Here is a 121293-nt window from a genome sequence, read left to right as displayed (position 1 = left end):
TGCACCTTCCCCCTTTGATTTGTCTCTTCTTCCTCCTTTGTTCCTTCAGCAGCCGTGCGATGTTCCCGAGTGCCTTCTGTGTGCAGACCCGGGGCCAGGCGCGAGGGCTGTGGTAAGCAGACAGCCTTGGCCATGGCCTCACAGATCTGAGCTGTTTGTGGGTGGGGTGGAGGGAGAGACAGGTGTACATTGCAACAAAGGATAAGGGCAACGGATAAGACGTGCAGGCGATGACAGGGAATGACAAGGGGATCCGACCTTGTCTGGGGAAAAGGCGGGCCTCCTTGGGAAAGGACATTAAAGCCAAGATATTAAGAACGAATGGGAGGGGCACCTGGGTGGCTCAGTTCATTAAGTATTGAACTTCAGCTTAGGTCCTGATCTCAAGGTTTCTGAGTTCAAGCCCCACATCCTGCTGTCAGGGAGGAGCCCACTTCGGATCCTCTGTTCCCCTCTCTCTCTGCCCTTCCCCTACTCATCCCCTCCCCCCAATAAATAAACTTAAAAAAACAAAAAACAAAAAAACAAATGGGAGTTAGCCAGGCCAAACATGTGGGGAGAAGAGGCCCCTTCCCTCCTCGCACCCTGGGCCATCTTCTTTCCCCTCATGCACTGCCCCGCTTGTACCCACCACCCAGAGCTTTACCTCGGCCCCCCTCCCAATCCTCCTGGTATAGAGTCTCCTTCTCATCCTGGAAGTCACCCTAAGATGGCAGCAGAGAAATGTGTTTCCTTCAAGGAGCACTCGCCTTCTGCTCAAGGATGCTTGCAGAGCAACTATCTTTAAAGAACAAATTCCAGGGGCACCTGGGTGGCTCAGTCGGTTAAGCATCCGACTTCGGCTCTGGTCATGATCTCACGGTTCGTGAGTTCGAGCCCTGCGTCGGGTTCTGTGCTGACAGCTCAGAGCCTGGAGCCTGTTTGGATTCTGTGTCTCCCTCTCTCTCTCTCTGCCCCTGCCCCACTCGTGCTCTGTCTCAAAATTAATTTTTAAAAATGTGTTTTTTACAAAAAATAAAAGCAAATTCCAAATACTGAGAATCTCAGGCACTTTCTGGCCAGTGTTTGGGGGAATCACAAATGGCTGCAGACTCTCTCCTGAGTACAACCTTGTCCCTCATGGAGCAACCTTTCTTCCCTCTCTCTCTGTCCCTCTACCCCTTAGTTTCTCCCCGTCAGAGCAACCTGGCAATACCCCAAGCTGCCCTTCCTGATTTGGCACAGCTGGAAGCCAGGGCCCTGGGCAGCTCAGGGGATCTGAGAGGGTGCAGGTTTGGTTGCCTAGCAACGGAACCCAGCCCAGGGCAAAAAGTGAACTCGATGGCAGCCCTGGGTGAGGTCAGCCCACAGATGGTCGTGAACCTCAAGAGGAAATGAGAGATCACCAAGAGTGGAGCCAGTCTGCTTTCATTTCCTTTTTTTGACTGAGTTGGCAGATGAGGGTGACACTGGCGATGAGAGGCAGGACCCCGGATAGCCTTTGCGGATGGAATGGAGAAGGGTGTTCCTAGTCAGACCGCAGCCATATACTGTCCCAAATCCTGTGCTGTTCGGGGGGTTTATGCACATCTCGGATATAGACAGTGCTGTCAAAGAGGACCCTAATCTGGGCAGAAAGACAATATAATTGTTGCTGAGATTCGTATGCCAGGCACTTTTCACTTTGACACATACTTTTTACTTTTTAGTGAAGGTCCTTGGTGACCCTAAGATGTGTGGATGAGCTGGTTGACAGTGGACACATGAACAGATTTAGAGGAATTAAAACACCCAAGGTCACACAGCTGGTGTATGGTGAGACAGGCTTGGAAAGCCATCGAAAGCCCTTCTCCAGTACTGAGGACTGCAGTCATTCATTCATTCACTCATTCACCCATTCAGTAGAAATTTCCTGGGCTCCTTCCACGTGCCAGGAAGCGTTGGAGGTAAGGCGGACAAAACCCTGCCCTTGTGAAGGTAAATCCTAGTGAGGAGAATGGGAATAAGGAAGTAACCAAGTTAAAAAGATGATTTCAGGGGCGCCTGGGTGGCGCAGTCGGTTAAGTGGCTGACTTTGGCTCAGGTCATGATCTCACAGTTCGTGGGCTCAGGCCCCACGTCGGGCTCTGTGCTGACAGCTCAGAGCCTGGAGCCTGTTTCAGATTCTGTGTCTCCTCTCTCTACCCCTCCCCTGCTCATACTCTGTCTCTCAAAACAAAAAACAAACAAACAAAAAAAAAAAGATGATTTCACAGAAGTCCCATGCAAAATAAAGTGGGATGACAGAGCCACATAGACTGAACAGTCAGGGAAGATGTCCCTGAAGAAGCGACATCTGCATCCAAAGGAGCCGCAATGGGAATGTTCTCAGGGGAGGTCCTGAGGTGGCAAACGGGTTTGGGACCTTTGAGAAACAGGGTACTGGACTTGAACGGGTTCTAAGGGAACTGTGATTCTATACTGACGTTCTTTTTTCATGTGTGTTTATTTTGAGAGTGGAGGAGCAGAGAGGGAGGGAGAGAGAGAATTCTGACTCAGGGCTCGATCCCACGAACCCGCGAGATCATGACCTGAGTCAAAATCAAGAGTCAGGCACTTAACTGACTGAGCCACCCAGGCCCCCTGGGCACTGACTGCACTTTAAGATATCGACAGACAATAACTAGATCACCTCCTTGGGGAGTGGCCACACAGGGCTGGTGAGCAGGATGGGTCAGAAAACCATCTATCCTGGGTCCAGAGCTGCTTCCAGAAAAATCTAGGATCCATTGGAAGGAGTTATAAGGAATCAGACTTCTTTTTCTTTTCTTTTTTTTTGCCCCCAGGGGATAAAATGAATATGTGCAGACAATCCCTCAAGTAGAAAAAAGGTATAAAGAAAAAGGAAAAGAAATCGATTTATTCTCACTACCCAGAGCAATCACTGAGAGCATTTTACAGAATTCCTTCTAGTACTTTTTTCTAAGCTTTAAAAAACATAGCTAAGTCATAATGTGCATATGCACATTTTTGTTGATGCATATGCGTGTGCTAAATGTTTAGAGAAGGAGTGGAGGAAGCAGAAGGCTCAGAAGATTGGGCTCAGGAGCCCTTGGCCTGGGCTTAAATCCTGGCTCTGTCACATATCAGCTGTCTAGCCCTGAATAAGGCATGCCGCCCCTTATCCCTGTAAAACGAAGATTATATTACACTATAACATAATAATAAATATATAGGGGCGCCTGGGTGGCTTAGTCGGTTAAGCGTCCGACTTTCGCTTAGGTCATGATCTCGCGGTTCGTGGGTTCGCGCCCCGCGTCGGGCTCTGTGCTGACTGCCAGCTCAGAGCCTGGAGCCTGTTTAATAAATAAAACATTAAAAAAATTAAAAAATATATATATATAATATAGTATAATAATGCCTGTACATCCCTGTTGCATAATGTTTGGTAAAGGAATGCCATCCTTCTTTTGTTGAACATTATATCATTACCATTACAGTGAACATGGTTTATGTAAATATCAGAATAAAATTCCATCGTGTATTTTCACTATAGTTTACGTAAATGCTCCCCTCATGTTGGACGTCATTTCTAACATTTCAGGTGGCAACCACCTCATGCCAGTCCTTTAGTCTACACTTCCCATTGTCTCACTTGGTTGGAGTCACAGAAGGGAAATTACTGGGTTTAAAAGGATATGGACTTTGTGTTTTACTTTTTAAAGAAAATTTATTTTTACTTTAAAATTTTTTTAATGTTTATTTATTTTTGAGAGAGAGAGAGAGAGACAGAACATGAGCAGGGGAGGCACAGAAAGAGGGAGACACAGAATCCGAAGCAGGCTCCAGACTCAGCTGTCCGCCCAGAGCCCAATGCGGGGCTTGAACTCACAACTGTGAGATCATGACCTGAACCGAAGTCAAACTGACTGAGCCACCCAGGCACCCCAAAGAAGACTTATTTTTAGATAGGAAAACATCCAAGGGGTAAGAAATTGAAATAGTACAAAAGAGATTATAGTCAGAAGGACTGCTGTGACTCCTTACTTCCACGTTCCCACTCAGTGGCACCAAAATTGGTTTCTTGTTTATGCTTCCAGAGATGACCAGTATAAACAGCAGATATATGTATATATCATGTGCATTTTTTGATTGGTATACTACCAGTATATCTTGCCCTTTCACCTACTGTATCTTAGAGACATTTTCTATCATTACCCAGAGAGCTTCTTCCTTCATTTGTATGTCTGCAAAATATTTCTTGTTAAGGTTAGGCAATAATTTAATTAGGGATATATACAGGCATTTTATTTTATTTTATTTTTAATTTTTTTAAATTTATTTTGAGAGAGAGTGGAGGAGGGGTGGAGAAAGAGGAAGAGAGAGAATCTCAAGCAGGCTCTTGTACTAGTAGTGCAGAGCCTGACATGGGGCCATAATCCCATAAACCACGAGATCATGACTTGAGCCAAAATCAAGAGACAGACACTTAACAGACTGAGTGGCCCAGGCACTCCAGATCCAGGCATTTTAAAGTTATTTGATATATATCAATGAGTTGCCTAGAAGTATTCTAGTGTTAATACCCTATAGACCCTAAAACCCCTGCTAATTTGTGGAACCAGGATTAAAATCCAGATCAGCTTGGGGGTGCCTAGCTGGCTCAGGTGATAGAACTTGTGACTCTTGATCCTGGGGTCCTGAGTTCAAACCCCACATTGGGTGTAGAGCTTACTTAAAAAAAAAATCCAGATCACCTCAAGCCATATGCTATCTCTGTAAAGATGTTCAAAGACTACTTAACATGGTTGTCTCTGGGGAGGGCAACTAGTTGCTGAAGAATTCCCTCCCCATGCCTCTCAGGGAAGATCTGATTGAAAATGAGCCCGGGCTGGGGCACCTGGCTGACTCAGTGGGCTAGGCATCTGACTTCGGCTCAGGTCATGATCTCACAGTTCATGGGTTCAGGCCCCGCGTCAGGCTCTGTGCTGATGGCTCAGAGCCTGGAGCCTGTTTCAGATTCTATGTCTCCCTCTCCCTCTGCCCCTCCCCTGTTTGTACTCTGTCTCTCTCAAAAATAAATAAACATAAAAAAAAAGAAAGAAAATGAGCCAGGCTGACTCATGAGATGGAAGGCCACACTCGGACATCAGCCAGGTAATTGTAGGTTCTGACAATCCTGAGGAGAGGGGCCTGCTGTGTGAGCACGGGCACACCCTATGTAAGGACGCTCAGTTTGAGCGCCTTTGTACACTGTGCTGGGCACACAGCAGCTCGGGATGTCTGACACGCCCAGACGTCACTGGAAGGGCTAAGTCGGGGTGCGTATGTGGCTGGCTGGCTGCCTGGGTGGGTGGAGGCGGCCTCCATCTGAGCCCAGAGTCTCTTCCAAGGCCTCATTCTTCCTGCGAATCCCTCAGGTGTGGAATGGAGAGAAGGGAGCACTGAATGCCTCACCAAAGTAGCAGGGAGGGGGTGACCCACAGGGGCCTGCCTGTGGGGTTGGGGCATACCTTGGCCCTCTCCACGGCCAGCTGCATGGGCAGAGACCTGCGCAGCCTCACAGTAGAACCCTGCCCTTAGTTTAACGCTCTTCTGCTTTTATGTTGGAATTCTTTTTTTTTTTTTAAGACTTTATTTTTAAGTAACCTCTACGTAGACTCAGCGTGGGGCTCACACTTATAACCCTGAGATCAAAAGTTGCGTCGTTCTACTGACCGAACCAGCCAGGCATTCCCTCTTCTTGGAATTCTTCATTTTTTAAGCAAGGGGCCCCATATTTTCATTTTGCACTGGGCCCTGCAAGTTAGGTAGCCAGCCCTGTCCCTGTTGGTGACAGGAGAGCAGTGACACCAAAAGCAAGACCATGGATCTGCCTGGAAACCTCCCCAGCCTCGAATCCTGAAGCAGAGTGAGTTACTTAGCTTCTCCAAGGAAGAAGAGCCTTGCTTTCTTCCTCAGTAAAATAAGGATACAGGATTACAATTTCTTATTCATAACTGAAATCCCAGAAGTTCTAAAAACTGAGCTTCTTCTCCCCTTAAAACTGGTTAGGTGACACAATCTGACCCGAACTAATGTGAGGTCATACATAGTTTTATTCATCACGCTTCGTGCGATTGTTTAAACATTTCACCGCAGAAAAGCGAATGGGTGGGCTGCCTTGTGCCGTCACCAGACACCAGGAGGCATGTTATACAATTTGCGGTGTAGGCTCCCCATCACTCTCATAAAATCCAAGGAATTCAGACTTCCAAAACACATCTAGGCCAAGAGTGACAAGAAAGGCACGGTATTAGAAAGCAGTAGGGCAGAGATTGCTAATTGCTTATCCAATATCCATTCTTACCATCTTGCTTAATATAGAACTCTGAGTGACTTTACTGGGATTAGGAGTGTGCCCAGCTAAAATATTCCACTTCGCAGCCTTCCTTGCAAGTAAGAGTGGCCAATAACATGTAAATGGTTGGGTGGGGCTTCAAGAAAGCACCCCCTTTCCTCCCTTCTCCTCATCTTACTACTGGAATGCAGATATGATGACTGGAGCTATGGCAGCTATCTTGAGTGTGTTTAGGCCACAGTAGTTAGATCTCTGTTAAAGGTAATACTAACTGAGGCGCCTGAGTGGCTCAGTTGGTTAGGCAGCTGACTCTTGATTTCAGTTCAGGTCATGATCTCACAGTTCGTGGAATGAGAGCTGATGGTGCACAATTCCCTGCTTGGGATTCTCTTTTTCCCTCTCTCTCTCTCTGCCCCTCCCCTACTCGTGCTCACGTTCTCTCTCTCTCTCTCTCTCTCTCAAAATAAAGACATAAACTTTAAAAAAAAGGTAATACCAACTGAATCAATGGCCCAGTAAAATGCCTGAAAACCTGTGTCGTAAAAGTCATAAAAGTTCACAAACAGAGATGTGGTGCTCATGGAGATGTTCTGATGATGTTAAGGACACTCACAACAGGAAGGAGAGAGCTGGCAATCCCTCAGCTTCCTTTAGAGCCTGAGTCCCTGCCAGCAGAGAGAAGCATTCAGGAGATTTAACAGAATTCACTTCTTCAACCAATGATGTCAGTTTCAGGGGGAAAGAGAAAAGGCCTCTAGAGTGTGGGTTTAAGAGCCCAGGAGGGGCTTTGGCCCCCTGGAGGGTGTGTAGAAAATGATTAGTCAGCGGTGATGGGCTTTCACCTACTCCTGTTCCTGAGCCCAATATGTCCCAAGAGAGCCAGTCATATGAGGGTTCGGATGGGATGGGGTGGGGGGTTGCTGAGAACCTTGCTCTGAGGGGCCCTGGGGTAGATGGGACATCTGGAGGAGGGCCAGGGTCAGAGAGCTGAGCCTGAGGCAGGGAGCTGAGCCTGAGGCAGGGTGAGAAGGCAGTGTGTTCAGGTGAGCAGGGAAAGAAACTTGAGAGATCCTAGGATGGTTTCACCAGGTGAACACTCAGTGCTTCTAGAAAGCACACAGAGGGGCCCGCTGGGAAAGGGCAGGGGGCTGGGATCGGGGAGGGGTGTCCGGAGGATCTGCAGCAGGGCTCAGGGGCCAGAGAGGCCGTAGGGATCTTTGGTCTCTGGGTTACGTTGTTGGGGCCTGGAATTCATTGGATCATTTATTATGTGTTTTTCTCTGCAAAATTACTGTGACCTCCATCAAAATACTAATTGTTCTCCAGCTTCTGTGTCATCACTTGCTGCAAAAGCCTTGTCCTCTTTCAGGCATATTTTAGAACCGCACATTAGAATAGTCCGAGAAGCAGGGAACCCAGACAGCAGCACCGCCGAAGCAGTGTCTCTGTTAATATGATCACAAAATCTTTAAGTGCCCTGTAACTGGATGAAAAGGTGCATCCACAGACACCGCTCTGAAATCCAAGTTCCACAATGTACCGCGAGAGCCGACAACTATTTCTGTTTGACGGTTAGTATCGAAGTTGAATCTGAATCATGTGAGTCACCCCTGTGGGCTCCTGGGGAGTTGTGCTGAGTCTTTAGGTGCTGGGTGGGAAGTCTGGAGCCTGAGCGAGGGGGTGCGGGCCTTCTTGTCTTCTCAGCTCGGTGCCTCCTCTCTCCCTCCTCAGCCCTTCCCTGCCCCGTGGACATCAAAGCCGCTCCCTAGACCGTACAAAGCCACTGCTGGAAAAGCCACATAAATGCAGCAGCTCTTTGCTGACTGGGGCTGGGCCTGGTGCCAGGCCAGAGATTTCGGAAGGGAGCCCTTCCAAATGCTGGATTAAGCCTCTGGGGCAGATGTTGCCTGTGGCTTGCCGGCATTCAGAGAGCTGGGCAGGCAGCAGGCGTGGACTGGGATTTGGACAGCTCACAGAGCTGTTGAACAAAGACCTGTACACACTGCCCTGATGGAGAGGCCCGGCGAGGGTCAGCTGTCAGGGGTCCCCGGGGAGCCTGCTCAGTGCCCTAGAGACTGAAATCGCAGTGAGTCATTTCGGGCGGAAAGAAAGGGCACAGAGCAAGTGTTCCTGGGAACACTTCCCCGACGCCTCGCCCACGGGGCACTGGATGGATATTCCTTCCTCCCTCCTTCAGCACTACGCCCAACCTCCCCAGTTTAAAAATGGTAACAACTTAATGCCCGAAATTTGCAAAGGAGTCAGGCTTTGCAAACCGGTAGAAATAACACAGGCACCAAGTCCATAAACCATGTTTTTGCACACAATGTCCAGCTGCTGAGACAGAGCTGATCTTACCCCCATTTGGAAGTTGGTGATTTGAGGGACCAAAGAGGTATGCCAGCTGGAAAGCAGATCTCTCCATGACTAGGCTCCAGTGCCTGAAATGCCACATTACCAACATGAAGTACCGGGTAGCTGAGTCAGGGCAAAGACGAGAGCAAATCAGGAGGCTTGAAAGGACACGGTGAAAGCTACCCTTTGCTGATTGTGCCATTTGTTTCAGGGCAGTGTTGGGGCAAAGACACGTTGTGGAGGGAAGGAAAGCTGGATTTGGAGTCTAGTGGACTGGGGTTTGCATCCCGGCTCTGACACTTACTGGCTGGGTGGCTCTGAGCTAGTTATTGACTTCTGAGCCCCTATTTCCTATCACTAAAGCTGGCTAATGACTCTGGCCTCAGAAGGTTGTTGTGAGTGTGAACATGCCCTGAGACCTTGTGCACACATGTGATTTCTTAGAAGCCACAACCCCGAGTATCACTGGCAAGGGGCATCTGGAGCCAGGATGCTCCATCAGCCAAGTACATTCTCTGTTGTCATCGCTCATCTCAGCCCAAGACCCGGGCTTGTTCTTGGGCAGTTACTTCAGAAGCTGCGGCTCTGTTCCCTGTGAGCCCTTGAGAGGCCGGAGGCTTGGATTTCTCCGAAGCCTTCAGAAGGTATCTGCATTTTGAGGCCTGTTTTCCCCTTGTCATGCCTTTTCCATTTGTTCTCAGGCATTGGGAGAAGCTTTCGTCTTTCTAGCTGCCCTGAAATGAATCTTTCCCTGGAAGTATTTCTTACCACTGAGGAAGATCTGGGCCTCCCCCGCCACAAATTTGCAAAGGGAGGGGGCAGGGCAGAGGAGGAGAGAGAGGAAAGTTGGAGTGAGGTCAGGAAGAGGAATTGGTTTGAGAGCGGCCAAGAGAGGAAGTAGGGGAAGTGCAGCTAGCAGCGATAGGAGGGGACCTTGAAGTTGGAGGTGCGCGCCCTAAGAAACTGTGGGGGCCAGCTGGCCCCAGGGCGGGGCTTGCTTTCTCCGGGATCTCCTGTCCCCCCCAGGGGGAGCAGCCTGCCCCCACAGAGCCGTGCTGGGGATGCCTAGTTGATTCTAAAGTCAGTGCCACACCACGTTTGCCCTCAGAGTCTCCTAGCCCAGCTCTCCTTTACATTTGACCCCCTGCTGCCTCCGAGAAGGCCACCAGTTCTCATAATAATTCCTCTCACCACGCCCCATCTCAGGGTAGTTGAACAAGGTCCTGTGTGCAGAAGGACCCTGCCTCGATTTGATGTTTTTCTTCTGGGAGCACCTAGTCGGTTAAGCATTTAAGCATCCGACTCTTGGTTTTGGCTCAGGTCATGATCTCATGGTTCCTGAGTTTGACAGCCAACAGCCTGCTTTGGATCCTCTCTCCCTCTCTCTCTGCCCCTCTCCTGCGCTTTCTCTCTTTCCCAAAAACGAACGTTTTATAAATGTTGGCCATTATTTAAAAATTTTTTTAATGTTTTATTTTTTTTTGAGAGAGAAGAAGACAGAGTGCAAGTGGGGGAGGGGCAATGAGGAAGGGAGACACAGCCTGAAGCAGGATCTAGGCTCCAAGCTGTGAGCACAGAGTCTGACGCGGGGCTTAAACCCACAAACTGCAAGATCGTGACCTGAGCTGAAGTCGGACACTCAACCTACTGAGCCACCCGGGTGCCCCAAAAATAAACATTAAAAATAATAATGCTTTTCTTCTGTCTCAATCTTGAAATTCTTAACAATTTTATCTTTGAAATAGATAATTGTTTTGTAAGTGAAATCAATGGGGCATCCATGAGAGAAGGTACCTGGTGACAGCACACAGCAGGGCAGGCGGCAGAAACGCAGATTAATGGGCCTCGTGGCTGTGTGCACACACCAGCGCTCCTGGGACGGTCTGGATGGAGCACCACCGGCCCGGCGGAGGTGGCCAGGCCAGACCTGGGCCCGGACTGCCCGCGGTGACAGTGACAAGAGCAGCAGCAGCAACTGCAGGGGGGAGGAGGGGCTCTGAGGGAGGGCAGGGACCCCGGTGGGTGGCCCATTTGCATCCCTGGAGTCCCTCCTTGCAGCTTCTGGTTCAAATATTAACTCTCCGTGTTTTTACTGGCATCCAGGAGGTCAACTTTCTCAGTAAATGATTACAAAATAAAAGCATATACACAGAGGGGCGCCTGGGTGGCTTAGTCGGTTAAGCGTCCGACTTTCCCTTAGGTCATGATCTTGCGGTCCGTGGGTTCGAGCCCCGCATCGGGCTCTGTGCTGACAGCCAGCACAGAGCCTGGAGCCTGTTTCAGAGTCTGTGACTCCCTCTCTCTCTGACCCTCCCCTGCTCACGCTATCTCTCTCTCTCTCTCCTAGAAATAAAAAAAAAAAATTAAAAAAAAAAAGCATATACACAGACATTGCAATAGAGCTTATCAGGGAACTGTTAGAATTCTTCAAGGAGTTTCGAACCCAGTTTTGAAAACTGCAATTTGCAAAGCGTACATTCACAAGCCTAGAAAGAGAAATTAGATGTAAGGAAAAATGCTTACTTATTTTTCAGAGAGAGAATGTGAGTGGGGAAGGGGCAGAGAGTACCTTTAGCACCACTATTTCCCTGCTCTTTGATCAAGAGCTCGCATATTTTTATTTTGCCCTGAACCCCACAAATTACTTTGTCTGCTCTGCCTCAGTGCCTTAAGGGTAAAACCCATAAATATATAAAGTCTGACATTTTGGGGTGCCTGGGTGGCTCAGTCGGTTAAGCGTCCGACTTCGGTTCAGGTCATGATCTCACAGTTCGTGGGTTCGAGCCCCGCGTCAGGCCCTGTGCTGACAGCCAGCTCAGAGCCTGGAGCCGGCTTCGGATTCTGTGTCTCCCTCTCTCTCTGCCCCTCCCCCATTTGCACTCTGTCTCTCTGTCTCTCAAAAATGAATAAACGTTAAAAAATTTTTTAGGGGTGCCTAGGTGGCTCAGTCGATCGAGTGTCCAATTTCAGCTCAGGTCATGATCTCGTGGTTGATGAGTTCAAGCCCCGCATTGGGCTCTGTGCTGACAGCTCAGAGCCTGGAGTCTGCCTCGGATTCTGTGTCTCCCTCTCTCTCTGCACTGCCTCCCTCATGCTCTGTCTCTCCCTCTCTCCCTCTCTCAAAAATGAATAAACATTAAAATTTTAAAATATATATTTTTAATTAAAAAAAGTTTGATGTTTTAACATGGACATTTAGAGTCCATGTGGGCTCTAAAGCAGTGGATCTTCACTGAGGCCAATTTTGTCACCCCCCCCCCCCGCCAGGGGACATGTGGCAGTATCTGGAGGCATTTTTTGTTATCACGATTAGTGGGCTACTGCAGTCATCTAGTGGGTGGAGGTCAGGGGTGCTGTTCAATATGCTATGATGTACAGGTCCATTTCCCCACAACAAGGAATTGTCTGGTCCAAAGTATTGGTCGTGCCACAGCTGAGAAACTGGAGAATCTGCAAGTGTGATTTTGGACTCACAGAGCAGCCTGGTGGGTTCTTTGAAATGCAGCCTCTCGGGCTCCATCCCAGACCCGCTAAATCAGAATCTGTATTTTAACAATGATTTGTGTTCATGCAACATTGAGAAGCACTGAGTTAGGCCATGCGAATGGTCTATTTCAGACAAGTGAGAGGGAGGCCTTCTCTGCCCTCCGGTCATACCATGTTAGGCCAGCCCTGCAGGGACCCCAAAAACCACACTGTCCCCGCCACTGCTTGCACATCTCCCTCCCAAGGTCCCCCACCCCCCAGGCATGTAAGAGACAAGCTCAGCTGCAAGGATGCTGTGGACAGTGTCTGACAGCATCTCTACTTTGGCACTCATTTTTATGTTCAACTTGTACTTCTGTCGAGCAACATGCAGGGAAAGCGGGCTGGTCTCAGACCTGAGAAGTTCAACGCCCTGGCCTGGCTCCCAGGCCTCCCTCTGATGCAGTGTGCCTCCGGGTACCAGGGGCGCGTCCTCAGGTGTGCCACTGCTTTCAGGGCATGGCCTTTGAACATGCTGTGTCATCCACATGCCCTTTCCCACCTTGACTGCTTCCCACTGAGCCTTCAAGACTCACTCATCTACCCCTTGTGGAAGGTTTTAATTTCTCCTCGGGGTCCCCACAGCAGATGGATTTGTGACGTTGGCCCCAAGCTCCACGGTCTTCAAGGGAGGGAACGTCTGGGTGTGTTATGTGAAATCTTCTGGTCTTCAAATACTGGCAACTAAATAAAAAAATTAACACAAACCACAGGGCAGACCAGACCCCTCTGCAGAAGGCGAGGGCCAAACGTAGGCAATTTGCTCCTGCTGGGCTATGCAGACACTTGTCCCAGCGTGTTATTTGTGGACATATTTGTCTCCCCACACAGCCTGGCAGCAACCGGAGGCTGAGCCTGGAACAGAGCAATCCTTGGCACGGCATGTGCCTGGTGAAGGCGTGAGTGAGTCAATGACCCTGCCCCTTGTTGGATGTTGTTGTGCAGTAGGTTTTTAAATTTATTTTTATTTTTTCATGTTTATTTACTTTTGAGAGAGAGAGATACAGAGTGTGAGTGGGGGAAGAGAGAGGGGGAGACCCAGAATCCGAAGCAGGCTCCAGACTCTGAGCTGTTAGCACAGAGGCCGATGTGGGGCTTGAACTCACAAACCGTGAAGTCACGACCTGAGCCGAAGTCAGGTGCTTAACCAACTGAGCCATGAGCTACCCAGGTGCCCCAGTGCAGTAGGCTTCAAACTATGGTTCACAGTGGGCAGTGTCACCCCCTAGGGGTCGTTTGGACACATGTGGAGGTGCTTTTCGTTGCTACAATGATTGACAGACTCATTGGTATTTAGTGGGTGGCAGTCAGGGTGATAAAAATAGTGTCAAGAACTTATTTTGTGCTCACTGTTTGCCACATTCTGTCCCAAGCATTTTATTGACGTGAACTCACTAAATTTTCCCAACAGGCTTACAAGGTGCATGCTGCCATCATCTCCATCCCACAGACAGAGGTGGGGGACGCTACCAGTCTGTCTGCAATGGACAGAGAACCACCTTGTGTCTACAGACTCTTGTATGCCCCCCTCGATGTCTTTAAAAAAGATATCAAACCGTGTTTATGATGATCCAAAATACAACTATAATGTAAATTGCAAAAAGAGCGTACTTTATTTTTCAGCATTTTACTAAGAGCTCATCATTTCAGAAAAATCATGCAACAGGCACATACATTACACAGGGTATCTGAGTCTGTAAAACCGTGCACCGATATCCACCTGCATTTATAGTTGCCAAAGTCGTGGTGACTCTAGGTGCATTCTGGATTCATTAGCTGATTTTGCTTGGTAAACTTTTTATTGAATAACTACATACTTCAAAAACGTGAACTAGGCAGCTCTTCCTGCCCATGGGTCCTGTCTCCGTGCTTTAATAAAATCACCTTGGGGTACCTAGGTGGCTCAGTTGGTTAAGCATCTGATTCGACTCGGGTCATGATCTCACAGTTCGTAGGTTCGAGTCCTGCGTCGGGCTCTGTGCTGACAGCCAGCTCAGAGCCTGGAGCCTGTTTCAGTCTGTGACTCCCTCTCTCTCTGACCCTCCCCTGCTCACGTTGTCTCTTTCCATCTCTCCTAGAAATAAATTTAAAAAAACGTTAAAAAAAAAAAAGAAAAGAAACAGAACATTCTCAGCAGCCTGAGATTCCCATTCTACTGCCTTCCTGTGATAATCTCCCCTAAAGGTAACCACCATGTTGACTTCTGACACCCTACGCATTAATGTCTCCTATCTTTGAACTTTATAGAAATGGAATCATATGGCATATACTTTTTTGCATCTAGTTTTTTCAATAAAAATCATATGTGAGATTAGTCAATGTTGTGTATGAACTGCAAGTTTGTTCTTTCCTGTGGCTGCATAGTATTCCACTGTATGGACATATCACATGTATTTATCCATTCTACTGTAGGTAGATTTTGGGGTTGTTTCCAGCTTTTTGCTGTCGTGAACAATGGTGCTGTGAACACTGATGTCTTTTGGTGAGCATGTATATGCATTTAATTTTTACAATTACGTATGTAGGCAGATTATGTGTGATTTTCATTTCATGGTAGTAAGGGGTTGATGTAAAATACTTGCTATCCAAAGGAGGCACAGGTTCTGAGGCAGTAATCGAAACCCTTTGGTTTGAAGCAGGTACTTCTGTCCATGGTCCATTTGTTTGTTCACAGGGATTGTTCCTCTGCTCTGTGCATCAAGGCTGTGCTTTGTGGAGGGAGAGATTTGAGAATCTCCTCAAAAGGCAGAAGCTTGCATTCTCATTCTCACCACTAGAGGTCAGCATTCACAAGAGACTCGGGACTGGCGGGCCCCCTTCTTCCAGGCAGGCTTCCTCTCAGGTTCCTGCCCCTTTTTCTCCCATAGTAACTGGAGATCCAGCTCTACCCGGGGCAATTAAAACAAATAAACAAAAACCTTCATGGTGCACCTCACGGGAAGCAGATGGAACTGACACCCTTTTAGGGCATTAAGTATTTTTCATGCACCTTCCCTGTTAAATGGGGAATCCCTGGGGTCTGGCTGTCTCCTAGAGGTACCCCGCATGCTCCCTCCCCTCACCCTACTGGCTTTGCTGGTGAGTTTATCTAGCACTGGGCCACCAATGCTGGATTCTCTATTCCCACACATGACCTCTGCAGACACAGGTGCTGATAAATGTTTAACATCTCGCTCTGGGAGTAGGGTCTAATTTGTAGAGTTTGCTAATTTCTGTGATGTAAAAAATTCCACCATGTCTGATTTCAAGCTATCAATGAGATGTTATTGAACTGGGAAGAGATGTTAAGCACTATAATATACAGCATTCCCACCGTACGTATATAATAGATGTAAATAAACTCAAAAACATTATTAGGTAAGGATACAATATCGTAGAATAGTTGGGAACTGACAAGTTTTGAGTATTTATTTCTTAAAAAATACAGTTTATTGGAGTGCCTGGGTGGCTCAGTTGGTTGAGCATCTGACTCTTGGTTTCGGCTCAGGTCACGATCTTGCAGTTTACGGGTTAGAGCCCCACATCCAGCTCTGTGCTGACAGCTCGGAGCCTGGAGCCTGGAGCCTGCTTCGGTTCTGTGTCTCCTTCTCTCTCTGTCCCTCCCCCTGCTCACACTCTGTCTCACTCTGTCTCTCAAAAATAAATTAATTAAAAAAAAAGAAAAGAAAAGTACAAGCCGGCTCTAGGACTGCAGGTAACTACCCGTGGTTCCCCTTTAAAAATCACATTTGTCTTTTGCAGTGCAAATTGTGGTTGTATTCTCTAAGAGGTAGGTAGGCCTTGCCCTGATAGTTAGTAACTGTGCCCTTGGCCTTATCTTTAACCTCTCTGTACCTCAGTTTCCTCATCTGTAAAATGGAGATAATAGTATTAATACCTACTTCACCAGGTTACCGCAAAGATTAAACGACATCAAGTATATAAAGCCATCAGCTAGTGCCAGGCAGACATTGTGATGTAAATTAGCAGTGGCTACGGAACTTCCGCAGCCGTGAATGCCTCTCCAGACAAGTCTGAGTGAGGGGGCCCCTCTGATCCTCCTTCTGCTTACAGCTCAGAGCTAAGCAGAGCCAATCCACTATTAAGTCACCTGAAAACGAACGGCCCAGGAGATGGGGGTGGGGAAGGTGGGGGGCAGCAGAAAGCCGTCAAGGGAATGCAGTGTCAAGTGACCGGGGTAATGTGGGCGGGGTTTGGGTCTGGAAGCACCTGAGGCCTTGGGCTGCCCCCAGTGCCTTCCTTCTTCCTGGCAGGTTGACTCCCAGAGTCACTGCCCAGCCCTTGGGCAAAGGGCAGAAAGTAGAAACAAGGAAGCAGGGTACTGAAACGTGTGGAGGGGGCATTGGGGCAGTTATCATCTGATGACACAGCAGGTGGACACTCTTTTTGCTACCTTGGCTTTTCCTTGAATGTCAAAAGGAGCTAACACTTTTCCCCAGTTTACCTTGTTTGTGTCAGAGATAAAAATGTTAAAAACGCTGCCTCAGGTGTACATTTTCCAGGCCTGGGCCCAGGGTTGGGGCAGACAGGGAATCCTAGCTGCTGATCTGAGCAGCCCTGATCTGACCTCTGACCTCTGCAAAGCCCCCCCTGACTAGTGGCCAACAGGACCTGGGTCACTGAGCCTGGCTCTCAAAGGTTCCTGACTTGTCAGGGGTCACAGGCTCCTAACATGACAGAAGAAGGGTGATGGCATAGGCCTGCGTATTCAGACCAACCACCTGACCGCACTATCTTCCTCCTGAGGGAACCGCCCCTCAACTCTGCTGGTTCAGTCCTGCCTGGCCCACCCATCCTGGACTCTGACTTTCTGTGAAGACATGAAGTCTTATGCTCTGGGGTCAAGTGGGTTTACTTATTTACTGTCACGGGGCTTTGAAATCTGCCCAAGGAATCTTGCATCAAAACAAGAAAACCTCAGGGCCCCTGGGTGGCTTAGTTGGTTAAGCGTCCAACTTTGGCTCAGATCAAGACCTCATGGTTTGTGAGTCTGAGTCTCAAATGGGGCTCTTTGCTGTCCTTATGGATCCCTCTTTGGGGATCTGTCTCCCTCTCTCTCCGCCCCCTCTCAAAAATAAATAAACATTAAAAAAAAAGAAAAAGAAAAAACAAGAAACCTCTTGGTCAGACAAACCAGTAATCTGCTCCATGTCTCAGCTTCCTTATAGGTGAAAATAAATAAGGGATTAATAATGTCTCATTTTATGGTGATGTTGTACAGATAACAAAAGTATGCAAGCAAGCGTTTTCAAGATCAAGAAATATGTAAGGACAATGTGTGTCATTATTTGCTATTTCTACTGAAGGTAGAAGAGGCCATATATGATATACTTGTAAAAGTCTAACTTTAGGAACAAACAGGAATGAATTCTTGTTTTGCAACATACATGCTATTTTTGATGTTACAAAAATCTCTCTGAGGCTGTTTTCTCCTGTGTGAAATGTTAATTTGGAGGGTTGTTGTCAAAATTAATGGCTGCATGTATAAAGTTGTCTCTCCCAAGTACTTAGCACACAGTAGGTGCTCAATAAACATGGTAGCTGTCATTCCTGCTGTTAAACAGATAACGATGGCAACACAGATCCCAAGTACTAATTCCCAACTTTTTCCTCTCCTTTACTTCCTACCCTTTAAGTGATAAAAGCGCAAGCTCCTAGTCAGATCCCTGGAAAAGGAAGAAAACCATACCCTCTGACTCATACCACAGAAGTGACCAATTCCTCCGGATTTGACAGGACTCTCCTAGCTTTAGCCCAGCGGTCCCAAGTCCCAGGGACCCTCCAGGCAAACTGGGACAATGACTACTCGCCACCAACTCTGTCTGACTCTGAGCCATCTTCCGGTACCTAGGCTTAGAGTATTAGGATTTGTACTGGAACTCCGGAAGGATCCAGGAATACTACCAGCTCAGAGAGTCAGTTTAAGTCCTTTTAGAACAAGGCAGGGTCTAGAAAAATAAATGAAAATTAAAAATTAGCTCCGGCCCTAGAAGTCATCATGGTAGGTGTAAGATACAAAAATTAATTCTGAAGACCATATATTATGTAATACCATTTATATGAAATGTCTGGAATAGGCAAATCTATGGATAAAGAACGTAGTTTATTGGGGTGCCTCGGTGTCTCAGTCAGTTAAGCGTCCGACTTTGGCTCAGGTCGTGATCTCATGGTTCATGGTTTTGAGCCCCACGTTGGGCTCTGTGCTGACAGCTCAGAGCCTGGAGCCTGCTTCCGATTCTGTGTCTCCCTCTTTCTCTGCCCCTCCCCTGCTCACACTCTGTCTCTGTCTCTCCACAATAAATACATGTTAAAAAAAAAAAAAAGAATGTAGCTTATTGGTTGCAGGGTGGGGGTGGGGAGTGAACTGCTAACGGGTATAGAGTTTCTTTTGGGGATCATGAAAATGTTGATTGTGGTAATGGTTGCACAACTCTGTAAATACACTAAAACCCAATGAATTATTTACTTTAAATATGTAATTATACAGGGGCGCCTGGGTGGCTCAGTCGGTTGGGTGTCTGATTTCAGCTCAGGTCATGGTCACACAGTTTGTGAGTTCCAGCCCCACATCGGGCTCTGTGCTGACAAGCTCAGAGCCTGGAGCCTGCTTCGGATTCCGTATCTCCCTCTCTCTCTGCCCCTCCCCTGCTTGTGCTCTGTCTCTCTCAAAAACAAATAAACATTAAAAAAAATTTTTTTAGTATATATATATATAATTATACATTTAAACTGTGAATTGTATGGTATGTGAACTTTATCTCAATAAAGCTGTTAAATTTTTAAAAACACAAATTTTTAAAACAATATTGTTTTAGATTTATTTTGAGAGAGAAAGAAAAAAAAGCATGTGGGGGAGGGGCAGAGAGAGAAGGAGAGAGAGAATCCCAAGCAGGCTCCACACCCAGCAATGAGCCTGATATGCAGGGCTGGATCTCACTAAGATGAGGTCAGTCATGACCTAAGCTGAAATCAAGAATCTGACATTTAAGGGACTGAGCCACCTAGGCGCCCCAAGACAATCTTTAACTTAAAAAAAGGGTTCTTCCACAATAGAATCTCTGAGTCTAAATTATTCTTTTTTTCCTAAGTCTATATGACTAAAAAAAAATTTTAGTGGGTAAGAGGGGGAGAGAGAGACAGAGAGAGAGAGAATCTTAAGCAGGCTTCATGCTCAGCACAGAGCCTGTAAATCTAAATTATTCTTAACCCTCGTTTTAAGAATGATCTTTTCAAAGGCATAAAAATATTTAACCTAGGCCATGAAATGCCACCCCAATGTTGCAGGTAACATGCAAGACCCACAGCAGAATGTCAAGAGGCTTTTGCTCTGTTCCGTAGGAGGCCAGGAGGCCAGTGGAGCCTCACACAGGAGGGGACATGGTGGGAGAGGAGAGGCTGGGGAGCCAGCATTCACGAAGGGAGAAAAGAGACTCACCTCTCATCCTGCAAAATAAAGCAGAAGGAAATGCATGCTAACCTGAGACTTGTCCAAGATATCATAGAATGGAAGAAGGACAGCTCTGGAAAAGAGGCAACGGTAAGCTGGAAGGACATTCCAGGCACAGGGAACAGTGCGGGCACAAGTTCTGAGATGTGAAAGTAGGCGGCATGTTAGAGGTACACAGGTGGTATGCAGGGTGTGTGGGACAATGGAGAGGACTCGGGCCAGATTTCGGAGAGCACTGGACCCAGTCCTTGCTTGGAAGTTTGATTTCATTCTGTGGACACTGGGAGGGTGGGGGGGAGGGACCTAGGGGAGGATTTTTAAGAAGTGACTTACAGATCTGCAGAGGGTCTCTGCAGCCATTTTACAGTGTGAGAGATGGTGCATGAAGTCACTGAGCTGGTTAGTGGCCAAAAGTCATGGGGTCTGACGCCTGGCCTGATCCATGTTCTGGTACACCAAGCTGCCTTTGTAGGTAATCTGCCCACCTTTTCTTCTCTCCATTTTCTTCTCTAATTCTTCCTCCACCCTTTCCCTTGTCCCCTTCCTGGGCCATGGGTGTGCCTGGGGTGTCCCTGCAGCCCACACAGGGTTGCTGAGCTCTGTTGCAGATCCAGGTCAAGCTAATACTTGCTTTTCAACCCCCTGGTGGTCTGGGTAGTGCAACCCCAGTAGAGAGGGAAAATGAGCAGGAAGCGAGGGATGCCCAGCAGGAAGGCAAGGAAGAAAGAAGACAGAGCAAGGACAGACATAATGGAAAAGGTAGCTACAGTCATAGGTTCTGTGGGGCCTAGAAGGGGAGGGTTCTCTTGGAGATGGGTGCCTGTGCATGGGGTGGGGAGGAACACTCTGCTTGTCTGGTTTGAGCTATCTCAAGGACTTGCCCTGTTAACTCACAGCACCTTCTCAGAGAACCTACTAGAACTAGGTTAGCTGAGAGGCCCTGTGGGGGAGTACCCTGTCCAAAGGGCATCTCCGAGAAAGGGCTTGCCTGACCCAAGCTGCAGCTGGAGCCTGAATTCTCAGGTAGGAGAGCCACAACATTTATTGAGCTTGCACCTCTAAACAGGCACTGCACAAGGCCCTGGGGCACAAAGACAAAAAGTCACCATCTCCATTATCAAAGGGCCACAAGCCCTGTAAACACAAACGGAGGACTTATCTCCCAGGGCTGCAGTGAGATCACCAGCAGATTGATGTAGTGTATACAGTGCACAAACTGTTGGCATAGTACGCGTTGGAGAGCCGCCGAAAGGGGCAAGGCTCAGGATGGGAAATAAAGTTAGGAATATGGCAGGGTCCTAGCCCCGACTCTGCCAATTCTTGCTCTTAATTACTATTTTCTCAGCCTTGAGATCCGTTGAGTGCTTTCAGTGTGCTGAGAAATCACTTCGGAATGCTTCTTAAAATAGAGCCCAGAGTCCGATCCTAGTTTTACTTAATCTGAATGCCTGGAGACTATCCCGAATCTGCATTTTTACAAGCACCGACTCCCCGCCCCGCCCCTCGGGACAATTTCGAGCTTCTTAATCTACGCTACACAGTCTGAGAAGTACCTCTGAATAGGGAGATGATGACCTGCATCAGCCCTAGGTCTGGCAATTGATTCAAGAGCTATGAAGGCGACATGCGTGGAAAGTGTCCTGTGAACCTGAGAGCAAATAATTCGCAAATAATAATAATCCAATAATCCTAATATCCAAAAAATCCACAAAATAATGGTCGTAAAAGAACTGGAGAGCGCACTGCAAACGCGGCGCAGGCCAGGTCGGTATCACGGCCTGGCCACTCAAGAGCATTAAGGCGTGACTGTCCCTTTAAGCAGTCCCCCGCGGCCCCCCTCCCCGGTCAAGGCTCCAGGCTTGTCTCCCGCGGGCGATGCGGCCCCGCCGGCGGCGCGTGCGTGCTGGCCGCGGTCGATCTGCTGGGCCTCCCAGCGGGGCGGTCCCGGCGGCGTGACGCCGGCGCTTGTTGCGTGCGCGCCTGACCCCGCCCCCTGCCCGCCCCTTCCCCTCCCCCCGCACTCAGCGGTCGTCCCCCGCCCGCGCGGTACAGCTGGGCCAGTGACGCGGGAGCTGCTGCCGCCGCCACTGCCGCCGCCGCCACCGCGTTCCATTCTCCTAAGCCGGCGACAGCGTCGCCCCCAGCCTCCTACTGCCTCCTCCCGCAGCGCGGGCCAGCGCCAGCCAGACAAGGCACGCAGGGCCTCGCCTAGACCCGAGAGGGTTGCGGGAGCGCGCAGGCGGCGGAGCGGATCCCGGCGCCGCGGAAGCTTCGAGCGCCCCCCTCGCGGAGGTCGCGGTGCCGTTCCCCGGGTGAGTTGTCACTGCGGCCCGGGGGCGGCGGGGCCAGGCATTGTGTCACTGGAGCGCCCCGCCGGCTGTCAGGGGCGCGGGGTCGGCGCGCACCGCCCGGGAGGGACGCCGGGGAGCCCAGGCTGGCCGCCGGGCGTCTGCTGCTCTGTGCACCGGCCCCGCTGTCAGCCGGACGGCCGCGCGAGGGGCCGGGAGGGCGACCGGGGAGGCTGACCGGGCGGCGGCGTGGGCTGCGCCGAGGCCGGCAGGAACAGCGGACTGCCGGTCTCCGGCTGCGACCTGGTGGCCGGGACCCGGGCGCGCCGCCTGGCCTCGCCGGGCGTGGGGGTCGCGCTCCCTGCCCGGGAGTCAGGGCGGAGACCACACTTGGCGGGTCGCGGGAGAGAAGGTAGGCGGAGGCCCCCTTTCTTACTGCTATTATTTCCCCCTCGGGCCGACCAAAGCCGCCGGTCCTGCGCCGGGCAGGGTTGGCTGGGCGACGGTGGATTTCCTGAGGAAATGTTGGAACCCGTGTGTGGGAGCGTCGGAGCCTTCTGGAGCCTCCGCGCCTCGTCTGGTCTTTAATCTCAAAAACTTCACTTATTATCCGGGCCGAGACTCCCCGAAACCACTTCCTGTTTATATATGTAGACTTTCTTTTTCACTCCAGGCTTTTAGGGACTCCAAATATTAGTGGAGGTCTGACTCCCCCGCAGGGTTTCGCTGTGGGGCCGCCGAATTGGAAAGTTACCTGTAACGAGATTAGCAGGGGGTGGGGTGGGACCGTCCGTCTCAGGAGGAAAGAGGAGTCAAAATCAAGGCTTTGGCTGGTTAGGGGGAAGTTCATGTCTTGGCCACGAGGCCTGATACTGCTGTTCCCACAGAATGTACTCTGTGGCCGGCGGCTCGCTGGGTTTTGTTGCTCTTGCTAACTGGGCTGGTGCGAGCACTGTACGGAGGTGCAGTAAAACTGCTCAGCTCAAGGCATTTACTCCCTTTCTAGATCTGCAGAAGTAGAGTAGGAAGTGTGGCTTTCCAGCCTTCGCAGAGGTAAATTCATTTCTTGCTCTTTTCATTCCTCTGGTTTAACATATACGTCTGAATGAATGATGCACATACCTTTTCTGTTTTGGGAATTCCACACCCAAATTGTCACCATCTAGTGGAGGCTAGTAGAGACATGTTCGTGGCATTGAGTTTTGAATTTTTGGGGCTTTGCGTTTTTAGCTAGATGCATATTCAACCAGAAATGAACATTTTCACAGTTGGTTGCGTGGAGGAGCGGAAGTAGGTCTACCCCCCCTGAGTAACAGAGGTATTTAATAAAACAATACCAGCAATAATGGGAACAGTTCTTGAGGACTGTGTGCTGAGCTTTGTACCAAGAGCTACTTTCTTGATCTCATTTTTTTTTTAATTTTTTTTTTAATGTTTTATTTATTTCTAGAAGAGAGACAGCATGAGTAGGGGAGGGTCAGAGAGAGAGGGAGTCACAGACTCTGAAACAGGCTCCAGACTCTGAGCTGGCAGTCAGCACAGAGCCCGATGTGGGGCCCGAACCCACGAACCGCGAGATCATGACCTAATCGAAAGTCGGACGCTCAACCAACTAAGCCACCCAGGCGCCCCTCTTGATCTCATTTAATAATAGACTTTTGTGGTAGGTATTGCTATTATTTTTTTAAATGCCTATTTATTTTTGAGAGAGAGAGAGGCAGAGCACAAGTATGGGAGGGGCACACAGGGAGACCCACAGAATCTGAGGCAGGCTCCAGGCTCTGAGCTGTCAGCACAGATCCCGACTTTGGGGCTCGAACTCATGAACCGTGAGATCATGACCCGAGCCGAAGTCGGACACTTAACTGACTAAGCCACTCAGGCGCCCCTAGATATTGTTATTATTTCCTTTTTTTTTTCTCAGTTGAAACCAAAGCCAAACAAATAACTTGCCCAGATTCATAAAAGTAGCTCATGGTAGAGCCCACACTTTAACTGCTAGATTATACTGTTAGCTTCTGATTTGCTTACCATTTGGTAAAATTGAAAATGGAGTACTTCTAGAACTTTTTCAGAGCACTACTTCTTTAGGCTCTTTGTCAGATCAGGAGCATCCTTAACTCTCCCAGGGACACATTTATGGTTTGTGCACAATAATCATTTGCTTATTCATCCTTCCGCTCAATATCCATGAGAATCCAGCCATGTCCTCCTGGAGTTCACGATCTTTGTGTATTTTGATTTATGTTGTTAATTTTCATTGGCGACCGTTTGCTGCTTAAGGAACTCCTGTCCTGTAAGTTAAGTTAGAGGACGCTCCTGGTCTGAAGCCTGTGGACTTCCTATCCGCAGAGTGACTTTTTGGATACTGTAGTAGACGTGGCATATGAAACAAATCCTCACCTATAGCTGAGCTGGGGGAGGGTGCAGGTCCCTGGGTGCTCAGAGTAGGGCTGTCCTCCCCGTCCCCCCGAAATGTTTAAACCCTGAGAGCAAACCCAGTGTCAGATGGCAGCATTCACCTTATTTGCTGAGGCCTGCCTTCTCAAAGCCCAGAATTCAGGCAACAGAAAGAAGCAGAAAGACAGAATGAGGTGGTAAAGATGCAGGCAGGCAGAGGAAGAGACCTCGCCACTTGCCTGGTTTCCTGGCGGGCCTCCCGACGTGTGGTGACTGAACTTGTGCTCTTATGTAATGGTGCGTCTCCTGGCAGGGGATTTCCTCCTTCACTGTTGCTGGGGCAGCAAGTTCTGCAGCCACCCTCCGGCTCCCTACACACATAGGCTCTTTCCGAAGGTAGTAGTTGACCTGGCTTCTTAAGAGTAAGAACTTATTTCAGTTTTATTGCTACTAAGCATGAGTTCTTTCCCTCCGTGCTTTTCCATCTCCCAGATAAAAACTTGCCTTATGCTTTAAATCTTTCCTGTGCTCTGTTTCCATGTCTTTAGCTGTGTTGACAACCAGGTAACTACGGCTACAGTTGACTTTTAGAGAACACGGGGTTAGGGGCACCGACCCCTATGCAGTCGAAAGTCTCTGTATAACTTTTGACCCCACAAACTTTGCTCAGAGCCTGCTGTTGACAGGAAGGCTTACTGATGGCATAAACTGTTGATGGGCGCCTGTCTGGTATGTTACACGTGTTACGTGGTGCATTAGTACAATAGCTGGGGAAAAACGTTATTAAGAAAATTACAAGAAAGAAAATACATTACGGTACTGTACCACACAAAATCTCTCTGGAAGTGGACCCACACAGTTCAAACCTGTGCTGTTCAAGGCTCCGCTGTACTGGTGTCTGTCTCTGGGCTTGGAGAATTACAGTATCTTTAAAAAAGTTAGAGTCACTTAATCTAACTTATTGCTGTCCTAAAACAGGTGCAGCTGTGAATCTTTAGCAGAACTGCTTGCGGATGGAGAAGGAAGACGGGGGGGGGGGGGGGGGGGGGGGCAGAAGTGCTGTTTTTCCCCTCTAGTTCATGTACCGAGTAGCACCCACCGGGAAGCCTGAATGTCCGCAGACCCACTGGTGGTGGTTGTGTAATTGCCATGCGGGAAGCATTTTACTGAGCTCCTGAAGTGACTTGTGGTCTCCCAGTTGAAGCTGACCAGTAGGATTCATTTTCCCTTTTCTGTCTTCTTGGACAGTTAGGGAAGTCTTGTTTCGGGGCATTCTCTTAAGCAGTAGGAGGAAGAAGAAATAGAGGAGAAAGAACAAATAATTGAAAGCAGACTTGAGTGTTGAGGATCAGGACTGTTTGGTTAAGGGTAAGCATTAGGACAAATACATATGTGGTAATAGACATTCTCACCTGGTTTCTCCTCCAGAGGGCTCCAGCCTAGGGGCTGCCCACATATCCCACTGTAGTGAGGGTTCGTTTAGTGGAATGGTTTTTAAAAAATTAATGTTCTTTTTAAAAATTTTTATTTATTTATTTTGAGGGAGAGAGTGCACGGGGAGTGGAGGGACAGAGAGAATTAGGAGCAGGTTCCACACTGTTGTCACGAAGCCTGACGACAGGCTCGCTCTCACGGATGCAAGCTCATGACCTGAGCCGAAATCAAGAGTCAGATGCTTAACCGACTGAGCCACCCAGGCGCCCCTAAAAAATTAATACTCTTAAGGCATGGTGCCACATTACAGGAAAGTTGGAAACTAGAGCAGTGAGAAATAATGGCTGCAGTGTGGGAGGGCTGTTTTCATACCGGTAGAAGGAAAGGATGCAAATTGAGGTAGGGGCTGGGGGTTTTGTGATGGGTATTTATTTGAAGTTGCTAACAGCTGTGAATTTGAGACCAACGAAGCAATTTCAGGATGGCACAGCGGTGGGGTGACTGTCCTTGAGCATCTGAGATCTGATCCCTCCCACTCTGGCTCGGATTCAAGGCAACAGCCATTGTTCCCTTGGATGCTTGTAAGTTCGTGTCTCTGTGTAAAACCTTTATTTGAAAAAGTAGAGGTGTACCTGGGGAATGAGGTACTTCTTATAAGGCTTAGATTTTAGCAGTAAAACCCGTCAGACACCTGTGGACGTGTCCTTTTTTTTTGTGCTCATGTGTGTCTGTGATGGTGTCCTTTTTCTTTCCGTTTTAGTCCTTTGGCCTAGAAACCAGCAGGGTTTCCCTGTTTGCTCTCTCATCCTCTGATTCTTGCCTGAGTGTGGAAGTCTCCACTCTGCTGGTAGACCTCCAGTGGTGCTGAGCTGGGTCACTTCGGCTGTGAATGGCCACCTGTGCTTCTGTCAGGGCTTGGGGACACTTGAATCTCTGTGAAGGTACTGGTACAGCAGCAGTAGAGAAGGTAGCAGCTGCAGTGAGAAGTGGACGGGTCTCCCAGGCGGCTCTGCTCTTGCCTGGGATGCATTCTCCTTCCGGGGCCCTTACGTCTCACAAGAGGGAAACAGCACCCTTGTAGCCGCTGAAGGCTGCGCGCCAGGAATTCATGCAGTACTCTCGAAACAGGGTATTATTGAAGCGTTTTTCTCAAGCAGAAACAGATGTAGTTCCCTGTTACTGTCGCCAGTGTTAGTAGATCCTTAAAATTACTTGAGAGCTGTGTGCCCTTAAATGTACTCTCCCCTCCTTGTACTCCCCCTCCCACACACATGTACAAGTGTACAAACTTTCTTGTTTGTTTTGTTTTGGGTACAGTCCCGTTGCCTGATCTGGGGAAAGTTAGCCTGGGTTCCTGAAGACAGTAATAGGTTCTCAGGGGTTTGCAGACAGCAGAGTTGGTGACTGACAGTTCTTTGTTACTCAGAAGAGGAGGATCTTTTGTGGTGAAAAATTCAGTGACTCAGGATTCTTTTCTCCTGTAGCTGGAGATTGGACGTAAAAACCTCAGAGAAGAGATATAAATAGGGGCTCTTTCCCAACCTCCGCTTTCTTACCATCCTTTCCTAAGGACGGGGAAAGTTTAATCTTTCCAAATCCAACCTCCTGCCAGCATTGACTTGCCTTTACCCACAGAAGTTTGAGATCAGAGCATGGAGTTGGCCTGTGTCTAGACTTTCTCTGCTAGGTTTTTGGCCAGACTAGGCTTGGGCTACTGACAAAGCCAGTAAAATGAAACTGGCTTCTGGGAATGGGATAGGACTGTTTATCCCGTTCTTCCTTCTTTGGGCTGTTCTCTCTCTCTCTTTTTTAAAATGTTTTATTTATTTCTGAGAGAGAGACAGCATGAGCAGGGGAGGGTCAGAGACAGAGGGAGATACAGAATCTGAAGCAGGCTCCAGGCTCTGAGCTGTCAGCACAGAGCCTGACGCGGGGCTCGAACCCACGAACCATGACCAGAGTGGAAGTTGGCTGCCCAACCCACTGAGCCACCCAGGCGCCCCTGGGCTGTTCTCAATAGATCTCAATAAACTAAGTAGGTGGAAGTTTTAAAAAGGGAACTTGAAAAAGAGAACAAGGTGATTTTGCTTATTTTGCATTTTAAGTGGTAGCCTAGGCAAACTGTCAGGGAGAAGACTGGGGCTACTTTAGTTTTTAAATTTTGTTAATACACTGGGATAAGATTACCGAAAGCTTGGAAAATAGAGGAGGAGAAAAAAATCACCGTGATTCTACCATCCTACCACAAACATCATTTTCATCCATCATACTTTTTCTTTCAGTTGGGAATCCTGGTACATTTAATTTTGAGTTCTGTTTTTTCCATTTAGCATTATATAATAAATATTTTTCTGTAATGACATACAGTCTTTATTTTTAATGGCTTTATAATACTGCATCACATAGCTCAGCTATAATTTAAATAGCCTCTCATTGGGGCACCTGGGTGGCTCAGTTGGTTAAGTGATTTACTCTTGATTTCAGCTCAGGTCATGATCTCAGGTTCATGAGATCGAGAACTGAGTCTGCTTGGGATTCTGTCTTTCACTCTCACTCAAAATAAATAGGGGGATCTGGATGGCTCAGTTGATTAAACATCCACCTTCAGCTCAGGTCATGATCTCAGTGATTCACGAGTTTGAGCCACCTATTGGGCTCCCTGCTGTCAGTGTGGAGCCTGTTTCAGATCCTCTGTCCCCCTCTGTCCGCCCCACCCCACCCCCACTTACACATGTGAGCTCTCTCTCAAAAATAAATAAACTTGAAAAAATAAACTTGAAAAAAATAAACATTAAAAAAAATAGCCTTTCATATACCTAGATTATTTTTTTCTTTTTGTTTTTAAACATTTATTTGTTTTGAGAGAGAGCATGCTCATGCGTGCATGCATGGGCAGATGTTGGTGGGGCCAGGTGCAGAGAGAGAGGAAGAGAGAACCCCAGGCAGGCTCGGTGCTGTCAGCTCAGAGCTGACTCCAGGGCTTAGTCTCCAGAACCGGGGAGATCATGATGTGAGCTGAAATCCAGAGTCGGATGTTTAACCACCTGAGCCACCCAGATGCCCCTATCTAGATTATTTCTAAGATTTGCTCAAGGAGATTTTTTTTTCAGAGGGGTCATTTCATTTGTCATAATTTTTAAAAACAGCATTATTGAGACATAATTTATATATCATAATATTCACTCATTTAAAGTGTATAATCCAGTAGATTTTAATATATTTACAGAGTTGTACAACTGTCATATTTTAATTTTAGAACATTTAAAAAATTTTTTGTTGTTTATTTTTGAGAGAGAGAGAGCGTGCACAAGTAGGGGAGGGGCAGAGAGAGAAAGGGAGAAATAGATTCTTTATAATTCAAAAAAAAATTTTTTTTTCAGAGAAAGAGAGGCAGCATGAGCAGGGGAGGGTCAGAGAGAGAGGAAGACATAGAATCCAAAGCAGGCTCCATGCCCCGATCTGTCTGCGCAGAGCCCGACGCGGGGCTCAAACCCACGAACCGTGAGATCATGACCTAAGCTGAAGTCAGACACTTAACCGACTGAGCCACCCAGGCGCCCCTAATTTTAGAACATTTTTATCACCCTGAAAAGAAACTCCCTTAGTGGTCACTCCCAGCTCCTCACAATCCCTGTAGCCTATGGGCCACCACTGATCTCTTTCTCTCTATAGTTTACCTGTTTGGACATTTCACATAAACAATGCGTAATAGGCTTCTTTCACTTAGCATACTGTTGTTGAGTTTTATTCATATTTTAGCATATATCAGTACTTTATTGATAAGTAGTCTGTTGCATAGATATATCACATTTTGTTTATCCATTCATCAGCAATGTAATGGACATGTGGATTGTTTCTGTTTTTTGGTTATTATAAATAATGTTGCTGTGAACACCCATGTATAAACTTTTGTGTAGGCATTTTATTTTATTTTTTAAAACATTTGATTGGGGGGCCACCTGTGTGGCTCAGTCAGTTGAGCGTCTGACTTTGGCTCAGGTCATGATCTCAACAGTTCATGGGTTCGAGCCCCATGTTGTGCTCTGTGGGGACAGCTCAGAGCCTGGAGCCTGCTTCGGATTCTGTGACTCCCTCTCTCTCTGACCCTCCCCTGCTCGCGCTGTGTCTCTCTCTCTCTCCTAGAAATAAATTTTTAAAAATTAAAAAAAAACAAAAAGAATATAATAGTATTGTTTCCAGGGGCACTTGGGTGGCTCAGTCCGTTAAGCTTCAACTCTTGGCTTCAGCTCAGGTCATGATCTCAAGGTTTGTGGGTCTGAGCCCCACATTGGGCTCTGTGCTGGCAGCACAGAGCCTGCTTGGGATTCTCCCTCTCTGTCACCCCCCCCCCCTCGTGCCCTCCCCTGTTCACTCTCTCTGTCTCTATCAAAATAAATAAGTTAAAAAAAATGTTTTTAAAAATAGCATTGTTTCCAAATCTTCAGTGCAGAACTTTAAACAGTAGTGAGAGTTTACAGATGCAGTAGTGCCTAAATTCAGTGCACGTGTACTGCTGCTTTAAAAAAAAAAAAAAAAGATTTTCAGTGTGAAGTCTCAGTTCCAAATTGCATCATTGTGTTTTATGGAGTGAACTTTACCATGAACCCCACAGAGCCTTTCTTATCAAATGTAATTTATAGTTCTCAGAAGCTTTTCCTTTTCTTATGAAACATTCCATGCCAGGGTTGTGTGTACCTGCCCAGAGGCTTCTGGTAGGCTGGAATGGAAGGCCAACCATCAAGGTAAGGGGGAGGGAGAGGGACTGTGAGTGTGGTTTAAATATAGGTCTGAGATAGACTGCTCTTTAGAACAGCTCTTACAGGCTCTTTGTGGCGGACCTCGGTTGCACCTGAGGTTAAAAATATAGCTCATGCCAGACACAGAGAGGAACAGATGGTACTGCTGGGAGTGCCATTTCCTCCACAGGACCTATCCCTAGGTGGTTTCACACCATTCCAGCCATATAACTGAAATAATGCCATGCCTCCTTTCGCCCTTGTCTTAATTGGAACTACTAGCATTCATGATCAGTAGCTGTTCCAGCATTCTTTACACCTAGTTCACTACCAGAAACTCTTGAAAGTGTATGTGTGCAGGCCACTTACTTTTTTTTAAATCAGAAGATCAGGATGCTTCCACCTCAGAGAAATGTGGGGCACAGGGCACATGCCCTTTGTCCAGTAAGCCAGACAAAAAGTAGGAACTTGAATTATCTTCTCTTGGACCTGTATTAGTTTCTTGTACCTGGAGCCAAGCCCAAGGATCTGTCCTTCTAGAAAGTTCCTGTGTGTGTATGTGTATAAATCTGAATGTATGCAGCCATAACTTCCCTGCCACAGTTTTAGAATTTTAGAGTGTACTCTACCTGGTAATGTGCATTCTGTTCCCAAGTCCTTGGGATGGGGTAGGGTAAGACAAAATTCTTAACTGAATATTTAAATTTTTGAATATAGTATTCAGATACTATCAAAACTTCTTGCAAAGCAAACCAAGTATGTGATGAGAGAGACTCTAGGTCCGGTAGATGCTAGAGTTGAAGGATGGGACTTTGGGGATGGTCTCTTCCTACCTCCTCACTTTGTGGAAAGGAAGAATGGGAAATGGATGCTCCGCGCTGACTCCTCTGAGTGGTGACGGTGCTAGGGGAGAACCCAGGACTCCTGGTCCCTAGTCTAGTGCTCTTTCTGCCCCTGTACCATCAACTTCTCTCTCCTCTGGGCTTGTCTCAGGAAAGGGCATTGGAGCCCAGGAAAGTGTACGATTCAAACTGTTAGGATTCATGTCCTTTTTTGATTGTGGTTTTGAATCTGATAGTGAAATTACAAAGAGGAATGAGTCTTTAAGTCCACTTCTGAGGAAGAAAATGGGCATTGTTGTGCTTAGGTTGGTCCTGCTTAACTATTTATCTCTGTATTGTGCTTCCTTGTAATTAACAAAATACCACTTGCTTTAGGCCAATGGGATGTGTTCTCTGAGTCATTTTCCCCTTTGAGTCCCTCTTGCCCCTGTGGGACAGTGGCAGGTGCTGGCGGCATCCTGGATGTGGTAGGACTTCCTGATAATTGGGATTGGGAACGTGCTGTCTGGGAGCACTGATGCTCTCTGCCCTCACCCCATTAGCAATCCAAAACCCTTCATAACTGTGATTCTGATCGCAGTGTGAGCACATATCTCTAACTGTGTTTCTAATCGGTCCGGAAGGAGCCAGGCCTCTTAGGCTGAGGTCACATATATGCTAGCTTTCTCCACCCTGGAATGCCGGTGAGTAGTTTTTTTTTTTGGAAAAAAAATTTTTAAACATTTTTATTTATTTTTGAGAGACAGAGCGTGAGTGTGGGAGGGGCAGAAAGGGAGGGAGACACAGACTCCCTAGCAGGCTCTAGGCTCTGAGCTGTCGACGCAGAGCGGATGCAGTAATCAAACTCATGAACCGTGAGATCATGACCTGAGCCAAAGTCGGCACTTACCCAAACTTAACCAAACTGATCCACCACCCGGGTGCCCAGTGATGAGCAGTTTCCCGCTCACTGGGTGCTGCTTTTTCAGTTGGCCCACTCAAGACATTTCTAGAGAATTAACAAATGGTATGTTAGCTGGTGCACACCTTTATCAGTCCTTGATTCTAATCTACCTGCGAAATAGAAACTGTACTGTGGGAAGGCCATCTACCTCCTCGTTTCAGTTCTGTGGGGAATTTGCTTATTACACAGTGGGATGGCAAGAAAAACAGGCTCTGGGTTTCATACGAGTTCATTGGTCCATCTCTTTTTCCTTTTACATCCACCTCCAAGTCATAATAATCTGTAAACTGATAATCTGGTTGGGCTGTGATGTCAGGCTGGTGGGAGGTAGGTAGGTGGTTGGTGCAGAAACCAAAAGGAAGTAAGTCTAGTTATTTGTTTGGTAAGTATTTAGTGAATGCCTGTGGTTAGTGTTAGGTATACAGTTTTAAACAAAGAACAAAATGGACACAGTTCTTGCCTTCATGGCCTTAACAGTCCTGGAGAATACCCACTGGTTATTTAACCTGAAGTAGCATTGGAGGAATCTGTTGTGTAGACTTTCAATTTGATACTGTGAAGGAGTCACACTGACTTTTTCAATAACCTCCTCCTGTCCAGCAGTCACCCTGAAAGAGAGGTAGGCTTGAAAAATATCCTTGGAGAATCCTCTGGCATTCCAGGCAAGAAAGCAAACTGCCTTTCCCTGCAGAGTAAGCTAGAGTAAGCTAGAGTTTGGTCTGCTGTAAGAATTCTTGTTTACAGGCTTTGTTTAATCAGTTTTTATTGTGCAAATTTTTTCTGATCCTGAAATATGTTTTGTAAATGTACTTTTTTTTTTTTTTAAATGTTTATTTGTGATAGAGCACAAGCAGAGGAGGGACAGAGAGGGGGACAGAGGATCCGAAGTGGGCTCTGTGCTGACAGCAGCGAGCCTGATGCAGGGCTTATACTGACAAACTGGGAAATCATGACCTGAGCTGAAGTTGGGTGCTCTTTTTTTTTTTTTTTTTTAAGAGAGAAAAGCGGGTATAGATTCTACAGTGAGAAATTGGAAGAAGGGAAATAGGATCAATAGTGTGAATTCCTTAGGGAATCTTTTTTTCTCTCAGCTCCCATCAGCCTCAATTTTAGATGTAAATGTTGACTTGTGGTATCTCTTTTCTTGATCTGTCTGTGGCTTTATACCCTGCTGGGGCAGTAAAGGACTTAATACAATACTGGCACAAATAAAACTCGCAATAAGCACACGTCCTGTATATATTTTACGTCTATGGGTCTCTCTGTTGGCCCAGGTTTCAGGCTGAGATTGGGAGGGACCTGAGGTCATTGATGGTCTTGTCCACTTTGTACTCAGCTCTGAATTACTTGGTTGATAAGTTTTGACCAGGTCGAGAGGATTAAAGTCCAAAAAGGATCAGAGAGCAAGGCGACTTTGAGGCCAAGAGCCCTGATGACAAGGAGTGAAAGAATGGTATTACTGATGAAATTCTAAAAAGAGACATTTGGAGGGGGACCTGATTTGAGTGAAAAATAAATATAAACAAGATGATAAAAAGCGGTTAACATTCACCAACTTTACTCTGGTAGTAGGAAAAGACGACTGCTTAGAAACCATGGAGGTGGGAGGAGGTGAAGGAAGAAGACTGGAGGTTTTCCCCAATGTTTTAGCATGGCCAATGAAAACCAAACTATAGGACCCTTTAAGAATTTGGATCCAAGGGGCACTTGAGTGGCTCAGTTGGTTGAGCAACTTGATTTCAGCTTAGGTCATGATCTCATGGTTCGTGAGATCAAGTCTGGAGTTGGGCTCTGCACTGACGGGAGAGCCTGCTTAAGATTCTTTTCTCCCTCTGCCCCTCCTTGCCGCAAAATACATAACACTTAAACCTTTAAAGAAAAAAAAAAGAATTTGGATCCAAACCAGAATTACCCTAATTTTTAGGCATAGGTCTTTATTTCTAGAACTCTGTGTCTTTCAAAAGCCTCAGGCAGCATTAGTCATGCCCTAAATCCAACCTACAAGTGTATATCTACAGTTTGGCCTTATTTACTTAATGTATTTTTAGCATCCACTGTGAATCCTGTTATAGTCAAGGAAGAAGTTAGTAGTGGGATACTTTGTTTCTGTTTGTTCTCCAGGACTGAGCTCTTTTTTTGGGGGGGGGGAGGGGTGTTCTATTACTTCTGGAATTGTAGTAACATGTATGGGTCATCTCCTTTGAAGGTCTGTGCGTGCTTTTGGAAAATCACATTTCTGGGACACCTGGGTGGCTCATTTGGTTAAGTGTCCGACTTAGGCTTAGGTCATGATCTTGTGGTTTGTGAGTTGGAAACCCACATCCGGCTCTCTGCTGTTAGTCCAGAGCCTGCTTCAGATCCTCTGTCTCCCTCTCTCTCTGCTCCTCTCCTGCTCGTGCATTCTCTGTCTCTCAAAAATAAGTAAACCTTTCTTAAAAAGTGTAATATACTCTAAAAAAGAGAAAAATCCTATCTTTGAAAGAAGGGTTGCTCTCTACAAATGCTAACTGCTTTTCTTGGATCTATGTGAATAACAACAGATTTTCAGAGCCTTTGGTGTTCCTAGAACTTTTCTGTGAATAGCAACAAGGTAGGTATTTTTCAAGCAGTGCATCAGAATTTATTTATTAGTTGAATAAGTATTTCTTGAAAGCTCTTCCCCATTTAATCATCTCTGCATAGGGTTTCTTTTTTTTTAATGTTTATTTATTTTTTTAAAAAAAATTTAATGGTTTATTTATTTTTGAGAGGGAGATAGAGACAGCATGAGCAGGGGAGGGTCAGAGAGAGAGGGAGACACAGAATCTGAAACAGGCTCCAGGTTCTGAGCTAGCTGTCAGCACAGAGCCCGACACTGGGCTTGAACCCACGAACCGTGAGATCATGACCTGAGCCGAAGTCCGACGCTTAACTGACTGAGCCACCCAGGCGCCCTAAGTTTATTTTTGAGAGAAGAGACAGAGCACGAGCTGGGGAGGGGCAGAGAGAGAGAGGGTGACACAGAATCCGAAGCAAGCAGGCTCCAGGCTCTGAGCTGTCAGCACAGAGCCAGACATGGGGCTCGAACCCACAGTGAGATGATGGCCTGAACTGAAGTTGGGTATTTAACTGAGCCACTCAGACACCCCTCCCCTCCCCTCCCCTGCCCTTCCCTCCTCACAGAGATTCTTTGTAGCACATAGCCTAACAGATGTTTTGTATTGTTTCTCTAGTAGTTTGGTTTGTCTTTTCTACTCAGATTTTAAGCCCCTGGAGGATGGAAGTGCTGGGTTAAGTCTCCTCTATGTTCACTACGTAGGCTGGGCATCCATATTAATAGCAATAAAAATTTTTTCATTTTATAAAATGCTTTTACATAAGATGCCATATAATACTGTGACGAAGATTTTTAGTCCCACTTTACAAATGGGAAAGCCAAGGCCTTTGGTCACCAGTAGACATTTAGCATCCACTGTACTTGTAATCAGTGACACTGAGTCACCTGGAGGCTTAACCGAATCAAACCTTGGTACTTGATGCTGGGAAAAGGAAGCCTCCTGGAATTGCAGACTCCATAAACTTTAACTTGCTCATGGAAACCGAAATAACATCCCCCTTCCTTTTCCCCTACTCAGTCTCAGCATAGGCACTCTCAGGGTCAGTACATCAGTATGGTTTTCTGTACTGATGGGACAAAAATGTGGAAGTGTGTAAAATTTGGAAGGCAGCTTTCATCTTCTGACTAAGGAAAAGTATTTTCGTATTGGCCAAGGGACTTTTATTTTTATTTTTGGAGGAGGGGGGAGGCCATAGAGTTAAAGCCCTGGTATCTAGAAATCCATGCAGTTTTAGTGTTCTTAGAAGGGACAGTTGGGGGTAAGCCAGAGAAGAAATTCTGAGTTCTTTGGATTCTAAGGACTCTGTGATGGGGATTTTGAGCAGCTCTGTAAACACTTTGCAGAGGGGGACTGTCTTCGGCTGAGAACTCATGAGGGCCCCTGAAGGAACATCTTTCCTTTTTCTACCGACAAGGGGACCGAGGGTCTCCTGTAGGTGAGGCTTGAAGCCCTCTTCCCCGCTGTCCTGCCCTTGTTTCCAGAGGCAGAGATGAGAGTGTGGGTGGTGAGGAGGTTGGACTTGGAGGTCCGGCTTCACCCATGACAGCTTGGATTTGGACAGACGGGAGGCAGCGCACATGCTCTCGGGACAGGCTGGGCCTGGACAGCCCTGTGGTTTTTCCATCCAGGTGGGAGAGTGGAGGAGGAAGACTGGCTGTGGGCCAGGCATAGTCCCCCCTTCCTGTGGTGAATGAAAATGGACGATAGTTTTAAGAAGTGGGTACCAAGTGGGAGACAAGTAGAGGACAGCGGGCCTTGGACTCGGATTGACCCCACTTTCTCTCAACTCGGCCATTTTCCAGCTGTACCACCTTGAGCACGTTTAACCTCTCTGGTCCTCGTTTTCATCATTTATAAAATGGAGATGATATAATTAACACTACCCATCTCCAGAAGGGTAGCTGCCAAAATATTAATGATTACTTGCTGTGGGGAATTTTGGGGTGATGAATTTGGGGGTAACAGGAAAACTATGACTTGTTAAATTTTCTTTTTGTGTCATTCAAATTTTTCACTATTGGCACATGTAACTTAATTAAAAGTATCCCCTCGTGGGGTTATTTTTTTTCTCTTTTAAAATTTTTTTAATGTTTTTTATTCCTGAGAGAGACACAACATGAGCAGGGGAGGGGCAGAGAGAGAGGGAGACACAGAATCTGAAACAGGCTGTCAGCACAGAGTCCAATGTGGGGCTTGAACCCACGAACCGCGAGATCATGACCTGAGCCGAAGTCGGATGCTTAACCAGCTGAGCCACCCAGGTGCCCCTCCCTTCCTGGGATTATTATGAAAATCAAATAAATTAGGGTATTTAAAATACCAGGTACAGTGCCTGACAACTAAAAAAATACACAAATGGCAGTTTATTTGGGGAAGAAGGGATAATAATTTGTGGTTGACCCTTGCTTTTATAGTGCTAAATTTTCCATCTCCCTTGTGTGGCTTTGGATAAGTCTCGTTGGTAAGTCCCAACTTCTTCAACTGAAAATGGAGATTTGCAGTAGTATCTACTACGTAGAGAGGGTGTGGGGGAGACCTATCAAGAGGTTAGCCTAGTGCTAGTAAAGGCATGAAGTTAGTGCTCAGTAAGTATTAACTGTTAGTGGCTATTATCCTCACAGCTATGCTGGAAGTGAGGTGGGAGATGTGCCCACCTCAGCGTTACAGAAAGGAAGGCAGAATAATCTGGTGACTTGTCTTAAGTCCACATGTTGAGTTAGCAACAGAAAGGGCCTTGTCCGTCAGTCACCCTCCTGCCGGAGTCCACGCTGCCAGCCTCACAGCCCTGAGTCTGCTCATCTCCTTCCTTCATCCTGGAAGGCCTGCCCAAGGATGGGCTCAGCCTCTCTAGGGGAGGACCTTACTCCATACCACTCTGGTACTGATGTGACTTCTCACCTGCTCCATAAATGCCTGCCTTGCCTGTCAGTGGGACTGACTGGTTAGGCTGAAATTATTAGACTCGGTGGGAAATAGGTTTTGAGCTTTGCTCCTGTGGGCTCCTGTTCTATGTATTCACACTTTGAGGAAACCCTGCTTCCCCCCAAAAACAAAGAAAACAAAACCCTGAGTGATTTCTGCCCAAAATTGTTTCCAGCAAGTGGGAGATGCTCATCCCCAGACGTAGGGGGTCAGAGCGGATGCCACCAGTGTCACCTTGGGTTTGTACAGTACACTTCTCACTCTGGCTTCTTTGGTTTTCTCTTCATCAGACTTCACAGTATTTGCCTTGCTTTCTTCCTAGAGGTCATGAAATACTTACCATCTGGTGAAAAATACAGGCAATGCAATGTCAAAAGTTTTATCAATCTAAATTTGCCTAGTAGACTGGAAAGAGTATGTGTATTTATACAGACTCTTGAACTTCATAGTTTTTTTGTTGTTTTCATGTGTGTCAAATGCACCTTTTTCCAAATTTGCATTTAGTGGTGGCTAGCAAACCTTGTGGTCTGTATTTCTTTGGAATACATACTTGCTGTAGGTATTGCATTCACATTGTATAATTTCACAGCAGGGTCTGAAGGGCAATCACTTTTCAGTACTTAATACCAGTCAAGTCTCTGCACCTCTAGGTGAGTCTGCTCTGATTCCCAGACCCGTTTCTTTTCCTCATTTGTGGCTGGCTAAAGGCCTTCAGTGAAGTACATCAAAGTGCTTCCTGTGGCTTGGCAAAAGGAAGATCCTTGGAGGAGCTTAAAGACCTCATGGAAAGGACCCTCTAAATCTTAGCTAATCACAAAATGAGACTCTACAGTGGAGAAGCCACACTACCAACCACTGTGTGAAAGCTCCTCTAAAATACAAGGTTTTCAGCTGTTTATGTTTCTGTAGTATTTATCTGGTTTTTGAAGATAGACCCGTTTAAGTTAATTCTGGCTGATGCTTGGAAATGAGGGGGAACTTATGGCCACTTCAGAGTTATAGGAAGTGAGGCACAGAGTGATTTGATGACTTGTCATAAGGCCATATGTTGAGTTGACCAGGGTGATGCCTGGAAAATTTGGAGGACATACTCCCAAGATATAAAAGAACCAAGCTCTGGGTTTATTTCAGGCCTAATCATGAACTTGCAGGAGCAGCTTCCGAGCCCCGGGGAGAGAGGGATGGCATGCTGCCTTGGAGCTGTCATCTAGGATGCCACCTTTGGGGAACCATATTGTAGGCAATCTCTGGCCTATGTGAAGTCATGCCTGGGCCTTATCAGGAATGAACCAGATGGTGTTTCTAGTAAAACTAGCAGCTGTTCTTGCTGTCAGAATTAATTAAACGTTTTTATATGTAATGTGGAATTATGGGAATCTATCTTTTGGGGTTTCAGTCGCATGTGGAGTTGCTGCCCTTACCTTATAGAGGCCTTTACTTACCCCATCCTTCTGACTAGAAGTGACCCTCAGCTCTTTGTCTTCCTTTCATCCCCTCTGGTTACTTTCTTCATCAAATGGGGCATCTGTGGTGGGGGGTGGGGTGGGGTGGGGTGGGGAGATGATAAGGTCATCTCTCCAGTGTAATTTGAAGGTTGCTGGTAGGACCTTGTGCCTAGAATGTTCCTGCTACATAGATAACTTTGGTGGCTAAAATGTTGATAATTTGAGTGACTTCTTTGGGTTAAGACATTTGGATCTAGCACACATGATACCTAGGAACAGTGACAGTCACTGAAGCCAGAAAAGGTTTTTTATTTCTGTCTTTTTTTTTTTTTCCCCAGAAAAGAAAGAAGAAAAAGGTGGAGAGTGGGACAAGGCAGAAAAATGTGGGGAGCATGTGCTCTGTGCCAGGCACTGTGCTGAGTTCTGTACTTTCGTGGGCTTGTCTTCACTTTCTAGATCAGAAAACTGAGCTTTAAAAGTTAAGTACTGTAACTTACTCTCCTGGAGCAAGAACCAAGGTTGGAGTGATTCCAAAGCCTGTGTTTTTCAGGGCAGATAAGGTATATGTGGGTTAGGAAGTTGGAGTGGAGGATGAGTTGATGAGGGAGACAGAACAAAAACCTAGAGAGAGAGTCAGGGCCAGGTGGGAGCTGCAGCTCAGGGGCTCAGCGGGAGAGGGTGGCCCTGGGTGACGGTCTGGGATGAAGAGGCTGGTGAGCAAACATAAAACCAAAGTGGAAAAACCAAAGATTGGGGTATCACTGGGAGGGGGGTATTTTCTCTCCGGGAAGCTCTGTGGGGTTGGTTTGGGGAATGGAAGACCAGATAATCTCTGTATTTAGGCAGGTGGCAGTTGGCCCCACAGGAAGCCTTTTAATCCCTGGTATTTATAGACTGGCCTGTCCTCTACTGAAAGGCAACTCCCATTTCAGTTATGGAAAGGCTGCCTTTGAGATGCTGAGTTTATGAATCCCCATTTGGCCCAGCAGGAGGGGCGTGGTAATGTGCCCCTTATATTATCCTGGCTCTCTCCTTCCTCAGAGGTTGAACAGGGACACTTCTGTCATTTACCTCCAAGTGACCTCTGGCTGCTCCTTTCCTTCTGTTTCTCTCGAAGATGAGTTGGAGTTAGGACTGGGAAAGGTGGCCATCTTGTCTCTCTGTTCAGGATAGCCAGAATTCCCTAGAATGATGGTTCAGATTTGCTGCCCAGCTCCTTGCCACAAGGCTAGGGCTGCTCTGTTTATATATACCATGGCCAAACCCTGTGTTCAGTCCAGTTCAACACTGATTTATCGATACCTGCTAGTATGTATGCAGGTGGAATACAGAGATGTCTGAGACAGGTCTCCAGCTCAGTGAGGAGGCTAGTGAGTAATGAGCTCCCATGGTCAGACTAGTTCCTCTTCCTTATAGTGGGAAATGCCCACATATTTTCTGTCTTGTCTAACTTAAATTATTATTTATGTGAGGACTGCTTGTAGCAATAATGAATTGAGACTGCTTTGAAAAGTATAAAGCTCTAGATTTTTGTAAAACCTTCTTAATATTAGAAGGTAGACTCATAATAAAAGTAACATGTAGCAAGTGCTTTCTACATGTCAGGCACTGTTCTAAGTTCTTTATTTGTATTAGCTTCTCTAATCTTCACAGCAGCTCTGAAGTAGGTTGCTTATACTCATTTAACAGTTGTGAGAATTAATACCAGATTGGATAACAACAACAACAATAATCTTTCTAGGATGGCATGGCTGATAAGTAGCAGACCCAGTTAGTCTGAACCAGACCACACTCTGTGACCTCCGTTAAGACCCTGTGGAAATCTGGCAAGAGAAGAGTCCTATCCCAAGGGGAGGCAGCAGCCAGGACTTCCCTCAGAGACTAGAAAGGAGCAGGGAAAGGTCAGCCTGGTGCCCAAGAAAGCATTAGCATTTCTACACAACTTAATTAAATTACCAAAACTGTTGGGGCGCCTGGGTGACTCGGCCAGTTAAGGCCAGTTAAGCGTCAGTTAAGCATCCGACTTTGGCTCAGGTCATGATCTCATGATTCAAGCCCCACCTCGGGCTCTCTGCTGACATCTTGGAGCCTGGAGCCTGCTTCAGATTCTGTGTCTCCCTCTCTTTGCCCCTCCCCCACTCATGCCTGTTTCTCTCTGTCTCAGAAACAAACATCATAACAAAATTTTTTTTAATTACTGAAACTGTTTCTGAACTTGGAGCCATATCTCTTGTATAGTAATCCAATTGAAATAGATACTTTAAGCCAAGGAGGAAGGACAAAATTGGTGTTTATGTATGCTCATGGGCACTTACAGACTAAATAAAACACAGAGACAAATCTTAAAGTGAGTACATCTTTATTCAATTTACAAATGAGGGCAAAGACCCAGGCAGGGTGCTTTGCGCTTTGTGTTGGGACTTCTAAAGAACACGCTTTAAAAAAAAAAAACACAAAAAAGACCTCTTTCCCTCAGCCTTTCTCTGTTGAAGTTTCTATTAAGGGTATCAGAGTGATTAAATTAGTGATCAAGTCACTAATATGCAGTGTATCCATCTTTAGCATTTATTTTCCAGAGAAGTCAAGCTCATTTTTTGAGACACCTTCTAGCTGGGTTATCTCAGATGTGGAAGATTGGGGGCAAACGTGCACATTGTGAGGAGGGCAGTCTCTCCGTGAGATGCAGGTCTGTAAAGAGAGCCTTGGGAGTTAATGTCTCTGAATTTCTGTTTCCGTCTACTCCACTCTTTCAACAGATCTTTTCACATACTGTGCCTGTCTCATTAGCAGTTTAGGGGAATTAGCCATCAACATCTAATGACCTAGTTCCCAAATTTCCAGCAGATTCAGAAGTTTCTAGAATGCCCCAAAAGGAGTGTTGCTTAAAGTGTGCTTATACCGTCCTTATACCTTGGGGTCAATTCTCTAGTGAGTGGGGTCCTGGTATTCACATGTAAAATGCTTCCCTCAGCTTGGGTTCTAAAGTAGAGTCAGTCTGAGCCCACCTCCAGAGGGTATACAGCTGCAAGTAGCAGTGTGAACAGTCTTCAAGGCTTCCTATTCTCTTTTGATAATGAATGGGAATTTTGCCTCCTATTCCATAATACATCCAAGATAACTTCAGTATTTAACATGAATTACATCAGCGGTGAATGGGTGGTTCAGTCAGTTAAGCATCCAACTCCTGATTTCAGCTCAGGTCATGATCCTCAGGGTCAAGGGATTCCCTCTCTCTCTCTCTGTCTCTCTCTCTCTCTCTCTCTCTCTTTCTCTGTCTCTTCTCTCTCCCCTCTTCCCTCTCCCTGCCTCCCCTGCTCTAATCCTCACTCTCAAACACACATGCACACATTTAACATGGAACCAATTTGAACCTTTATCAAGATTGTGTGCTGTAAAGTGAGACTGCTTAGTTCATAATTTTGGTGTCATGAATTTCTATGTCCTTGGGCAAGTTATTTAACTTCTCTGTGCCTTGTCTAAAAATGGAGATAGTTATAATACCAGCCTTTTAAGGTTGTGAGGATTAAATCAAATGTTAGAAAATCCTTAGATCCATGCACGATGATTAAGCAGTCAAGTGCTAGTTAATAATAATGATGCTACTCTTACTGTCCTAAGGGTCTGTGTCCCTCTCTCCGTCGACACAGCCAGGCCACAGGCTTATAAAAAGGCCTTTTGCCATCCATAGGAAGCCTAAACAGTGCTGGGAAGACGCTTTGCCATAACAGATATTCTCAGGTCACACTCCGTGTTATTTTAGTTGTTTGAGGTCCCTGTGTGAAGCATGACTGTGCTCAAGCCATCAGCATCTACCGCAGGTGGGAGGGAAGTGCTTGTTTAGAAAATGTCAGAGAATCCACCAAGTTGCTTTAGCTGACAATGTTCTTCATTCAGTCTGTACTCTCTTTTCTTGTTTAATAGTTAGGAAAGAGGGCTAAATTCTACTTGTCCTTTGTAAAGTACACATCGCAAAATTCGAGAAGTCTCAAGTCATACTTGTTTCTTGAAGAAAGTTCAGGACGTACAGGTTACTAGCAATCATGGAGGGAGAAAAGCCTGTGCTTTCCCTTCCAGCTGTCACCCATGGTCATCTCTTACTGTGCTACTTCTGTCTAGGGCGGTCAGGGGTGGCAGAGGGGCTGGCAGGGTCTTGGAGAGGAGGGCCACATTCCTGGCAGCCAGGGTGGCCCTCCTGTGGCTCAGCCTTACAGTGGGCAGTCCCACTTTGGGACTAGCCCTTGGCAACGCCCTTGTCCCCAGCTGCCCTCTCCCCTTCAGAGAGGTTATGTGGAAGGCCAGCTCCTTGTTTCCAGTGATGCCGCGTGTTCAAGCACTTTTGGCCTTCCTTATGTCACTCCTCTTCTCCTGATTTTGTGCTCATTTTCCGCTTAGCCAGGTGGTGAGGGTTCTTGGGCCTCTCCTTCCTCTCTTTTCTCATGGTACTGGCTCTCAGGGTTGATGCTTCTCTGTCTCATCCCTCCTTCTCACTAAATGCACCTCGGGAGGGTTCTGCCAGGGAGGAGAACTCTTGGGGTGAGGAGAACACTGCCTCAGGGCCTTTTAAATGTAATGCTTCCGCCCCCTTTTTTTCCTCTGCCCAGAATAAAAGCTGTCAGTAAAATTTTAGTGCAGGGCTGTTGAGATCTATTTCTCACTGTTGTGATGGTCAGAAGAATTGTCAACTCTTCTCCTTATCGATCCTCTTCACCTCCTGGCGACTGGGAATTACAGGAAATCACAACCAGTTAAAAAGACCGTGGGCAGACTGGCAGGATGGAATGTGTAACCCCCATTCCCAGAAACAGGAAGAATTGCTGAGCTATTGACCTCAGCATTTGGCAGTGAGGGGGGCGAAGGCATGGCCCGAAATAATGTCACCATCTGGGAATTGAAACCCAAGCTTCCTGCTCTCTGACTTCTTTGTCATCATGGCTCTCCTCTCTGAGCCCCTCCTTCTGATCAGTAACCAGGCCCTGCCAGTTCTTTCTTCTGTAGGTTTCTGTTACCACCACACTGGCCAGACATCGCCCTGTCTAGCCTCTTGGGCTGCTTTATCCTCTCTTGCCAGGTTCCTCTTCCATGACATTGTTCTTATCTCAAGTGAGATTAGCTAAGAAAAAGAAGCCCAATGTGTGGAAGAGGTAGTATTACCATCCTTTTCCATGGTGGCGGTGGCCTTTGAGGGCAAGGACTAAATGTTCTGGTGCCTCTCACATAGTAGGCCTTTAGTAAATACTTGTTTAATTGGCGTAGGTCATGTTTCTTGCTCAAGAGTGTTCATTGGCTCCCACTGCCTACTCATCCAAAGCAGAATTTTCTGTTTTTCATGGCTATACAACCCGGCTTCTCTATAAGAATTCAACTGAATGCTTAATACTCTGAAATAACCAGAGTCTGCAAGGTGATGGATACTAGGGAAACCAGAAGAATTGTCCCGTGTTCTGGAGGATCTCAAATGGAATGTTTTTTCTTTCTGTTTTTCCCTGATTCTTGGCCTCTCTCCCCGTCCTTTCCCCACCCCTTCCACCCCCCAATTTATCATGATTACTTCATCCTTCCAGCCCCAGAAATTCCCTTTTTATTTCTTTATATTTATTTAGCTCTCCAAGTTTTCAGGTCAGATCTCCCTTCCTTCCTGTCCTCTTTGATGGTCTTGGTTCAGATCCTTTCTGATTTTTGTTTGTTTTCATTATTTTGTCCTTAACTTACCAGTAGTGGCTGCTTGTTCTTCCTTATTTTCTAATTACTCATACCTCACGGTTTAGTGTTCTATTGCACCCACATAGAATACTGAAATAGATACTCCTGCCTTATTGTGTACCTTGATTGTTTGCTGTCTGGGTTTGTAGCCTCCCCAACTCCCTTGAAGGTTCCAGGTGGGCTAGGGCCTGTGCCTGCCATGCATTTTGCAAGCTATATATAGAGGACTGTCAGGAAATGATGCTACATAGGGTAGACAGAGGTGAGAGGTGATCTCACAGTGTTTTGAGTGTGGTTCTGAGCAGAATTCTAGATGGCCTGGAGCAGAGCAGGGACTGGAAGAGGCCCAATGATCATCCAGGCTGAATTCTAGGACTTTAAGACCTAAGAGAAAATGGCAAGGGCAGAAGGGTCACGCTTGTCCCCCAAGAGTTTGTCTCATTCTGAGATTCTCTTCAAATCCTTGTTCACATGGGAAATGTGTTCATACTAAAAGGCCACCAGGGTTCTTGGGGAATTCTGAGGCCAGATGCCTGTGTGGTGAATCTACCCAAAAGGAAGGTAAAAGATGCCCAGTCACAGGGAAGCTTGTGGCTTAAGGAAACCGACAATTAGGGGCAACAATGAACAGGCCTGTTGGACTCAGGGTTTGATTTATTTGTGTGAACGGGATCTGTATTGATTTCTCTGGGAAATTTGGGGATATGAACGTATTTTGCAGATACAAGTATTTTCTTTCTTTGTGGCTGATGGGGCTTACAGACTTATGTTGCATTTTTCCTTCTAATAATAGAATATTGCATGAAATTGAAAGCAGCGTCTTCCGTTTCCAACTTGGGCAGATTTTTAAGCATATTGCTGACCCCCTCCTCACTCCCCAGTTTATTTCTCAGACCCACCTAGGACTGTGAAATAGGTTAGTAACTAACATTTGTGGGCTGGGACCAGTTGTAGCCAGCTGAATTCCCTGCAATCCAGTGTAAGCCTACAGGGTACATCTAAACTTACTGGAATTCTAGGTAGGAAGTGTGGTTGCAAAGGCAAAGCCATTTAATTGTAGCTTATATGAAAATAAAGCCAGCTTGAATTTTCTTCTCACAAACTTTCTCTGAAACACCTCTTTAGATCTTTTATTTTTGGCAAATGGATTTCGAGGTGGCAGCCTCATTACTGTTGTGATGGAGGGGTATGATAAGCCAGTGGGTAATTTCCCAGAATCCTGAGCCTTTGAAAAATGCTATTCTTTTTGGAAAATAATAAGTGCAGAAGCCAGGCTGCCTGTTTCCGATTTATTCCTTCTTCCCATTCTGTTCTCAGCTAGTAAGTACTGTGGTTTCAGTCTGCCTAAAATATAATGGCTTAAATATCTGTAGCAGTTTGGTATTGAGGTGTAGCCCTGTGATGGTGATGATGGTGGTGGTGGTGGTGATGATGATAGGCATTCAGTAGCAGGTACACTGATTGCGTTGTGAGCTAGTTCTTTCCAAGTCTCCTGGGAAGAAAATCACCAACTGACTTTATATGTGAAGGTCTTGGTGGTGAGTAGAGGAGGAAACAGCCATAGAGTATAGAGAAATCCTCTGCCCAAAGGTTATACTTTAGAGAAGTACTTTGAACGAAGTTGTATGTTTTCTATTTGGATTGGGTGTGTTGTTTCTTTTTACAATAGTATAATGGTTCCTCTGGAACTCATAGCAGGATTCTTTTTCTGCCCTCTCCTGTATTTACAGCTGCTTTTTCCCTAGGGGAGTAGTCATCTGTTTTAAAAAGCAGAGAGAGAAAACAAGAAGTTCTCTCAGTGATGTTTGGAAACAAATTACATTTGTCTTCCAGGAAGGCAAATTCTTAAGAGTTGCTGTTTGAATGGAAGAAAAGGAAGTCTGGCTATAGACACCCCCCCCCCCAACATACACACACAGACACACACACACCCAGGGGTTCCTTGTGGCAGATATGAAGGAGTTTAGGGCATGAGGTGCCTATTATGGTCCCTTTGTTGTACTAGACCAAACATTGCTTTTCAGCCCGGGCAAGTCAGTTTTTCTGGCAGGCCACATCCTTGCCCTGAATATCCACGTCTGGGGTCCTGGGCTGGCACTGGCACCCAAGGCCAGGACTTTACTTGGGTGTAAGTTGAGTGGTGGCATCCAAGGGCATTTGGGACAGGAAGGAGATCTGATCATTAGGATGTTTTCACCGTACTGATGGGTTTCAAGGCCTTGGAGGTGAGGTTTGCCAGGCATCTAGATGAGGTTAGTAAATAGGCTTCACTCTAGTGCTGCGTAGCCTCTTTCCACAGTGTTCACCAGCTAGCTGGTCCTTGGCATGCATCTTTGTTTTGTTAGAGAAGGAGGAATTCTGCTTTGCAGTTGAATAACTGTGCCTTCTATTCAAATTCTGTAGAGGGTTACACTCAAAAAGCTAATAAGTGCTTCCACTCTGCACACACTGATCCACAGTGGGTGGGTGGCAGGCTGATGGCTGGGGGACCTTCATAGAAAAAGTGTTATTGAAGGCAGATACTGAGGTGACACTGAGGGTAGCTGTGCCCTGAAGTTCCAGTGGCTCGGCCCCCTGGCTGATGGCCTATCCCCCACAGCTAGGCCAACCTGGAGGCCTTCAGCTTCCCTGAAATGACTGCTCACAGCTCATTTAGTGTGACTGGCCAGAGGGGTGGGTGGACTTCCTCTGGGGAAGGGTAGGAGAGTCTGTTGTTGTTTTTTAAGTTTATTTATTTACTTAGAGAAAGAGTACATGCAGAAGCCAGGAAGGGGCAGAGAGAGGGAGAGAAAGAATCCCAAGCAGGCTCTGTGCTGTCTGCCACTACAGAGCCCCCGTGTGAGGCTTGAACCCACAAACCGAGAGATCATGACTTGAACAGAAAGCAAGACTTGGATGCTTAATCAACTGAGCCCCCTCCCCCCCCCCCCCCCCCCCCCCGCTGTGGGAGAGTTTTTATTAAACTTGCCTGGTTTGGCAGTCGTTCAGACTCACCATCCTGTTTCTGTGTTGGCTGATAGTCTCCTCCAATTTTCCACACAACCCTTCTTGCTAACAACCGCCCACCCCCTGCCAAACTACAGCCTACCCGGATTGTTGCTATGTGTGCCTTCGGCCTGTTTTCCCGCAGAGGCAGGCAGCCGCTCTTATTCTCTCAGAGTTGCTCCTGCCACATTGGAGCTCAGGGAGGCTGCTGCTCCTGCACTTCCTTGCTGGCCAGAGCCTGGGGTATGAGCCGGGCCCTGAGTGCACTGAACGACAGCACAGTGGGGAACAGCGCTGGGCTGGCAAGGGGCCTGCGGGAGCCCAATGGTTGGGATCTGACTGGGGGATATTTGAGAGAACTCTGTTTAGTGAAGAGCTAGGGGAACAGAGTTTTGGTTCAGCCACCAGCAAGCCATGTCCCCAAGCAAGTCGTGGCCCCTTTCTGGGCCCCAGTTCCCCTCCTAAAATGGATAGGTTGGATTCACAAGATGACCCCAATTCCTTTAGATAATAACATATTAGGATCTCCAGGACCTATGAGTTTGCTTCTGGTGAGGGTGACCAGAAGCCAAAAAGGCTGGGACAGAAAAAACTTGCACTTCCCAGTCCCTCCCACCATGTTTGTTTATTTATTTTGAGGGAGGGAGGGAGAGGGAGGGAGGGAGGGAGGGAGAGAGTCCCAGCAGGCTCCACACTTGCCTGCACAGAGCCCAGTGGCAGGGCTTAATCCCATGAACTGTGAGATTATGACCTGAGCCAACACCAAAAATGGGACACTTAACTGACAAACCAGCCAGTTGTGCAACCCCCCCCCCCACTTCTCTTTTTGCCTCCAGGCTTTTTGCACATGTTCCTCCTCTCCCTGGAATGCCCCTTCCTACAGTCCATGTTGGACCACTGCTTGCCCCCATCCTGGGGGCGCCCCTCCTCTTTGCTGCCATATCTCTCTGTGCTTGCCACTTACTCCACGTTCTTAATGTCTGTTTCCTTGTGCTTCCAGAGGGCAGAGACTGTCTGCTGTCACCACTGTGCCCCAGTTGGCTGGTGCAGTGCCTGGAATGTGGTATGTACACAGCAAATGCTGAATGATTAAATGACCCCTCCTAGGCCAACACACCCATTGCACTCAGGGAGCTGTTCTAGCTTTTCCTCACCTCACCAAGCCCTCTTTCTGATGAGTGTATGTGGGTAACAGGAGAACCTTTGATAATGCTGAGAGTTGAAGGTTCATCCCGTTGTGACAAAGCATTAAGTGATGTTGTCACCCCACCCTGGGGGTGCTCTGTCTAGATGTTGCTTTGACCTGGGATGGGTCTGGACTTTGCCTTGCTCTTCCCCATCTGCAGCCCTGAAGGAGGGGCAGGCAGGCGCGTGCAGACTGCTGTCTCTGCCAGCTGCCTGGGGCTGGGCCATCTGCTGCCGGTGACAGTGGGTGGGGTGAGGGGTGAGCAGCAACCTAATCTCCTTCCCTGCGCTGACTACACAGCAGAGCCCAGCCCCCCTTCTCTCCGCACTCTGTCTTCTGTTCCAGCGCTCTGTTACACTCCTCTTCATCTCCTCTTCATTGAGGTCTTGCTTTTGTTCCTGCTGCTGCCCCCACCACTCTGCTCGGAGAACCCTTGCTGTGTTTCTGTTTACTCCGTGTGTGTGTGTGTGTGTGTGTGTGTGTGTGTGTGTGTGTGTGCGCGCCTTGCCCTTTAGCCCGAGCCCCCAAGAATCTTTATGTAATATGAGACAGCAGCAGCAAAAAGAAACAAGCAAAAGAGCAAAAAACAAACTTTAGAAATGAAACCTTGGACCCCTGTTGGTCTGTGTTCAGATGTAAATAATGAGACTCTTTTTTTTTTCTCAAATGCTTTTTAAATTTATTTTGAAAGAGAGAGAGAGAGGGAGACAGAAAATCCCAAACAGGCTCTGCATGAGATCATGACCTGAGCGAAATCAAAATCAAGAGTCGGAAGCTTAACAAGCTGAGCCACCCAGGTGCCCCTGGAGTTTGTACTTTTGGATTCACCACCGTTTTCCATCCCTCCTCCCAGGGAATCTTTGAACAGCAGGGGTGGGCTGAGTCACTTACAAAAGCTCAAATTTTACTTTTGCTGTAAGCCTTGCCACTTTCTGGCCTTGTGTGGACATAAGAAACAGGTGAGGAGAAAGTAACCTATCCTCATCACTCTTGCTGATTCTGGGTTTGGAGATTCAGACTGGTTTTGTGTGTGTGTGGGCGTGTGCACAAGCTGTGCCAGGAGGAGGGATTAGGGGGGAAAGCAGACAGAGTCTTGAAGTCATCTTTATCAAGTGAAGAGGTGACAGAGCAGAGGACAGAAGGACAACATACCCTAAACTAGGACTTCTCAAACTTTAACGAGTGTAGGAGTCACCTGCAGAATTTTATTACAATGCAGATTATGATTCAGGAGGTTGAGGGATAGAGGCTGCGATCCCGCATCGGTAATACACTCCCAGCTGATCGCCAGTGTTGCTGCTCAAAGTCTCATAGTTTGAACAGGAAGCCCTCCTCCTCCTCCTCTTAACACTGATTAAAAAGATTGACCTGGGGAAGGCAGGAGGGAGGCTAGTAAGGACTCCCGAGTTTTAAACCTGAGGGCCTGGACTGGCCTTCCAGCCAGTGTTTACAGAGCCCCTTTTCACATCCCTCCCTCCCTCCTTTGTGCCTCAGTTCTTGGCTTCTCTCTGGAGCTTCCCTTGGCCCAGTTTGGTTTCCACAATATAAGAACCTCTGTCCTTCAGAGGGTGGGTGTGCATACTCACAATAAGACTGGGTTGTGCCCCTTTCTCTTTGGCTCATTATAAATAGGTAAGGTCGAGCCTAGCATTTCAAATAGGATTTTAGAACTGGAAGAACTCTTAAATTATCTTTTCCAATCCCTCTGTTTTACTGAGGAGGAAATGGGCCCAGGAAAAGTTTTGTGACATGTTCAGAATTAGCTAGTGGCCGAGCCGGAGTTAAAAGCCAGATTTCTGAACTCCTAAGCTCTTCTCTCTGAGGCACTCTAAGCCCAAGTTAGGGATGAGGGAGGGTCAAAATATTGTTCCAGGGACAGGTGTTAGAACAAGAGCTTTGTAGCGGTGGGAGGGAATTTTATTTACACTACGTGCACAACTAAGGTAGATCTCCAGGCATCCCCTACAGCTCAGCGTTTGCTCATTTAGGCCAGGGTTCTCAACTGCAACTCTTGTGGCATTTTGGGCCAAATAATTCTTTGTTTTCTTTAATTCTTTGTTAAATATCACAGGATGTTTAAGCGGCATCCCTGGCCTCTACCTACTAGATGCCAGTAACATCCCCTCCCCCCAAGTCATAACGATCAAAAATGGCTCTAGACGTTGTCACATACCCTGGGAGGGGGGTAAAAGTGCCCCCAGTCGAGAACCTCTAGTCTGGGGCGCCTAGGTTGCTCAGTTGGTTAAGTGTCTGACTTCGGCTTAGGTCATGATCTCACGGTTCATGGGTTCGAGCCCCGTGTTGGGCTCTGTGCTGACTGCCAGTTCAGAGCCTGGAGCCTGTTTCAGATTCTGTGTCTCCCTCTCTATCTGACCCTTCTCTGTTCACACTCTCTGTCTGTTTGTCTGTCTCTGTATCTCTCTCTCTCTCTCAGAAATAAATACAACATTAAAAAAATTTAGAACCTCTAGTTCTGGCAACAAGTATTTTGGGGAGGAGGGTTCCTCTTGGGCACCTTTTTTAGTGTATGTTGGTCTCTATGTTAGAAAGAAAGTACAAAAGGGGCCCCACCCTTCCTGGGCACTTACAGCTTAGTTTACAGTTTAGTGGGGAGACCAAACCAGCCAATGTATGGGTCACGTCAGTTGCCATCGTGGCGGTCCCTTCAGGATGTAGAGCTGCAGGCTGGACTCCAAAGAAAAATGTGCCAGCCCAGTATTTCATGAGCTTTTGCTGCTCTGGGCATGATTACATAGCTAAGAATTTAGTGACTCTCATTCATATCTCCAGTTATTTTTACCTACTTCTGCTCAATCAGCATTCTTCCATTCTGAAAAAGCCTTTCATCTGATCCGTGGTGGCCGGCAGACACGTTAACCAGCAGATGTACACTTGAAGGGAGGGAGGCCTGCTCAGGCCTGATGCTAGTAAGGCTAACCCATTCCTTAGTGAGATTTACTTTTTCTTTCGAGGTTGATTTTCTTTTGCTTGGGATGAGTGCTCAGGCAGACCTTTCTTGCATCTTTACCATTGTGTTAAGCAATATTGACATAAGGCGACGTGAGAACTAGTCTGTCATTCTGAATACATAGGTATAAAACATGGTTAAATGCCCCTTTGTGAACCTAAGAGTCTTTATTTCTTTTCATTTTTTATAAGATACTGTACTTATAAATGTTTTTAAGGCCACTGAGTACCTCCCCTCCCCATACTGTGCTCAGCACAAGCCTCACGGGAAAATGTGACTCCAGAGCACAAAAAGCATCGGTGATGGGAACTTCATAGTTCAGTAAGTCAGTTTAACTTGGCCAGTGGGAGACTGCTTTTTTCCCATTACTTTTTTGGTTGTCCCATTGCCTCCTGGGTTATTGTTTCTCATAATAAACCTGCTGTAATTCTTTGTTCTTCTGAATGCAGTGTGTCTCTCCTTCCCCTGTCTGCTTTGGCTGCTTTTAACAGTTTCTTCTCTATCAATCAGTCAATCAATCAATCAGTCATCGAGCTGGGAGAGGCAGAGAGAGAGAAAATTCCAAGCAGGCTCTGCTCTGTCAGCGCAAGCCCGATGTGGGGCTGAGACCCGCAAACTGAGATCATGACCTGAGCCAAAATCAAGAGTCGGACACCTAACTGACTGAGCCCCCCAGGGGCCCCAGCACTTTCTCTTTGTCACTTGTTTTCAGCATTTTGATTATGACGTGCCCTGTGTTTTCTTTTTGTCCTCCTTCTTGGTGTTTGATGAACTCTTGGATCTGTGGGTTTATAGTTTTCATCAAATTTGGAAATTTTTTTGCCATTATTTCTTAAAAAATTCTTTGTGCTTACCTACCCCTCCCCCAGTAAATACACACATGCACATTATGTGTTTATATAATCTATATACATACAGATACATATGTACATTAGGCTACTTGATAGTGTCCCACTGCTGTGTTCTGTATCTGTCATTTTGGATAGCTTCTATTGCTGTTTTTGAGTTCTTAAATTTTTTCTTCTACAGTGTCTAGTCTGTTAATCCCATTTTACATTTTTTTTCAGATATTTGTATATTTTCCTTCTAGAAGTTCAGTTTGAGTCTTTTTGATTTCTTCCATTTCTCTCATCATGCTCATTCCTTCCTCTTCTCTTGTGAACACATGGAGTATATTTATAATAGAGATTTTAACATCCTTGTCCACTAATTCTGTCACTGGGTCAATTTTATGCCTGTTTCTATTGTTTCATTATTCTTCTAGTTATGGTCCTATTTTTCTGTGTCTTTGCATTCCTGTTAATTTTTTTATTTGAAGCTAGACATAGTTTTATTTTTTGGGGTGCTGAAACTTTTTATATTCCTTTAAATACTTTTGGGCTTTGTTCTCGGAAGCAGTTCAGTTACTTGGAAATTGCTCGATCCTTTCATTTCAAGGCCTGCTTTTTAGCTTTGTTAGAGTGGGTCCAGAACAGCCTTTAGTCTGGAGCCAGGATGGTACCATTACCAAGGCCAAACCCTTCTGAAGATTCCATCTGATGCCCTGTGGATTAGGACATGTTTCCACTTTGGCAGGTGGGAACAGGAATATATCTGGCTCTGTGTGAACCCTGGGGATTCTGCCACCTACTTCTTTCCGTTCATTCTTTCCCCAGCATTGCTAATTTCCCCACACACGCGCGCAGATGAGTACTCAGCCAAAGACTCCAGGACTTCTCTCTTCAGATCTCTGGGGCTTTTTTTCTTTATGGCTCCTTAGTTTTAGTTACTTTGCCCTGCATATTCTAGCCACATTGGTCTCCCCAAATCCCCAACTCAGACTCTGACTCATTGAGATTGTTGAACTCTTTAATGTCCTGTTTCTTCTGTCTTGTGTTCTGGAAACTTCTGAGAGAGTTAGTTAGGGCACTAGTAGGGTTCACTGCATTTCCAGGATCACTGCCCTGTGCTGCCTATTGTTAAATGTCTGAAAGCCATTATTTTATATATTATATCTGGCTTTCTGGTTGTTTATGAAGAGAGTAAATCTGGTCCCTGTTACTCCATCATGACTGGTGGTAGAAGTCCCTCAGACTAATTTTCGGTGTTGGATGTTTTTTTCCTCCTGTGTTTGCTTGTTGAAAAATGGATCCATTGAGACAAATTTTACTGAGATTCAGGTCATGTCAATTTGCCAAACATTTATTGAACACCTATGTCCAGAGAAGAGCATGGTTCAGTATTTAGGCTGTACGTGGTATAATCCATCATTTTACCTGTATTTTAATGCTGTACTTTCTAGCAGAAAGGCTGGGTGTGCACTTCCAGGCGTTATCCTGGCACAAATATGCGCATCTATACACCCTTTCAGTCTCCTTCCTGTACCTCCTGACCATGCTTCCCTTTAACCTGGGCAGCTAGTTGAACTAATAGGCACAATCAGTGAACAAACAGTAGGGGCCCGACTGCGTCTGCATGAATTAGCCAGAGAGCCTTCTCCAGATTGCATTGTGTGGGGACAGGAGGAGTTTTAACTCTCTATGTGCAGTGGCCCTTCCATCTTCCCCAGTCTACCCTGTGCCAGATAACTGTATTAAACTCTTCAAAAATGTGACTCATGGACTCTTTGAAATTCTGTGAAGTAGGTGTTGTTACTCCTGTATTCTGTATGGCAAAACAGACTCATAGCTGTAAAGTGGCACCCCTAGGACCTGTGAGAAGCAAAGGCAGAATCAGGATTTGAACTCACTTTTGTGCGACTCTAAAACCCACGTTGATTGATCTTGTAACTAAGTTTCATTTCTCTCTTCTGGGCTCCAGCTTACTTCCGTGTTTTGTCTTTGACATTTTGGCTATATCTCGCCTATGTGTTTTTACTTTCTACCTCTGTATGTGTCTTATCTCCCCTTGTAGACTGTAATCTCTTTTAGGGCATATGCTTTTCCCCATCTTTGTGCCTTTCATGGAGTCTAGAATATGTAGGTACCCAATATAGGTGTTGAATGAAGTCAGCAAGTTACTTAAGAAAGATATTTGTTGGGGCTCCTGGGTGGCTCAGTTGGTTAAGCGTCCAACTTCGGCTCAGGTTATGATCTCACGGTTCGTGGGTTCGAGCCACGTGTCAGGCTCTGTGCTGACAGCTGAGAGCCTGGAGCCTGCATCAGATTCTGTGTCTCTTTCTCCCTCCCCTGCTTATGCTCTGTCTCTATCTGTATCTCAAAAATAAAATAAAAACCTTAAAGAAAAAGATATTTGTTAGGAATGAGTCCAGATACCTTGTCTGGAGGGAAATATCAGATTCCCTCATTAATTTATGATATTTTTTTCCTCATCTGCCATGTTTATCATAATCCCTCTTTTTTTAAAAATTTTAATGTTTTTTATTTATTTCTGAGAGATAGACAGCATGAGCAAGGGAGGGTCAGAGAGAGAGGGAGATACAGAATCTGAAGCAGGCTCCAGGCTCTGAGCTGTCAGCACAGAGCCTGACACGGGGCTCGAACCCACGAACCGTGAGATCATGCCCTGAGCCGAAGTCGGACTCTTAACCAACTGAGCCACCCAAGCGTCTATCATAACCCCTCTTAGCATCTTCCAGGATGTAACCTGGACTTCATGAAATTCTTTGTTTGGTACCTCTGCCTGAATTTTGACTAATAACAAGATTACTTTTGGAGTCTGTGTTTGGAGATTTAAGGAAATATCTGTTGTGATTTAGATTCCTTTCTTCTTGAGCCCTGATTTAGAGCTCCACATGTAGAGAATCAGAAGTAAGGCTGGAGCCAGAACTGGAGCTTGTAGGTCTTGGTGGAGGGTATAGGTGGGGGCAGGGGTGTGGGACTGATCAAAGGGGAAGGAACAGTAGAGAAGTTCCTGCTTCTTGTTTTTGCTTGGGGCCTCACAGTCCAACCTTGACAGCTTACAGGAAGTTTGGGTAATATGCGAGGGAGAGGACAGGAAGAGTCATGGTTTGGTTATAGATTCAGAAGCTTCTTAGAATTTATGCAAGATGGAGAACATTTGGACTTTTGTTCGGCTTAAGTGCGTACCTGATTGGGGCTGTTAATCTTTCATAGATGGAGGTGAAGAACATGATCTTAGAATCCTGAGCCTGAACCAGAGCCTCAGGGAAATACTCAGGTGGTATTTGAGTAGAAAGGAGGAAAATGGCAGAAAGTGGAGATATTTATGGAGAATCTTAAGGCCTGAGAGAACTAAGAAAGGTCGTTTCTGGCTCTGCGACTAGGTTGACTGTTTCTTTACACTCATGAGTCTCACACGTGTAGCAGTTTCAGGGTAGAGGTGGAGACGCTCTTCTGTTGCAGTTGAACATTAAGGAAGTGGGCAACTCTTTAATATTCATTCTCAGTTTCTCCCTAGCTCTGGCCAACCATAGCATGGGGGAGTGTTAGTTCAGAAACACTCTGAACTAGTTCACAGAGAACCCCCTCTGCGGGGGGCTCTCCAAGCTGCCTGGGTGGTTCAGGACTTTTAACTAAAATCCTTGGGTTAACTGAGAAGGTACAGCTTATAAGATACAAATTCCTTCTAGCCATCCTCCAGTCTTTCTTCTCCCTTCTTTTCTAGCTCTTTGCCCAAGTATTTTTGCCCTTATTGTGTCCATGTTCTCACTTTGAATTCATGTTCAGATCAGCATGATCTGCCCTCACCACTCTAATGAAACTACTCTTGATGAGGTCACCAGGGGCCTTGTGACAAGACCAGTCTTCATCTTACTGGACCATCACTGCCAACCCTCCCACATCCTCTTTGAATCTATGTGTTTCTCCCTTGACATTTTGATGCATAGGCCCTGGTTTTCTTGTACTGTACTTTTGAAGTGTCTCTCATGGGCTGTCCTTCCGTGACATGCTCCTTTAAAAAGTGGGTGTTCTTCCCAGGATCCTTTCCTTACTGCCTTCTCTTTCCACTCAGCCGTCTTAGATGAGGCCATCTATTGTGCATAGTTTCAACCATCCCTTAGAGGCTGCTAACAAGCTCAAAGCACTCTGCAGAGTTTCATGCTCATTTCTTGCCATGCTAAGCTTCTCTCTAGCATTCTGATTTTTTTTTTAAATATTTTTTATTTATTTCTAGGGGAGAGAGAGAGAGAGAGACAGCGTGAGCAGGGGAGGGTCAGAGAGAGAGGGAGACACAGACTGAAACAGGCTCCAGGCTCTGACCTGGCAGTCAGCACAGAGCCCGATGCGGGGCTCGAACCCACGAACCGCGAGATCATGACCTAAGTGAAAGTCGACGCTCAACCGACTAAGCCACCCAGGCGCCCCAACTAGCATTCTGATTTTATCTTATTTTTTAATGTTTGTTTTGGAGAGAGAGAGAATGAGAAAGAGAGACAGAGTGTGAACAGGGGAGGGGCAGCAAGAGAGGGAAACACAGAATCCCAAGCAAACTCCTGGCTCTGAGCTGCCAGCATAGAGCCCGAAACGGGGCTTGAACCCATGAACCAAGATCATGACCTCAGCTGAAGTCGGACACCTAACCGACTGAGCCACCCAGCTGCCCCCCAGTTTTAATATATGTGCTGCCAAAGCGAACACCATCCTCATTTCCAGTTTGCCTGCTAGACTTTTCTACCTGGATATCCTTGAAGTATCTGTAATTCAACATATGCAAGAATTACCTGAACTGAGTTCATTACATTCTTCCCCCAAATCTGCTCATCCACCTGCGTTCTTTATCTCCTTTGGTAGCTTTCACCATTCACCCTGTCACTTGCAGCCACACTCAAATTATATTAAGGAGAAGGCACTTTTTAATTTAAATCAGGAACACTTTGTCGAAGGGTTAGTCATTATTAGAAATGGATGGACTGGCCACTGTGCTATCTTTTAGGGCTGCTCTAAAGAGCTGCTAACAGTTAAAGATGATGTGAGTGAAGTCAGATTATACTGGCTTACGAGGGCATTGTCCTTGATGTTCATGGGAGTAAAGGCAGTGTGTCATGTGTGAACTTGCCACACGCTAGGGGTTTAATGCAGGAATAGATAAGACTTTGCCCCCTTGCACTCACTGATGGTTTTCTTAATTGTATCCTAGTGTTTGTAACATAGATGCTGAGGATATGTTTGTAACTGTAACGCTTTGCCAAATGTATTTTCCTTTCTATCTAGCCCCTTAAAAAAAAAAAAGAAAGAAAGAAAAGGTGGGGCACCTGAGTGGCTCAGTCAGTTAAGCGTCTGACTTTGGCTCAGGTCATGATCTCACGGTTCATGAGTTTGAGGTCTGCATCTGGCTCTCTGCTGTCAGCACAGAGCCCAGGTTGGATCCTCTGTCCCCCTCCCTCCGCTCCTCTCCCACTTGCACTCTCTGTCTCTCTCAAAATAAATAAATTAAAAAAAAAAAAAGGGGGGTGCCTTGGTGGCTTAGTCAGTTAAGCGTCCGACTTTGGCTCAGGTCATGATCTTGCTGTTCGTGGGTTCGAGCCCTGCATCAGGCTCTGTGCTGACAGCTCAGAGCCTGGAGCCTGTTTCAGATTCTGTGTGTCTCCTTCTCTCTGTCCCCCCCCCCCCCACTCGTGCTCTGTCTCTCTCTGTCTCAAAAATAAATGAACTATATAAAAATTTTTTAAAAATATAAAAGGAGACAATGACTTAAAATTACATGGGGCGCTGGGGTGGCTCAGTCAGTTCAGTGTCTGCCTCCTGATTTTGGCTCATGGATCCCAGAGTCATGGATGGGATCAAGTCCTGTGTTAGTGTAGAGTCTGCTTAAGGTCTTTCTCTCACTCCCTCTGCCCCACTTGCTCACTCTCTCACTCTCTCAAAAAAACCCCAAAAAACAAAAAACATAGGATCTTGGACCCAGAGAAGCTCTTCAGGTAGTAGTCATCTAGCCTAACCCTTACACAATTTCAGAAAATAACAATAATAATGATAATAGCTGGTAATAATTAGAATACCTAACATGTCTGACAGTTGACTAAATGCCAGGTATTATATTAAGTGCTTTACATGCATTTCCCCATATAATAATTACCCATGAGTTAGCTGTTGTTAGTGCTATTTTATAGATAAGGAAACTGAGGTCCAGAACGATTGAATAGCTGCATTGGAGTTAAGTATGCTGAAGCAGCTGTTGTGCAGAAAGATGAAGCATCTTGCTTGCTCAAGGTCAAGTTTTCCAGTTAGAGGCAGACCATGAGTAGAATCCAAATCTTCTGACCCTGAACTCAGCATATATTTTTGTTTTGAGCTGAAAATTCATTCCTTGTGGTCATTCGTGTCTCATTTCTTAATCCTTTTTAGTTTTAGTGAAATTGAATGAAGTAGAGGAAAGGATGGTTTAGAGTTAGGGTTTTTGGTGAGTTTTTTAAAGTTTATTTTTAAATAGGCAGCCTTCCCAGACTGACTGGGAATGTAGCAGAAGGCCTGAGAACCAGGAAGTGACACAGACCTGTTTATACCATCCCATTTGGAGGCCTTTGGGAAGTGATCCACAGAGATGGTAAAAAGTAAATATAACTGCATCAGCCAGTTCTTGTGGGCTTGCTATTTTTGACCTGGAGGAGGTGCTTCCTGCACAGCTATGAGTACTTTGGAAACCACAATCTAGCGCCTAAATATCTTGATTGAATGTATATACATAGGTATGTATTTCTCATTTACCAGACAGCAGCAGTCAGTGGGGCCTGGCAGACAAAATTACCACTTTCTTTCTTTTTTTTTTTTTTTTTTTAACTTTCTTTCTCTGCCATCCTTTTGGTGAATTGCTCTTCCGTTTGTCTTTCTTTATAATTAGCACTGTGCATGCAGTCTGTCCTGAGAACTGACTAGGTATGTGCATGATCTTCACGGTCTGGTTCAACCTTTCTCTTTCCACTCCCCCGTTCCCACTCTGAAGTCTTTGTTTTTACCTTCTCTGCATTCTCATAGCACTTTTTATTTTATTTATTTTGTTCATTTTAAAAATATTTATTTATTTTTGAGAGAGAGATAGCATAAGCCGAGGAGGGGCAGAGAGAGACGAAGAGACAGAATCCAAAGCAGGCCCCAGACTCTGAGCTGCCAGCAGAGCCTGATGCAGGGCTCGAACTCATGAACTGTGAGATCATGACCTGAGCTGAAGTCAGCCGCTTAACCGACTTAGCCTGGCCAGGTGCCCCCTCATAGCAGTTTATTTTTTATTTTTAACAGCCCTTTTATTGGACCCTTGTAACACTTTCATGGTGTTACATAGATAAGCATAGAATTCCTCTCATGTAGATTGTGAATTCCATGGGAGTAAGGAATTCCTGTCTGGGCCGCACTTCATCCCTGTGATCACCCAAGCCTTGCACTGAAGACAGCCAGTAAATATTTGCTGAATTGCAGTATAATCACTGCAAACACAGAGCCCTAAGAAGCCACATTTAGCAGATCAGCTTCCCAGACTTTATTTGTCCGGCGGGTATTGAAACCTGCTCCACTCAGCTCTGCTAGGAACCAGACAGAGGGGTGTGATGACACATAGATGCATAGATGCGCCTCTGTGGTCTAGGAACCAATTACAGCCCCTTCTGCCAAGCATATGTTTTGCTACCTGGCCCAGACTTCAGGATTTATACCCCTTTCCCCTCCTGTTTTATACTTGTTGAAGCTTTGCCATCTCATATTTTCTATACAAATTATGTCTTTTGGGTTTATCTTTTTTCCTCCTCCAGTGAACAAGTAAATGTTGGGTGCTTTGAGGCACAGAAGGAGGCAGAGTTGGTGGTCTTGGCAGAAATTTATTGCCTGCAGTACATGCAACATATAGCAGTTGAGTAACTGAGCAGACCTTGGGCAGGGATACGATCGCTTGTCCCATTCATGGTCCAGGCAGTGATGCTTAGGGTTCAGAAGGGCCTTCCATGTTTACGGGCTGAATTGATGCAACTAATCTTTGATCTTGTATTTGGAAAACAAAAAAGCAGGGTGCCCTTTGTAGTAGGAAAGCAGAGAAGTATAGACTTTTGGCTCCTTGGATTTCATTTATCTGTAGAAGAGGGGTAATGGCACCTATTTCATGAGGTGAGTGTGTGTATATATGTAATAAACATGTAAACTCTGTGTCCCATCTTTCCCTACACATGCTCAGACTAAAAACCTCCTAGGTCCCCCTGGACACAAATATTGCTTTAGTATAGTCCCATATATAACTATTTAATTTTGCAGGAAGGAATGCTTAGTTCCTTGAAAGATACATTAAAATTTTTTTTATTTAAAAAGATTATTTTAATATTTATTTTTAAGAGAGAGAGAGCATGAGTGGGGGAGGGGCAGAGAGAGAGGGAGACACAGAATCTGAAGCAGGCTACAGGCTCTGAGCTGTCAGCACAGAGCCCGATGGATGTTGGGGCTTGAATTGACGAACTACATGATCATGACTTGAGCTAAAGTCAGATACTTAATCGACGGAGTCACCCAGGCGCCCCCAAAAGATACATTTTTAGAACTTCATGGGAGAAAACCTTGGAGGTTCACTTGTGTAACCTGTTGGGTATTCTTTCATCTAAACTAGTTTGTGTTTGAGCGTAGGCTCAGGGCATATGTTTCCAACCCCGCTGAAACGGTGCCCTTTGTGAATCCAGTGGCGGCACGGTCAGAGCCGGTCAGAGTAGGAAGGGGCCTCGGCCAGCACTAATAGAGTGCCCACCATTCCATACGCTGTCCAGAAGCCTTCATGTTGATCTCATTTTGATTTCACAGCAGCCCGGCAAAGTGGTATTGTGTATCCAGTTTATAGCTGAGAACTGAAAATGATTCGCCCCAGACCACCCAAGTAACAGTATCCAAGCGGGGCAGAGAATTCTGGCCTGGTCTGCAAGATCTTTCCACCATCCCAGCTTGCCTGAGAAATATTTAGTTGAACTATTTCATTTTACTGATGAGACAGAGGCATAGGGAGGTGGTGTGATTTGTCCTAGTTCAGCCCATCAGTTATTGGTGAAGCTGAGACTAGAGAAGAAGTGGTTTCCTGCCTTCAGGGTCGGAAATATACTGCCTGAGCTAAGTTCCTGCTCACAGCCACTCTGCCTTCACTCTTCTTTTTTCTTGTCTAGAGTCTGTGTGCGTTGTTTTGTTCTCTTCAGTAGTCTCTTTTCTTTGGACCCCTGCAGCTCTGCAGTGATCCTGTGTGTCTCACGCGTGCGCATGAGCGTGTGTGTGTGTGCACGTGCACATGTGCACACGTGGAGGCTGGGTTTTGTTGTTGTTGTCAGACATTTGTTATTTTTGGAAAGCACTTCAGTAACACTGTGTACAAATGGCCTATACAAATGTGCTGATGGATTGATTAAGCTCTAAATGGGAAAGTGGAGTTTCTGGAGTTTGCTGCAGTGCAGGGGGAGATAGATGCTAGGGTGGGTCTTGGGAGATGAAGGGGGAAGGGGGAGAGGGCTCCTTATGCAGAACAAAGAGGAAGGGTTTAACATTTCTTCCTTCCAGTTAGAACTTTTGTTTACTTATGTTTTCGGAGGAGATATTCCTGGGCCCCTCCTATTCCCTAGAAGACATTCCAGATTCCGAACTGAAAGGGCATTTGGGGATCATCCACGCCCACCCGCTGAAGACCAGGAAGGATGCCTGCGGTCAGTCCGCCACTGGCCGGCGGAGCTGGGACCTGGAGCTGTCTTACACATTCCTGTCCATGCCCCAGGGCTCCTGCCGTTAGGTCGTTAGGTCGGTAGGTCGGAGACTGTTAAAGAGAAGGCTTAGGCATGGCGGTGGGGGTGGCGTGTCTGCTGGTGTCCCTGCCCTGCCGTCAGAAGCCTGAGGAATACGTGGGGGGGGGGGGAGTGTGACAGGAAGAGGATGTGGGGAGGAGTTCTGGGGAAGCCAGACAAGGGGACAAAGAATATCACAGCGATTCAGAAAAAACCGCTGACACCTACCCTATTTGGCTTAGGTGCCTTAGGAAAGCTGACTGTCATTTTGAGATTTCTAGGAGGTGAATTTTAATGAGTTTGACTTTGCATCTTTTGAGATGAAAAGGAAATGGATAAGGCAACATTCTGGCTGTCAAGGATCTCAAAGTCCAGTAGAAGACTTAGTGCCTGTTGAAGCCCTGGCAGGTTAGTGGCACAAAATAAAGGGGAAGATACAGAGGTTAGCGAGATTGGAAGGAGTCACGGATGGGGCCGGAAGCTAAAGACACCTAGAAGCAACTTCACTTTTTCATTTTGGAAGCAAGAGTGGGTGACATTAGGATCTGATCCACGTTTAGATGTCTCTTGCTGCTGTGGCCTAGCTGTTTCAGGGTGAGTGGGAGGGCAGTGGTGGAGACATGGACTGAAAGCAAGCGAGCAGGAAGGGGGGGCCTCTCTGGCTCATTAGCTGCCTCTCTTATCAAACCCTCTGGGGGCCTTTGGACTTTTCAGAGTTAGGACTCCTTCTCTTTACACTCTAAAAGGTAATTAACTGGTTCAATTCTGGTCATGTTTCACGAACTCTTCTTTGTCTTCCACCATCACAGAGCAGCACTGGGGTTGGTGAAGATGGTTCATCAAAAAGAACAGACTTTCTGGTTGCAGACTCTGTACTACCACCATCCTCCTTCCGGACTAGGTTGGAGGCAAGAAAAGAATTTATGTTGGTTTTTCCCATTCAGTTCCCTCTCTTAACCAATGGAGAGATGGGCCATGGTTTAGGAACTAATCTGTCCTGACAGTTATATGTAGACTGACGCTGACTTCCTAGAACTGTAGAGAAACCCACTTAGCACCTGGGAGCCCAGCTTTACAGAGGCAGGACTCGCTTGTCTCACAAAGGAGAGCTCAGTAGAGTGTGACATGACCCAGCCACTCCAGGAGGACTATGACATTCTCCAGGGGTAGACCCCAAGGCAGCCAGGCACATGGGCTGAGGAGATGTGGGCCCTGAGCTGTCTTGGGGACAGGGTGCTGAGGCTGTTTCATGGCTTGCCCCGCCGGCTGCTGCTGCTGCTGCTTCTCTAGGCTAGGCTGTGAGCCATATGTGAAGGTGACTCCCAGGACACTTTTAATCTTTTCAGGCTCTTTGGTTAACTGGGAAGCATCTATGGCAACAGCAAGCAAGCAGACCACGTGAACTTTAGGTTCATGTTACAGGTTGTCCTTTACTCCAGAAGCCTGTCATGTTTTCATCGTCGTTTGTTATGAGCAGTTTCTCAGACCTCTGCTGTGTTGGCTTCTAGGCCAGAACTGTAGATAGAAGGACCTGCGTCTTTTCAGTTTATAGAGTCTTTTGTATTTTGTCCTTTTTGAGCCTCACTAGAGAGTAGGGAGATACTTAAAGCAAGTAACAACCCCATTTTATAGATGAGGAAACAAAGCAGATGAGGTAAGTGGCTTCCCCAAGATCAGAGCCATGGATCCTCCTAGAGGATCATTCTGAACGGGAAATGAGTGTTCATGATGTTCAGCAGAGCACTGTCTCCCAGCTTTTAATGTTCTGAGTTCACAGAGCAGGAAAAGACCAGACGCTGACCTTGAGGGGCTGACATTCTAGCTCATGGGGTCTCTCTTTACCACACACTATTGGGGTGCAGTGGTAGTCCCAGGAAAGATTATCAGAAGGATGAATGCAGACTTTTCATGATTCCCCCTCACCCCAGAGGGGAAACTGGCTGCTGGAGGAAGGATTGTGTTATACGCAGAGACACTTGGATGTTGTGGAGAATTCCGTGGCTGAGAGAGGCCGTAGAGCCTTTCTTAGATGTGCAAGTGGAAGCCAGGGAGCCTTCATGACCAGCCAGCTGTTTGGTGGCAGAGATGGGACTGACAGCAGCCTCAGGCTCCTTCTCTTTCCTCTCTTTTTACCTCTGAATTTAAATGTGACAGGCCTTGTGAGGGTGGGTGAGTGCCATCTTTAAGCAGGAGGCTTAGTTACAGGCTCTGCTTTATTTATTTATTTTTTTAAATATTTTATTTATTTTTGAGAGAGATATAGAGACAGCATGAGCAGGGGAGGATCAGAGAGAGGGAGGCACAGAATCCGAAGCAGGCTCCAGGCTCTGAGCTAGCTGTCAGAACAGAGCCCGACGCGGGGCTCGAACCCACGAACCGTGAGATCATGACCTGAGCCGAAGTCGGACGCTCAACCGACTGAGCCACCCAGGCGCCCCTCCAGGCTCTGCTTTAATCATAATTTTCCCCAGTATTTTTTTGTGGTAAAATATACATAAAATGAACTCGATCACCTTAACCAGTTTTCAGCCTGAAGGACAGTGACATGAAGCACATTCACACTGTGTGCATCACCACTGTCCATCTCCAGAACTCCTGTCATCTGGCCAGACTGAAACTCTGCACTGTACTTGTTAACCACTAACTCTCCGCCCCTTCCTCCCCCAGCCCCGGACAACCAGCATCTACTTCCTCTTCCTCCTCCACTCTCCTCCTTCCTCTCCTCCCTCCTCTTCTTCCTCTTCCTCCTCCTCTTCCTCTTTTTCTTTTCTTCTTCTCCTTCATCTTCCTATCCCCTTCCCCTTTCCCTCCTCCTCCTCCTCCATGTATTTCTCTAGGGATAATGAATATCTAGTTAATTTTTTCTGAAGTGTTTTTCTTTTTTCTTTTTTTTAATGTTGATTTATTTTTGAGAGACAGAGAGAGGAGGAGGGGCAGAGCGGAGGAGGGGCAGAGAGAGAGGGAGGCACAGAATCTGAAGCAGGCTCTAGGCTCTGAGCTGGCAGCGCAGAGCCTGATGTGGGGCTTGAACTCACAGACCACGAAATCATGACCTGAGCCGAACTTGGAGGCTTAATCACTGAGCCACCCAGGCGCCCCTCTCAAGTGTTTTTCTTTTCACTTGCTCTAAAGGCACAATTCACGTGCAGGTTTTATTTTATTTTTTAATTCTGTATTTAAAGCAGACCCCTTCTTAAAATAATGAGGTATGTATAGCATGACCCTTTCTCCACAGTAGCTGGGTTCTCCCATTCTGAGCAATGCCTTGGGGTCATAGGGCTTCACTTTTCTCTATATTATTATTTCTGAAACACTAACTGTTGGCCTAGCCTTGCATGTAAACACTCCCACTGACTACTCTCTACTCATCTTTTCTCTTCTTTGCAAAGCCCCCCTGTCATTACCCCATCTGTTCTGTGCTTGATCAGGTCTTAGGCTTCATGGTGGAATTGGTCCTTTTGCCCAGGTAGCTGCTTAAGCCATGGGGAGGAGTCCGTTGTTTCTTTAAAATAAGACAAAACAGGAGCTCCTATTTGTGTATCTTTTTCTTAATTCTGTACTGGCTCCTCCCCACAGTATTCATGAGTTTGGCAAGGCATTTGTTCCCTGCCTTCAAGGAGCCTTGAGTCTGGTGAGGTGAGACAGATAAACATACAGACGTATTAACCTGTTAGGGGTACAGTCCTAGCAGGGTGCTCAAGACACTTTGGGAATAAGAAGGGGGTTAGTCCTACTGGAGGTGGGTGTGGTGTGAAGTGTCAGAAGAGAATTCCTCCACATGACTGTTGTGCTGAGCCCTGAAAGTGACTCTCATCCTGGCAGGAGGAGCAATCAGGTTTATTTGAATGTCAGTCCGTTTGTTGAGGGAGGAGACAGGCAATCTACAGAAAGACCTTGCTACGTTAATTTTATTTTACATTTTATCTGTTCGATTAGGTAATGCATGCACAAGGTACAATATACTCAAGGAGATTCAAAGGGAATACATATGGTGAAAAATGAGTTCTTTCCCTGTTAACCACTCACTTCTCCACCCTGAAGGCAATTATTAGCTCCCCATTTCTTGGGCATCATTCCAGGGAGAGATTTTCACAGCATGCAAAAGTGTCTGTGTGTGTGTGTGTGTGTGTGTGTGTCCCCTTTAAAAATACATGCATACTCACAAATGGTTTCTTCACGTGCTGATTTTGGAAGTCATTTCATACATGAAGACAGACTAGACCTGCCTAGTTCTTTTTATTATTTAATTTTTTTTAAATCACAGGGCTTGAACTCAGGACCCTGAGATCAAGACCTGAGCTGAGATCAAGAGTTGGATGCTTAGCTGACTGAGACACTCAGGCGCCCCCTGCATAATTCTTTTTAGACCAGTACATGGTATTTTGTTACGTGTGTGTATGACCACTTGTTTAACTTGCCTCACTTCACTCTTTTGCCAGTACAAAGAATTCAGTGAATATCTTGCCTCTATATCATTGCTCATGTGATTTTTTTTGAGGGCAGATTCTAGAAGCAGAACTGATAGGTTAGAGAATGTGTGCATTTAGGGGACAGATTTTGTCAAATTGCCCTCAAAAGAGCTCCACACTAATGATGCTAAGTTTAAGATCCGTTACCACTTTGTGCCCCTCCCCCCAATCCTTGCCAGAGTGATCTTCCTAAATGAATTTGGTCTTAAAACTCCTCTGTTTACGATCCTGTGAGTGGTGTACATGGTTTTCAAGGTAAAGTTTAACTTCTTTGGCCTAGCCCTTGACTCTGGACTCTGCCAAGAGTGCTGTGCTCCCATTGTTCTCGTCCACTTGTATTTGGTACCTTCGTTTTTTCCCCTTCTTTTTCACTAAACCTATGCATTAGCAGTCAGCATCACCTCCTCTGGGTGGCCTGTCTTGGTTACCTTCACTTGTGCACAGAACACCTAAGCACCACTCTGATCCAGCCCCATCCAGTCACCGTAGAAATATTTGTTGTGCACGTGCTGTAATGTGGCACAACCAGGTGTTATTCTCAATGATCCACTGGTTGTTGCCTTCAGGGGGTGATGACTGCCTGGTTCAAATACCTACTGTGGATGAATCAAAAATGACAGCACCGTTGCTAACGAGCCATATTCTTTAACCTCTTCTGACCTTGGTTTTGGCACCTGTTGAATGAGGAGGTAAACCCTGATGACCTCTAAGGTCTCTGAAGCTCAGGCCTTATTACTAATGACAACAGCAACAGCAGGCAGTATTTATTGAGTACTTGCAAAGTGCCGGGCACTGCCAAGTGCTTTATCTGATCCTAATCCTTGCATCTAACCTAAGAAGGCATATGGTTACTGTCCCAATTTTATAGATGAGGAAACTGAGACTAAGAGAGTGATTTGGCCACATGGTCATAATAGAGGACACAGATTGGAATTCTGGCATTCTAACTCTGCTGTTCTTAGCCACATAAATGTATACACATTCCACACACTTACATACAGTTTTGTGTATTGTTTTGGGTCACGTACAGACTTCACCCTTAGACCTCTTCATGAACCATCCCTTTTCTACAGCTTTAAAGGCTCAAGTCGGAGTCTGGGTAAAAGCTGTGGATAGAAAACCACTATACAGCTATTTGGGGGTAGTGAGTAAGGACCCAGCGGCTAGCTCATGCTCATTGAAGGCCCTCCCAGCTACTTTTCCTTCGTACTGAGACAGCCCATGTTGCTGTTCGCAGTAACTCTCTTTAGAAGGGGATGTAGGCCTGAGTAAAGGCTTCAGACATGGATTAAAGGCAGGTCTGTTTAATATCCCTGGCAGAGTCTCAGGAGCCCCCTTTATTAGGGTTGTAGATGGCAGGCTCCCTTATCTAGTTACATAAAGCCTTATTAACGGAGAAGGAAGTGTGTATGGAATTTAAAAAAAGGGAGGATAATCTTATTATTTGGAATACCTGTTATAAACAAGGATAAATGAAATCAGATGTTGTTAACTAATGTGTAGTAGGCCCGTATCATAATGTATGATCAACTCAGCCGCTTCTCTGAAGGCCTGTAGAAAGTAACCCCTTAAAGTCTTGATCCCCTATACCTTTATTTTTTAGACCCTGGTTCCTCCTCTTCTGAAGTCATCCTCTGAACTAGAGTGGGTGGGGGAGCTAATTAACAATCACGGTCTATCCTCTCCCTGTCCTTGTCAGGGACAGCCAGCAGGCGTGGCCTCTGGGGTCACAGCCTGGAGTAATTGGTCCATTTTTGAGATTCATGGCTGTGGAGTCAGCCTCAGGGATTCATCCGGCCTCTGGCAGCTGAGCAAGCCTCACCGCCGTGGGCCCTTGGCTCCTGGCCGCGTTCCTTCTCTGGTGGTGTAGTTCTCCCTTTAAGACACGTGTTCTCTATCCCCCACCCCCCTTCGGTTGGTTGAACTCACTCCTGAGTCCAAATGGCAAAGGCAAAGCCTGACTTGGGTGTAGCGCTCTGTGTCAATAGCTGCCTCTCTCTTTCTCTCTGCTGGAGGCGGTGGGGGCAGAGCCTGGGCAGCTCCTGAAAGTGTCGTGCCTGACGGATCTCCAGGTGAGCCTGTGCCGGTCTCCCCGTCCTGGTGCGAGGATCTGGCCCCTAGGTGCCGACGCTGACGGCAGCATGCCATATTGCCCCACGTAGGGGCTGAAAAGCCACTTATGTGCCTGCCTCTTCTGGCGGCAGCAATTCAGTTACTAGGATTTTGTATATGACTGTGGCGTCCTTGCCAAAGTGCCTACTTGCAACTAACTTATGGCCAAAGTTTTCACTTATGTCCTTGTTTTCGGTTTGTTTTTTTACAGGTAAATCTACCCGTGGCTGACTTTAGAATTCTTCCTTCCGGCTTTTAAATTTTTTCTTTTTAAAATAACTTGGACGGATAAAAGATGTGCCATGGCAGGATAGCACCAAAGAGCACCTCAGCGTTGGCCGTGGCCTCCGCGGGACATGGAGTGTTCCTTCCGCTGGTGATCCTTAGCACCCTCCTTGGAGACGGCCTTGCCTCAGGTGGGTCCCCGCCTGCCTCTGTGTGGGGGAGTGAAAAGACTCGGTACCACTGTTGGTCCCAAAGGCTAGGATAGGGCACTGTCCATCTAGCGGGCACTTGCAGGGAGAACAGAGGGTGGTGGTAGGCTTTTGTGCTGTGGGAGAACAGGCGGCCAGTCCTGGGGGTGTGCCGTTAAGGGGCCTCTTGAGCCAGCGGGGGGATGGGTGTGTAGGAGCCTACTGGGATGACACTGTCATCCCTTTGGCAGCAGCTGGTGTCATTGGGCAGAATGGAGGGTGCAGAGCACGACATATAACAGGGGTACAGGTTCTGGAATCAGACTGCCTGTGTTCCAAGTCCAGCCCTCCTGCTGCTGGCTCTGCGCCTGAGCAGAGCTCTCTACCTCTCAGCTACAGAATAGGATGACATTAGTCCCTACTTCAGAGGGGGGTTGTGAAGATCGTCTGAGATAACACAATAAGCCCTTCATGATTGTTAGCTTTTTGCGTGTTTCTTGTCTTTCTGTGTTTTTTCTCAGAATAAGTACAGAGTTGAGGTGTTGTAACTGTGAAAGCAGGACTTGGTCACTGACACTATAAACTTCGTGATCCTGGACAAGTCACTTAGGCATTCTGTGGCTCAGTTTCTCTATTTATCAAATGAGGAGGTTGACCCGGATACCTTTCAGGTCCTATCCACTTCTCTTAAGTCTGTATATTAATGATTGTAAGGACTTACTAGTGGAAGCTGGTGGCTGAGCTTGATCCTTGTTGCCTTCTGCTGCACTCTGAAGACCCTTCTTAGGTTCTCTTCATGTGTCCTCCTGACCTGGCATCCTTTTTAGAAAGCATGTATTTGGGTGTGTACCGTAGGCCTCTGGGGGGCGCTAGAGAACCTGCCTGTTTTCTGCAGGTGCCAGGAGGGGTTTCCACTAATTATGAATGAACTCAGCAGTAATGGGGCCCCTGCCAGCCTTCATTAGCTGCATTTATATGGCGGTTTTCTTTGGACAGCATTCGCTGGAGATGGGTCTCAGATTCTGGAAGGGGACTTGAAGGACAGGAGCAGTGTGGTATAGTGCCATGTCTACAGTCCCCATACAGTGCTCTTTCTCATTCTTTCTTATTTTTGAACACTTTATTGTTTTTTCTAAGTTTATTTATTTATTTTGAGAGAGAACATGAGCAGGGAAGGGACAGAGAGAGAGACAGAATCCCAAGCAGGTTCTGCGTTGTCTGCACAGAGCCCATGCACCATGAGATCGTGACCTCAGTGGAAATCAAGAGTCAGGTGCTTAATCGACTGAGCCACCCAGGTGCCCCTCTCTCATTCTCTCTTTATCAACTCCTACCTAACCCGCTTATCCTCAGCTCCTACCTAATCTGCTTACCCGACACATAAAGATAGTGGTGCAGTCTTATCTAAGCGTTTACTTCTGAATTGTTGGGAGAAATAGTTTCCCATTTGTTGTTGCCTTTTCCTCCACCCACGTACAGAGTTCCCTCTTCGGCTGCCTCTTCTTCACCTTGTTCTGACACTTAAACCTTTCCCACAAAGCATAAGACCTCTTTGGCTGTGAGGAGCCCCTGGCACAACCAAGGAGGCCACTAATGGTTAAGTCCCTACAGTGTGGACATCATGACTCTAAGAGGTTTCAAAGGAAAAGAAGGCCAGCCTACACCAATTGTGTAGCCAGATGAACCGGGGCTTACGTTTGCAGGGCTTAGAAGCTAGAGCCAGAGGAGGCCTCTAGAAGCTGTGGTCACAGAGCCATAGAATATAGAGATCCTGTCGTACTCACCACTGTATCTCCAGTGCAGATGTTGGCAAACGACAGTCCACAGTCCAAATCCTTCCTCCTCCTTTTGTATGGCCTACGAGCTAAGAATGGTTTTTATATCTTTAAATGATTGGGGGGAAAAAATCAAAGAAATGTTTGTTCGTTGTATTTATGAATATAAATATGGCTGTGTTTGTGCTACAGTGGCAGTGTTGAATGGTTGTGATATAGACTGTTTCACCCCGAAGCCTAAAGTATTTAGACTTTAAGATATTTGGTCCTTTATAGAAGAGATTTGCCACCCTACCCCTAGCCTAGAACAGATAGTGCTCAATAACTATGTGCATGAATGGAATAACTGTCAAGAGCTAGGATTTTAGAGGTCATGCACTTGCCCAGGGTCCTAGGGCCAAGGCTCCAGAACTTGACCTAGTGCCTAGTATGCTACCAAGACCACCTTCTTCCAAGGCTCCGTGAGGGAAGCCATCTCATTGTGTGACCTGGCAATTTTAGGGCAGAATGTCTGCCTTTGGTGTCTGAAGTCTTCAGCCTCCTTAGCTTCGTTAAACCATTCCACCTACTGCCACCCTCCGTTTTATGGGTTCCACCCATGTCCCCTCCCATTTCCCACCCCATTTTCCAACTACCCACACCTTCCCAACTTTCCATCCAAAGTCTGAATTCAATTATCAGGACTGATGTTTCAGACTGGCTGGATAAAGGGATTATTATTCTCCAATGTGGAAAAATGTATGTCTGTAGCATGGGCTCAGAGCAGGATGGAAAAGTTGGCTCTGTAATTTTTTCCCCTCCCCCATCTGCAAAGAATCCTCCCTCCCCTGGTCCCCCCACCCCCCAAGTCTCTTCTACTTCCCATAAAACATGTGTACTGGCACAGAGCAGGATGCAGCAGGGGAATGGGTTTTACCATTACTTAGATCCAGCGTACCACGTTGCTGCCAGTGTTTTCCCCTCTGGAGTGGCTTCTCAGCGAAGAAGGCACGCAGTCCTTGGCCTGCAACCCAAAGCACACCTGTGCCTGCCATAAGCAGCTTGCCAAGAAACTAAAACTCTCAGATACCCTGAAGTTGAGGAAAGGCACGTCAGTTCAGGAAAGGTCCTGTCTTCCTCTTCGTGAGTATATCTTAACCTGCTCCTGTGGCTGCACTTGAACACCCATCCCAGAGGCATTGTAAAATGAGGTGCTTGTGAAATACACAGCCTTTGTTACCCTGTGGACTCTAGTCTTTGTGTGTACACACACACTTGTGACTGTGAGAATCCCACTGGACACACGTAAGTGGGCGTCTTCCAGGGGGCGGTTCATGTGTAGAGTCTCTGGTTATAAATACCACAGTCACCCTTAGTCTTGGGCATAATTGCTCAGGTCTGGAAGAAAAGAATCGTGAAGGAACAGACACTTGAGAGTTCTGGGGCAGAGTTCTGCCGTGATCAAGTTCGGTTTTCCTTCTTGGTTTCTCTTATCTACACTTGGAGATTTGGAGTTATAATGGAGAAGGTGGTAGGGAGGCAGTGGGTCCAGCTTCCTCCTCGGTCATTCCGGAAACAGAGATGGGGATAATTATTGGAAGGAGTGGCAAAAGGAAGAGTACCTTCACTCTTCACACGTGGTCACACCACACAGCAGAAGCCCAGAATTGAAAATAAAATTATATGCATAGTGCCCAGCTTGCCTCTCTTCTTGGACCAGAGAGGAATCAGGGTCCCAGCCAGGCAGCAGCCTCTCCCAGATCTCGCACAACTCCTTCCCTTCACCTGGGATTTTAAGAAACTTGCTTTAGGACCTTAGGCAAATCATTTGACCTCTCTGTGTCTCCTTTAAAACAGAAACAGAATCCTTAAGGGTGTTAGATTGGTGTTGTGTAGACTAATAAAAATGATTGGAAGGCACCTGGCATATAAAATGTGTGGTGTAATTCCCAAATAACAACAACAACAGAGTTGGTATGTGACCCACTGCTGAGTCATGCTGGGCAGGAGATTTTGCGGATGACCTCCTTTGCTGTCTTTAAAAAACAGAACTGAAGATGCAAAGTCATTTTTTGTGTTGGGGATAAGGAGTTGGGAGGAGGTGTCAAATTTGACCAGTTGAGGAAGTTTTGGTTACTTCTGGAAACCTCTTTGCCTTCCAGAAAGTTCATGTTTGCATAGTCTGATGGTCTCAACCCAGCTGGCCTGCTGACTCATGCAAAAAGCTTTTGATTTTCATTCTCTCCCTTTCCTGAGCATTTGCTGAAAAAACTCAATATTTTACTTGTTTCTGATTTTCCCCCCTCAAGAGTGTTTCCGTGATACTTTAGGCCATGTTAAACATCACACAAGCACTAAAGCTGTTTTAAAATATCTTCTGTGTTTCTGTGCAGCATAGTGAGAAAGCATGGCAGTTAGTGTTCACCAAAGAGGGAAACCATGGAGAACATGGCTCTCAGGGGTAGGATATGGCTTTGGCCCTTCATGTTGCCATGGTGGAGGGATGTTGGCAAGTGGCCCTGGCTCACTCGCATTTCTGAAGGTACCTGGAGTCGAGGCAGGAAGTTGACTTGTATAGAGCATCATCTATGAGTCAGGCTCTCTGTGTGTCATCCCATTTAAAGCCCCCCAGAAAAGCCTGTGAGCTAGGTGGTCACGTAACCATTTTACAGGTGAGAAACTAAGGCAGAGAGAGGTTACGTAACCTGCTCGGAGACAGGTGGTTGTCTCCGGGGAAGCCGGCTGGGATTCGCACCCAGTCTGCCCAGCTGTGCCGCCCATGGTCTGTTGAGAAGCGCACTGCGTGTGCTGAGTGGCAGCAGGCTTCTCCGAGACCCATTTCTTATGTCACCCTGTTGGAGCACTCAGGGCCATGTTCGGACGATTCTTCTGACAGAGGAAGAAAGACGCCATCTGTGTTTCCTCCCCTGAATAGAGGGTGCAGGAGTCCTCTCTCGGCTACTGTGTTTGCCTCTGTGGTGGTTTCTGTTCTCATGTACAAGGGCCCTTGGTTGTTTGGTTCCCAGTTTAGGCACACGGGTTACCAAGGCAGTGCTATTCTTGGAAAGGAACAATAGGGACCACAGCAAATTGTTTGCTAAATGAGGATGTAGTTCCCAAAACATCCTCAGCATCTTCCTGTCAGTTGTAAACACTGCTGATGAGGTCATGTAGTCTCTCCGCGGTATAATTACCTGTGACTATAAAAAGACTTGGAGATTGTGGGAGGAGGCTGGATGGGTCATTATGGGCTGGATGGGCTTGCTGAACCCTGGCGTCTCAAAAAGACATTGAGAAATTACCCTCCTCAGACTAATTGTCGAGCTGTGTTTAGCACATTCCGAACACATGGTATCAGCTTTGCATTGTAACTTGTGAAGAACGGAAACCAGGAGTCCACCGAAGAGAAGATCTAAGTGGGTCTCAGTTGGGCTAAAGCTCTCAGTAAGCACAGATTCCACCTTTTAAGCAAAGGTGCCCTACTACCCTGGCCTAATTTGTGAGCTAGGATGTTATCCTTACCGGCCCAGCTCCTGCAAAAGGGGTCACAGAGTGCTAAAAACAAAACAATCTAGGATCAGCTTTCAGAGTTTGCAGATTAAGCTTTTCATCACCTCTTCCCCTCTGGGAGATTCCTTTCCTCTGCATCATTCAGGAGTGTGAACCTGCAGAGGGCATGAGCAGCCCTCACTCCCATTCCAGGTGGCTGGTGCCAGTGTGGCTGGCTCCCTGGAGTGTGGCCAGATCAGGAGTGACCTTGGCAGGCCTTGTGTTTAGCTTTGAGGCCCAGAGGGACAGCAGCATTTAGAGACAGCCTTTCATGCTGCTGGGTGAAAGAGAGGGGTGCTGGCTGCTGACCTCACCTAGCCCTGTTTACGCATCTCACGTAAAGCCAATGTGAAGCATGAAATCTGAATGTACCGGAAGATAAGGATAAGATTATAACTGTTTCTTTAAAAAGTAATCTCTACTCCCAACGTGGGGCTCAAACTCACAACTCCAGGATCAAGAGTCACATAGGCTTCCAACTGAGCCAGCCAGGAACCCTAGATCATAACTACGAAAAAAAGATTATCTCCTAACATTTGTTCGCATAGCTGTCTCTTGTCAGGTGGTGTAGGACTCAACTCATAAACACCTTAAAGTAGTAAATACCACCTACAGCTCTTAAAGGGGCCACCGAGGTCACTAGTCCAGCTCAGCATAACATCTAGCTCTTATCCTTCAGGTCTGCCCCTTCTTTGTTTGTTGCTTTTAATTCCAGTATAATTAACATACTGGGTCACATTAGTTTCAAGTGTACAATATAGTGATTTTACAATTCTGTACATTTGTTGTGATCATCATAGTAAGTGTACTTGTAATTACCTTTGCCTATTTTTTTTTTAATGTTTTTATTTATTTTTGAGAGAGAGAGAGAGAACAACGTGAGCTGGGTAGGGGCAGAGAGAGAGACACACACACACAAAATCTGAAGCAGGCTCCAGGCTCTGAGCTGTCAGCACAGAGCCCCATGCGGGGCTTGAATTCGTGAACCGCGAGATCATGACCTGAGCTGCAGTCGGATGCCTAATGGACTGAGCCACCCAGGCGCCCTCCCCTTCACATATTTCATCCATCCACCCACTCACCTCCCCTCTGGTAACTGTTCTCTATAGTTTAGAGTCTGGTTTTTGTTTTTTGGTGTTTTTTGTTGGGGGGGCAGGGAGGGTCGTCTCTCTGGGTTTTTTTTCTTTGCTTGTTTTGTTTCTTAAATTCCACTTAAGAGTGAGGTCATAAGGTATTTGTCTTTCTCAGACAACTTATTTCACTTAGCATTATATCCTGCAGATCCATCCATGTTGTTGCAGAGGGCAAGATTTCATTCTTTTTTATTGACTCCTTGTTTTTAGGCAATGTAGTTTGAGTAAAAGCATGGACCTTGGAGTCCAGCTGCCTGGGTTTGGGTATTTTGGTTTTTTTGTGTGTTTTTTTTTTTATTTCTAGGAGAGAGACAGAGAGAGAGACAGCGCGAGCAGGGGAGGGTCAGAGAGAGAAGGAGTCACAGACTGAAACAGGCTCCAGGCTCTGAGCTGGCAGTCAGCACAGAGCCCGATGCGGGGCTCGAACCCACGAACCGCGAGATCATGACCTAAGCGAAAGTCAGACGCTTAACCGACTAAGCCACCCAGGTGCCCCTGGGTTTGGGTATTTTGAATACGGCCCCTACTCATAGTTATCTGTTACCCTGAATAATTTTCCTGACCTCACTGCCAGTGTTTCCCTAGAATGGGGATGACAATAGTGACTACTTCATAAGTCTATTGGGAGAATTAAATAAGAATGTATATATAAAGCACTTAGGACATGGCCTGGCATACAGAGAAGTAATTCCCACGTTGAAAGATCCGATTCTACCAGCAGTTGCTACATACAGCCTGCGCTTCTGATGCCACACAGCTAATTAATTCAGACAGACTCAGGTTGGAAGGTGTTCTTCTGTAGTCTTGTAGTCTGTTTGATTCCATTCAGTACATACTCAGTAGAGTTGGCTACGTACTGCCTGAGTTACTCATAATTCCCAAGCCCGTAATTCTCAAATACTGCATGTTGGCATCCTACATACGAAGACAAGGAGAAAAGGGCAGCAGTGCGCCTTTGCGATGTTGTTGCTGGGGTAGGGGTGTGAGGTCAGCTAGGTAATCTCACAGTAAGCCATTCTTTTCATTCCCTCCAGAGGGGCTCCTCGTTGGCATTTCAGAGCCAGGGTTCCTCAAAGCTGCTTATTAGGAACTTTAGGAGTCATTTTGCAAATTAAAGACATTATTTCCTTTTATCAGCACCGTGATAATGATTTTAAAAGATTCTTAAACACACCTGGGAGAATACAGCATCAGAATCAAGTAAGAACTCTCATGTCTCCTCTCCATTTGATAATCCTTTGGCCTCCTCCTACTTTTCTTAGCTATTTTGACAGCATTTCTTTTAAGAGCCTTTTCTAGCTAGATTCATTTGCTTCCCCAGAGATGGGGATTTTCCCCACATTTAGCTTGTTTGACTTAACTCTGTCAGTAGCCCGGTCTCTTAAAGTACAATTGTTTAATCGTTCAGAATTCTGGGAAGTAGTGCAGAGCAGATAAACAGTTTCTTTTCAAGATATCTTCTTGCAAAGTTTTTTTTTGTTTTTTGTTTTTTGTTTTTTAATTCACAAAAGTTTTTTAGGCATTTCAACCCAAGAGGGGAAATGTATTTCAGGAAGTTATGGCCAAGTATAAACAGGGTTATAAAATAACTGTGCTGTAGCCTTTGTTATTTTGAGTAACAAGCAACACTTTATGAAATCTGAAAGGCCTGACAATCAGTTCTTCACATGTAGTAGACTCATGTCTCCTTGGGAGAGGCCAGGACCTGTGTGTCTATTGTCACTGGCTCGAATTCTGACAGTTGGGCCTTGTTGACTCTGGCAATGGTGGGAGGTACAAGAGAATGTTGTTGGGATTGTCAACCGCCAGATGAGGACTGAGTGGGCCTGAGGAGCAGCCCAGCAATGTTTACTGAGCACTGGTCATGGCACAGTGAGGTGTCGCAGCAGATGGGAGGGAAGCCTAGGTTATTTCTGCTTCCCAGTTGATCTTATGACTTTGGAGGCCAGATAAGCCTTTTGCAAAAGGACCCTGTGGTGTCTGGAGCCAGTGCAGCTCCACTAGACCTCCTGATGACCATGTGTGACCGCTCAGAATTGCTACCTAATGGCCTATGAAGTTAGCTTGTGACTACAGTAGGCTGTGTGACTCTCTGCTTCAGGAATCCCGCACAGTAGACCCCTTCAGTTTCTGGTCTTTGAGGTCCTCCCCTGTACATGACTCTTCAACTGGGTTCTTCGTATGTAAGTGTTTGCACATAAGCTCCTTGAACGTAAGGACAAAGTCCTTTATATGTTTGCTCCTTTGCTGTAACCAGACCAGTGATCATCCCAGATGGACCCAACCTGGGAAATGTCCTCTGTGGGGTGAGGGGTCCCTCCCAGCAGGGCTGTGCAGAATCATGGCTTGTCCTGCACATGAAGAGAAGGTAGCCAAGTGCACAGCAACTGTGAGCTGCAGTATCTTGTGGGCCTCTGCACTGATTTATGGTTCCCCGTAAGAGTCCATCCCCAGCTTTCTGGGGGAGTTAAGAACTGTGTGAAAGTGCCTCTGTGCCTTAGGGGATGCAGGTGGTGAGGCTCTTCTAAGGAGAAAGGAGTGGGACTGGGAAGACTGCCTACGAGAGCTCCTTGCAGTGTGCGGACTTTCAAGCTGGGTGAGGAACTTTGAACCCAGTGTGGGTGTGGGTCCCCTTAGGTGATGGGAAGGAGGAAAGATGGGTTCTCTCCTGGGGAGGAAAGTTCAGGAGGAGGAATGCGCATGCTGGCTCTGAAACATTTCCTGACACTGGGGAGGGACCGGGGAGGAGCAGCTTGAATGGGTTTGGCTCCCCTTTCCCACCCATAACTCCCTCTACTCTGTTCCTCAAGTCAAGGATAAGGAGGCTCCTTTTCCCTGCACAATAGCACCTTCACGCCTATTCTCACGGTTCTTCCAGTGGCTACATTTCTATGGCTGGAATCCTGCCTCTTCCCATCCCTCCCAAACCTCTCATCATCCTTCAGAATCCAATTCAAAGTCATCTCTATGAGACATCACTCATCCCCTTAACCATTTGAATTAATAGGGTCTGGGGGAAGGAGAGAAGGCTTTGTGGATATTTCTTGAACTAGCAGGCACTCCTAGTCCTTTCTCTTGAGAATGTCAGAGAGGTTTTCTGATGATGAACAGGATTCCAGTTCCTAGAACTGTGACTATCTTTGATTTGAAGGGATTGGGCTGTTTCTTAAGACTCTTTGGGAAGCCCAAATTCTTTGTTCTGCAGATCATGATACACACACCCTATAGACTTGCTCAAGATCTACTGAGTCAAGGCTGCTGGGGTACATACTGGCTTTGGTGTTTTCCCAAACGCACTGCCTCGTTTAGCAGGCATGTATTGACATAAGGTGGGCAGGGAGTTATATAATGCCATGGAGGGCTTTCTGGAGCTAGGTACTGGACTGGATCGTGGTGGAAGTTCTCACATGTAGTTGGGTCCTCATGGTAAACCTGTGAGAGGGGGCCATGTGCAGCCAGGAGCAGTGCTGTAGACCGGGAGGGGCCCCAAGCTGCTGGTTTGACACTCTGATGTACTCACAGACACTTGTTGATGCCCCTGCTGAGTGCCGGGGCTGTGCCAGCTGCACTTCTGCATGGTGCATATCGTGGCCAGGGAAGTCTCTACACTACACAGAGTGCACATGAGAGGGGTTCCTGGCTCCGATTAGGAGGGCCATGGTAGCCTTTTATGAGAGAGAGAGAGAGAAGTCTACACAGAGAGCTAGCTGAAGGCAAGTAGAATCTAGCAAATAAGAGAAAACAAGATGGCAGAATAGGGTTAAGAATGCAGTCTGTGGGGCCAGACAGGCTGGTTTGAGCCGTAGCTCTTCCACTAACATGTAGTATAACTTTGAGCAAGTTTCTCAAAGTTGATGTCCCTCAGTTTCCCTATGTGTGAAATTGGGCTGAGAGCATACGGGGCCGTACAGGGCTGCAGTGTAGCATCATCATTGTTGTTCCTTGGCGCCTCACCAATGGCAGGGGACAGCCAGCATGTTGGGGGCAAGTGCAGGGAGGACAGGGAGAGAGTCAAATGTAGTGTCTCCTTCTTTCTTGACCTTTGCTTTGCAGCTTGCTGTGCCTCTTCTGTTGAAACCTCAGAAATCCAGTGTACTCTGTCCTCCAAACCCACATGCCTCTTGTCCTGTTGGGTGGAGGAGTGGTCTCTGTCCTGGTGAAGGATATTTGGAAGGTGGGGTTTCAGAAGGAAACCTTAGTCTGAGAGTCCAGAGATTGGGCAGAACGTCACCAGCAGCGCAGTTTGGGGGAAGCATCTGGGAGGTGAGATGCTGCTGGTGGATCAGGTGCCTTTCCTGCTGAGTTGTTCCAGTTGAGGAGGGGGAGGGGAGGGAGGAGAGGAGGGGCAACGAGCTCCATGCTGGAGTGTCTTGATCAGAGGGTTAAAGAGAAAACAAACATGAGTTAATGGATTCAGGGTTGAATGAGTCCAAACAGGGAAATAAAAAAGAGGGCTGGAGGAGGGTATTGGTTTGGGAACAAGTTATGGAGAAGATTGGGGATGAGAAGAGTGGCATTTGCGCTCCTATTTGCCCATGGGAATGGGAAGTGACCAGCTAAGTGAGGCCTCTTCCAGCCTCCTGGAGCGGTGGGGTCACTCAGGACAGGCCCCTCGTGCTCTGCCTCAGCCCAGCCAGCCTGTGGGAGGCGTGTCTGACAAGGACTCCTTATTTCAGCCTGTCTGAGTCACAGCACAGGGTCCCATGGGGGTCTAGCTCGAGTCTAGAATCCCACAGGAGGCTGACGGGTGTGGGAGGCTCCTAATTGATTTGGAAGGGAGGGTAGTGGAGGAGCGAGCAGCTGGCATCTGTGGCGTGCGGATGTATTCCAGGCCTCTTCAACTTGGATCAGAGCTGGGGTAATTGGAGACGTCGGGGTGAGGACTGTCTGTGATTTGATGTGTTTGGGGGTGCAGAGAACTGTTGTGACTTCCAGCAGAGCTGTGTCTCAGGTTTCTTCAGAGTGGCTCTCAGCAGAGGAACCCCTTCACCACGCCATTGTTCTCTGTACTTTGTGGTTAGGCGGTTCAGAGGATCAAGGTCCCAGCCTTGGCATTCAGAAATTCTGTTAGCAGTAATGGCAGACCCTGGCCTTGCAGGAAAAATGAAGATTGTGAATAATAGGATTAGATGAGGTAATATATGTACAAGTGCTGGGTAAACAATAAAAGTCTGTTTGAATGGAAGGGATTATTTTAATGTTCCTTTTTTAAGTCTGCGTCTCTTCTCTGAATTGCTCAAAGCACTTGGTTGACAGTAACTGGTTAATCCGTCAGTTATCCCTGGGTGAGAGGCTAGCATTTAATAGCCCCCTTTGTATATAGGATCAAACTAAAGTTTCCAACAAACCCCAAAGTTTGAAGCCCAAATCTATGGAGCCTGAATTAAAAGTTTGGGCCTCTGAATGTGATAATGCCTCATTTCTGAGAATAAAAGAAGGTGAAAGGAGGAAGGGAGAGATCATTAAAAAATTTTTTTTAATTTTGTTTTAATGTTTATTTTTGAGAGAGAGCAAATGGGAGGGACAGAGAGGGAGACACAGAATCTGAAACAGGCTCCAGGCTCTGAGCTATCAGCACAGAGCCCGATGCAGGGCTTGAACCCAAGAACCGTGAGATCATGACCTGAGCTGAAGTCAGACACTCAACCGACTGAGCCACCCAGGCGGCCCCCCCCACCCCATTTTTATTTCTTTTCATAGACACTAGTCAGGTCAGACAGGATTGCTACAGTCAGGATTTTGAGAGACATGAAAATCTGACCTCCATTTTTGTCTGAGAAGCCATGGGGTCCCTGTTGAGAATTATGCCCTCATGTAAGCTAGGGAAGCAGGAGGCTAGTCCGTGTAGGTTTGGGACAAGGGACGCAGAGAGGGAGCTGGCAGGGCTCTCACTTCTGCTCTCTTCAGGCTGTGCTTGCAGTCCCTGAAGTGCCAGGCTCTGCATAGCGGTTTCAGCTTCCTGGCACACACCAGTGCAAGCCCACTCCTCCTCTGTTGTGTCCCAGGAGGCATCCGGGTGCCTGAAGCAGGTGCTTGTGGTTCGCAGGTCTCGCGGAATCCCCAGGGAGGTGGGTTCAGAAACCTCCCTGAGTATGTGCCCAGGCCAGTTTTACTGCAGAACAAGTGCCTGCAGCCTGCATTTGGTGGCCTGGCATCTGGGCAGATGAGCTTCAGGTCAGTGCTGCGGTCAGGGAATGGCCTAGGCCCACCGGCCCACCTTTTTCCCTTCTCAAAGGTCTCATGAGTCAGGAGCGAGTGAAGACAGCTCCCATTTTGTTCACATTGCTAAATATGGTCCCGCGGGGTCACCTTTCTCTCCATTCCCATGCTTTCCTGCCTCTGGTTAAGGCTTAAAGACAGTTCATATACTTTCTTGCACAAGGTCTTGAACCCTGGAAGCAAGAGAAGAATGTGCTGAGTTGGGAAGCTCCTCCTAGTGGCAGCTGCGTGGTCTCCTAGGCCTGAGATTCTAGACGTCGTTCAGGTGCGCCGGTTAGAAGTCACATACTTGTGAGAGAAGCAACAGGCTGAACCTCACAGGTTATACACACCCCTGGGTCTCAGATCTGCGCGTGTGTTAGAATCCCCTGGAGGCCTCAGATTGCGGGGCTTGCTCCAGAGTTTCTGATTCAGCAGGCCCCAGCATTTGTATTTTTGTAGAATTCTTAATGCTGCTGCTGCTGATCTGGGGACCACACTTTGGGAACCACCAGTTTACACTTGAGGTGAACAAGCCCATCTGATCCTTCTGAGAGCAAATTTTGGGAAGATGGGGACAGGGATGGAGAGGTCTTGAACCCACTGTGAGGAAGATGGTTCAGAAATAGAATGTTGCAGGCAGACCCACATAATTTAGAACCTGGGAAAAAGTTAAGTGAGTAAGTAAGGGAGGAAGCTTACAGGTCTGTCACTTACCTTCTCTGAGCGGGCCCTGGTCCTTGCTGACTGGCCTGCAGAGAGCGGGGGCCAGACCTAGTGAGCCTCTGGCTAGGTCACATTGGGCGTCCTCCCTCCACGTATTCTGCCCTCCTGGGCAGCAGGCAGCTCTCACAGTCTGCATTTTAGGAGGCCTGTACAGCTCGAGGCCTGAGGTATGAAGAGCAGAGCGCTGAGCTGGGGGTGCCAGGCAGCAGCCCAGCAGTGCTTCTAAAGAACAGTAACTAAAGGCCCTTATTTTGCTTGGGGGCGACGTGAAGGTTGGACTTGCTTTCCAGGGCCCTTTGAGCTCTGGGATTCTCTAATGTGTCTTCTGACAGCTTTGCCCCCGCAGTCAGGAACTTCTGCTTGTTACTTGTTTTTTTATGTTTTATGTGTGTGAGAACTTCTGTTGATAAGCAATATTGATCAGAAGCCCATCCAGAGACTGGCTTGCCGAAAGTAAAACCAGAGAAGAGTTTGAGAATTGGAGTCGCTTCTTTTCTAGAGCATCTCTGGCCTCTGCCGTTACTGTGCTGCTTCCATAAGGCCTGTGTCTAGAGAGGAATGACTTAGCATCCTTGTCTAGTCCTGACCCCTTTATTCCACATTGTCACACTCGACTGCAAGGTCTCACAGACTTTCTGTTCAGTTCCCCTTTTCAGGGTGCTCCGGATTGCTGTTCCATATCCTCCACTGTCCGGCACGGTGCTCTCGGCCGGCCTGGGTAAATATTTGCTGGGTGGATGGAATGGAGGGTTGTATCCCTCTATCCCTCCTTTCTTTCTTCTATTTCTCCCCTCCTTCCAGCCCGGCATAATTGTTCTCTTTCGCCTTTCCCCCTTTCCTTCCTCTGTGCTCATTTTACGCCCCCTGCACTCCGGCAGAGCGAGCCTTCTGTGTTTGTGTGTTGAGTGTGGTAGGAGCTGGGGTGTGCCCGAGATCATGGAAGGCCCTACTCAAGCCATCTGTGTGAGGGGCACCTCCAGAGTGCCCCAGTCCTTGCCTTTTCCCTTTTCTCTTTGCCCACTTTTCTAGGGTAGTTGTAAGTTACAGAATGTTTTCACCATCCTAGGGGGAATTTGCTGTTCTTCAGATTGAATTTGACCTCGTCTTTCTGCCTTTATTTCCTGCTGTTTGTATTGGCAAACTAAAGGACTCCTGGCTTGGAAAGAATTAGCTCGTCTGCCTCAAGACCATTGTCTGGCCCTGTCTCTCCAGTCTCTGTCTGAAGAGGCGAACAGAAGATTTCTCAGCCTTGGCTAATTGTCACTTAGCCCCTCTGTTTCTGCCCGGGTGGCTTTCAGGAAACTCAGGCCTGAACAGCCCAAGGTTTTCATTGAAACAGGAAAAGATTGAGATTGATTTCATTCATTTTAAGTGAAATCACCGGCCTTTTGATGATTCCATTAATTTCCTCCCTTCTGCAACCCTCCTGTGAGTAGTAATTGGAAATCCTGCCCCTGTTTCTCATTTCCCCCCACTACCCTGCTTTAATCTGAGACAGCTGGCTACCTCACTCTGCTTTTTTCATTTGCTGGAAGAGTGGTTTGAAGATGATTTTAATGACAGCTTTCAACAGTACTTCCAGAAGCTGAAACTGTTTCTGCACTTAAGTTTTCACCCACTCGGGGGCCTCAGTCTTGATCACCTGCTGCTATAAAATTTTACTTAGTTCTTGGTGTACAGATGGGAAGGAGTCCCCAGGGTCTCTTGTCCAGGCAGTATCTGCAAACTTTTTATCACTCAGCGTTTGTAGTCCACCAGACACAGTTCTGGTTACTGAGTGTTTCCCTGGTACCTCCTCCCTGCCCTGGTGGGAGTTTAGAGGCCTAAGAAGGTGGGGTCCTAGCAGGCCGCTGGCTGCCCATACACCTTGGCAACTGTAGTCTCTGAGGCTTTATCTCTCTGTATTTTTATGGTTGCACTCTCTATTTTTGTGGGTTAACTGTAAAGAAGAATAAGTAATATAAATCACCTCTTATCAGAGAAATAGCAGGGAACAGTAGCTAAAACAGCTTACCCCTGTTGGCAGTTGACAACATGAAAGCCCTTTCTCATATACCATGTCCTATTGCTGTTGTCACAGTAAACTTCTCACAGCCAGTAAAGGATAAAGCTGGGATCTGAACCCAGGTCCTCCCATTGTAAAGCAGTTAATTTCTGTACAGATTTTGTGAGTGTGTTTTTAACATGACATCCCCATGCCATTGTCTTTAGCTTTATTTCGGCCACTTCAGTGTTAAGAAGCTATTATATAGGGGCACCTGGGTGGCTCAGTCGGTTAAGGGTCTGTCTTCAGTTCAGGTCATAATCTTCTGGTTTGTGAGTTTGAGCCCCACGTCAGGCTCTGTGCTGACAGCTCACAGCCTGGAGCCTGCTTTGGATTCTGTGTCTCCCTCTCACTGCCCCTCCCCTGCTCAAGCTCTGTCTCTGTCTCTCTGTCTCTGTCTCTCTCTCTGAAAAATAAACATAAAAAATTTAAAAAAAAAAAAAAAAAAGGGAAGCTATTATATATATACACTGGGCCCTCTGCCAGGGACTGAGGGCCTCACATCTAATTGGGGGGAAAGATAAGACAGAATACATCTTCATCCCCCTTGAGTGGTTCAGGTAGAGTGCTATTAGAAAGAAAAGAATTAATGCCGATATCATCCAGGAAGGTTCCTAGAAGAGCCAAGACTTCTGCTGGGCCTCGTGGGGAGAGTTGGGAAAGGAAGTTGGGTTGGTGTTTGTCTGCCTGAGATTCTGGGATACAGAGAAAATGGTGAGATTTTGGTCCCTTCATCAGACTTCGAAAACCAACATGCTCTGGGGTGATGCTTTTCCAACCATACTGTGCTTTTAAAACCCAATTTGCACACCCCATGACCACCGAGAATAATTTGGTCAGTCTGGGGTGCAGCCTGCAGTCTGCATTCTTTAAGAGTTTTTCTGCAAGACAGTTGTAGCCCTTCAGATCTCCTTGCAGAAGAGAGGAAACCAAGGGTACATTTGTTTCTTTTATTTCCCTTCCAGAGGCAGTAACTGTTTAACCAGCTGCCCCCCATAGTTCTGTAGCAGGTGGTGAGGGTGGCCCACACTTTGAGAAACACTGTACCCTAAGGGCATGCTTGTCCTTCCATGTTGCATGGAGGGGACCTGGGTTTTGGCATCATGGAGTGTATCCCCACTCATGTGGACCCAATAAGAGTTTAGGATAAACTGAGGAAGAATGGGAGGGAGTGATGTAAGTTGACTCTGACAGCAGCCGGGGTAGTCTGGCTGCTCGTTTGACTTGAAGGCAGGTGGTGGGGTTGTTGAGGCTGAGTAACTTGAAAACAAAGACCATGCTCGGAGTTCCTGCATGTTCCTCTGTTCAGTAAGCATTTTTACAGATGCTGTTTGGTAGCTTAGCTTGCAGATGAGTGTATTGGGGGTGGGAGCGGTGGTCAGGGGTCAGTCAGTGGGTGGAAACAGGTCTGGGATTCAGGGTCCTATGTTGAGAGATGAGGAAAGGAAAATCCCAGGTCTTCCATAGAGTTTAGCAGTCTTGGTGAATCTTAGGATTTCTGTCTGTATTTGGGGACCAAATGGGTGGTTAGAGAGATTAGAAAAGTTACCAAGTTAGCATATGTTAAGAAATGATATATATGCCTTAGTTTTGGGGTATTTGTAAAAATGCATACCCTATAGCGAGATGTATTAACACTTAAACATGCAGTATGTTACAGGTACTAGCCATTTTTTTAATAATTTTTTTTTTTAAATTTCTGAGAGAGAAAGAGACAGCGTGAGCAGGGGAGGGTCAGAGGGAGAGGGAGACACAGAATCTAAAACAGGCTCCAGGCCCTGAGCTAGCTGGCCCGATGCGGGGCTCGAACCCACGACATCATGACCTGAGCCGAAGTCGGATGCTCAACCAACTGAGCCACCCAGGCACCCCAGTACTAGACATTTTAAATCTAGTATCCCATTTTCAGGTTTTTTGGTGAATTTTCAAATATTAAAAAAGTACAGAGACTAATGTCATATCTGGGTACTTGCCCAGACTTATTATTTTGCATATTTGCTTTAGATCTTTCTCTAGACGTTTCCAGTGTTCAAAACTGAATGTGTATCCTTCTCACCATGTTCGTATGCTTTTACATATACGTGTATTTACATTACATACGTAGGTTTTACCTACTTAGACTTGGATTGCTAAGCAATATAGAACATTGTTTCAGGGGCGTCTGGGTGGCTCGGTCAGTTGGGCCTCCGACTTCGGCTCAAGTCATGATCTCATAGTTCACGAGTTAGAGTCCCGCGTAGCTCTATGCTGTCAGCGTGGAGCCCACTTTAGATCCTCTGTCCCCCTTCCTCTCTGCCTACCCCGCTTCCCTGCTTTCTTTCTCTCAAAAATAAATAAAACATTAAGAAAGGACATTGTATGTTTTTAAATGTTTGTAATTTCCCACAGTCCCCCTTTTCACTCACACTGTTTTTGAGATTAAGCTATGTTGATACGTTGGTTTTACCTGGAGTATGCCATTGCATTGTGTTAATATGCCAGAATATTTGTAACCATCATCTCTTTGATGGATATATAGGTGACTTCAGTTTTTCGCCATTAGGAACAGTACTGCAAAGAGCATTCCTCTACATGTGTCCTAAGCACACATACAAGATTTCTCTGGCATATACATCCATCAGCAGAGCTGGTTTATTAGAGTGCCACAGCTTCAACTTTCTGCATGTTGCCACGTGGCTCTCCAAAGTAGTTGTATGGGTATGCAACACTAGTGATGTATAAGAAAATTCTTAGTTCTCCATGTGCTTTGCAACACCTAGAATTGTTAGATACTATCAGTGGTTCCGAAGGGTCCTTAAGATCCCTTCAGGAGGCTGACAAGGTTGAAACTATTTTCATATTAATACTGAGATGCTGTTTGCCCTTTTTGCATTCATTCTTTCACAGGTGTGTAGTAGTTTCTAGAGGCTACATGGCATGTGTTGACATGATCGCCGCGATGATTTTGTTATTTTTAAATGAATTTATGAATATGCAATAACTTTTTTTTAAGTTTTACTTTCAACTATGATATGTATTGATAGATGTAACATAGACAAATCTTCAGGGACCCTCAGTAACTTGTAATAGTATAAAGGGACCTGGAAACAAAGAATTTGAGAACCACTGCTTCCTTACAGTGTCAGCTTTATTAATATTTTTTCCCTTCTGGAATGTGGGGTCTTTTCCTTTTAAGAAATTCTTTCCAAATTTCTTTTTTTTTTTTTTTACTTCTAGGAGAGAGAGATAGAGAGACAGGGTGAGCAGGGGAGGATCAGAGAGAGAGGGAGACACAGACTCTGAAATAGGCTCCAGGCTCTGAGCTGGCAGTCAGCACAGAGCCCGACGCGGGGCTCGAACCCATGAACCGCGAGATCATGACCTAAGCGAAAGTCGGACGCTCAACCGACTAAGCCACCCAGGCGCCCCTCCAAATTTCTTAAAGATGGGCTCTTATATTTTCTTCTAGAGGTTTTGGAATGTATTTTTGTGGGTGGCATCTGCCATTTCCCAGGCCCTTCAGCCACTAGGAATAGTTTTTAAATTTCACACCCTCTTAAACATTTTATACAGCTTGGGTAGAACATTTTCCACACTGACCCTTACAGTGGAATTTTTTTTTTTTTTTTTTTTTTTTTTTTTGAGATTTTTGTGTGTGTAGGAGGAGGGAGAGGGAGTAGATGGGGGAAGGATAGGCAGGGATTTAATCACCTTCTCCAGATCCCTGTTTTTCAAGAGAGTCTCGTAGCATTTTGCAGAATACAGCAGTCCCTTGCTGAGATGGTGTTCACTCTCATCTGGATCCTTGTGTTCATTAGTTCATTGCAGCTTGCTGCCCTGAGGACCAGAACTTACCAGTGACAGGGATTCTGGAAACACACCTTTTTTTCCAACCTTCCCACTTTCCACCGGACACTTGAGTTTGGGTTAGCGTAGACCCACCAAGCTCTTCCTCCGGGTTGTATCTGTGCTGGGTACACCAGCAGGCAGCTATAGTCTGGGGTGTAAGTGATGGCCCCTTACAAGAGGGAACACTGCTTCCCTCCAGGGCCTCACCATCTCTCTGCAGACTCTTACTGGTTGCTCTGTCCCCAGTATCTTCCCCACCTCCCTCTCAAGTCTACCTTCTGCCCTGCTGCCAGAGTAACTCTCAAAATTTCAGACTTTAGTTAGAACGAGCCTTCTGTCCTTACAACAGAAGAAAAGAAACCCAGGGTTCACTAGAAAGATGTACGGTAAGGCTTGTACTCCTTAGTAACATAACCCTCATCTGTGCTTCATCTTTCTCTCTAGCCACTCCCTGTCCAGTGCTTCGCCCGCATTTTATCATTCCTGTAAGACACTGCGCCCCTGGTGCCCCACGCTGCTCCTTCCAGCTCTGATGTGGCCCCATTTGTGTGTTGGGGTAGAGCCTGTGGGACTCTCAGACTACACAGAACTCCACAAGTACGAATCCTGAGAGGATGCTTTTGCTGTCAGTGTAGTCTCCGCACTGACTCAGCCTTTCCAATTAAAATAAAGACTCGAAGTTAATTTCTGTTAAGTCTTTGTTTCACTTGGGGCTTTGTTAAGGCGTCATCCCTTCCCTGTAAGTTTCTTCCCTATAAATTCTGTTTACAGGATTGGCCCCTGTCGTTTTGTAGCCCAGTTGTTTAATAGCTGCAGGAGAAGGAGATTTCTTTTTGTGGTTAGGGAGCCGTGTAGACACCCTAATAAATTGTTTTCCAGAGCATCTTGCCTGCATGAAGAGGACACACTGAACAAATGGATGGAAACACCTAGTCCCTCACTTTCCCTACCAACAATTCAGCTACTGCTTATTTTGAAAAATATAAATTGACATTTATTTTAAATTGACTGGCATATTTAAAAAGTGGTGCATGAGTCGCGTGTATGTGTTAATGCTGCTGGCAGAAGGGGCCTGCTCAGAGACGGTGCTGGATGGTGCTGTTTTTCCCATGTAGCCACACCCAGCCTCCCACCTCCCCTTCGACAGCCTAAAAAATAAAATTTCATGAACCCTAGAAATCTGTTAGAGATGCAAATTAAGATTAACCTTTTCTTTTCTTAAAAAAAATTTTTTTTTATATCTTTATTTTGAGAGAGCGAGCAGGGGAGGGGCAGAGAGAGAGGGGGAGACACAGAATCTGAAGCAGGCTTCAGGCTCTGAGCTGTCAGCACAGAGCCTGACACGGGGTTTGAACCCATGGACTGTGAGATTGTGACTTGAGCCAAAGTTGGATGCTCAATCAGCTGAGCCACCCACGTGCCCCAACTTTTTATTTTCTGAAAGAACTTTATGGCAGAAGTCCACAAGGATACCAAGAAAAGGGGCTCCTTCTGCTTTGAAAGACTGCAAGCCTGAGTGGTCAGCTTTAGAAGAGGGCTGGGGTGGGGACCTGAGCCAGGGAAGGAGCTGCAGGGGGAACTCAAGGCAGAGATTATACGGTCTCAGGAACCTTCTTCACATCACCGCATCTGAAAGAAGCTTTTCTCTGGCAGCTTGTTTGTGGCCCTTGTACTGGTTCTTGAGAGTAGTCACTAGGCAGGTGTGGAAAGTAAAGAGAGCAAAAAGGGGAAGAGGTATTCCCTGGGTTAGGTTGCTGATGAAGACGAAGCTAGGATTTGTTTGCTCCATTGTGCACTGCCTTCTAATTTATGCAGAGATTCACAGTTTCGGTGGATAGGAATTCTCAAGTTCAGAAAGAGCTTATGCCTCAGAAGTAAGGTCTGAACACTCTTAGTCCTGTGTTGCTAGCAATGGAAACAGTAGGTCTTGTGGACATGGACCTTAGAGATTACCTTTGTGGGTAGTGCATTTCTCCTTCTTACTTGAAGAGTACTGCTGATGTTGCTATCATGTTTGCATACTAGTAGTTGTTTTTTTTTTTTTTAATGTTTATTATTTTTGAGAGAGAGACAGAGCAGGGCAGAGGCAGAGAGAGAGAGGGAGACACAGAATCCAAAGCAAGCTCCAGGCTCTGAGCTGTCAGCACAGAGCCCTATGCAGGGCTCAAACCCATGAACCAGGAGATCATGACCTGAGCCGAAGTCAGAGGGTTAACTGACTGAGGCACCCAGGCGCCCTGCGTACTGGTAGTTCTAAAAGTGAAATATGAGGAGTACTTAGATAAGCCTTGCAGATCAAGCAAAATGATAGGAATTTTCTCCTACCCTAGTTTGCCTGTGCCCCCTTGCCTTGAAACCCAGGCACTCTGGAATATGTAAGAAAACAGTCCTTATAATCAAATCAGATCTATGAAATACAAAGTCACCCCCCCCCCAAAGCGTAGTTCTTGCAAAAAGATTTTGCCGTCCACTAAAAATGTCATGGTGCAATTGTTTTTAAATGGCAGGTGTTTCTGGTGTATGTAAAATATGGTTGCGTTCACACCCAGCTTTTAGCGGTCACATTGGGTGTTTAAGGCATGTAAGAGAAAGAGGAGGTAGAGGAGCTCCCAGTGGCGCCTTGGGCAGGATCAAATGAAGCATTAGGTTGGGCCTCCAGCTCTGAACACTGTGCTGAGTTCTCCATTTGGCCATGAGGAGTTGCCTCCTTTTTCTCCCTGCAGCTCTGGTCTCTCCTTTTCACCGCACGACAGGACCCCTTGCCAAGCATGAAGAGCCTGGATGTCAGATCCTTTCCCTGTCCTGGCAGGAATGCTGTTTTGTTTGTTTTCCAAGAAGGCTTTTTGCACTTGGGGAATTTTTTCTTTTCTCTTATGGGAAGTTGCTTCATCATTTCCCAAAAATATACCGCACCTCTTGTTTAAACAGGGTGCCCTTGAAGAGCTTTGGAGCCTGAAGGGGGATGGGATGTTGCGAAATCCTTTGTTCAGAGCTTTGATGCAAGCCGGAGTACTGGCTGTTTGCAGGCAGAAGTCTCCGAGTTTGCCAGGATTGGGTCCGGGAGTGGGATGCGGATGGCAGAGACTCCCAGGGAAGCAAGGGCCGGGGTCTTTTAAAGCACTTAATCAGTCCATGTTAACAGTAAGAGGTCTCAGGCATTCAGCCACAGGCTCCATCAGGCAGTTGTCCGGTGCCTAAAATGTGTCTAAGCCAGTGAAGGCAGATTCTCTGCACTTTTGAGATGCTTGTGTACCTTGGAGAGGCAGTACCAACTCACATGTAGCAACAGTGAACCAAACAGTGTGTTAACTGTGTGCTAGATTGTATAGCCATGAGTGCTGTAGCCCAGAGGAAGGAAGTTCCTGTAGAAGAGAGCACTGAGATCAAGTCTTGCACAGCAGGTTGGGTTTGAGTTGATGGAAAAGTAGAGGAGAGTCAGGAGAGGGCAAGCAGTTGAGAAGAGCCAGAGGGCTGGTCTGAGGCTATGGTCGTGGGTGAGTAAGGCCAGTGCGGGTGCCCTAATGGGACTTGGTATTAGAGAAATGGGGCAAGTCAGATTGCGGAAAGCCTTGCATATCTAACAGGAACATTTATGCTTGTAGAAAGAAATTGGCAGGCTTTTGACTTTGGAAGATTTTAAGACGAGAGCATCATTGGAAAAATGAAGTTTTTGGAAGATTAGCCTGCTGGGGTAAACTGGAGTATGCCTCCAGGTAGGCAGTAGGAGGGAAGTCTCAACCCCAGCATCCATAGTTCTTGGAACAAAGTCATGCTGTTAGGTTTTGGAAGGGTGGGCTTCTGTCTTTCATGAGCATGGTCCCATGGTGCTGTGCCTGTGGCCCTCTGCATCTCCGCCAGCAGGAGCACAGCAACTGAGGCCATATGGTTGTTGCTGGCTGAGTAAGTAGGCCCACCTACTGGGTGCCTCCCTGAGTAAAGCTCAGTGTAGAAGCGATGTCCCCTGGTGGGCCTGGTGGGGCCAGAGATTATTACTCGGGTTCAGTTGACACCAGTCACCTCATGCCTAAACAGCAGTTAAAAAGTGCTGTTTCCAGAACCCTTGCCAGTGCTGAGTACTGTTACCTTCCTCTGTGCCATGTACCCTCTTAACAATTTTAAAGAAGGAATTTGGGTAATGTTAGATTATAAGTTAGATTCAAAGAGGACCAAAATGTGGTCCTTAATAGAGTGGCCCTTTATCTAGTAGTTGCTCTTAGTGCAAAATGGAAAGTGGGAAAATACATTTTTGTTGAGATACTGTAGCAGTGGGGATGAACAAGAGCAAACAAGTATACCTATCACAAGATCTGTTAACTTCCAGTAGGAGCGAAGAGTAAATGGTTGCCAGGGGAGGTACTGCCTGGCTCTCTTAAGTCAGGAAATGAATGACAGTTCCAGTACCAGCTACTGTGCTTGGGCTGGGCCTGACACTCCCAGCCGACCCACCCCAAGCTCCCGGGCACAGACCCACAGGATGGCCAGCGTAGACATTGTGTTTGCAGCCCTGGGAAGCAAGCAGTTCCTCTTTGGGGATCAGCCCAGCCTGTTGCTAGGCCAAGCAGAGAGGCTCCCCTGCCAGCCTTAGTTCTCGTCAGTGGGATTGGGCCCCTGGTGGAGCAGAGGTGCCGAGAGACCACTTAGCTGGAGCCTTGAGTCTTCAGCTGTCACTTCACGGTACTGCCTTTAAAGACCAAGGCTTTCTTCCTGTTTTCATGAAACTGCAACGCCCCAGATACTCTGCTCAGGATTGCTGGTAGATAAACTGCTAAAAGCATTCTGAGTAATCTCTTCCTTACAGTTGAGTAAGAGCATGCTCTCTGAGACAGGGCTGGACATTTCAGTGGCCCTGCCGCACATTTGCAGAGGGCCTGGTGGTCTTTGTATTTGTTTTTCTCTGTCCCTCTGAGAGGTGAGGCCAAATGGGAAGATTGAGGGGGACGGGGAGGGGAGAAGGCAGCAGGCCCAGAGTTCAGAATCAGTTCCCCTGCAACTTCTGTGCAGTTTTGGGGTGTTTGGTTTCATTTGGTTTTGCAGAAGGACTACAGGTTCAAGTGGGCTAGCCCCATGGGGCGTTACCCACTGGCTTGGAGATTGTGAGGCACACTGATTCCGTTTCCCAGAGGCCAGGTTGCTTCCTGTGGGGGAAGGAACCATTGTTCTACTAACTTACTCCACTGCAGGTCTGGCTGGAGGCATCTGCCAGGATTCTTGAGTATCCCCGATTGCTTGTGTTCGGTGTGCGACAAACAAGGCATAGAGGCTGGGGAAGCCCAGAATGAGCCATCATCCTGAGTCACAGGCTTGTGACAGGTGCTGACGAGCTCCGCCTCCCTTGGTGCAGCGCAAGCCCCTGGGCCCTGGCTGCAGTCCGGCTTCTTTGTTAAGTGCGGGTGTGTGTTTGCTGTTGGGTGCCAAAGATCCTCCATCCTAGACACATTCCTCATTTGTATCTGGCCCTACCTAAGAATTTATTTTCTCCGAATTCACCAAAATGACCCGGGGCCCAGGGAGCGAGGAGCCAAGGAGTCCAAATTTGATACCTTGTGAGGTGGTTCTGAAGTAATGCTGAGGAGCCAGCTTTTAAATATTTGTCTTCAGCACAACCTGTACTCTGGTATGTTGTAAATGACACCCCGGCTGCCTGTGTGTGATGAACTTGGACTTCTGTGCAGCAGTTGGGGAAGCAGCTCTCAGCAGCCGCAACATGTGCCTGCCAGCCTGCGACACGCTTTCCGTCCATGCGGCCGGGTGTGGGGAGCAGCACCTTGACTGTTCGGAACTTTATCGTGTGAGGATGAGTGGAAAAGGGAAAAGACATTGCTAATGGTAGATAAAGGAAGGGTGGTTCATCTAAAGTTGGTATAATTGAGGAACAGATTTTGAAATAAAGTGAGCATGCTGGAAGTGGGGGATCATTAGGGTCAGGTGAACACTTGCTGACTGTAAGTCAGCATCCCTGCTCAATGGTGAAAAGGAAAAAAGCAGTTAAGGAAAAATGTACAAAATTGCCAAATTATATTGTCCAAGATTGTGGCTAAAAGAGTAGAACTAGGCATTTTATGGTCTTGTTTGGCTCTGAGAGCATGACTTTCTTATAATACATGTACACGTATTATTACTTGATTTGGAGGGGCCTTTTCAGGAAAATGGGGGGACTACCTATAACCACCTTCTGGTATAAGTAAGAGCTGTGCAAAAATAAAACCTTTGTAAGTGTGCAAGGCCCTTCAGGAACTGTGAGAGTCTGTCTGTCCTTTGGAATCCAAACTGTGCTGACCTACTCTCTGGTCTATTAATGCCTTTACCCCCTGTGCCGTACTCATTTATATGCTCATCTCTACCATCCCTTTTCCCTTTTAGATACATTATGATGTTAAGCTGTCAGGTAGGCTTTGATTTTAAAAGGCTGAGCTGCTGAAACATTGCTAGCCTTCTCCAGCTGGTAAAGCCCCAAGTTCTGGGAAGTGACAGGAAAACCACCACCAAAAGTCAACCAGCTAGCTCCTAGTCTGTGAACTTTTTCGTATTCTCCAGTCTCAGCCTCTGTCTTCGTGCATGTAGAGTTGTATGTGTGTGCTTGAAGCAACTAAGTTTTTAAGAAAAAAAAAAAGAACCAACATCCCACTCCAGGGCACTATAATAGAAAGAGAAAAATTTCTTTAATTCTAGCAGTGCTGCGTGCTTCTCCCCTGGCTGGCTGGCCGGCCGGCCGCAGCTTGGAGTTGATAAGCATACAGTGTCTTTCATACTTGCCGTTACAACATGTTAATTAAGAGAATTCAGCTGTGGCACCAGCTGGGGATGTCTGGCTTTGTGGAAGATTGCAATTAGATGCTTTATTTTCTATTTTCTTTTTCCCCTTTCAACTTTGGTGGAATGCCTTTGAGTAGGGGCTTTTAGTCTCAGCAGTATAAATACTTTAATGTGCCTAATTATGTAATCGTACACTTATACTCCTCTGTGTACACACACATGGTTTTATGGATTTTCATCCCTTTTTTTCATACATGAAACATCCTGCCTGCATTTTGGTAGGTATGGTGGGGCCAGATTCCTCCATGCATTAGACAGGAAGAAAGAGGAGGGCCAGAGGCAGTTGGTGATTTTCCTCTGATTATGATCTACCCCCCTGCTCCCTCATTGACCCATTGACCCTTTTATGGGCAAATCCTTTATCTCTTAAATAATTAGCATCTCAATAGTTTCCTAGCAAAGTCAAGGTAATTTAAATAAAATTGAACTTTATAATACTATATCTTTGGGTTAATTTGCATGCACTGTCTTCCAAAATGCGTTGTGTTCCTTTTCCCAGTCCCTGTTCCAGGCAGGCCTAGGGCATTAGCCTGAACGTGAGAGCTCCTGCATGCAGGCACAATGGAACCCATTGATTTCCAGCATGCAGCTTGTGCAAAGAGGTCCCGTAACCCCAGCTGTTAGGACCGGGACCTGGGAGCAGCTGCTTTCTGAGATCCAGTCCTCCAGGGATAGGCCATCTGCTGCCGTGTGAGTGAACCCTGGGAAAGAGATTGACCACAGGACATCTTTGTGTTCCTTTTTTCTGCTCCAGTCCCTTCAGTTCTTTCCTGGCCCCCCTCATCTGGGCAAACTGAAGAAACATGATGAATCTGCACTTGAAGACTCACATGGTTTGCCTTTCTGTCCTTCCCCTGTCCCCACTCCATCACACCAGCATACCCTGCTCTCTTGAAAAATAGTTTCCAGAATAGGCAGGCACATTTATATGACTGGCTTCTTCCGCTGGATTAGTTTTAGAGGGCACACTTTTGTTTTATTATTAGCAACCTGACTGCATTTTAGAACTGGAAGGGTCCGTAAAAATCTTATTTTAGAAAAGAGGAACCCAATATTTTTCATTCTTCAGCCCTGGTTTTCTAAATTTCCAGCTATCTCCCATTAAAATGTGGAATCCTTTGCTGCTTTCCATGCACACAGCACCTCTTCTTGCTTCTCTGCCTTTACTAGTGCCCTCATCTCCCCCTTGAAAGTTCTTCCATCCTCCTTTATCCCACAGTCACAGTCCTGCTTCCCCGAAAGGTCAGAATTCTAATACCACGTCTTCCATCTTTTCTGATCTCTTCCTCATTGGATCAGTCCTTCTTCAGAATGTCCTGTTGTAGGCTATGTTGATTTCTAATGCCTGTCCTTTATGGTTACTTACTAGTCCGTAAGCTCCCAGAGCAAGCTCCCAGAGCAAGCTCCCAGAGCAGGGCCTACATCTATTTCATCTTTCCACCCTCCTTCTCCCATTGCCTGCCACAGTGCTTTTGGAACTTAGTGGGTTCCAAAACTTGAAAGGATATGCAATCCTTACATGAACTCTAGGAGATAAACAGTAAATATTACTATTATTATAACCCGGTTGGGCTCCTCCTCTATATCCCCAAAGAGTCTGAGGTCTCTTCAGGGACAGAACCACGTATTATTTATTCTTAAATTTCTAGCACCAACCTGGCACGTTGGCAGGTAAATGTTTTAATAGATATTTGTTAAGTTAATGAAGTAATTCTTTTTTTTTTTTTTTTAAATATTTTTTATTTATTTCTAGGAGAGAGAGAGAGAGACAGCGTGAGCAGGGGAGGGTCAGAGAGAGAGGGAGTCACAGGCTGAAACAGGCTCCAGGCTCTGAGCTGGCAGTCAGCACAGAGCCCGATGCGGGGCTCAAACCCACGAACCGCGAGATCATGACCTAAGCGAAAGTCGGACGCTTAACCGACTAAGCCACCCAGGCGCCCCGTTAATGAAGTAATTCTTACCAGGAAAGTGAAACCCAGGGAGATTAAGAATCAACACTTAACAGGGGTGGCTGGGTGGCTCAGTCGGTTAAGCATCTGACTTCAGCTCAGGTCATGATCTCACAGTCTATGGGTTTATACCCCACATTGGGCTCTTTGCTGACAGGTCGGAGCCTGGAGCCTGCTTCCAATTGTCTCTCCTTCGTTCTCTGCCCCTCCCCTACTTGCAGTCTCTCTCTCAAAAATAAACATTAAAAAATTTTTTTTAAATACAATCAACACTTAAAAATGTTTTTCACTCTCTTCTGGGTGAAACTTATTAAACCAGTTTTTTGGAAGACAAAAAGTTAAAAGGTCTTTTCCGTTCACCTGTGTGGCATCTGGATGTAGTTACCTACTGACACATAGAATGGGTGAGGCTGCAACAGCAATATCTTCTGACCAGGAGTCTTGCACTGGTCAGTCGGACAGTGGCTTGGCAGGGCCACGGGCCCAAAGACCAGGAGACGCTGAGAAAGCGACAGGAGCACACGCCTCAGCATCATTTAAAAAAGCACAGTTGAGACTCTACCTGACTCTGACCTGGTCTGGGCCCAGACTTCCCTAGTCTGTTTTGAGGTTGCTCTGTTTAATGATCAAGGAGTCTCAGCACTATGCTAGAGCCAGGCTGGTAAATATACAGGCTGAATCCGATGGGAGGCAAGTCCCAGTCTTGTGGAGAATCATCTTGAGGGCCATGTGCCCAGCTTTGGGCCTCACAGTGGGTTTTAGTGGATTCCCGGTGTTTTTAATTTTTTTTAACGTTTATTTATTTTCTGAGAGAGAGAGCGCACAATCAGGAATAGGGTAGAGAGAGAGGGAGACACAGAAATCCGAAGTGGGCTCCAGGCTCTGAGCTGTCAGCACAGAGCCCAACGCGAGGCTCAAACCCACAAATTGCAAGGTAGTGACCTGAGCCAAAGTTGGACATTCAACCAACTGAGCCACCCAGGTGCCTAGGATTCCTGTTGTTTTTAAAGTTTCTTAAAAGAGGTTTAAGTATGGCCTCCTCAGAGAAATGCAAGGGTTTCACCTCCTCTGCCTGGGAGGAGGAAGGGAGTGCCCTGTGATGGACAACCTCTTGATTGACCTCCGAGGCTCCATCTGGTTCAGAACTTTAGAAAGACCCAAATGTTGAAAAGTGGGGAAGAATTTAAAAAAAAAAAAAAAACCTTGGGCGAGTTTGACTCCTCATTATCCTTGATCAGCTGATGGTAGCACAGGGTGCGAAGTTCCCTTTCTAGGAGGTACAAGGGAAATCAAGGAGGCCTGACAAGCTGCTTTTCCTGTGGTGGCCGGGTGAGACAACAGTGGTTTAAGATGAAGTGTTTCAAGAAAGAGAGTCCCTTCCCCCATAAGGCAGAGGAGGAAGAATATCAGATCAATAGACTTTGTACCTATGGACTCCCATCTACCTGTGACCGTTTGTCACCATGTTCCTTCTAACTGTTGGTTCAGAGGTTCTAAGAGCTTCATTCCCCCTTAAAAAAAAAAAAAAAAACAACTTTCTTTTTCCTTTTATATTTCCTATCCCTGTCTCATGGTAGACTCAGGCCTGCATTCAGCCCCCACGGAATATACAGGGCTCACTTCATGGCATACCTTGCTAACTTTAAAAATAAAAGTCAGTTATTTTACCAGTAAAAATGGGTTTGTTCAGGAATAACAGAGAATTGCAATTTGGGACGTGCAAACTATGGCAAAACCACAGACAAGCCTAACAAAGGAGAGGAACATTGTTTATTTTTATGGAGAAGTAGGAGGGAGTTGGGAGGGCTTTTTTTTTTAATTTTTTAATGTTTATTTTGTTTTTGAGCGAGAGAGAGAGCATGAGCAGGGGGAGGAGCAGAAAGAGAGGTAGACACAGAATTCAAAGCAGCCACCAGGCTCTGAGCGGTCAGCACAGAGCCTGAAGCAGGGCTTGAACTCACGAACTGAGAAATCACGACCTGGGCTGAAGTCCCCACTTAACTGACTAAGCCACCCAGGCGCCCCTGGGAGGGTTTGTTTTGAATGAAAGTTCATTGGAGGAAAGTAAGTCCCGGGTGATGAAGATTTCTCACTGGCTGAGGTACAGGGGTAAACAGTTTCTTGTAGGAGATGAAGTTTGCATCGTTCCCTGTTGGGGCCCACCATTGATGGTTCTTTCCACTGAGATGTCTGTTAGGGCTCTGTGATTGACTGTTCTTCCTATAACAGATGTGGAGTGGGTAAGGCTCTCCCTTCCATCCTCCCCTTCTAGCATCCTGAGGGTACTTCAGTGAGGCTTCTCTTAATTAACTTTCACACCTCAGACTCATAGTCTGTTATACTTTGTGTGTCACAAGGAGACCCAGTCACATTTTTCTTCCAAAAGACCATGTAGATCTTTACCCCTCAATTACTGATGAGTATTTTTTAAGGAACTATGGTGTTTTGGTGGATTTGGGCCATCACCTCGACTGCTCTCTGCCACCATCCATAGCTAGAAGTGGACGCTGATTATTTCCTTTCAGTTTTGCAGTTGGGTAGGGCCTTGGTGAGTAGCAGTGTCCCGTCGAGCACCTGGGGGAAAGAGAACACTGCCTGACTACTGTTTGGTGGCACATGCCAGAGGCTGATTATTTGGGGCCTGGGCAAAGATACCCCAGTGACCCTGTGTGTTCTGGGAGCTGGCAGAAAGTCAGCCCACTGCCTAATTCTAGGTCACATCCCAATTTTGCATTTAGTGACAACCTCCTTTCACACATCCCTCTAGAAAGCCTTGCAGTCTTAGCTGAAAATGCCCCCATACCTTCTCCTCTTGCAGCTTTGGTATCTGTGGGCCCTAAATAGCTTCATTGTATGTCCTACTCAGAGATTAGTGAAGGAAACTGTCTGGCTTGCCTTTTCCCCGCATTGCTCTGGGAAAATGTGGGCTCACTTGAGATAGGACCTGAGTCCTCTGGGCACAGGTAAACTCACCAGTCCACATTCTTCTCCAGACAGGAATCACTGCAACTTTTGTCAGACGTATCCCACCCCCATGTTATGCTTTTGTAGGGCTTGGGTAAATTTTTTCTGCTGGCCTCTGCAATCAAGGAGCTTCTCTGTAGGAGGAAGAGGGATAAACCAGAGTTTGGAATCCAGACTCTTAATGCTTAGTAGCCATGTAACCTCAGACCATTACTACATTTTTCAAAGCTTCAGTTTCTTCATGTCAGCAAACTGAGTATTCTACCACCTTCCCGGTAGAGTTAAATAGGTGAAATAAAGTTAATAGAGTTAAATAGAATTAAATAGGATGGCAGCTTTAAAGTGCCCAGGGTGGTGCCTGGTGATACATGTTAATTCTCTTCTACCCTGTTGGACAACAGAAATCATTAAATTTCTTTTAAATTTAAGTTTGTGTTTCTTGGAGGCCTACTGTGTGTGCTTGGTACTGGCCTTGGCATTAGGAGTTAGCAGTAAGAGTCTGAAATGAAACCATGGCTCTGATCTTTGTGCCCGAGTCCAAGCCAGACTGCTAATTATCGCCTGCTTATCAGCCCCCCTTCTGGAGTTGGACAGTGCCTTGGGCCGCAGGCTGGGGCCTTCCTCCAGAGGCCTGGCCTGCAGTCTTCTTGGCGGTGGGGAATTCTGAGGGGGGAGAGCAGACGTATGTGCAGTTCAGTTAGATAGGGGAAGGAGGTGAGACCAGGAAGTAGTGGTTGCTGAAAAAGAGAAAAATAAGCATCATCCACTTTCCCTTAACTCTTTCACACCCACTACCAAGGAGTGCATGGTAACATTTGTTCCTGCACATGGAGTGGCTTGGATCCTAGCTCTGCTGTCGTCCACACATCCCGTGTGGGCTGTGTTCTATAGGTCACCGCACTGGGTCGGGGAGTTCAGACACCAAGTGGCCCAGGCCTGGAGGGAGTAGGCTGAAACCCAGTGGTCGTCTTGGCCACTATGACAGGAGGTGAGGGAGTCGGGGGAGGGGAAAGGGTAGTAGCAGCCTGTTCCCCTGGGTCCCTGAGCGGCAGGAACAGGAGGAGGTGAAAAGGTAACAGGCCATATGGAGGCCATTTGTCAGTCAAGAGCAGCCTGTGGGGAAAGGGGCTGGGGTTGCTGAGCTGCGGCAAGGGGAAAGCAAAGAAAGTCCCCTAAGTGCTCACTGTGCTCTCTCCAGATAGCCAGACGGTCCCGAAACAACCTTCTTAGCTTTGCTAAAGCCTTTGCCCTACCCCGTTCTGAAAACCGGAGCGAAGGATCTGGTTAGCTATGTGAGAATGAGTGTGTGGTCTGTCGGTGCCTCACACTTGCGAGTCATTGTGCAGGCGTCTTTCAGGTGAGCAGTTCTCTCCCTCTAAAACACGACTTGGAGGTGCGTATGCCTGTCAGGGACTAACGCTCAAAACAGTTCAGGCATTTGACAGGGTTACAGATTGGGCCCCTGGGTCAAACCTAGATTCATCTGGCTGACCTCCAGGACCATGCTCTGACCTGTCGTGGCCCTGATCCTGTTAGGTCAGGAGTATATTGTCATGGCCTACACCAGAGTTAGAGAACACGAGAGGCACCATGCAGAGTGCTCCTCTTTGCTGTTATCCGTTTTTGCCTCATGTCAAATCAGAAACCACATGGCCCTTTGCAATTAAAACCATGACAGTGCCTTGAAATGTGGGCAGAATTTTGCAAGTCAAAGCAGTTTTCTACTAAGCATCTACGATCTGCCAGATTCTCTGCGAAGATCTGGGGATACAAAAATGAGCGGAACAAATGCCTGCCCCACAGCTTGGGTGGGTGAGTGGGTGGGGACAGTGGAGAGGCGGGGGAAGGACTGACCTGAGAGAAAGTAATTGTTGCAGAGACAACAATGTGATGGTGTATAGAAAGAATGAAGATGTTATGGGAACACAGAAGAGGAATAATAAAGCTACTGTTTATTGAACACTCAGTGTGTGACAGACCCTGTACCAGGCGCTTTACCTGTGTAGTTGTGATTAATCCGCTCAGCCACCTTGTGTGGTAGCCACCTGTACTTTAGGATCCATATTTTACAAGCAAGGGACCTAAGGAATGGGAAGACGTGCCCAAGCCCACACGGTGGGTAGCCATCGTAAGTGTGACTCCGGTGCTCTTACTCTAGGCCCATGCTGACAGGTGCTGCCCTGTGCTGCTTTGTTCTCCCTGGCAGTGCCCTTTGGAATGGTTTTCTAGAGCGAGTGACCTTCGGACTGAGTCTTGAGTGAAGTGATGGGTGGCGTTCCAGCTGACCCGTGTGCATTCAGATCAGAGTTTCCAGGAGACAAACACCACTTCTTCTTTCAAAATGACTGCTGGTTTGCTGGCTGCTTCCAAGTTACAGGAAGTAACCTGCAGCTGCAGCAGGTTGCTGTAAAGAAAATGTTCTTCCTCATTGGCTCCGAAGCCAAGCCACGGGCAGGCATTTCCCCTTTCCTGTGAGGTGGAGGGAGGGACCCCCACCCAAGATAGGACTGACAGGCTCTGAAGCCAGGCCCATGTGTGCGTTACCAGTCTCCTGAGCAGGGGCTTCCGCTAAGCCTCTGTGCAGTGGGGGTGCGGTAGGGGAGGAATGGGGATGGGGCAGCCTGAACCATGGGCTGGTTCCTCCTCTTCTCCTCCACCCCAGCCCCGGGGCCACACCCTGGGCAAGGCCTGAGCTGTGGCAGGCTGGCCCTCCCCCAGTGCGTGGGAAGTTCTCATGAGAAAAGGGATCCTGGCTGGACAATGGCTTCCTGTCTGACTGCTGGGAAGGGTTGTCTTAGGGGAGAGGAAGGCTGCAAATGGCATGAGAAATTGTCTCTCCCCTCTCGCTGCCGCCTGTTTTAGACTTCTGACTATTTGAGTGAAGGGGTCAGGAAGGCAGAAAGCCAGGGAGAGCCCTGGACAGAAGCAGCCCTTGGGTATCTCTTGAGGAGGGAACTCGTCCCGCCTGTTGCCCTGTTCCCACTACACACCCAAGCCAGGAATCTGCCCAGATGGATGCGGAAGCTTCTGCGCAAACAGGATGCTGTCCTCAAGCCTCTCACGCCTTGTGCTCAATTTAAAGCCTCCATGGCTGCATGTAGGACTTTGATGAAGGGACCTTGAGTGGGTGGTGAGGCCAGCAACGCACCCAACTTAAAACACATTTGCAGATGTCAGAAGAGACCTCAGAGGTCATCTGGTTTGGTAGCATTATGTCCTGGAACTGAGGCTCAGAGAGACCACTGTCCACAGGCAGTACCCTTTGTCTTTGTCACTGGCCTCCCTTTTTAGGATGTGGATATGGGAGGAGGAGGTGGGCCTGGAGACCCTCCGTTACTGCCCAGCACTGCGGAGAGGGAAGTCATCCTTCCTGGGTTTACATCTGACTCTGCCCCTTTCCTGCTAGGTGACCTTGAGCAAGTTTCTGAACATTTCTCCTCAACTTGCCCATCTGTACAATTTTGTAATAATAAGTTTCTGACAAGGTCTTTGTGAAGCTGAAATGAGTTACACATGCAAAGTGCTTGGACTAGTGCTTGGCATTTATAGTAGATGGTCAGTAAATATGAGCTATTAGTACTTAGATTTTTAAAGGAGGCTTCAGAAAAAAAACTGTTCACTATAGTCAGATGTGACCATTACCCTGCACCCCTCCCTCTTTGCATTTGTCTGGAATGCCCAGTCCCAATTTTCTCTGGAGGGTTTCCTGAGGAGAATCGCCTTCATTTTGAGCCTTTTCACACTACAGTATGACTTTTCCTTTCACATACAGAGTAGCTAGATGCTTGAGAAGCTCCAGGCCCAGTGTTTCAGGGGATGAGCCACAGGATGGAGCCTAGTGCCCTCCTGTCCTCTGCAGGCCCAGGTTGACTTCGTGGTCAAGCCTGCAGCGTAAGAACCAGAGTGCCTGTTGAATCCGGCATCGTTATTTACAGATGCGTGTTTGGGGGCAAATTACTCCACTCAGCTGAGCCTCATTGTTCTTAGGAGAAAATACAGTACCTGCTTCATGTAAAAAGAGAGCTCACAAGAGTGCCTGGCACATGTAATAATCTATTTGCAGTAATTATTACTTTCCTTGTTTTATGTTTGAAAAAACAAAAACCCCAAACGGCACATTTGAATACCGTTTTTTGTCTGTTTTCACCTTGCTTTTTTCTCTGGCTCTGCTCCTAACAAACTGTTGAAGGCTAGAAGTTGAAATTGGACCTTCACATATCTAGAAGGGATTTTGAGAGCAAGCACACAAACAGTACCTTTTAAAATAACCTGCAGGGAGGGCACCCGGGCGGCTCAGTCGGTTGAACATTCAGCTTCAACTCAGGTCATGATCTCACGGCTCATGAGTTTGAGCCCCATGTTGGGCTCTGTGCTGACAGCTCAGAGCCTGAAGCCTGCTTCAGATTCTGTGTCTCCTTCTCTTTCTGCCCCTCCCCTGCACGCACTCTGTCTCTGTCTCTCTCTCAAAAATAAATAAACATTAAAAAAAAAAAAAGTAAACCAGCCAGGCCCCAGGCCCCTCAGTGCTACCTTCTTCCACATCTGCTGCTTCACCTCTTACCTCATGCCCCTGTGGCGTGGTTCTGAATCCTTTCCACTGCTTTCAGATCGCCAGACTCCCCCTCTGCCTCTCAGACATGGACCCTTCACAGTCTGTGCTGTCCAGTACAGTGGGTCCAAGCCCCATGTGGATTCTGAGAACCTAAAGTGTGGTTACTTTGACTTGAGATGTGCTGACTTACTATTAAAACAAAAATTAGAGATCTCATTAATTTGTGTATTGATTACATGTTGAGATGTAGTCAATAAATTTTACATAAATTGGGTTAAATAAAGTAGATTATTAAAATTAATTTTATGTGTTTCCTTTTACTTTTCCATTGTGGCTACCAGAAAATTTAAAATTACCTATGTTGGGGCACCTGGGTGGCTCAGTTAAGCATCAGACTTCACCTCGGGTCATGATCTCACAGTTCATGGGTTCAAGCCCTGCATCGGACTCTGTGCTGACTGCTCAGAATCTGGAACCTGTTTCAGATTCTGTGTCTCCCTCTCTGTGCCCCTCCCCTGCTCACACTCTGTCTCTCTCAAAAGTAAACATTAAAAAAAATTATAAAATTATCCTGTGTGGCTGCATTATATTTCTCTTGGACAGTGCTGCTTTAGATGTGTGATGTTCATCTATTCCTTCCTCCCTGCCCTCCTTCTTTTTCTGATCCTATTTCTCTTCCTTGCTCCTGATTCTTAACTTTCCTCTGGTTGCCAGCAGTGCTCAGATGAATAAGAGGTCTCTGACAAGAAGGACAGCCCAGGCTAATAGAAAAGTTTACATTTTAATACTTCCTTCTTTGATTTATGTTAGAGTTGGCGTGTTTCAGTCCGTCCCCTCTAAATTGTAAGATTTTTGAGGGCACAGTCTTGTCACCTTTATATTTACGGGCCTCCTAGAGCAACCTGTGGGGAAGTTGGGGGCTCTGAGTTACAACGAAGTAGAGACATTTACAATACTCCCTCCGTCGTGTCCCTGATTATTACGACTGCTGTGTGTGGTGTGCTGGGTTTGGGGGAGCCTTTTTCTTCTCCCTTTAATTCCCAGGAAAGCTTTTCTCCGGCCATCCTTTCTTTGGATGCATTGATTAAGCACCTACTTCTCTGTGCTTAATGTTACGTTCTAAATGTTAACTGCTCTGATTTTAGTCTAAAACTACATTATTTCAAACCTGCGCATGAACACTGCTGCGCATTGGTTAAGAACACCGATTTCTTCAGCCCTTGGTCACAGTGTTTTGGAGTATGGTGTTTTCTTGATAACTGAGGTGTCAGCCAGAAATCTCTTTTGTTGAGTCTTTTTTTTTTTTTTTTAATGCGTCAGGTATTTAAATGTCTGTTTCCCTTCCTCACACTGACCTTCACACTCCCTAATCCCTGTAGCTCATTTTGAAGGGGCTCAGGTGTTCAAATTTGTTACTTTGAACAGTTTGATCTGGGCCCTTTCCTGGAGCTTGTTTTGATTTGTTTGTTATGGAATCTTATAAAGTTTGTTTTCTTTATTGCCTCTTCGTTCTGAAAGCTGGTCCCTGGGACACAAAAGCAACGCCCATTTAGAAGGGCTGATCAAGAGCTCTTGTTTCCTACTGATGAGGGTTTTCTGCTGCAGTGACTTGGAGGTGGAAGGATCAGCCAGCTTATTTTGCGTCGGCTCCGTCTGCATCCTCCCCAGCTGGCTGGATGGCTGTTCTCTGCGGCCCCTGAAGAATTACTTTGCTGCTTCCTGTGCTCACTGGAGGCCTAAATGGCTGTGGGAGATAATGGAAAGCAGAGAAGGAAGCTAAGGAGAATTAATTGATTTTTTTTCCTGTAAAATTTCTCTCTTCTGGCTTTCTCCCTCTCTTTTTAAAATTATGCAGCTTTGCCAAATCAGATGAATTCATTGTCTTCTTGGCGTTTAGAACAGAGCTTACAAACTCCTTCTGAGAACCTGGGGTTGTCAGAGGAGAGCCTGAGGACCAGATTAAGTTAGCCTCTTGCCCAGGAGGATGGCTTCCAGAAGCCTCTGGATGCTTATTTCCTCTTCCTGATATTCTTCCATTTCTTGTGAACCCAGGCATCACTGAGAGGGTCCTCTTGAACACCTCTTTGCCACAACTCTCCCACTCTACTGTTGCCTGAGCAAAAGGGCTATATTTTTTTCTTGTGTTCTTGGTGTCTTAAAATGACCTTGCCACTGCCCCCCCGCCCCTTTTTTAACCTCTACAGCCTCCTTACTTCCCTGGACCCTGGGACAGCCTCTTTGCAATGCTGAGCCCGATGTATTTAGCTTGTTTCCTTTGACCTTCACAGATAATGTAAAAGAACCTGTGTGCATGTATTTGACTATACTAGGATTGCTGTACTATGGACAGACTTTAAGGCTCCCCCCAACTCTGTCCATCTTGTCCATTACCAGATTCACTTCTCTTGTAATTCTGCCCTTCTCAAGACCGCTCAGCAGCTTCCCTTGTCCTCTGAACAGATTACAGACCCCTCCTGTTGCAGTCAAGACCCTCTGCAAGATGGTTTCATTGCTCACCCCCCCCTTTTTTTTGCGCTAAATTTTCCTTATGCTGCATGATTTCAGAGGTTCTCTAGATGTGGCCTTTATGGGCAGGAATGCCAGCAGCAGGAGTGGCTGTAGATCCCCAGCTTTTCCTCTGAGACCACCTCCCCCAGCACTTTGGACCCGTGAGTGGGTCCTGCCTGCTTTCAGGAGCTGCCCTGGGGGTAGCCCAACATTAATCATGCTGAGGAAATGACTCAATTCGACACAGTGCTAGGAGAGCCAGGGGGTCTGTGGCAGCCTTGTCGCCCTGAACAAAAGAGGGGAAATGTGAAGAGTAAAGTGGTTTACAGAGGCTCCTTTGGAAATCCAGCTGGACAGCGGTTTGAACTAGTTGGCCAGAGTTGCAGGAGGCACCAGAAGGAGTGTGGTGGGTCTGTCCCCTTCCTGTGCAAGACTTTGGGTGAGGTGGGTGGCTTGGGAAGAGTCCGGAGAAAGCGTGTCTCTGGAGGGCCCCAGGGCGCTTACTTGGGCTCATCTACTCGTTTCAGAGAAGCTGTCCAGATCTCTCCTGTGGATCCCTGTGGCACCCACCCTGGCGTTGTCTTCTAATCAGTCCTTACAGATGAGTCTTTTCTCCTCACCTCAGCAATACACAGCTGGAAGGCAGGGAGCCGACATCGCTTTTTCGGCGTGACCCACCCCCAGCCCGGCCGGCAGTGGCTTGCTTGCTAGCCGCTTGTAGATTGACGGGAAGTGGTATTTGATAAGAGGCTCTAAGGGCATCTCTGTGCAAGGGAGCGGTGGACAGTCCTGTGAGTGGGAGAGGGGACAGTCAGGCTCCCGGTCTGTTAGAGGAAGTGGAATAAAAAAACCAACCACATTCTTATTTTCATACCGATGTTCTTGTGATAATCCGGATAGGGGCAGGATATTTGTCAGCAAAAGCAAATGTCCTTTGGAAATTTCTATCTTTCTTGTATTAGGCTTTTGGAAAGTTGAAGTTTGTGGTACCTGGCCATCCTGCCAGCATGTCTTCTCCCACAGCCTAGTCTTCCAAACAGAATTTCCTTCAGTGCCCCCGCTGTGTATCTCCTGTTACGACCAGGCACACCCCACAGTCCATTGCCTGACTTTTAACTCTGCAGCATCTGGCCAGGGTTGGAGGGACAGCTGTGGAATCAGGTCACCCTTCTTCTGAGGCCGCTCAGACCTTCCTGCTCCTCTGACTCACTGCTATCCAACTCATCTACACCAGGGTTCCCACCACACTTAAACTCTTTTTGCCTAACTGACCTTTTTGAAAGGGAGGTGACCTGGACATGCACACTTCTTAAAGGCCCACTCAGCTCCTGGGGTAGAAGCAGTGTCTGCTGGTGGCAAGAGCACAGGTTTTAGAGTCAGGAGACTCCACTCCGCTCCCCGGTCTGCCCTTCACACTGCTTTATGCTTGGCTAAAAGTCATTTAACCTCTGGGGGCAGTGTCCTCATCAGCAAAGGGGAGTAATGATACCTACGTCTTGGAGCTGTCAGAATAAAGAGATAGAAGGTGAAGATGCTTTTAAGTTAACTAGTCTTGTCCGAATGGAAGATGTGGGATTGAGACCAGCACGGGGGGGGGGGGGGGGGGGGGGGGGGTTGCTCCAGTTAGGAGGAGGGCAGCACAGTGGGGAGTTGGGAGGGCCAGGACATCCATCAGAAGTCCCTCTCAGGCCATGAAGGCCCATTTTTAGCACACCATGACGTCCTTTCTGGTGTTGATATCAGAGACAGGGCTAACGTTTCCCCTACACAGGTTGACAGTGTTTTGCCACCTTTCACTCTGATTCGTTGCGTGTTTCAGTAGGTTTTATCAAAACCGTATGAGGTGCTAGCTCTGAGTTCAGACTGTCAGTGTCTGTCACTCCCTCATGGGTGTGGTGCTCCCAAGCCATATGCAGAACAAGAGGGGAAATGTTGCAAGCAGCCAGACTTTCCCTGCGGGCAGTGTGCTTCCCTCTGCCACTGGCAACCTGAATTTCCAGGGTTTGGCCAACAGCCTTTCCAAGGGAATGTCTCTCAGATCCTCCTGCATTTCCTATTGAGGCCTTCAGAACGGCCCTCCTCGGTGGCCCGGCCAGGATCCCGCGGGAAGCCTTACTGCTGTATCACCACACACTCTCTCTCTGTCTTTGCAGTGTGTTCCCTGCCCCCGGAGCCAGAGAATGGTGGCTATATCTGCCACCCCCGGCCCTGCAGAGACCCCCTGAATGCGGGCAGCGTCATTGAGTACCTGTGTGCTGAAGGCTACATGTTGAAGGGTGATTATAAGTACCTGACGTGTAAGAATGGAGAATGGAAACCAGCCATGGAGATTAGCTGCCGTCTTAATGAGGGTCAGTCTGGCAGTTGGGAAAGGGGGGCTGCTGGGGTTCTGCTTCCTTTAAGCTGGTGGGAAGTGGTGCCCACTTCCTCCAGAGCACCTGTGCCTTGGGGCAGTGTAGCTCCTTTGATGCCCTCGGCCTCCCTTCCTTTGAGATTTCGTGTCTTTGTAAAAGACATTTGGGGTTGCTGGTGCGTGTCCCACTGTGTTGCAGCTGAGCCACCGAGGGGCTTGGTAGCTTTATCGAGGCATCTGTTCTGCTGTGTAAAGTCCCTTTGATGCTCAGGATCTCTTGTTTGCCCAGCCAAGTGCTGGTGACCTTTGACCGTGTTCTGCTAACACCTTCTGGAGTGTCTCTTTTATATTATTTTTCTTTGAATGGAAATGGACTGTTTGTTATAGAGCTACAGTCCAGCTGGACAGAAGACCTCTCCCTCTCCTGCCTCCTGTCTTCCATGACGGGAAAATCCAACTGTCCGCAGGAAAGTATGTGCCCTGAAGCCGTCTTCGTGCCTCACACCCAGGCTCCGAGACCATGACACCCCAGAGAGGGATGGGGACCAGCCTGAGGTTTACAACTGAAGTTCAGGGCCTTAGGGCAGGGGATTACAGCTCATTTCTTACCAGTTTTCCAGCCACATGGGGTGGGGAGCATGGGTGGGACCTAGGATGGTGCAAGGCCATGTCCATGTAATGGTTGATATCTACCAACCTGCTACTGAGGATAGGATCACAAGTGGTTTGTAAAGGCCAGGTCTCTAGGGGCATGTGAGAGATGGTCCTCAAAAGTCTCAAGTGAAGAGAATTTAGATTCGAGAGCAGGACAGGGAAATGACCCCTTACCTTATGTGTAAAAGCTGCTCTACGCTTAGACTTCCAGAATGGCCATGCCCACGGCATCATGCAGGGGACAAGATCATCTATGGGGTTCACATGTTATGGGTCTGGGCACAGTACCCTTCTGATGATGGTTTATTTCTGCAGACAAAGACACCCACACGTCACTTGGGGTCCCCACGCTGTCCATAGTTGCTTCCACTGCCAGCTCCGTGGCACTCATTCTCCTCCTCGTGGTGCTGTTTGTGCTGCTGCAGCCGAAGCTGAAGTCGTTCCACCACAGCAGGTGAGCCCTGTGGCTGGGGGCAGTGGGCATCGCCGTGGGGTCTGGCCTTTGACTGCAGAGGGTGCTGGTGGGCCTGGCAGCCTCTTCTGATGTGTGTGCCCAGGGGAAGCGGGGGCCCCTGCCAGGTGTTCAAGCCCTGGATGTGCCTGGCACTGTGCTTACCGTTTCACACATTAGCTTAATCCTCATAGGACCATTGCGGATAAGGAAGCCGAGGCTCAGAGAGGTTAAGTCAAGGTTGTGACTCCTCTAGATGAGGACCACCTGGAGATTTGGACCTGGATTTGTCCATCCCCTAAGCCTTGTCATTTGCCCTACATCAGTGGCCCTCAGAGTGTGGTTCCAGCAGCATCAGCGTCACCTGGGGACTTGTTAGGAATGAGAGTTGTCAGGCTCCGCCCCAGACCAACTGAATGAGAAACTCTGGGGCTGAGGCCCAGGTACGTAGTTTCAGTAGCCCTCCAGGTGATGATGAGGCAGGCTCTGTTTGCGAGCCACTGCTCTGTCTCCCTGGTTCCCAACCTGGCTGCACATAGAGGCATCTGTAGGGAAGTAAACACAAATACTAATCTAGCATTAGTGTTTTATTTTGTTTTGTTTTTTAAATGTTTGTTTATTTTTGGTGGGGGGAGAGAGAGAGAGAGAGAAACGAGTGGAGGAGGGGCAGGGGGGTGAGATTCAGACGATCCAAAATGGGCTTTCTGCTGTCAGCATAGATGTGGGGCTCGAACCGATGAAATGTGAGATCATGACCTGAGCCACAGTCGGACACTTAACCGACTGAACCATCCAGGCCCCCTCTGGCCTAGGTGTTTTTAAAAAGCTTCCCCAGTGGTTCTGATGCGCGGCCTGGATTGGCAACTGCTGGAAGCAGAGGAAGTGGGTTTTTTCCCCCCATCTTTGTCACTTTCTTTTTTCCAGTTGAGTGCCCTACCCACAAGTCACCCCAGACTGCGTAGACAGGGTGGCGGAGGGTGGCAGTGTATGGGGGGACCGGCCCTGAGGGTATCCCTGGGGGAAAACTTCTCTCCGGGGCTGTCCCAGCCCCTGCAGTTGCTTGGGTTGCCCTGGCAGCTCACTCCCCTGAGAACAGTTCGCGTGCTCTCGCAGCCCTTCATCCGTCACTGTCGTCATCCACAGGCACAGAGGAACGAACTGAGTGGTGTCAACTAAAAGGCTTCCTGGTCTGGAATTTACAGACCAGGCTTGGGCTGAGTTTCAGCTTTGTGTGCTTATGTGATTTTTCTTTCTTTCCTTATTGTTTTGTGTGGCGGGGGAGGGCGGTGAGCAGGTAGCAGCTTTTTTTTTTTTTTTTAAGGTTGTGAAACAGTTTGTAGAATAAAGAGGACCTGGAGGGGACCATTTATTTGAAAGAATTGGCTCTTTCCACTTAAAGTCAAGCCGATCTGTCTGTTGTTTCATCTAAATTAGGGAGTATTTTCCCCTTCTAGTTACCTAGTAAGTGTGTTAAAAGTAATCGGGTAATTTTGCCTGACTTGAGTGGAAGAAAAATTTGTGTTTTTATATAAGCCCTGTTTAAATTTTGTGCTGTGTTACACATATTGCTTTTTTTTTTAATTTAAAAAAAAAAGGTTTTGTTTTTTTTTTTTTTTTTTAATGGTTATTTACTTGAGAGAGACAGAGTGTGATCAGGGGAGGGGCAGAGAGAGAGGGAGACAGAATCTGAAGCAGGCTCCAGGCTCTGAGCTATTCGTTGGAACTCACAAACCAGGAGATCATGACCAGAGCCAAAGTCAGATGCTTAATCAACTCAGCTGCCCAGACACCCCTTAATTTTTTTTTAATGTTTATTTATTTTTGAGAGAGAGAGAGCATGAGCAGAGAGAGGGAAACACGACTCTGAAGCAGGCTCCAGGCTCTGAGCTGTCAGCACAGAGTCCACCACAGGGCTCGAACTCACAAACCATGAGATCATGACCTGAGCCAAAGTCAGAAACTTAATCGACTGAGCCACCCAGGCGCCCCCACATATTACATTACTTTTTAAACAACAACAACAAAATGCATTTTGAATAACAGAAGTCAAGCACACGCCAGAATGCACACCGCTTTCTATATCACCTTGCCAGCAGTTTCCCTTCCTTCCAGAAACCTCAAGAGCTTCTGAGTACCACCCTGTCATCCTCACAGTGTCTGAGCCATTTGAATTGGTAGCAAGGATTTTATCTGCAAGTACAGATGAGGAAATTAAGAACTGATAACAGTCAAGCAGTAGTAATGCGGTCCAGTCTTGGAGCTTATGTGTGTTCTGATGTGATTATGCTGTGTTCTGAGGAGGACACAGCATCACAAACGATGCAGTTTTCCAGGCAAAAATTGACTGGAATCTTCATCCCAAGGAAACAATTATGTCCAGACTGTGGGACATCCTACGAGACAACTGGCCTGGATTCTAACAAGAAGTGTCCTTGTCCTGAAGGAAAATCTATCGTGTACTGCTCTAGAGGAAAGGAGATGGAGTAGGACTAAGCACAGTGCGCAGTCCGTGATGGGATCCTCAAAAATAAACAAGATAGCAGCCAAAACAGATATATTTTGGGGTATTTAGGAAAATTTGAATAACAGCGTTACACTATTGTTAAATTTTTAAAGTAAAAATGAAAGGCAGGCAGCGGGGTGCCCGGGTGGCTCAGTCAGTTAGGCGTCCAACTCAGGTTTCAGCTTAGGTCATGATCTCACAGTTCGTGGGTTCGAGCCCCACATCAGGGTCTACTCTGGCAGTATGGGGCCTGCTTAGGATTCTCTCTCTGCCCTTCCCCCCCGCCCCCCTACATGTTGTCTCTCAAAATAATAAGCTTTAAAACAATTAAAATAAAGGGCGAATAAAGTAGTTGAGTCAAAGGAACAGAATTCTTCAGATTTTAACTCCAGTGTCCCAAGACCATAATGCTTCTTTTCCCTCTCCTTTTTTTTTTTTTTTAACAACTGCTGAATGGAAATGTAGTTCACACACCACACAGTGTGCCCACCTAAAGCGTTCAGACACTGTAGTCACAGATATGTGCAGATATGTGTTACCCTCTTACTTCCCTGTCCTCCCTGTGCTGCATGATGGCTTTATTTCTAGGTCTCTAGGTTCCTGGTCTTGGCATCGTGTGAGAGGGCTTGGAGTCTGGGTATGCAGAGGGTAGGAGCCCAGGAACTGGATTCACATGCCAGCTTCCTCCCTCACGTCCTCCCTCACGAGCTGTGTGACTGGGCAGGGTACTTGACTTCTCCAGGCCGCACCTGTGTTCTTGGTGACTCTGCACCTGAAAGGGCGCAGGTGAGGGTTTGGTGGGATAAAGCACTTAGTGCTGTGCCTGGCACATGTAAATACTCAAAAATGGTTGGTGGCATTGGTGGCGTTGTTGGTATTCATCTGTATGTGTATCTTAACTCTTGCTTTGTTCCTCCTCTGGATGCAGGCGCGACCAGGGAGTATCTGGCGACCAGGTTTCCATCATGGTGGATGGAGTCCAGGTTGCGCTGCCCTCCTACGAGGAAGCTGTATACGGCAGTTCCGGTCACTGTGTGCCGCCTGCTGACCCGAGAGTACAGATTGTGCTGTCAGAAGGGTCTGGGCCCAGTGGGAGGACCGGGCCGCGGGAGCAGCAGCTGCAGGACCAGGGAGCCTGTTCCTCTGCAGGCGGAGAGGAGGAGGCCCCGGGCCAGTCTGGACTGTGTGAAGCCTGGGCCTCTCAGGGCTCAGAGACTGTGATGGTGCATCAGGCAACCACCTCTTCCTGGGTGGCCGGCTCAGGGAACAGCCGCGTGGCATACAAAGAAGCCCCAGATTCAGAGAACAGTGACATACAAAGCCTTTTATCCCTCACGTCGGAGGACTACACAGATGGTAGGTGGTCTGCGCTGATTGTGAATTATGAGCCACTCAGGGGCCGTGCTGGGAGTGAGGAGGGCCTGGGAGCCTCTCTAATAATTGGGTATTTGGAGGCAGAGGAAAGTAATACCTGGGGGATTAGCCTACAGAATAAGGTCTTGCCCTCAGCTCCCGGCAGGGCTTTGGACTCTACGTAGAGACTTTTGACTGTTGTCTGTGAATCTTCATAGTTTGGAGTTTCCAAAGCTATTTGTGGCCACAGGGCTGTGCTAAATCAAAGGGAGGACAGCTGGCTGGAGGCGGGAGTAGGGTCTGTTCTCTTGTGACAATTTTTATGTTCCTGAAAGGACAGGAGTGACAGAGAAGTCTGGGGTCATATTGCAGAGAAAACTGGAGCCGGTCCTTGCCGGGCACTTGGCAGTGTCCTTTCCAGCAGGAGTGTGCCAGTCCTGTACCAGTTGCTCTCTTGCACTATCTCAGCTAACCCTCACAGAGATCCTGAGAAGTAGATACTATTACCATCCGTATTTTACAGACCAGGATACTAAGGCCAGAGAAAGTGTCACTTGCCCATTGGTAAGTAGCAGAGTTGGGATTTGAAGCTAGTTGGATCTGGTTCCGAAGCCTGTGTTTATAACCCCACAGTGTCGTGCCACCTCTCAGGTGACCCTGGGTTCTTGGTGGCAAGCCAGCCATAGAAGGAAATTGCCAGCTCCTGACCTGCCTGCCTCTTCTGGGGCCTGGAGAACTGAATATTGGGATTGACTCTGTCGCTTTAAAAAAAATATCTTTGCACGAAATCCCAGTGTGGTTCAGGATGCCGACTAAACCTAGATGTTTCCCATTTGACAGTGAGGTTTCTGCACTTACCAAGCCCCTTTTGAAAACCAGTGAGGAAGCAGTATGTGCCCTCATGGTCCTGGGTGCCATTAATGTCTGAGGTTTAGAGTATCTAAATTGAGGAAGTTGGAAATTCTTGAATGTAGATTGCATTTAGGAGTTTCCTGAATCAACAGCATGCCTTCTTTCCTCTTGGTGGGGTATAGAGTAGGAAGGGGCCATTACCTAATTGACCTGTGTTTGAAGGTGGAAGCCAGTGGCCCCATAGATAACCAGCTATGCATGTATGTGTCTGTACAGTTTTTAAAATTTTCTTTTAATGTTTATTTTTGAGAGACAGACAGAGCATGAGCAGGGGAGGGGCGGCAGAGAGAGACACAGAATCTGAAGCAGGCTCCAGGCTCTGAGCTGTTGGCACAGAACCCAACTCGGGTCTTGAACCCATGAACCACAAGATTATGACCTGAGCTGAAGTCAGACGCTTAACTGACTGAGCCACCCAGGTGCTCTTATATGTCTGTACATATTGACACAGGTCCCAGGTGTACTTCTCAGCCCTTATCTTTGCTCAGGAGCCCTGCTGGTGCCTGCTCTGCTCCCTTTTCCTCACTACCTTGCTTTGTGCCATTTATGGAACAAACATTTTTGAGAACCCACCTCGTGTCTGGTGCCTCTGGGGTGATAGAAAGTAATTTGAAACATGCTGTCTGTCTGCCTGCATGGATTGTCCATCAGTTGGAAAGACCGGGCCTGTATTCAAGAAATAATGGAGCCAAGAGTTGTAGGGTCCGTGTCAGAGTGAGGGGCACAGAAAACAAGACCCATCAGTCGTTACAGACTGCCCGAGCTTTCTGAGGCTGACAGCACCATAGGAAATCAGGACTGTGAGCCATCCGGGTCGCCCGATGGACATAAAAGGAGACCCAAGACCCAGGGAGGGGAAGCGATATCACACAGCTGGTGATTGGCTTTAAGGAGGAGGTGGGACCCAGGCAGGACTTGTAGGGTGAGATTAAGGATAGAAAGAAGCAAGTAGGGGCCCCTGGGTGGCTCAGTCGGTCAAGCATCCAACTTTGGCTCATGTCATGATCTTGCAATTTGTGAGTTCGAGCCTCGCATCAGGCTCTGTGCTGACAGCTCAGAGCCTGGAGCCTGCTTCGGATTCTGAGAGGGGGATTCTTCCCCTCTCTCTGCCCTTCCCACTCTCATGCTCTGTCTCTCTCTGTCTCTCAATAATAAATAAACATTAAAAAAATTTTTTTAATAAAAAAAAAAGAAGCAACTAGACCAGCAGAGTCCAGGCAGACGGGAGGTTCAAGGTAATGGGACCAGAAGGTGTTTCAGTACTAAACATTCAGATTTTATCACACAGGTAGAGGGAGAGATGAACAAGGAAGGCCTAAAGAGGGGGCGAGGGGTGTAGACTCCTATGGAAGGTACGAGTGAGGCGGTTTGTTTCTTCGGACCGGGGCCTGCATGGTTCCCACGCAGGAGGGCCAGATGCGCTGCAGAGGCCCAGCGGGCTAACCACCGTGCTGCTCTTCCTTCTCGTCCTGCAGACATCCCGCTGCTGAAAGAAGCGTGAGCACCGCCACGGGCCTCTCCTCTGCAGCAGTCCTCTCTGCCCCTCCTCCCGCCCCCTGTGGGTGCGAGCACCCCCTACTCCAGCCACCCTGCCCGGATACCTGAGCTGCCACCTGTGTATCTGTGTATCTCTATCTCTGCGGGCCTCCAGGCCCACCTTGCTGGAAACTCAAGGATGCTTCTCGCCGTCTGCCTGCTGGACAGCTGGAGGCGCTGGCGTTTTGCCCAGTCCAGCCTTCCCATCTGTGGCGGGGACATATTTGAATGTGCCGGACTGAACTCTTCCTTTCCCCGAGCCCTCCGGGTCCCCTCCAGCCAGCTCTTTGGCGGCAGACCGCACCAGCCTGCGCGGGCCTGAGAGCCGCTGTGTTTACTTGTGCCTTCCCCCCCGGCCCATCCGACGACTCCCCTGTCGTGCAGGCTTGTTGCTGTCCTACAGGTCTTAGTGGCTGCACCGCTGCCCTCTGCCACACAGAGGGCCAGGCCTGGGTCTGGGTCTGTCCCTTCACCTTCAAGGGCTGGCACCATTGCCTGTAGAAGGAGCAGATCCAAAAGTGGCTCTAATTAGGGCAAGAATGTGGGTCCCCGGGCCTGCCCTCCGTTGACACCGGTGGCACATTTCTTTGGCTGAGGATGCGGAAAGTCATGCCAAAGCTGTCCCAGCACCCAGGTGTCCAGCTCGGAGGTTCCGGCTCCTGGCCCCATTGAGTTTCTGAGAAGCATCGAGAAGATCCTGAGGGAGGGAAAGAAGGTGGCTGATTAATGATTGTCTTCCTAATATGCAAGGCCTCCCTGCCTCCTTCCAGCACTGGCCTTCCTGGCCATGGTTTTTCTGTGTCACTGGAGCGGAAGGGGCAGTGGCCGCTGCCCCCCCCGGGTTTGGTCCTTGGCAGCTGCGCCTTCCTTGCTGTCCACGGGGGCCCAAGGAGAATCACCACTGGGACGGGAGAGTTGCCGAGGTGCCATGGGGGGCCTGTGGCATTTGGGGCACGTTGCCCCGTTCTGGGTTCATGGTGACGGAAGGGAGCCTGAGAGGCACAGACCGAGTCCCCAGGCAGCTTCAGGCAGCTCCAGCCCTGGTCCTGTGGGTCCTCGTCACCACAGTCACGTGCCTTAGTAACTGTGCCCAGGAAGCGTGCTGCTGCTTGCTGCACCGCTGCTTTCCCTGCTTGTGTTTCCCCGCCCCTCTTGCTCGTGCCAGCCCGCCAGTCCCTGGCCCCCCTGCCCCCCTTTCTCGTACCAGCCCGCCAATCCTTGCTCTCCCCTGGCCCCCCCCGCCCCCCTTCCTCGTGCCAGTCTGCCAGTCCCTGCTCTCCCCTGGCCCTCCTGCCCCCCTTGCTCATGCCAGCCTGCCAGCGAGTCCCTGACACCTGGGGGAGGGCCGACACTCCTGTTCACCCCCTTGCTGGTCTGCGGTGGGTGAATGCCTGTGAAGCGGCCTGGCTCTGGGACCCTGGAGTTGGAGCGGGTGGGTGTCGTGCTCCCCAATGCTTCTGTTGGAGGCTCTCGCTCTGCCACGTGTGGATGCTGACCGGGGCTGGGGTGACAGAGCTCAGCCAGGCTACTACCATCCTCAAAAGATGTGGCTTTAAGGAATGCTTGTTTCTGTTTTGTTTATGAAGCACTGGGGCGGGGAGACTGGTAGCCAACCCCACCTGCACCTCTGCTCCTCCCCCAGCTGCTCCATTTGAGGTGGCGAAAACCATAAAGAACCCAGTGTGTTTTCAGTACCTGACCTAACAGGGTAGCTCCAGGCGTGGTTGGCCGCGAAGATGAAGAGGAATGGCCTCAAGCCTCCCGCACCACTTTCACGCGCACTTTACCACCGCCCGCTCCTGGCCTCCTGGCGCCGCTGTAGTCTTCCTTCGCTCAGGGTAAGGGCGGTGCCTTCTGGGTCTGTGGGCACCCCCACGCCGCTCCCCTTCCCCGCCCAGGAGCCCCCATGGGCTATGCACAAAGCCCTAGCTGGCGTGTTTCCATATGGAGCAGGTGGGTGAAGGTTCCGGAACACAGAAGCCTCTGGGGGACATGCAGCAGACCGGGGGGCTTGCCCTTGCCTCCAGAGAGGCCATTTCCAGAGACGTGCCTGTCAGCGGTTGCTGGCACAGGGCCTGTCTGGGACCCTAGTTGCCTCATGACTCATGGGCTCTTCTTTACCCACAGGAATGCCCTGTCTTCCTCCAGAAAAGAGCAGATACGAATGGTAACAGGGACAAATGGCAGGGAGAATCCAAAGTCTCACTGTTGGGCCTGCAGCCTGAATTCTAGTCTAGAATATTTTTAAAAATGGGAGATGTTACCCTTTTTTATGTCATTACTCTGGATCTTTCCCTCCCAAAGAGATAAGCTATTTGGGGTTTATTCAGCCACACAGGTGACCAGCTTAGCCCTTGAACAAAAAAGAAAAAGCCTTTCTCCTAAAGCCTTCTTCCACCTTGCCCGCCCTTAACACCACCCTGGGGATCACAAGCCCAGACTTGCCTACCTGGTAGGAAAGAAAGTGGGTAAATAGGAACCTAGCATGCACACACCCTCGCCACCCCTCTCCCGTCCCCTCTGTCCCTGGCCTTGCTGAGGCCCAACTCCCAGAAGTGTCCGGGGAGGAGCCACGCCCCCCACTGCGGCTGACCTCCATGCTGGCTTCATCTCGCAGGTCTCCTCTCTGAAGCAGTTTCTTAGCCTCAGCCAGGTGCTGCTGTTCCTAGGGCATCTGGGCTTTGTCCCTTTCAAGGGATTAGGGACGGCACAGCTGCCTTGAGGTGGGGCCTGCTAAGAGACCAGGGTGGTGGCAGGAGGCTGCCACAGGTAGCCCAAGCAGGGAGGAAAACCCCACAGCCTGGCTTTCCTGGGCTCACCTCTGGGGGGCGTCTGGCAGACGGCTGTCCGGAAGGGTGGCTAGCACCAAAGGACGAAAAGTGTCTTTCTGCACACATGAGCTGACTCAGTGGTTTTATATCCTGGTGACTTGCTGTCATATGCCCAAGACTTTCAAAGGCCAATATGTGGTGAAAATCACTTAAGGTTTCCATCCCTTTCAATGCCTTAGTTTAGCAGATAGGCTCGCTCTTCTGCCATTTCTGACTTTTGTGCGCCGCGTTCCCATTTCACTGGTATGAACTGTGAGATGGATTGAGTCCCAGCCACTTTGTGAGTTTGTTTGGCTTTACAAGGCACTTCAGTGTGCCTTCTACTAACACTCCATTTGCAAACAGAACTTAGGCTAGTGTCGTCCCCATCCCTCCTCCCCCGCCCCTCCCCCCCCAGCTTTAAAGTTCCGTGGAGAAGCCTGATGGCAAGACCGACAAAGGTAGACTTTTCCTGCTTCTTTAGTGCTGGCACAGGAATTCGCCCGTCCCCTCCCAGTTCTGGCCACATAGCAGTGTCTCCTGCGTTCACAGGGATATCCTCACAGAGAATGGGTATGCTGCAAACTCATCTGCATTCTCGCCTTTCTTTCCTCCTGAAAGAGAATAAAGGGCCCCAGAAAGGAAGCGGCCCCCAGGCCTTACAGCTTAAGTCCACCTGTGCTTGTGAGGACAGTGAGCCTGAGGGACCTGCTGGGGGCCGGTCATCACCGGTGCCCAGGTTGGGGCTGAACAAGATCGTGCGTGGCAGGAGCCTGGACTGAGCGGTCGCATAGCCGGTTCCCTGAGCGGGGAAGGGCAGCAGGCTCAGCTTTGCGGGGAAGCAGCTCCTCTCAGTCACCAGTGGAAACCCTAGGAGACTCTTGCATGAAAACCCCCAGGCTGAACCCTCGGGGTCTGGCAGCGGAGCACTCAGCCCAGCCGGAGGAGAGGGGGACCGCCACACCCTGCCCTGGCTTCTCCCCACACCACTAGGGACCCCTCTGCAGAATGGTA

At 47.4% G+C, this 121293-nt stretch overlaps 1 protein-coding gene across 1 annotated transcript; it reads left to right on the top strand.

The window, feature by feature from the left end:
* The first annotated feature begins 21650 nt into the window (after window positions 1–21650).
* On the top strand, window positions 21651–118944 carry SUSD6 (sushi domain containing 6). Its single transcript, XM_039240716.1, has 6 exons — window positions 21651–21937; window positions 69488–69692; window positions 109861–110058; window positions 111030–111168; window positions 114597–115024; window positions 117409–118944. Exons 2-6 carry the CDS (start codon window positions 69572–69574, stop codon window positions 117432–117434), a joined length of 912 nt encoding a protein of 303 aa, XP_039096647.1. The 5' UTR covers window positions 21651–21937; window positions 69488–69571; the 3' UTR covers window positions 117435–118944.
* Window positions 118945–121293: the final 2349 nt, after the last annotated feature.

This window comes from Hyaena hyaena, unplaced genomic scaffold, assembly GCF_003009895.1.
Source record: "Hyaena hyaena isolate Hyena2069 unplaced genomic scaffold, ASM300989v1 scaffold_179, whole genome shotgun sequence".
In the NCBI taxonomy this organism is placed as follows: domain Eukaryota; kingdom Metazoa; phylum Chordata; class Mammalia; order Carnivora; family Hyaenidae; genus Hyaena; species Hyaena hyaena.
Note: the sequence above shows the minus strand (reverse complement) of the source record. Positions and strands in the feature narration are given on the sequence as shown.

Excerpts from the sequence above, each read along its gene's own strand:
- SUSD6 (XM_039240716.1), top strand. The coding sequence starts at position 69,572 with ATGTGCCATGGCAGGATAGCACCAAAGAGCACCTCAGCGTTGGCCGTG. Across the intron at positions 110,059-111,029 it reads TAGCTGCCGTCTTAATGAGG|ACAAAGACACCCACACGTCA; the intron begins GTCAGTCTGGCA and ends TTATTTCTGCAG. Across the intron at positions 115,025-117,408 it reads GTCGGAGGACTACACAGATG|ACATCCCGCTGCTGAAAGAA; the intron begins GTAGGTGGTCTG and ends CTCGTCCTGCAG.